This window comes from Channa argus, chromosome 10 (genome assembly GCF_033026475.1).
Source record: "Channa argus isolate prfri chromosome 10, Channa argus male v1.0, whole genome shotgun sequence".
In the NCBI taxonomy this organism is placed as follows: Eukaryota; Metazoa; Chordata; class Actinopteri; order Anabantiformes; family Channidae; genus Channa; species Channa argus.
Genome location: NC_090206.1, coordinates 11,448,025 through 11,592,203, shown reverse-complemented (window position 1 = coordinate 11,592,203; position 144,179 = coordinate 11,448,025). Strand labels below are relative to the sequence as shown.

The following is a 144,179-nucleotide window of genomic DNA, read 5'->3' as shown; positions in this document are numbered from 1 at the left end:
CCTTCTAGAATTATTGGAGATATCTTTGTAGTTGAAACACAAACAATTTAGGCTTTTTACGATCCTTAAACTCATCACTAAAGCTTTCAACCCTGTTTCACAAATGAACTACGAACAATGGCAGGAGAAATCAGCCTCACGCATGCAACACACCGGGAGATCACTCAAGAGAGAAGCATCCTAAGAAGCGTCATGATTTAAGTCGGAATACAACCTCATAGACAATTTGTCTGTGGAAAACAGTGTTTTGTTTACAGAACATCAGAGACATGAAATGAAAAAAAGGTTAGTTTCTATCTCTCAGGTGCTATTGTAATCAAGTGATAAAAACGTCATCATTTGCCTGTAGCGAGTAAAACAAACTAGAAATCACTAAGAGGCTTTGTTTGTCTGATGTACTTAAATACAGATGACCACTGTACATTTATAATATTTAATCAACAATCTATTTGAAACATAAACAAATCAGATGATAATAATCCAAGTGATAATTAAATTGAAAAAGATCAAAACATTAAGAGAGCGGTCAACAAAATATATAGTAATCCACTCACCCTCTATCTGCAGCTAGGTGTATAGGAAGCCAAATTAGCCCATTGTCCCTGCTTCCCATGATCAAAATTCTCAATGTAACAATAATAACAAAATGAGAGATAACACCAAATAGATTCTTACTTCCTAAGTGAGCAAATGAGCATCAGCCTGAGTGAACGGTCAGACACACAATTAATATATTCATATAAAGGCTGTTCTGCTCCCATGATGTAACCAGAATGCCATCTGTCTTATGCAGATTTATATGGGGTTTCCTGAACACACTGCCACTGAGAGCAGACACATACACACACTATATATATATATATATATATATATATATATATATATATATATATATATATATATATATATATATATATATATATTTTGTGTGTGTACATATATATATATATATATATATAGATATATATATAGAGATATATATATATAGAGATATATATATATAGATATATATATATATATATAGAGAGAGAGAGAGAGAGAGAGAGAGAGAGACACATATACTAGAGACACTATCTCTCTATCTAATAAATCTAATAAACAATCAAAAGAACTTAAAGCCCCAGAAGTGGCGGGTGTGGTGTCCAGAGGGTTGGATGGAGATGGCCAATCGTAATCACAATGATGTCAGAGGGTGTGGAAGAGTAACCACTTTGTCCTTCACTGGTCTGCTGGTGTGGTGTCAGCAGGACAGCTTAACTAAAAAGATTTAGATTACTGGCTTAAATCCAATTACTGTGGCCACTATATGTTCACAACAAAAAATATAAGGTGCTGTTACTGCTTTCCAGTGGGGACCTATTGGAGCATTGGGTTACTTCTTGCCAACCCTCGTGGGTTGGGATTCTGCGGGTTCTAATCGCACAGAACCTGCAGAAGACTGCGGGTTCAAAATCCACCCCACCAGGTGTGACCCCACTCAGCCACCTTGGTGTCGGTCCCAAGCCCGGATAAAAATGGGAGGGTTGCGGCAGAAAGGGCATGCGGCGTAAAAACTCATTGCAAATCAATGTGTGGAACACATTCCACTGTGGCAACCCCTGAAGGGACAAGCCAGAGCTGTTGTAACTGCTTTCCTGTATTTTTCACAACTTGGAATATGGAATCAGCTGATGACAACTCAACTAGGCAATTAAACAAACTATGTTTCTATTTTTATGTAAAAAAAAAAAAAAATAAATCAAAGCTGCACAGCAATGTGGGGAGAGTGAATTTCCTCTTTTCGAAGGCATCTGTGCTCACCATCGGCAGGAAGTTCTTGCATTCCCTCAGAGTTTACCATCGGTCAGAGCTCAGTCGCTGTGCAGAGACACCCTGACATGGGCCTTAACAACAATAGCAGTTTTGAGAAATTTAAGTGCTTGAGTCTGTAGTACTGCTATCAGTGAGCCTGGATGTTAACAAGGCGAGCCTCACAAAATTAAGGTTACGCTAGTGGCCTAGTGCCCTGTTTAACAATTCATAATCCCTTTTCAGCTGTCGGTGTAATGAGTATCTTGGAAGGCCCCTGCTCTTGTCATTTCAGACACACTGCCCTTATATCATTGATCAGCCATTTCCTTAAATGTTAGATAATTTTTTGTTTGTGCATTTATTCCACCTAATATTTGGCATCAACCTACTGTACTTGACCTACTTTAGATCCAACACTGCACATGAGAAAAAAAACCCTAGAGAAAATTACAATAATTTTGCTAAACAGGATGTCTCCATCTCATGCGGTGAGGTCAAGCCCCTAAATATAACTAAAAATGACAAAGTAAGGATCTGCTGCACAGAATTCTGGCTGGCTGCATGCCTAAAGTCTGTTAACAATGATCACCGATACTGACATAGATCAACACTGCACAAATGTCAAGTGTGAAAAGGAGAGAAGGGGCAGAGGAAAGTGCTACTTCTGTGGGGTAAGAACCCACAAAATATAAAGGAGAAGGAGAGGTCTGCATGCTTTCAATCATTCTCATATGCAAAACAACACAACAGACCAAGCTTGCCAATATAAACAGATTGTGTATCTTTATATGTGCTTGACATTAATGTAACATCCTCACTAAACGTTAGCCATGCTGTCACAACAAACTAATACAGGAGATTTGTTTTTTCTTGGCCATTTTACTTTTTACTGTTTTCCGTTCGTCATACAAGCCCTTAAGACAGATACTGTCAAAAGTAAAACGGTGGTTAATATTCCAGTCTCCCCATCTGCAAGGAGCTAATGTGTCCTCCTTGCTGTACTAACAAAGCTTTTTATAGCCCCAAGCAGAAACTCCTGCCTGTCCTTAAATGTTGGGAGAAAGAAACTAAACCTAACACATGTCTGAGTACAAGAAAAATAAACGAAAAGGATTCAACTTTCCATATTAGTTTCCATAATAGGAGCCATTACTGACCACGTTTATGTGGGAGGTGGCTTCTTGGCCTGTAAAATAAATTGGAGGCTGGCTTTTACTACTGTGCGCATAACTGTAATACCTTTAGTCAGATACCACCGGATACGGGAGGAATCCACTCCCAGAGTTCAAATTTGCCTCTGTACAAAAAAAAATAAAGGAGGTCACATACAACACACAGACTTCGCTAGATCCTTTATGGGGAATTTCTGCAAGGCTATTCTGTGTCAAGAACAAACAATCAACCAAAGGAAAACAACAGAAAAAAAACTTAAAACAGAAAAAGTTCCACTATGGTTACAAGGGAATGCGGTAATAACATGAATGGCATTTGATCCGGTACCAGCTGTTGGGAGGAAAGAGTGAAAGTGGGTCAGGAGAGTGAGAGCCTCACGCTTTGTGGTCCACCTGACTGCCATGTCGCTCAGGACACACCCACATGCATACATATGTTCACACCTACACAACCTCGTGAAGTACACAATGCTATCAGACATGCACATCACACACAGGCAAAATAGAAAAAAGGTAATTCACAGCTGCTAAAAATTCTGCTGACAGTCAAGGTCTCTGCCCTAGGCTGCAGGAAGCAAAAGCATGCAAGGGAGGGAGTGACACAGAGAGAGAAAGAGAGAGAGAGAAAAAAAGTAAGAGAGAGAGAGAGAGAGAGAGAGAGAGAGAGAGGAGAAGAAAAAATAGAAAAAGAACACGCAAGAGAAAGACAAACGATGTGCCAGAGCAAGAGTGACTCTGACCAAATATTACTTTAGGAGCTGAGACTATGGCGTACACTAATTATAAACTTTATATAAATATATACAGCTATATATAAATCAACTATTACTCATGTATCAAACCACAGAGAATACCACAGCTAATACGTCTAACAGCTGTGAAAGACACGATTTTTGCTTTACTAACACCAGCTGAATCTATAGTTCGGTTTCAGTTGTAGCCCTAAAAATCAAGGCACGTCACTATAAACTCTGCATTGATTTTATTTTAAGTCTGTATATTCTAGGCAGACTAAATATTATTCAGATGAATTCCTAGCTTGACCATTAAGTTCAGCTCAATCGGACACATACACACATAGTAGAGACAAGTTGTTTGCTTGTTCCATACAGTAAATAATTGTGTTCCAAAGAAAGTGCTTTCTACATCTGAAGTCTGTTGGTTTGTATTTGATGCAGGATTCAAGAAAACACACACAGAAAGAGATTTTTGTGACATAGAAGAAAGTGAACTCATGTGACGCAGCACAGTGATGGTTAAGAGTCTATTATCTTCTGTTTTATTCCACAGTGAGTCATAGCCAGCTTCCAAAGCTGACTCAACATTCCCACATGTGAAATTCTCTGGAGTTTTACCACCTTGGTGAAGACACTGTCAGACTTGCTCCTTTAACTTGCCCAGACACTGCTTCATTCAGCCTGTCTCTGCCTGCAAAAAAGGTTCTGGGCCAGCAAGTCATAGTTATTGCAGAGCTGTGTCTAATAAGAAGTGAATTGTGTTATGAATTATTACATCTGTTATATACAAAAACAAAAAACTACAGGCTGAAGCTACAAAACACAGCTTTGTTTATATGTGAGAACAGCTCTTTTGAACAAGTCAGTTTAATTATTCTTGCAGAGAACCATTCAAGTCAAAAGGCTCATTGACATTCTAGTAACCTACAGCATGCATTTAAAGATCATATGGTGGAAAACATATTATTATTAAGAGCTCTAGTGAATTCAGTAGGCCAGAAGCCCAAGTCAGGAGCAGGATATATGGCTTAAGTTATACCTGTTATAAGAGCTGACCCACAAACTTAACTCTACACTATGAGCCAGGCAAAGGAGGAAATGCCACGCTAAAAAGAAAAGTTATATAAGACAACTGAAAAAGCCTTTCGAGTGAGACGCCTTCAAGAACTTCAAGCCCAGCTGCTACCAAATAACACTTGTGGGAATTACCTATTTGTGCCTTCCAAAGAAGGTGTGAGATTATCTACCAGAGAAATTATGTTACTGCATTTTCCTCTATTCAGCGCTGCTATTTCTTTTTAGAACAAGTCAAAGTTAATCAGGTCATGCCACATCAAAACCAGTCATCATATGATGAGGGTGTGCATGTCCCAAAATAGGAACAAAGCAGAGCATTTCTTAAGGTGAAGCATTCTTCACCGTGTGAGAACCGGTTGTTGAGTCAGACTTTATAACTATGGTGTGGTAAATAAACTGAAGTGGGAGACAAGTGTTTTGTTAAGCGTACCTGCTGAGAAAATCAAAAAAACTTCACAGCAAATCCATATCGTGCAAGGTCCTCCCAGCTCGAGCAGGAAGCAGAAGCAGCACCATTGCGTGAGAAGCTGGAGGACACTGTGACCTGATGCCAACCAGCTGACAACTACAGAGCCACCGCAGCCAAGCGTTCAGTTGATTTCAAGCCACTAAATGTCACACGGATTGAGGCGGGTAGCCACGACAAATAACAAAACTCCCACTCACTAGAGAGTCTTAGAGAAACAGTCAGCTTACACACTGAAAAGCCAATACCCAAACAGCCACACACCACACAAAATTATCTGAGCTCACACAACACATTCACATAATCCTATGCCTAAACAAATACCCATAAACCTGCTTATTACACAAAGGCAGAGAGATTAAAGTTACATGTCAAATGAAGGTGAGGTGTATCTTGTGTCTCTCCCCATCTGCTCCTGTTAATCACACCTTAGAACCAATGTCATGTTGTCATGATACACTACTCACAAAAAGTTAGGGAAATTCGACTTTCAAGAGAAATGTATGGATCACAGACATGAGCTACATTGTGATTTTTGCAGTTAATCACCTTGTTAGAGAACAGTGAGTTATGCAATAAAACACTGAAACACTGAACAGTTGGACATGTGCATTCAAAAGTTTAGAGGAGGTAAAATTAAGTTCAAGTTCAAGTAAAGGTTATTGTGCATTTTAGGTGCATTCTGAAATTTAACCCGAAACTCAAATATCCCTAACTTTTTGTGAGCAGTGTAGTATCAACTCTCACACACAACAGAAACATAGCAACCAGCCATAGCATTAAAATCAGCTTTAATTGTAGAGTGCTTCTACCAAAACAGCTGACCAATCGAGGCATAAACTACAAGACATCCGAAGGTGCCCTCTGGTGTCTGGCACCAAGGTGTGAGCAGTGTCCAAGAAATTTCAAGGTGGATGTGTTTTTGGTGCCATCTCTGTTCTAGGTAAATGATGCACATATACCTGCATACAATATGCAGCCCTGTATGCAGGCTGCATTGCACAGCTGTTTATCGTAGCCTGCATTAAATTGAGCTATTCTGTGGGACTGGACCGGACAGGCTACACTTTTTACCCCACACACATCAGTGACACATGGCCCATGGCGTGTCACTGGTTCATCATGCCTTTCCTTGGACTGCTTCTGGTAGCCATTACAATATGGTCCATGTCAAAGTTACTCAGACTGTTAAGGTGTGGCTGAACAGCATATTTATACCTCTGCATGACAATGTGTGAGCTGATGACATACTGTATGTACTGTGAATAAAACAGGTGTGAAAGTAAGAGAGACACATGCAGAAAAGCACCCAAGATGTGATTCTGTCACACTACTGATGAAGAATTTCTGTTAAGATGCATAATGAATGTGCCCCCAAAATAGATTCATAGCTGAATCCAACTATAATAATATAATATACAACTATGCTCGGCAGCAAAATCCTAGCTTTACAAAAGGTACCTTGTGGGGCAGAGTGGCATACAAATACTGTGACACAAAAGACTGAATGGAGACAACTAAAATCCATGCATAAATAGGGATTCAACAAAATAAATCAAATATGTCAGTAGAACAAGAAGGCATTTTTCCATGTCAGAAGAACTTCCTTTCCACTCTGAGAAGACTACAATTCATTCAACCCCATTGTGGAATGAACTGCTCCTTGGAGACAAATCTGCTCCAAGCAAGGATAGAGCACATCTCAGATTTTTTTTTGGCACAGCTGGAAGATCGAAGAGTTGCCCAAAATGTCCTTATTAACCAATATTGTGTAGGTACTACCACTACAGACTGAGCAGAACAAACATACTGTTGACCTGATAAATAAATGAGCAAGCAACTTGGATGTAGCAGTAAGAAAAATACTGGTGCTTGGGTTTGTCCAGTATGAGAAAAAAAAATGTGTTACATGGACATCTTACTTGTCTTATTAGGAATTGTTAGCAGTCTTACTGGATTTTGACTTTCAAGACAGTATATTCTCAAAATTATTTTGCAACCAATTTTCTACGTCCAAGATTTAGACTTGTTTGCTTTTTAGCTTGTTACATGTAATTCTACTAACAATACTGATTGCATTTGTTTATGTCCAATTTAATGCAAAGAAAATCTATAGTATAAGAATAATTAGGAGACCTAACAATCCTTGCTGATAGTTAAAATATCTAACATTTACAGCAATAACTGGCAAGTTTGACTATTGACTCTATTTACTAAATTAATAATTTGAGATGCCATTATAGTTGATACTTAGGAGACACCATAGTCTGTTGGATTTAACTTCTGCAGCAGCGGAAAAACTACTCTGACCTATTATTTTAGTAAAAGCAGAAATGAATTAATGTCACAACATGATCATGATGGCAACAAAAAAAGCCAGCAGATCACCAAAGTCAAACATTTCATGGCAATGTATAGATATAGACTATGCAGCCTATATACTACATAGTACTATTACAGCCTAAATAATGTTTTCATTTCTATATAGAGTCTGCAGGCTTATCTCCTTCTGATCTTTTTTTTTTTTTATGCCATCCCTGATGCAACCCTCCCTAATTTCATTCAATGTTGTGGTGCAAAGGTGATAGAATGGCAAGGACAACAAGTGAAATGGGGGGAAACCCCAGCTAGCTCAATTTCTTACCTGGCAAAGGTGGTAGGGTAAGAGGAGGAGCTTGTGAAAGCCTCACTGGCCCTTTGCATTGCCGAGTTGTCCCCAACAACTTGGCCCCTGTTCCATGCCCCACCAATCGCTGTAACTGGGAGAAATAGGCTGGATACTGGCTTTTGATCCTTAAGATGCTGAGCATCACTGCTGCTGGGGTTGACCCCAAAGTGGTATGTCTGCCCTCCTGAAGTGCTGACCCCACAGATGGAAATAGGGTTAGAACTCTGCATGTCTGCCGAGGAAGTGCTGCTCATTTGGCAATAACTATGGCCTGCAGATGTTTTCTCTTGTTTGATCACACCTGGGGTGCAGAGCTGAATGAAACCAGGATCTTTTTCTTTCTTGAGTAATGGAGACAAAGTGGTGGTCGGGGTAAGGGTGGAAGTGGTGGATATGCCAGAGCTAGACCGATCTGGACTTGTCATGTTGCTGCCATTGACAGCAACAGCGAATGCCCCACTGCCGTTACTGGTCTCAAACCTCTCAGAGGCAACGTCCCCAAGAAAAGAATCATCTGCCAGAGTGGATAGGAAGGCATCATCTCCTACATAAAAATCTGATGGGGAACCAGTGAGCTCAAAGTCTTGTATTAGGTCCAGCGTGTTTTCATTGACCAATTTTTGGCTCACATCTACATCTTTACCAACTTGATCAAAGTCATGATCGATGTCAATGGGATCCTGGTCTCCTTTATCCATTGAGAAATCCTCTGTTTTTGTGGGGAAGAAGTTGGGATCTGATCCCCCAATAAGAGAATCCATGGATGGCTGTGTAATGTCGCAAAAACTACCCTCAAAATTATCTGCCAAGTTTTGACGCCCAATGGTAGTAGATGTTTGTGTGTGAAATGACTGCTGCTGAGGCCTCTGATCTTTGGTCAGTCCCCTGGGCTCCGGGTCTTCTAACAAAGGACCAACTGTGGCAGTGATGGAGGTGGAGGTGAGTTCCTCTGGGAGGGGGCTGTCACTGAGGCCGTTAGGTACCTGTCTCGGCTGCATCAACGGGTTGGATGGAAGAATTACAGAGGTGGCGGAGGTAATGGACATGGCACGGCAAGGAGCAACTTTCAATAGACCTCCCACCTTAGAGCCTTCTGTGTAGACCAATTTGCTTAAGTGGTCATCTCTTCCATGTGTAATCTTCTTCACTCTGCGTTTATCCATCTTTATTTTATGTGGAAAGACAAAAAATTATAGCAGACAGGACTGGATTTAGTGCATAACAACCACATGGTAAGCACTAACAGAATAGTGACACATGTGCTGGTGCAGCCACAACTGCACGTGATGAAAACAATTAGCTAATTATCATTAAGTCTGAAAACAAATAGCTAATTATCATTAGGTCTACATACCCCCCCCCCCCCCCAGCATTAGCTAACGTTATGGCTATTAACAAAATGTTTAGGCTAACGCTGACAGGCGCGTCCACTTTCACATACCTACTTGTACTAGAGGTAAACACGCATAACATCGAGCCGAGCACAAACTACGCAGAGTAGTTAAGCTCAACAAAACCTAAAATCTGCTCACATTAGCTAGTTGCAAACTAGTGTTACGCTAGGTAATAGTTAGCATGTTGCTAAGAGTTAAAGTGGCTATGTGCTTCGATCGTACTTGAATGTCGTTGACAGCTGTATTAGCATACAAGCTAATATAGCCACTTATAACTGCGTATTTAACACATAACACATATGCTACGTAAGTGGGTCTGTTTTCAGCTCACACATACAGAAACTCGGACCTTAGTAAAAGGTCATATTTACCCTTGAAATGGCTGATTGTTGATGGGTGTCCACAGGTCGTCAGTCAACATTGTTTTGGTTGAAAGTGGCAGTCCACAACACTGACTCAATGTCTGTTAACGTTACACTTCATGCGCTGTAAACCGGCCACATATCTGGATATCTCTTCTGAAAATACGCAGCGTGGAGCCTGTTCATGACTTTTCGGTGTTCCAGTCTGATCTAGCTGTAGACAGCCATGAAAACTGCATTAAACTGGCTGACCTAGGGTGTCTCGGTGCTAGCCATTAGGAAAGGCGCTAACCTCCAGGAAAACATACAAAATGGAGAACTGAGCAAGCCAGCCCCATGGTTGACCTGTTTACAACATGCAGCGCCACCTGCGGGTCGTGCCAGGGACTGGAGCGCAAAGCTTTAGAAGTTTGGGGATTTGAAAATAAAAGAAGATAATGGATGAGGTATCTGCAATGCAATAGTTAAGCCAGGGAAGCATTTATTTATTTTATTTCGAAATCCACTCTTTAGCTATAAGCAGTAGAGGCAGGCCCCAAACAACAAAATATGAAGGTCGATCCAGAATACTGTGTGCATTGGCAATGGTCAAATGGTGCTTAGCTAAACGTCAGCATTTGTCTCCTCTTACAGGACTGTCCATGCAGCTGCCCAGCGATTGGCTCCACTTTCTTCCAGCTGTTAACGGAGCATTTGACAGAAAGATGGACATCTGTGGGAGACCAAATGCAAGGTCAGTGTGCTCACCCAAAATGCAGCAAGAATGATTATATGAATGGATACAGGTCTTGAATGACATTTTTAATTTTTTCCTGTAAAAAATACCACTGAACAGTTGACAGATCTGGAAAATAAAAAAGAATTTAAAGACTCAAACGATGATACCTACACTGCTTCTTTCAGATGGGAATGTCACTACATTGTTTAGAACTAATTGATATAAAAACAGTTGCTATTCTGAAAGATAGGTTTGTTTTTGACTATCCATTTAGGGCTCTTGTTTGTAAAAAATAATATCTTATTTAGCAAAACAAACCACAACAAAATCGGTAGCTTTCTGAATAAAATATATTTTATGTTGAGCACAATTTCTGTATTTGTTTACATGGCATACAGCCCTCGTGGTCAAGGGGAGACCTTTCGTCACTGAAAAAGCTGCATGCTTTATTATTAATCAGTGACCTGTAATTAATGGATGATTTTTTCAATGTGCTATTATGAAAATCTATTAACATGGATGATCATTTTCAATGTTATGTAGAACATTTTATTAAACTAGTAGAGAAGCAAAATTGGAAACACTCACATTTTCTTTCCCACCTATGCCTCTTTCAACAGGAAGTACAAGCGCTTGAAACGTGTCTGTGGGAAGAGGAAATATGGTACAACAACCTATTACTATGTGCAAATGAATAATAACTCTGCAGACAGGTTTTGAGTGTGCATTATTCTATAAGACAGTCAATTCATTGGCTTGACTGTAAAAACAAAAAGGCACCATATGAACAATAATTGGAGACAGTTTTAAGTGTATCATTCATCACTTAATCATAAATCATGTACATTTATGAAATTTGATCAACTGTGCCCACCCCACACTGCAAATTATAATGCTAAAACTTGCAAAAGCCATGATTGTCAACTTATTGTTACAGCACATGTTCAGATTTTTTACTTCATGCTCAACTGGGACCCATATTGTCTTACATTATTCATGCTGAAGTTGCATGAAATTCAACCCCTTTCAAAAGAAAGAATCTAACCCGGGAGTAGCGCATAAAGAGGAAATAAATCAAAGACAGGAGGCAGGGAAATTATCTTTGATAGGAGGATGAATAAGATGAATAAGAAACAGGGTATAGCATATATGTCAAAAGAACCCTCCCCAAGAACTAGCTGCTATAAGTCTGTTATATTAGTTCAGACCAGAGGTATACTGACATTGATATGAATTTAATAAAGGAAATCAAAGTCAATAAAAATTGCCAATCCCCCTAATGATCAATGTTATTTTTTATCTACACCAGTGTCCCTAATATTGAGATTACATAATTACCTAAATATTGCAATATCATTTGCATAAAAAGCACAAGTCCACATCACAGAAAAAACAGATCAGTGGTATGTTCACTGTAGCACAAAATCCCTACTGTTTGAATCCCACTCAGTCCCCCATGGCTGCTTAGCAACCCCTCTCCAGCACAATATAGTCTGAATTAACTGGGTAACGCGTGACCGCTGCCTCCTCAAAACCACAAGTCAAGGGTACTCTCCCATCATCTACGCCTTCTCTCAACACCCCAGCAATAAAAGCCTCTTCAAAATACAGAATAAACAAACAAGCTGAAAAGCAAACAAAACAAATAAACAGCCTGAAACCTGATTCAGTGTTAGTGTTATTGTGGCTCCATGTGATATGGGCAGTGGGTATGAGGGATCTGCTATTTCATATATAACACATTTTTAAAAAAGGAATCAAGTAATCATAACCCTTTGAACTAATCTTTTAAATTTATTAAATAAACAAAGCTAATTGTGACCTACATATAACTAAAAGCATTGTCCAATCTTAAATTCAAACTAGCATCTCATTCCTGCAAACTGAATTTTTCAGCCTACAGTCTTTGCCTTCAGTGGTAGTGATGGTTCCACGACAAATTGACTGAGCAGGCCCTCAGCAATAATATACAAGCCCCAATCCCCTGTCCTCTTCCTATTATAATCCAGAATGAAATGACTCAGTAATAAAGGTTTCTTCTTCGAGTTTCTTCCCCTATAAAACTGCGGAAAAAACATGCGCTCTAACACCAAGATGGACATAATGGTAATGCCACAAGACATTTTCATTTAAAATAACAGAAAGTGTTTACTCCAAATCTATTTTTGTGAGCAATTATTCAAATAATATTGAATAGCTCAAGCAGGATCGAGCGGCTGTATATTGAGGTGGATATACTCTGTCCGTGGTGCTGAATTAGGAATCAACTGGGTCAAATCGATGGGATCAATGAAGGGGTACATTTACATATTCATTCATAGTTGGGCTCAATCGTTAACAGAAGAGTGGAACTGTCTAGTTTATGACAGATGTTTGCGGCACGGACATTTGGATAGAAAATAATACCTTTAGTATCGTGTTACTGTCACTGCCGATGAGTCTTTGAGCAAGACACTGCAAGGGACCCGTGTCTCGGGATAAGCGCGTCAGCAAAAAGCGTTAAATGTAAATGTGAAAGCCTCTGTGCAGAATTACAAGAAGGGATTAAAATCCGCACCGCTGGGATGTTAAAACTGCATTAGACCTGACTCCCGTCCGCCAGCTGCACGTCCCCCGTGGCCAGATCAGAATTTCATGAAAAACTGCACAGATGTACCCACATCGGCACGCTGTATGCTGATCGCCTATAAATGTCATTTTGCTTTAAGATGATGTAAGACATTACTTCATGGGACGATATTTCTCTCTCTCACTTGTACAGCTTGGAGCAACGTTATCCTAAACCTTTTGCCGGACCAAGCGTTTCCGCACTCAGCAGTTTGGAGAGATGGATGCGCACAGGAGTCCCGCGTCCATCCTCCTCTCTGTGAGCAGCCTCGGAGCTTGTTTCAGCATCTCAGCTGTCAGGAGCGACGCTCAGTAGCAGGATGATGGGGGGCACGCAAGTACTTAAAATGTATTTTAGACTGATGTGATTGAATTACAAGTCAGGCGCAAGAAGAACCGTTTTTCACAGGAAACTTGCGAGTGAGCTGAGTTTGTACTTTTTGATGGTGGGAGATCTTTGAGTAAAGTCAGGACTGCATTTCTTTGAAGTCACAGTGGATGACCCATCGCAGTGGATGTCTGTAACACGATGCTGGTAATGATAATCGATTCTGTTTTTTTTAAAAAAAGGATGCACGGTGGGCAGACAGTTTTACGCGTGGGGTTAAAGGATATACTGTAGACACACCTTTGGGTTGTTGGTCATGAGACACTGGATGCGAGGACAGCAGATCGAGTCAAGAATATCCTCTGGGTCTGAGTGCATCAACGACATGCAGCTACACCCTACAAGCTGAACTTCTGGGACGTTTGCGCTCCGCAATTGAGGCTCGAGGTTTCCTGAGCAATTAAAAAAAGAAATGGCACTAAGCGAAAATTGCAAAACGCAGCCTGCAAAAGAGCCAGGCTCAGTGCAAAACCCTCCATCTGATGTTATTGAGCTGAATGTGGGTGGACAAGTGTATTACACTCGTCTCGCTACCTTGACAAGCTTTCCAAACTCCTTACTTGGCAAACTGTTCTCTAACAAGAAAGGCTCTTCGAATGACTTGTCTCGGGACCTCAGAGGACGCTATTTTATTGACAGAGATGGCTTTCTGTTTCGGTATGTATTGGATTACCTTAGAGACAAGCAAGTTGTCCTCCCTGACCACTTTCCAGAGAGGGGGAGGTTGAAACGAGAAGCGGAATACTTTCAGCTGCCAGAATTGGCAAAACTTTTGTCATTTGAGGAGTCAAAACTATTTCAAGATGACTGGTACTGCAGTGATTTCGATGATGCGTCGCAGGGCAGCGACCACAGGTTTTACCCCTCTTACTCATTGGACAGGAGGTATGGCTACATCACGGTCGCTTTCAAAGGTGTTTGCGCCGCAGGAGGCAGAGAAAGTCACACTGACGCCAAAGCCAAAAAGTTACCCAGGATCTTCATCAGCAGCAGGATCGGCTTGGCAAAAGAGGTTTTTGGAGACGCCCTGAATGAGAACAGGGACATGGACAGACCACCAGATCGGTACACTTGCAGGTTTTACCTCAAATTCAGGCACTTGGAGAGAGCTTTTGACATGCTGTCAGAGAACGGCTTCCACATTGTGGCGTGCAATTCGTCTCTGACTGCGTCCTCCATCGGTCACTACGCGGATGACAGGATCTGGTCCAATTACGCACAGTACATCTTTTACCGTGAGTGAAGCCTCCTTTACTCCTACTTTGAGAAGTGATGTGAGTTATACTGGCTGGTTTGACTTCAAAAGGTCATGCAAACCATAGCCAATGTATACACAAACAACGCCCAGTGAAAAAGTACTAGTGCCACTCCCTCCCACATAATCACACCCGGGCCCCAGGAACATCCGTATGTTCTTCTATGAAATGTGTTTTTGGCATTAGATGGTGTACAAGGCTGACTGACATAGTATCCTGTAATAAAACATATATAATATGCTTATAATACTCTAGATTTAAGGGTAATATGCAGAAACCGGTGTATGTTCGCTCACACCAACAGGAGGCATGGTCCTGTTACAGCACCTCCTCCCAGAAGATTTGCACCCCTTACAGTGGTTGACATGAAACTTCTGTTTGGGGTCTAAAATAAGACTTATACTTGCCCACATCCCTCAAGGAGTTGAGTCACTATATGATGCTACACTTCATATACATATGTGTCAGATTCTGCCTGCTGATGAGTTACGAATAATAATAACACCAGTGGGCGGCAAATTTTCACGTGGATTCTGCTGCATTTTCTTGAATCAGCTTTGTTTTTTGTTTTTTTTAACTCAAAGACAGTTTGTTCATCAGCAAAACCCTTAATTAGCTGCAAACATGGTTCATTCCACTCTTTGCAGAGATAGGGGTTGGACCATATGGCCAATTAAAAAGTACTGTGGTATTTATTCTGAAGGGGTCCCTTTGGAAAAGCTGAGGAAAACACAGTTGGTGGGTCAAGGTTGGAGGTGCAGGAGGGTGGGCTGAGAAAGACATGACATATGGTTTGCTAATGATTTGCCAATAGTGTTGTTAATACAAGCTAATTATAACTATGGGGTCTACCTCGACCCATAGTCACATCCAGCCAGGAAAGATTTTCCTGAGTCATTCGAGTTTTTGGAGCATGGCATATGGTGTAGGTAGTCACCCCATTCTTCATTAACAGACACTGTCCTAGGACAAAGACATGGAACAGTAGGAAGAGGCAAGGCAGAGGAGTAAGTTTAGCTTGGAATGAAAAGGGTGCAGAGTGAGAAGAGCAGCACAAAGGGAAAAGAGAAAGGCAATTTAAGTAAGCAAGCTGAAAGAAACTAAAGAAAAGGGAGGCAAGCAGATGGATGACAGAGCGGCTTAGCAGGAGGAATGAGGGAGTAAAAGTTGCATGAGACCTGGCCATGGGGAGAAAGAACTGAGGCAGAAGTAAGAGAGAGGGAGCGAGGAGCAAAAATAGATTAAAGTATCAGCCAGGAAAGTTCATCAGGTTTGAGGGATCGGAGGGGAAAGATTTTGGGTGGTAGGAGGAGGATGTTTATGAAAAATCAGACAAGGTGAGGGTGAGTGGAAACACACACATTTAAAGCGAGCATTAGAAGACAGAGGCCTAGTCATGATGATGGATAGACACATCAAAGGCAGACAGGCATGAGAGCCCTTGCTTCACAGTAGCACAGCAGTCCGCATCCACTTTCCAAACTAATACTGTAACCTGATTCTGAATGTGGGACACTGGCTGGCCTAGGGCAGGTACTCCTGAACTAAGAATGCATGTAGACAAGTGTACCTCTGGGGGGGGGGGGGGGGCAGAACAGAAACAGATGTGATTTGCTGTTGTTTGTTTTCAGCACAATATTTTGCTACTGTATTTGCCCCCCTCCACCCCCATCCAGTCACATATGTATTGAAACAGGGAGTCTGGGTTTGTCCAGAGTGTAAAAAAGAGCAAGTCAGTGCATAAACAAATTGAAACTCTTCCAGCCTGTCAGTTCCTTAGCATCATCCATGTTGCTCTTTTTGTTAAATGTGTCACTTGTTTCCTACAGACACCACTGACTTTGTACTAGTATGGATTCATTTGATTATAAAGTTAAAATATTATACACAATAATTGTCATCCACTACTGCTAAGTATGATGTATTCTTTTGGTTTCTGCAAAGACAAAACAAATTAGACTTTCAGCAAGAGGGCACTCCCTTCATGATGCAACAGTGTATGAACATTAATCATGAAACCTGAGTTTTTTGCACCTGATGGCAATGATAAATAATTTACTTACCTAGGTATGACCTTTTCACCCTTTGAATAAACAAGAGAAATATATTAAATCCAAAAGTTAGTCAACATTTTGGCTTTGCAGAGCAATAAACAAACCGAGAGACTTCCAGCCTGTCAGTTGCTTAGTGTCATACATTTTACACCCGATGGCCTCAAATCTTCCCAGGTTATTTGTCAAGGAAAATGTAGGTCAATTAGCATGATAGCAAGTCTTTTTTTGATTGGCAGTGGTATTATTGATGTAGTGGTAAGACCCCAGTTGGTCTTTAGGGCTGATCTCTTTATTGCTAATTATCTATGGGGAGAGACAAGAGTGTGGTCTAATTAAAAAGCAATCTGTGATCCCAAAATATTTCCATGTCTCCATTCATCCACTTGAGATTTAATTTAGAGATAGAAATGCTGACCTATTTTAAGATTTCAAATATGTTATATTTTGCCATTAAGGAATTAATTATTAAGGTTATTAATAGATGAATCTTAGTTGTAGTCATGGACCAAATAACAGCCTAACCTGCTTTGACATCACTGCTTGCACATCACAGTGGCAGAGCAAATCATCACTGAACATTAGGACTGGTAACATCAGAGACAGTTTCATCTTTCCCCATCTCAAAGAGCAGTGTGGTAGGGCCTTGTCACACTGGGAGACACATATAGTAAAGACAAAGAATGATTATACCTGCTAGGTGTCCTCTGCTAAAATAACTGTGCAGTCTTCATTTGGCCTGTGAATGAGGTGATGTGTGGCCACAAGGCAGCAGTGAGAGAGAGGGGAAATTAGTCAGTTGCTCGGGTTTAATGGAGGCAGAGATTAGGGCTGTTCCCAGAGAGCCTGGTTGGAGTGGGGATGGATCTGCAATGCCTACAAGAGATGGATGTTGCTCCCATGAATAACTCACATGCATCGTACCACACCTGTGGGAAAAAATAGTGGTCAAACGTAAGCTGTGTGTGTGTTGTCTTTTTGCCTTTTTTTTTAAAAATCACAATACTATTAGAAGCTTTTACAGGATCCACACAATCACTAAAGGTTCAAGCAAATGTACTGGATGTCCTTGGTAATACACCTGAGTTTATTGAAAAGTTAAAGATGCAAAAAAAAAAAAAAGGTTTTAAAGTCAATAATTTTTTGAAGCTGTATGTCCTGATTTTTGAAGAACTTTACTGGTGTTTTTTCAGGTTTTTATATGGATTTCTAGGTACCAGTTCTCCCCTATATTAATCCTCTAAAGTCTAAACAGGGTATAGTAGCATTGTAACATTCCCTTGATGGGACTTGGGCGCTAAATAAAAACCCAGCATGCTAAAAATAATAATTCATGCTGAATTCTGTCTGGTGAAGTCTGTGTTCGTATTGATCATCTTTTTGGTCGGATTTCCCAACAATATACTTTACAACTGCTGACTCACAAATCATGGCTGTTGGGAGTGCCCTTGTACACACCAAGAACAGAGCTTTCAAAATCGACTCTGATAGTAACTTCATGATTGAGCGATGATAATAAGTATAAGTACAGACATTGATATTCACCTTGAAAGTGGGTAATCTTAAGGAGAGTGTGCTGAAGAATTTCTGATACTAAAATAAATGGAAACCTATTGGAAAAAGATCAGTCTCAATGTGAAACAATTAACAACTTCAATATGTTTAGTTGTAAGAGAAATAAACGTAGAATCGTACCATAATTGGAATACTGTTATTTTAGTCCCTGTTCTGCTGTTTCTGCACAGTTTGAGAACAGGTACTGTATAAAAGCTTTCCTGTCTGACAGCCAACAGCTTAATGATCTCTCCAGAGATACTAAATGGCTACTCAGATGGTGAAACTCCTCACGTTGTGGTAGGAGCAGAAGACAGTGGGGATGCCCTGAAGCTGAAGGGAAGTAGGGACTTTTTCGGCATGACTGTTTTTGGAACGGTGGTGGCAAATGCACCAAATATTCATGTGATCAGAGTTAACAAAGTTTGTTCTAATAAACTGTAACTGAAGATGGTCAGAAACCGATCTGAAGCTTGTCATTCTTCGAGGGACAAGAATTGTGTTGCTTTACTGCAGGTGGAGTGAATGATTGTATCCTAGGTACAAAATTGTTGACAACACGTTCTATTTTCTTTCTTTTTTTCTTCTTCTACAAATTGGACAAACAGCTGAGTCTAGTTTGGTCCCATTCATACCAGTGGATGTTTTATTTTCATCCTCAGACGTAATCTGACAAAGACTGGTTAGTTTCACCTGAGATAATTAACTAGATAGTTAACAATCAAGCCATCCAAAATCAAACTTTTACATTTTAAACAAAAATTAAATGTTTTTTTCTGATTGTTTGTTTATGTAGAGGCTGGTAACATTTTCATATATCAACTGGCTCTGTGTTCACAAGGCCAAGGAATGAAAATGAAAAGACTACATCATCAAAGACAAGCATTGGAAAGAGAAGAAATATGGGGCAAGATAAGGAGGCTGAGAGTAAACTGAAAATGATGCAAAGAGGCACTATAATACCTGTCCCTGTGCTGTTAAACACAATGGGAAACCCAGTGACCTGATCATATTCCAGCTATGTTGGCCAGTTTACCACAGAATCATTACAGTTGAATCTACACAATAAAAACCCAGTATGATTATACTGTTATAACCATTTTGTATTAGTCTATATAAATAAATAAGACCACTGACATGATTTCTATTGTTATCCAATTTTCATACCCCAAATATCTGAAAAGTACACATAAGCATTAGGGATATCAAAACATTTTATCCAAGCTTAGTTTTTGTTAGTCAGTATATGGCCATGACCAGAATTGCCCCTTTTCTTCCGTTCAACCTCTCAAGGCATCACTGAGGTGATGACAAGAGCTCTGTGAATACTTGGGACAGCTCATCTTGCTTCATCTGTGGTTGTGCAGTGGAGGGATGTGGTGCTGGGTCAGGGGACAGGCCCACAGGGAGAGGCTGATATAGACTTTTCAATCTGTTTGTGCTGCCTGCTCACCTCCCTGTCAGGGATACACTCAGCGGGAAGCCACCCTCTGACTCTGGAACAGGACAGAACCTACTTGTCATTAACAATCAGCTAGTGAAGCTGTCATTCCCCTCATGGGAAACGGATAATTTGGGCAGGGACAGTCTACGAGAGACTGTATAAGATGCTCAGTGTCCTTGATTTAGGTCACGTAAAACTCGTCGGGGCTCCATGTGTTGCCCTGACTTATTCCTCCCCAGCACCTTGTTATCACTGCTGCTAATAAGGGTTGTTACAGCAAAGTGGAGGTGATTAATTCACATATATGCAGATATTACAGAAGTTATTATGTCTGCCAAAAGCATGGCTGGGTCTCCCTCTCACTGTAAAAATGGCCATGATTTTTGAAGACAAGCCTTTTTTGTACTGCAAGGACATGCTGACCTAATTTGAGAGCGAACAAGCATGTAAACTATACTCTTCCTGAGGCAGTGGCAGAGTAAAAATTATTTGTGTAACTGATGATCGGAGCTAGAGAATATAAGAGTGTGTCTAAAACCAGAGTGTCTCTATTCTAGTATAATAAAACTATACAATTTTAAAGCAAAATTACCTCTAATAGATACAGAATAACCTTCTTCACCAAATGACTAGCAAGGCTTATCTCCATTTTATTTATTTCAAAATCAAAGTATTGGCCAGAAAGTGTTTTTATACTAAAACCATGCACAGACAAGCACTTGAAGATAATTTACGCTGCTCAGCTTCACCCTCAAAGGGTTTTGATGCCTTTGGGAAAATACAAGACAGTAATGAAACAGACTAAAGCATATGTTTATTTCGTAAATCCAGACGTGAAGTGATTTTTATTTTTTAATCTGACTCAGAGAGCTTGAACGTGAAATCCTGCTTTGCGTTTATAACTTACTTCAATGTTTTCAAGGCTGTGGGCATAGTTCACGTCAGTGAAAATTGTGTTGGAACAACATAAAGTGAGTGATGAGTTCCTGTTTATTTATTTATTTATTTGCACACAATAGAATCGAGTCTCTATCAGTTTACATGAGAGGAGCTCTGCTGCTAAAGAAATAATTATCAGACACCCTCGATGAGTCAGTTTAGGGGCACAGATAAAAACAAACACACTAATGACTGGCAAGCAACCCAGTGACATTTGAATTTGTCATAGCTTGCTGCCTTCAGTCCTTTTCACGTCCCACTTTTTTTGCCTTTTAAAACCTTTAAAGCATGTCATTTTAATCTAATACCAGACTGAGACTTAACTGTCTCAGGCTTTGGCACAAACATCCCTGTTTCATTAGAGATGATAGGGGGTTTGGAGACACCTTGTGTGACACACCAGCATATCTCAGTGCAGAAACCCACTCCCTCTCTCTGTTATTTATGAGAACTACAGACACAGCCAGAGTCTGGTGTGAGGGCCAAGCCAGCCATAGTCTTTTAATGTGGTTGGAATATGATCTCTTAGACAGGCTGTATGGATCTGAGAAAAACACAATGCAATCAATGGCTTCCCTGAAAAGACACACACCCACTTGTTTAAATATACCAGAGAAAGACTATGTCCTGACAAGGATGTTCTTGTTTCCTGTCTCCATTCTGACCTGGACAACAAAGCTTGACAAGTATTCCACAGTATCCAAAACACACAATTTGTGCTTGCCTTCTTGCACGTACAGATTTGTTTTTGAATTATAGGCTATATGTCAACAGTCATCTCCATATCGGTAAACCATTTAGAAAAATGATTGTGCACGACATAACAAAAGCACAGGTGTTTCTCAGCCTGTCAGTGGCTATATAGAATTCATTCTCCTGCATAGCCTAAAATTTTTATGATGCTATTATTGGGTGTTGGCTAATTTCCTAAATGGGTTGCCCCTGTGGACCAGAGCATCCATCCATTTAGAAACAATGCTCTGCCTCCCTTCTCTTGATCCTCCTCCCTAAAGCGCCTGCATCCATTTGCCTAGTGCTGCTCGTCTGGTGGATTCAGCTAGATTCATTTTCTGTGGGGGGAAATTGGTGCACTGATTGGCCTCTTTACTCATGGATTAGCCATTAAAAAGCTGTTAGTGACTCTCTCACTATCAGCCCAATGCAATCATCGCACCAGAGATAAGGTCATTATTATAGTGTGTGCAGAGAAGCTAAAATGCCCCTTGAACTCTGTTCAGTTTAAATTGGTGCATACACTGGAAGGAGGTAATGGACAAATTATTGCTCCCTCTGAGATACCATTGATATTGGGTATTGTATCATCACATTATAAAAAGCCATTAAGAGGGTTTTGGAGTCTGAGTGTATATCTCAAACTGTGTTGTTTATATAATCAGGAGCATATACCTGTTAGTGTAAAGTATAATATAAAGCAAGAAGAACAAGCAAGCTATAGGTCACGAATTATTTTTGGAAATGAAAGACAGCTACAGTGCTTACTGTCTTTACTTGAACACTTCACAAGCCAGCGGGCTGTACAATACAGTATTTCTGGTTCATAATTAGCAGTGTAGGAGGATGTGAGATGAGACAAGAAGTAAGTACAGAAAGAAAACTAAAGAGTACTGAAATATTCTGCTTGTACCAGATGTACTGCTCATCTACACCTCATGACAGGATGTCAGGACACCTGCAAGTTTGCAAGTATACCTCATTCACTGACCTGGTTCTGTTACTACCCAAGATAAATTATTTTCAAGTTATAGTTTGTGTTCAGGTGCTTTTTCTATATTGTTGCCCACCTAAAGGTAGAGAGCTCATTCCCAGACTTGACTGAATGATTTGAAAACAGGAAATACTAAACCGCCTTTTTCAGCAGCCAGGTTACAGTTCAAATAGGAAACTTTGGACTGCGAAGCAGATGGTTTGGCACAGACATGCGTTGCCCTGGGAAATTGGAAAGGTCTTTAAGGAAGCTGCACCGAGCTCTGGATTTCTCCTTATCAGAGAAAACAATATCCACAGCCCACCAGCTCTTTGGGATTTGGCAATTAAATGTCAAAGCCAATCAATTACATGTTCTTACATATGTTCTCCAGTAAAATCCACATTAAGTATACAACTGCACCCACTCATTTAATTTGTTTAAAGATTTTTGTATGACTTTTAAAATGGCTGTGCAGCCATTTGTCAGCATTTGCTTGATCAGTAAAAATGTTGGAGAAATCTGTCACTATACAAACAAACTGGGATGATTTTAGAATGTGTTGCTGCATGAATGAGGGCGATGCTACAACAGAAAATGTACTGCATGCAGTTAAAACAACTAACGTGTATGTTCATGTGTGTGTTTTCTAGGTGGGCCTTCCAGGTGGTCATCGTCTCACTGTGACTGCTGCTGCAAAAGCCACAAAAGTGAGCGTGAGGGAGAGAGTGGCACTTCCTTCAACGACCTCTCCACTTCCTGTTCGGAGACCCAGTCAGAGGCCAGTTCCCCTCAAGGAACTGTGATATGTGGCCCCGTGAGACGGCAAACCAACATCCAGACACTCGACCGTCCCATGCCCAAAGGACCGGTTCACATGCTTCAGCAAGCAGAGATGCGTCGCAAGACTGACATGCTCCGTGTAAGAACCTTTGGCGTCCGTGAACGAGAGGCTGCAAAGAGAAAAGCAAACAAGGAGAAGCTGACTCCAGAGCAGGAGTTGGAGAAATGCATCCAAGACTTCCGGCGCATTAGAATTCCCGATCACTTTCCGGAGAGAAAGTACATGTGGCAGTCAGAGCTCCTGAGAAAGTATCATCTCTAAAATTGAGTGTAAAGAAGAGTGATGGTGGTGTAGTATCATAAAGCGAAGAGCATCAAACTACTAGGCAATAGACTGCACCCTCTAAGACACATACTGTACCTAAAAAAATAAACTATGGCCATTTTCCCGCCAGCATGACTAGCGGAGCACACACAGTACAAAGCAGCAAGTCATTGATTTGTTAAATATGCACAGTGTTGTGTATGATATGCACATGTGAAAATCAGGATCCACCTGTGGGGCTTAAAGCACTAACCCTGTTCTCACTTCATAGAGCTGGGAGCCAGGTGTAGTAAAGGCTACTTTATCACTAATTGAAGCAACAAAGCAACCTCAGGGGCAACATCATTTCAGTTCATCAACCTATCTTTCACACACTGTATGTGCAATTGCCTACAATAGCTGTTTTATAGTGGATGTGCCCAGATGGTGCTGTGAGTTAACAATGGAATACTATACTCCACTGATAACACATATACTTATGGTAAGCGTTGATAACAGCACTGCATGTCATTTCACCCTTAGCATAATTATGCAATATTAAACAAACTTTCAAGTGTTTGTAGAATGGGTTAAAATTGGTATGTGATGACTGAGAATAGTGTGAGCTGAAGAAAGCACTGCCTACGTCTGTTTGCTATTGTAAAACTTTTTGTCTAATGTTGTCACGTGTTGGATAGATGATATTGTGTAGGTAGGGTGTAATGCCAATTGATATTGATCTAATACTTGATTGTAAATGTGCAAAAAAGCTAATAAATGGGTTACAGTTGTATTCATTAATAGTGGACCTACTCGTGACCATCAGTGCATTTGGTTTTAAAGGGACATTCCGGTTTTAATTATTCCTGTTCTCATAATTACTGGTCCCTAAACATCAAACTGAACTGTCCAATAATAACTTAGCAACCATACCTAAGCAAAGCAGGCCTGTTAGTCTAGGCTGTTTAGGTTAGTCTAGGTTGTTGGGATGTTATACAAGAAAGCCTGTGTTTATCTCCTCAAATGTAAGATACATGATCAGTTAATTTCTTCACTGTCAAACCTGGTTGTATTTCAACGACGCAAAGCTTTTCATTATTAATGGATCCAACATTTTGTAGCATGACAGGATCTTGACACAAACATTTTATCAGAAGCTTTATTTGGTAAGAGGATATGTCCAGATAAATGTTGTGCAATGTTAACATGACATTTTAGTCAGAATGACTATAGTTGTAAGAAAAAAGTTTGAATATTCCCATTTTTCTTTAGGCAGAGATGATGGTATTCAGCACCAGTGTTAGGTCTGAGATTATGTTTTCTCTGAATTAAGATTTCTGAGATACATAAGCTTCACTGGGTTGAAAACAAAATCATGTGTTATGTTGCACTCACTGGCCTACCCCACACAAAACTGTCCCCATTAAAGAAATGGAATAGATCCCTCCTTGTTGACATTTTAAATTGTGCCTCATCCTCTTGAGAGAATCTCAAGGAAATGTGACGGAAACCATAGCTGTGCATCACAAGCAGCGTTTAGAGAGAGCACTATTTTTAGCGAACAGATTTCTGCAGCATTGCCACATTGGATCTGCAAGGAGCGAGTGAGGATTGGGGACTGTGGTGCTGCAACCCCAAAAACAGCCCGTGTGATGATAGATGAAGAACTCCCTCTCTCTTGGGACAGTCAGTGTCCTCTAACACAAGTTCAAAGGAAAAAGCTTTGGTAGGGCTTAGCGATACATTTTACTCTATCTGCAGATATACATATGATAGTAACCAGATTATAAGAATAATACATATACCCTTGCAGCCCTTCTACCTTTGTTAAGCATTCACTTAATCTAAAAACTATAATCCTGGTCAGAAAGACATGATCTTACACCAATATGGTACCAAGATGAAAGTAAAAAAATCTCCATTTAGCTCTATTTTACTGCGAAAGAGGTAGTGGTTAAGATGTGAGTGGACTTCCAGAAACTCATAAAAAAATACATTAGTTACCTAATACTCCAGCAGGGAATAAAATGGCAAAGACCTGGAAGGGGGCTGTAACATAATGAATTTGTCAGGGATAAAGCAGCTATTCTTCCTCTCCTCCTCTGCTCACACGGACCTATATCTCTTCCTCTCAGCTCTCACTCAATGGGAACACAGCATGAAATCTTTCAGTCTGAAATACAACGCTCCTTATTCCATCTTTCAAAACCAGATCCACTTTGGTTGGCATTTTACTTTGGACTTAGCATGATCTGAATCCCTATACCCCAATAAAAAAATTGTTTTTGCATATCAAATACACGGAGTGTCATGACCTGGCCTGGCCTGGCTTAGCCTGTGTGACTTTTCTGCCCTATCCCACAGAACCACCTGAACAAAAGCTGTTGCCTCTCTACTTTCCTTACAGATCAATAACCTAAAATCCTGGCCCGGTCTTTATAAAGAGTCGATAACAACATCCTCCTCAAAGATGCAAGCTAACATAAACTCCTCAATCAAAAAAACATCACTCCCAGTGCTATCTGCCCTCAGTAATCCAGTGGGGTTGCCTGCAGGCCTTGCATTTCCAACAACAGCTTTATTTAGCTTGAGACAGGTCTGACAGTATGATTACAGTCTTTGTATTAGAAAATTACAACAAAGCCTCTGTGGATTCAAGAGTGGGAAAATTGCCCCTCTTATCAGATATAAGGCAACCAGAAAAGACTGCTATTCACACATGGAATAATAGAGGCATGATGTAAAACCAAGAAAACATGATTTAATTTTTCTTACAATCAGTTTAAGGAATAAACTCTGTATTGTATGAGATGTTATAAATCAGAGGTGATAACTGGTGTGGAGCTGTAAAGGCAGGCGCAGGGTAATTTCTGTCAAGCCTTCATCATCTGGACATCTGGAATAGAAAATGAAACATGCAATTCATCTCATTCTTCTAAAAGAGATTCTTATTGGGAGACATCTTGTTGCCTAGAGCACATCTCCATAATTATCATGTTTTCTGCTTACTCATCTAATTTTAGATGATTGACATCTTAGAGTTTAATAAACACTGGGGAAGCGGATGGAAGCAATGCTAGAGAGACTAAGATCTTTCTCCTGAGTTTTACATCTTTGTTGTTTGCATGTTTGTTCATCATGAATGCAAAAGACTATTCCAGGCTTGGATCAATAATACGGTGCACATTTCACAGTAAAAGACAAAATGATATGTGCAAAGGCTTTTGGCTCATTTCACATATTACAGCCTCTCAGACTGGTTAGCGCATAAGGTAGACATGATTAACTTCTTATGAATGGGTAAAAAAAACTTTGTCACCACAAAATATTAACATGTTTCAACTTTAGGGCCCAGTTTCCCAGTTAGTGCCTTTTTATTTATTAAAAAATGCCTTTCATGGACTTTTATGTCTGATAACAGGGACACTGTAATTTTGCTAAACGTACTACATCTTCTTTCATGGAGAACCTTCTGGGACATTGTTAGAGAAATGGCCGACAATTTACAGCCTGAGAGAACATTTGAGGTCTTACTCTGGCCTAATTCTGCCACGTCCAAACTATGGAAATATCAGTGGAACGGATCCAGGGAAAGAAATAGCAAAATCCTGGTGACTGTCATCATCATCACACCCGGCAGAAAACTGGGACCGGTACCTTAGATGATGATACTCTTCATGTGAAATGCAAATGCAGATGTTGATGCTTACATTTAGCCTTGTGCTGTACATAAGGCATGTTCCCCATTACAATAATCAGTAAGTGTAAAATACAGCTACACAGCTGATGAGAATATTGGTTATGAGACATACAGTGTGGGGGAGACTAGGGATGGCTGCAACATAGAGCAGTTCTATCACAGGGTATTACTCCAATCAGGCATGAGCTCCAGTGATGACATTCATACCTCACGTCCTCAGTCAGCTCCTCCTGCTTCTAGAGAGAAAGCAGCCCTGTGTGACCTCTCTTTCATCAAAAAGCTCATTTCAAGCCAAAAAAGGTTGTTTTTTTTGTTATGGTCAGATATTTTTGTCATACTGTCCAAACTGTTTGCATGAGGCATTGTAAAGTCATACCATTTTAATCAGTGTTTTCTTAGCTTCTAACAGGCAATGCTGGCATGTGTCAAAGCTATTGTGTCAAGCTAGTGTAGTAAGTTTTATCATGGCTGTCAGTGTACAACGCTCACCGGGAGCAACTAAGGTGGGGTTCAGTGTCTTGGTCAAGGACACTTCGACATGTGAGCAGAGGAGCCGGGGATTTAACCAACAACTGTGAGATTTGTGGACTACCGCTCTACCTTCCTGTGCCACAGCCACAGCCTTGTTTATTTTATCAATTATTGAAGAACTCCTTTCAATAGCAAAATATTTCACCTTTTGTATTTTAGTATTTAGCTTTTTAAAATCCTTCTAGGCCACTGCTCCATCAGTGCCATCTATACTGCCCATGCCTTCAACAGCTCCATCTGAGCCATCATCTGATTTTTCACCTGAGATCTTGTGAACTTACCCAAAAGAAAGCTCAAGAAAAGTCTCAGAAAGAGAAAAAAAAAACATAGACAATGACACTGACTCAGTGAAAGAAGAGTTGTCAGGAGAGTTACTCCTAACCAAAGAGGTTTGGATACAGTGATGGCAGTGTAAAGCATGGGCTAGTCTGGCCTGCACTGATGGAGGAGCCATTTACATAACAGCGAGTCAGATGTGGACGAATCTCTGAAACACACAGACAGACACACAGGAACACACGCACAAATAATGACTTACTTGTGTAGCCTATCTTCACACAGTTCAGTAAGTTTTCACAATACTTATCATTCAGTTGTCGTACCTTAACGTGTATCGTTTGATTAAAAACATACATTTTGTTGCTTATGGTTATTCATGGTTTTTACTTGAACATTTTTTCACCTTTTTATTCTTGTGTTTATACAGCGATACAGTAAATTTAGCAGTCAAAATTATGTAAAAGACTGATTTTATTATATCTTAATCAAGGTTGCAACTGTCCCTGTGTACAGTTGCAACCATCCCCTGTTATGGGGTCAGTTGCAACATTTGACTGTGTATTCAAGTATAAATTGTACATACATTGTCACATGTACCAATATTAAAGGAGAGGATATTAATGGGTAATTAAAAATTTGTCTTTCTAGGATAAACTGAGAAACTGCAAGAAATGCAAACTGTTACAACTGTCTCAACTCAGTATCCCCTACTTTCTTGAAATTTTGGCTTTTGGATACTTAAACTGCTAAATGACTTCCATTACTTTGAGCTCCTTATGTATTCTGTGCAGGGAAGAATAAGTCAACAATAAGACTTAACCAAATGCAAGAAACAAAAATCTAACGCTTACCTGACTTGCATATACTTTTATCTAACCATTCTGGTATTGTTTGCTTTAGACTTGATACATTCATATCTAAGATCTGCTGCCATCTCAACCCAATGAAGGTGCACACTTTTATTTATGATGCTCAAAACACACACACAAAAAAAATTAAGGTTAACATGCAGCAGCAACATCTCTTGCCAAAAACCATGTCCCAGTTACTCTGGAAACTTGTCAGATAGTGCTGTGTAGAGGTTTCTTTGAAATGTCTTTCTACTGAAGAAAGAGGCCCCAGTAAAATTGTCATTAACAAAATCTATAAAGACCACTTACATCAAGAAAATGCACCCCAAATCCAGCATCGTGAGACTGTACACTATAAATGTAAGGAATGAGACTGAGGATTAGTGATACTGAAAAACCCAACCAGTGGCTGGACAGGTAGTCTGGACTGAAAGACAGCACAGAGGCACTAATCCTGGCAACAGGATCAGGCTCTAAGTACAAGGCCAATAGAGACCAGGCAGGACAATACCTGGGACTCCAGGTGCAGGCTATACAAAAGTGCCAGAGACAATCCAGCACATAATAATAGAGTGCATGATGCTAGCAGGCAGGGCATACATTTAACACCATAACCAAGTGGTTGGCATTGTGAAAATAAAAATCTGTGCTGAATACAGGCTGGAAGTCCCAACGTCAAAATGGAACACACATCCAAAAGGTGTCTGAAAATAACCAAGCTTCTGAATCAAAGATTCTGAACCAAGATTCTGTGGGACTTCCAGATACAATCGATAGCAACATCAGAAAGAAAGATCAAAAGAACTCAAGAAATACCAATGGCTGAAAGAAGAGTTAGAAAAGATGTGGAAGTTGAAAGCAGAAGTAGCCCCGTAATCAGAACAATAGAGGCTGTAAACTCTGGTTTTTGTTTAAGGACCCAAGTGAGGAGACAAGTAGCGGAAGTAAGTTGGTAAACAGGCTTTATTTGAAATGATCAGGTGGAAGGAAACGGAAAATCCCTCTTAGAGGAAGACAGAAAGGGCACGCTAGAGAGGCAACAGACTAAACAACACCAATGAGGACATACATGTTTGGGCTAAGCAACCAGATATAATATAGGGCTGTGGAACCTAGAGAATCAAAAGTGAACCTAAATCTGAACAAGAAACTAAGGAGGCTACGTGAACAAGAGAAACTAAAAGCCACAGTGCTTGAAAAAAAGGCAAACTGTACACACATTCAGGTAGAGAAGAGTGTTTGCAAACCAGTGTTTGGGACTAATAATAAAAACTAACTTAAAGTAGTGCGCACATTCAAAAAACAACAAGGGTCAGATTCCACAATAAACCAAAGGGTGCACATGTACAAGAACCGAATCAGAAATAGCCATAAACAAACCAAAAACATGCACTTATAGAGATGGATCAGAAGCGGGAACAACAAGAATTTTGGTTGGTCCAGGAATTGGCACAAGAGCTGGCTGACTGTAGAGCCACTTAGGGGCACGTTCAGAAACCAACTGGAACTCCGCTGAGTCAGGAGTAGGTAGATCGTTGGCAGCCTTTTTTTTAGAGCCAGGAGCACTAAAAAGAGGCCCACAGAGGGGATATACATGTGACCAAACCTTGAATAATCAAATAACTCAATATTTAACATACACAAGCAGCTGGAAATAAACAAAGACAAAACCTCAGACCAAACAAAATTTCCACAAACAGAAGTCAGGTAGATCAGAGTAGGCAGAGTTTAACCAGGAGAACACGATGTCCAGGGGCACAGGAATTGGAAGGCTCACTGTCAGGGAATTCAGAAAGACAATCAGTCACAGAGGCTTTAAATGGACAGGAGCACAGGTGACTGCAATCAGGGCTGATGATTAGCGAAATTGTCGGGAGAACTATGGAACAGGAAACGAGGGAGGATGGCTGGAAATAAAGATATAGATATAGATATATTGATATAGATATAGATATAGATATATATAGATAGATTGATGGGATTTAATGTAGGTTTGAAAAATATTTGTATTATTTATACGTTTAGTGTGAAAACCTTTAAGGGCCTTCCCTCAACTTAAGACTTGAAAATTCTGGAAACACACTCACACACACACACACACACACACACACACACACACACACACACACACACACACACACACACACACACAGTGACAGGTGTCTGTCAATAATGCTGACTTCAGCTGGTACTAAGTCTACTGTCAGTCTACTTTTGCACTTCTTTGGTGCCGCATCTCCTCCCTCAGCTCACTGCTCTGGCGCCAGCGCCGAGTTACAACAACGAACACACAATCATTCACCTCCTCAGACAGCCTCTGTCAGCACTACGTCCCACATTAATCAATCTATATATTCTGTGGAGCTCCACACATTCTTGGATATACTTCCACCCCCCTCTGGAATTCATTCAGGCTCCATCACTGCACACAAACTTGGTTCTGAATCCAGGTGCTAAGCTCCTAATGGGGAAAAATATCCAGGCGTCCTATGTGAAGAACGCAAGAGAGCAAGTCCAGTGAGAAAAGGCAGAAAATACAGAAGCCAATCCATTGCCTTGAGGTCAGTTAAGTGAACTTAAAGCTTAACTGCATTTGTGCAGGTGTACTTAGTGTTTTTTAAATGTTATCTCTTGGCAGCTGTAAGGAGGCTGATTTACAACCAAAGTGTCTTCCACTCGTCATTTTCCCCCTCATTACCTTATCCCTTTCTCAAGGACTGCTCTGGAGAATATACAGGCTCAATTAAGGTGTTCTGACTGGAAATCCCATTGCTCATAAATCACCTCCAAGGGCTACTGATCAGCACCACAGTGTAAAGGAGCATACAATGGCGTGTGCAGCTGTGCAGGGCAGAAGCTATTATAAATCAAAAAAGGTGTATATTGCAGGGAATAAAATACAGTAGAACAGAGTATCATAAATCTGGACAATAATCAGTAATTGTGAGCAGTGATTCTTGACATCAATTACATCAAGACAGGTAAACTGTTGAATGGACAAGGATTTCTTTCAAGTCGTCTTGAAGGCTGAAATTATGACACCAATCTAGAGTTTTTCATACCATATAGGAGTAACGGTGAAGATTCTCATTCATCCAGGTTTGGCTATCAAAAGACTGAATCATGTCAACTAGACTTCTTTCTTCATGGTTAGAAGCATTTTGCTACTTATCCAAGCAGCATCTTCAGTCTGAATAAAGTGGCTAGGGAACCCAGTTATATCTTCCAGTGCAGGCTTTGTCCCATCCTGGCCTGAATAGGCTCGTTAAGGTGGAAGGAGGGAACAGGAGTAAAGACAGAAGATTTCACTCTCTTGTTAAACCAGATTTTGTACAGTCATACCTGTGCTTGTCTTAGCCAATGTATCTGACTATTAAACAACCATTGGGGGAAACATTTTGTTAATTTCTCCAAACATTTCCCCAATGCTGTGCAATTCAAATTGCATGTCCTAACCATACCTTAAGGTGTCATTACTTTCTAAAACACCCTAAAATAGCTGCAGAGGATTTTCCTTATGTGTAACCCTTTTTAGAGATAAAGACTCTATGGGATGTTAATTTCTTTTATGTGTTTTAACAAGGGCAAAGAGAGAAAGCCTGCTTTGAATGCATTAGAGAATTATTCTTGCATAAGAAAAATAATCAATATTATATCTTAACTTAAAACTGATAAAAAGGGTTCCGTTTTAATTAAAACAAATCCTACCCACGGGTATTTTTGCAGAAATTTGCTGAATTTTGTGGTAGCTGAAATCAGTTTCATAGTAGAGCAAACCAGTGGTTAAGGCTTGGAGGTGACAGCCATATGAAACATAAACCAACAGTGAGGAAGATTTGCTTGCAGTCTGTCACAATTCTTTGAACATAATCCAATCTATTTTCAGTGGTAATCTGTTGTTTTAAAAGGAAGTGGTGGCATGGTAGCCACAACAGAAGCTGCACATTACTGCCAAATACATTATTTCCTAGCTCTGCTCATTAAACAGTATTATTTTCTCTGGAGAAGTAATCATGATATTGTCACCTTCTAGCACAGGAGTGAAATATATATATTTGTTTAGAGCTATTATGCTGTATTTTTTTTTTTTTTTACAAATCTGTGTGTGTTGTGCATGTAAGAACCTAGTAGCAGATTAATCCGTCCAGAGATTAAATGTTGCACACAGATGGTGGGCATGTTCCATATCGGCTGACCTGCTACCACGCTCTGTCATTAACAGTGCACTAAACATTTCTGCACAGATTACTTAAAAGCATTTTAAAAACACATACTGCACATGAATAATGTGCATTTAGTGGTGATCCTTTATAAAAACTGTGCTACATGTTTCCATTGAGAAGATGCTCAGATACATTTGTGGACTCTGGTTAGCACTTGATTCTTCCACTTTTGCCATCACACGTTTCCAGTTAGATGTTTGGGAAATTGGATGGATTGACGGGAGACATTAACGGTGAGACAGGAGGCTTTGAGATGACTTTGGTGATGCATTATAAGGTCGAAATTGAAATACTTACAATACTGGTTTACAAATATAACTGCAAGACTAAAGACATTTCCAACAACCTCAGCAGCTGTATTAAATGCTAACTTTTTATCTACTGTAAATATTGACATCTGCATAACAGCATATTGACTTTGTTATGAACAATTCATTTATGCTCTACGAAAGCTGTGGACACAGCTTGTTACACTGTATGTCTGGTTTATTTTTGATAGGTTTATCAAATGAATTGATAAGTATTTTGTTAAAATTAGAGGCCAGAGAAAGGACTGAGCAACTAAATTATTTAATATGCCCACCTTAATTTGTCTTTCTTCTTTTAAAACACTGCCAGAACTTTCTTGCATGGTCTACTTATACTCATGAGTAGGCTCATGACCTGAGTATTTTCAGAACCTTGGCTATGGCCACAGTATCATCTACTCTGCCACTTTTCATGAACACTTGTAAAGAATTGATGCTAATTTATTGGGGACAGAAAATTGTCACTGGGGGGTGGAAAGGTAAATAACATGGAGCTTAGCTGATGCTATTTCTCTTGTAGTAGTGAAAGTATTAAGACCCCTGCACTCTCATTAATCTCTATTGGCCAGTGTCACCCCTCAGATTACTCCCATCCCCAGCCTTAAATTCTCATTTACCCACATACTTCAAGTCATTATTCAGCCATCATAGGAAAGCCACAAAACAAATGGTATTTACCTCAAAGGCCATATTACTTCGTTGGGGTGGGATATGAAGCTAGGAACCTAAAGACCGAAAAAGGAGGTAAGAGTTTGAAACTCATCACAAAGCTGCAGTACATTCACTTCCTCTGCAAGTGTCAGGCTGTCATATGTCATCCAAGAACATGACAATCAGCTGAAATGAGCTAGAGAAGGATTTCACACAGATGTCTGACATCACCATCTAATCCTTCACTGCAGTCTGGGAATGCTACGATGGGATGGAGTTGATTGCCATGGCAACAAACTCAAAAATAATCCTGCAGACCCTGAAAGACGGGGTGATTGGGTTTGATTTTGATTGTGGTATTAAATCACAGCCTGCTTCTATTTCACAGAATGACTGATTTCCAAATTAGGCCACTGGTAATTACACCCTCATAAGGACGGCCAATGGCCTAACACAGTCCACAATCAAAGAGCTTACTGGTGTGGTTGTAACCTACAAGCTTCTTACACAGATAACACAAAGATTAGGTACAGCAGTGACACTGATTAAATCTGTACTACTGTGCTGTCCATCATTTATCATTTTGCTGGGCACAATGTAAGCACCTGGACAGCCCTTTTCTTATAAGCTACAAGGGGTTTGTTCCAAGTTAGTGAAGCACAGGCAGGGGGGGGTGGGGGGTGGTACTTCACTGCCCTTTTGAGTGTGTGTATGTGATAGACCCACAGTTTAGATTCCAGCTTTGAGTCAGGGACAGGACTGTTGTGTGATTAACCTTAGATAAAGAACACTAGAGACCTGGCCAAACAGGTTCAGAGGTCCTAGAAGAAATAGAGACTTAGACACAGGATACATAGAGGACACCTTCTCCTGAGGATTCCATAGAGGCCTTGTTGTAGACTTTCCAGAACTTCTGCAAAAACCCAGTCAGAAAACACTCAAAGCATAATAGACCATATGGCTGCAAGTATTCAGTATTCTGCAAGTGTGTGTGTGTGCGTGTGTGTGTGTGTGTGTGAGAGAGAGAGAGAGAGAGAGAGAGAGAGAGAGAGAAAGAGCCTTGAGCAAATGCATAAACCCCTCCAAGGGGCTGGTGACATTTCTCGGTTTTGTGCTCCATACAGATTATATCCACGGTTTAACAGGAGTCGTGATCTGGCCTCTAGATGGCATTCAGTGCCACTTTAATTACATCTGACACACTTTATCACTGCCATGACTGCATCTACCATTTATTGAAAAATGTCACAGCATAGTGAAGTCTGATTGACAGTTAGTTTAAATCTTACATTTTTAAACCAAAGTTTCACAGATATGCTCACCTTTTAGTGTAATTTGAACCTTTATCGAATTATCCATTGTAGGTTGGTCCAACAGGTTGTTTTCAACAATTGTGTAGTCCAATTTCCTAAACAATATTTTATCTGGAGCGCTGCAGCACAGACGTGTTTGTAATGGATGTACACGAATGATGTTGAGAAAGAGAGAGAAAGGAAGAGGTTGCATAACCTCTTTTGAATGCTCCGAGTCTTTCTCCAAAATTGATACCAAGCAAACAGTGCGACACATGTATCTGCCTAGTGAATGAGAATTAGACACACACAAAAGCACATCAAAGGGTGTGATTGAGGGGGTTTGTTCCACAGGAGATGAGTGAAAGAATCTCAGCCAGACATTTCAGATGTGAATAACTTCCATCATCTGCACACACATACCATGTTATGATAATTGTGTTACTTTGTATGAAGAATTTTCCTGTTCACAAAGTCTCAAGGGGAAATTATTAAAGGACACTTCTTGTCTTATACATAGGCTGTTCAAGACATGTGAACAGCTGAGCACTGTTGCTGCATTCTAGCAACCATTACTCCAACAGGACAAATATAGTAATATATTTGTTGACTATTTTTAGCCAATTATTAATACAATACAATTAGGTGACAGGGCAGTCAGTGCGGGAATGATACAAAATAAACTACATTCAGCACCAGTAAGAGACCCGCTGTGTTCATTTGTGTGAGGTTTTGACAACTAACAAATTAATGATTGATTAATTAATCTATGACAATATCTCTGTATTAATCAGTTTGGAACCAATCATTTGCTGCAGCCTGATTAAAAGAAAACATTTGAAAAGCGTACTTTGAACATAATCCTGAATGTTGCAGATCGACATTCTTGTGGTTGGAGCATACACATCACTAGTTCAGTCATTTGGCAACCATTTGGAGGGGAAAGCTCAAGCTTCAACAACAAAGGCAAAACGCTTATCTTTTTAGATTGTTGTTTGAAAACAAATGAATAATCAAAAGGCAAACGTTAGGTCTCAGATGAGAGGTTTCTGTGTTGTAATGGTAAGAACACTTGTAAAAAAATCTTTAAGCAAGAACTAAATCGAGAGATAAAGCTCCAATTGCACCAAAGCCTGCCTGATGTCCTGACAATCTTAGAATCCAAAAATATCTGCCCATTTTTTTGGGATTGATTTCAAACACATTTTCGGATATTAATATACATTTTTGACTATCAGAATTTCATTATTTGGTATCATTTTAAATTTGTGTGTGCTTCTCAGATTACTGAATCAAAGTTTCATGTGACCGAGACTTTACAATTTCAGTACTGAGCCAAAGTGTTCTAGTTTCCCACCAGGCTGGATAATAGAATTGAGTGACGGGAAGCAAAGTCCCATTTCAGTTCGTTCATGCCAGCGTAGGACTAACCGGATGCACAATGCCTTATTCAGGGAAACAATACAGAGAGAGAGGGTTAAAAGCTGTTGCTCTTAGAGAAGAAGAACAAGAGGACTGAAAGAGGAGAGAAACAAGACGTAAATGCAGTCCCAAAGGCAGTGAAGAGGCAGCTGGCTCAGAGGTGTGCACGTCCTATTTTTAGTTTTTCTCATGCCCGTCTCTAACTCATACAGCTGCTGGAGCATTTGCACACCAAAAGACTTTCAGCACCATAGTTCTTGTACACAAAAAAAAGCTTAAGTTGGCTCCTGGCTCAGGTGCTTCAGTTCTAGTTGGCTCAAAGTTCAGGTCCCACCCCTCAGCCCTGCTTCCCTGCGGTTGTGGTTTTAGTGACGAAGAGCTTCATTAACCCATGAATCCAAAGGTGTAGCATAAGGTCACATGAGCCGGGGGGCTGCTGATACACACAGCCTACACACTAAAATGGCTAGCTTGCATCTTATGTGAGTATTGTATGGAGGGACACAAAAGGCTGGGAGAGCAATGGACACAGTGGACCAAGATTTCACTCTGGTTTTATCGAGAAATGTAGCTTTATCCTCTGTTGAGAGAAGAGGGGGTGGTGCTGATGTTTATTATTTCAACACTGTTGTAGCTCCAAATATTTACTTCATGAAATGCTTTCGAAAATCTAAAAATATACTTCAGTAATGGTTCCACATTGAACCAGAGCACCCACTACTGATAAAAAGTGTTGTTACCAGCAGATGCATGAATGATGCATATTTGAAAAATAAATGAAGTCCCAGAGCTGAACCTCATTTAGGCAATGTCAGACCCGCGATAATAAGCTCCGGCATACGTAGGTAAGGGAGCAACTTAGTGCGCTACTCAAAAGTAAGAAAAGAGGTTGTTTCATTTATTTATCAAATATGAAATATTTATAGAATTCAATCTGCTTGCAGAGGACAGCCAGGCAGAACTAAATGTGGGTGGAAGGTTCCCAAAGTTGCTTTATGGATGGAAGTTTAAAAAAAAACAAACAGTGCAGGGCTGCTTCTTTCTCAGCATAAATTTTCCTTTTAAATCATTACCAAGCTTTCAGGCACACGTGACTAAGAGGATTGACCTGGATTAAAAACACATTGTGGCCCATTAACATCACTTTGTTGTCAAGTACGTCTTTGTCAGACAAAGGGAGCAGACACATCACCTGCTCGAAGAAAGTGCATCTGTTTAAATTCAGGCACCTAAGTTTTTCGAGCGGGTGATGTGTCTGAATATAAACAGATGCACGTTTTGTTTTCCAAAATGACTGGATTTTCCAGTTGAGTCGGTTTTTCCTCCGAACACATGATGCAGCCTCACCTCACCTGTTTACTTTGTGTGAGAACACTGGCTTTTATTGAAACTAGTCAATCACCAGTCAGCACCAGGGAACTTCCACATCTATTACAGTGACTGCATTTTGGTGGGAGGATTAGTTCCCTCTGAAAGGAAGAAGTTAATTAAGGAGCTTTGATGCACCTAAAGTGCTATTCAATTTGTGGGTAATCCTCATCAAACTGCTGCACAAGGATTATGCATTTTGACTGACACCTTGTTTATTTAAACTGCTGAAACACATCCTCATATGCTCACACACACATCTTCATATTCAAGAATATCTGCAAGTGTGCCAGAGTCAAAACCTCTGACAAAGGGGAAGAAGCAAACCCGGAAAAAAAAGTGGGGAAGGCAATGCTGAGACAGATCACATTCAATGAGCTAGCAGCACTCTCTGAGTATGACAGCGTTTTAAATAAAACATGAAAGCAAGAGAAGGAGGCACTCCTCCTTATACAGCAATTTGTGACAAGCCATGATATTCTGAGAGACAGCACCCCAAGCTCAGAGCTATCCCCGGGGAGACCCTTCCCTCTCCATCAGATAGATTATATATCAGAACCATCAAATATAGTCCTTCATCCCACATCTGCTCAGTGGAGGCAAGACTGACCGTCTGGCTGTAAGAAGCTGATAAGGACTTATGTACAGACTTCCTCTGAGCAGAAAAACACTCCCAACTCTGTATTTTTGATTGGATGACAGAAGATCCATCACTGACTGGAGGGAGCAACACAGTCATCAAGCAGTTGAGTTTCAATCCAGAAAAAGCATTACAAAGTAAAATTATGGCCTGTTTGGGCTCCCCTTCACTCTGCCAGAGCCATTAAACCATGAGAGGCTTTGAAGGAAGAGCCTGTATCAACATTGATATGAACATGTAAATAAGTCATGACTAATCTCGCTCTCTCTCCCCTTCTCTCTTTTTATGCTCTCACTCTTTCTATAGAAGCCAAATGTACATTTTTAGAATTCCCTGAGTACAGCTGATGTGAAGAAAGAGATGAAAGATTCATTCCTGTGTGAAAAATTCAAACGGATGTCCTGAACCTTCTGTACATAGCCAATATGGATGAATTATTTAGTCTTAGCATGCAAGAAAGTGAATCTGAGGTTGGGAATGTGCGAAAGAAATCCGCACAAGAACAAAAGAAATTGATAAAAGATCCATTACAATCTCCAGCATCAACTGCTCTGCGTGTCCACCTACTATTCACAAAATGATGAAGGACGATGGTCTTTCTGTAACACAGTCGGATTTTTGTGGATAGTGCTGGCACTTGCTGTTGAAGTTGCAGAGCTGGTCAGTGAATGCACCAGCAGAGGGAGACTGCGTTACATGACAGTGCTGAAGACACTGTTTTATGTTTTAATAAACCAAAGTGCGTCTTCTCACAGGCCTTAGTAAAATATATATGTATATATATGTCAGTATATGATATCCAAAGTTACTATTAGAGTGAATAAATAGGCAGACGAGTAAAATGAATTGATGAGTTTATGTTGTCAAATGAAGAGCTGTTATTAAGGGTTAAACTCAGTCGGACATGACACTGAAATCCGATACATTTCCTGATGATTTTGTCTGGTTGCGGGTGAGTTCTTCAGGAGTTATGTGGGGGTTTTAAGTCTAATTTCGAAATGCATACATTTAAAACACGAGTGAAATTTGTTAAAAGAATAATATTTTTAAAACGAAGTGACGCGCCTGGACCTGCATCCTATCATCCCGTCCTTTGCGCGCTGCGTCACGGCCACTGTAGCGAAGAAGTTACGCATTTCCTTGTTGGAGTTTATGGAATATCTCCTTGGTAAGATTTACTATGTAAGTACAGAATTTTCATGTACTCTGTAAAATGTGCGAGTGTATTTCTTCTTAAGGGGCTGTTTCCTGTTGTTGTCTTACCTGTGCAGCCAGGTGAGGTGATACACCTGTAGTCGAGCATCTTGTAGGCTTCGCTACAAAGTGCCTTATCTTTATTAATTTCACCTTATCAAACTATTTGATGTTGTGGTAGCCTAATACACTGTTATGGGGAATGACTTTGGTCAGTAATGTTGTAACTCTCATAGACCTTTTGACATGAACGTTTAGTAACACGGCTTTTCATTGTTTTCTCTCTCAGTATGGTGGATTACAGTGTTTCAGACGTGCCAAACGGTGCCCCATTTAAAATGAAGGAGCTGGCTTTAAGAGCCCTGTTGGAATGTCCTCTGTGTTTGGAGCAGCTGGATGTGTCAGCCAAGGTCTTCCCTTGCCAACACACTTTTTGTATGGCCTGCCTGCAGAAGCAGGAGGCAGCCCACTCCCAGCTTCTCTGCCCAGAGTGCCGAGTCCCTGTCCCCTTCAGGACGGTGGAGGAGCTTCCTGCGAATCTCCTGCTAGTGCAGATCCTGGAGGGGCTCCAGACCTTCATGGAGCCCTGCAGCAACAGACAGACAGCCGGCTATACAGGGCAGGTGGCCATGGGCAGCTTGACAGTTGGGGAGAGCCAACAGCAGCAGGATACTCAATACAGAGAGATAGAAGGGCACCATGAGGTTTGTACATGACCCCAACTTAACACTCTGCATATGTATAAGATGTAATATGACCTAAAACTGTCTTGAGTGACATTTGTGATTAAGATTTTTACACATGAGGTGATTAGTAAGTTGCTTAGAAGCACATCCAAAACATTTTCCTACACAGCAAAGACTGATGGTTACAAAAATACCAGGGTCTGTGAGCTTACTCACAACAATTACACAGTCAGTTTACACAGACTAAAATTATTTGTGATCTTTAAAGTAATAATTCCTCTATTGGCCCCCACTGGCTTTTCTTTATTACGGCACAAAAAGGTTTTGGAAACATAAGCTCATAGTCCATATTATGTACTTTATAGCCCTCTTTTCAGGTGTTAATTCAATTAAATTAATATGATTCATATTATGATAATTTAGATTTTCTGGAAAATTGAATTTAAAAACATTTTTAAACATAGTCCTGCGCATTGATTTTTAACCCTAGCCACACATGTTAAAGGGAGAGTGGTCTCAGTATAAATAGCTTATGTAAAATCTTTGACAAATGATTTTCCCCTCCTGGTATTTATTGTGTTTTCACCCAACCCTAATGTGTCTTTTACTTATTCCCTCACTCTATGTGAGGATAGAGAAGTACAGTATTTATATATGTGTGTATATATAGGCTGTGTATCTCCTCTGACATACATAAAAACTGCCTTACCACAATGTGGTCTTTAAATTAGAGTGTGGTTTTCCACCTAAAAAGTGTTCAACTGTGTGAGATTATATGAGGCACAAAAGCTTGAGAGTTGTTAACATGTTTCCTGTGGTAAAGTGTGAGTCAATGAGATGCCATCAAACAATAGGTGCGTGTCAATATTCTGCAGATGTTTTTAGGTCAGAGGTTAATTAGCAATATACAGGGTAAAATGTGCACGATTAATGAAGAATAACTGAAGGTTAGCTAGGTTGAATGGTAGTAGTAGTTGGACAGGTACATTGATGGCATAGGTTTCCAAATCAACCTCCAAATGAAATGAAAGATATTATATATTATTGTGTTACAATAAACAGGGAAAGTCCCAACAAGTAAAGACAGAAAATTCGGTTCAGTTTAGTTCTTGTAGGTGTTATGAAACAAACACCTGACTTTTCAATAGTCTTGATTTACAGGCGTTCAAGAGTTTACTTGTAGTCTATAGTTGTGACTGGCTGAGTTCAGCCACAGTTCAGAAAGCTCAGCCAAGTGTATGATCATTCTGCCATTTAGACACTGCAGTTCACAGATGCAGTTTGTTCCACCATCATCTTTTCACTTAGATTAGATATCAGAATGGCTCATTTAATGGTTTATTTTGATCCCTGTGTAGGAAGCTATGGAATTATTTATTGCTAAAAAAAACTTATACAAAGTGACATTTAGCTTTGAAATTGTTGTCTTCTATAGCCTTGATTTCATCTTAAGGAGGAAAAAGGATGTGTCATCTTATGCACATCTATATATCTAGATAAGAACATCAGAATATGAAGAACATGTTGAGGTTTGTCAGGCTGCTCTTCTAAGCGAACGCCACACTGTGTTGAACCAAGTGAGACACTGCCAATCATGCTGACTGAAACTCGTAACATTTGCAGATGTTTTATCTTGTTTCTGTTGTTAATCAGCAACTTCTGCAAAATTCGTGGTAATAGTTGATCACAGTTAATTTCGAGCACAAATGCAATTTTTGCCATGTTTTACCTGCTTGAAATGCATTCACACGCCTAAAGAGATACATTTAATTATTTTCAGAAATATAAATTCAACATTTCTGTAATAGCTAAGCAGTGGCTGACATGTAGCTTTTGTCTCTTCTTCAGGTTGCTGTCAGAACCTCGTTTGGTAATCAGCGAGGTGATATGACAGGGGACCAGCACCTCACGCCTGGTAACAGTAAGAACTGGCACTATGCAAACACTGGTGACAGAAGCAGTGCTTCTGCCACTGCCAGCACACTGCAGGCCATCAGCCAGATGCCTCAGCTGCAGCCCCTTCAGCCGTCCCAACCACTGGCCCTCTGCAGGGCAATATATGACTTTAAGCCAGAGGAGATTCATTCTGAAGATAGTAAATATTGTCTCGGCTTCCTCAAGGTCTGTCTCTAAAACTAATGATGCAACATAACTAGAAATATTTATTTTTTACTGAACTTATCACCTCTAGAGTAATTCTACACCTGATCATTATGATATGTTTGATCAATCTTTTTTTAATACAATACTAACCCATAGTAGTAATAAATGATCATCAGTGCTTTTTATTTTCCTGGCTCTTGTGGAGACTTGTGGAGCTGGAGGCTTCAGCCTCCGCTGCAGTGCTTCTTACCCTGAAGGATTTCTGAGGTGGTTATATAAGGGTTTCAGTGCTTGTGTGCTCTCCTTTAGAGCACACTTGAACTGGCCTTTTTTTTTTAAATGCAGATGGTCAAATGGGTTTTAGAGTGAGGCTGGCCACAGAAAGGACTGAGCCCGCAGGCACAAAGACTGTTAATGTCAAATGCTGGGGAGAGACACTTGGAGAAATTGTGAACTGAGTGTTCATGGAATACACACACTGTTTAAACCACCTGCCATCCTTTTTTCCAGGTTTTTGTCTGACTCTCCCTCACCCCTTTTTCTAAGTTCAATACTCATTTTTTTTTGTTACTGATTTCTGGTTTACAGGGAGACGTTCTTACTGTCATCAGACGGGTGGATGATCACTGGATTGAAGCTAAACTAGGGGACAAAGTTGGAATCTGCCCTCAGCAGTTTACTGCGGTGAGTTCTTTCTCTCTTCCTTCTTTGTTTGAATGTGGGTTACGACCTTTTCACCAAGATCAAGGTTGACAACCACCGCTTGGCACTCTAGTCTTATGGTGTTGCTCTTGTAATGACTTGAACCGTAGAAATTATGACTACATGTTGTTAATTCTAAGTCACTCCCTGGTAGCTCCATTGATTTTTCATTCACATCTTTGATTCATCCATAAATGTCACTCCTGTGCTGTAGTCACTGAGGCAGAGAGCTAATCCGTGTAGCCCTGCTGTGTCCGCAGCTTCTCATTAGTTTGTGACTTTGTGGCTTAGTCAGACTTACAGGGCTCGCTTAGTTAGCTGACTGTCATTGAATTAACTTCATCCATGTCGAGGAAAAATGTATTTTGTCCTCCAGTGGATTAATGTGGTGTCTCATTCAGTTCTTGTTTACCTCTCTCACATATCAGCTGTTTGCTATAGTTTTTCCTAAAAATGTCCCCTTTTCATATTAGTTGTTGCCTGCCTCCTTTAGTCTCCTGCTCATCCACTTCTTCTTCTAAAACCCCGCCTCAGTGACGCTCTTCATCATTCTCTATCTTGGTACTCTCTGTTCTTTCATCCTCCACTTTCCTCTTCTTCCCTCTCCTCTTTGAGCCTGCCTCTCCTTGATTTGTGCATCCAGGCATAAAGACACAGTGATGCTTTCTCTGCTTGGGTGGCATAACAGCACATCACTGTGGGGACTGAAAGCATTAACCCTGCTAGGTCTGTCTTTCCTGGCTGGTACTTACTTATCCTGCTATCTGTCTGCCTCCCTGTCTGCTGGTCCAACAAGTTGTAAGGGTGAGTGGAGGAGTGATAAGTGGGTGTTTTAGACAGCCGTTTTGCTGATCAGCAAGAGCAGAGGTTGACAGGCGCTGGAAGCAGGTATGAGTAAGCTGGAGAGGATTTTCTTGACTGAGGATTTACTGTTCTCCGTGTTAGGATTTATCCTGATTTTCACTGTGTTTTTTCTTTATGTATTCATCTCTTTCAGCCAAACTTAACAGCTGCCAAACTGCTAGAGGGAAAGAGTTGGAGGGGGAGTGACTCAACAGAATTTCCCTATAGGACTAGGAGCTTGGGGAAAGACAAGGCCACTGAAGCATCCAACAGGACCACCCGTTACGGAGTCCTTCAAGTTCCATCAAAGACACCCATCAACTCTTTGTCCCTCTACAACCAGCAGAAACCTCCTGAAGCCAGAAGCAGCAAATTTTCTCGCAACATCAGCACCATCAATAGCTACAGCCATCGAGGTCACCCCCGCCACCTTTCTGTACCCTCTGGTGTCCGTATTCACTCTCACCACTCCAGAGCAAACTCTCAACGAATTAGACGGCACTCTGACACCACGCACAGACACCTGTTACAGGTGAGTCACTTGCCAGCATATCCGTCTTTATGCACTCTGTGTATAAAGAGTTTTCTCTTTTCTCTGTTTCTGTCACATTTCTCTTTCATTACTGTTGGTGAACCGTGTTCTGCTCTGTTTCATCTGCAGTGATTTGTTTAACTGAAAACACGGTAGGCAAAATACTTTCTGTTAGATTGTATATGTTTTTATTTGAGTCAGAAGGGGAACAAGTTGCTGTACAACTTGAGGTACAGGGAGGGAACCATGAGAATAAGCTAAAGGAAGTGAATAAGACAGAAGCATCGCCCTTGTATTGGCAGCTACATAAATAAAGTTATTCTCATTAAGACAACACAGATGTGGAAAAGGACTTTAGATAAGAAATGGCTGGAGATGAATGGACCAAAACTTTGAAAGATCATTAATCATTAGTCCTGGGACCTAAGCCAAGGTTCCCACTCTTAAGTACCATTGTCCTGTTTTCCCTTCTGCTCAGGGTAATACATTATGTGAGAAAAGTTGCTAAATTGTCACATTCGGAAGTGGCCAAAGTGCAAAGTAAAAAGCTGTTTAGGCATAAAAGATGTGCTGTAGGGGCCTAAGTGAAGCACTTCTGTTAACATCTAGGAAGCACAGTGCTACTGAAAAACTGAGCTTGCTTTTTCGCTTATCATGTCATCTGAAATTAGCTACTGCCTAAACACTAGCGTCTCTAACGCAACTTTTTTACATTTTTATTTCCTTAATCAGACAAGGGCATTGTGAAACCGCAATGCATCATGCTACAGGCAGCTGTTAACATGTGGTGATAAACTAGTAATGTGGAAGAATTTAAAGGGGCTTTCTAAAATAAACACTGGTGTTTCTAAAGTATGTTTAGATGAGTTCTAAAGAAGTAAGAGCATAGAAAAACTTTAATCGCACTGTAAATCTTTTAAACAATATTGGCTATTAGTATTACCTTAGGTTAAATGTTTTTATGGATTTAGATGGATTTGGATGTTGCCTTTCATTTATGAAACAACAAAATATTATGAATACTGCTATATTGGGTGACTATGACTATATTCAAGTCATAGTCACCCAATTTTTAAGTGCGGCACTAATGTGAAAGCCTTTGCAAGGTTCGGTGAAATAGCCTGATGCAAAATGCCCTGCTCCCTAGGATAATTATTTAATCACTGCCGTACTCTGCTATTATGCATGTGAGAGCTGACCCCTATGCAGGTTAGAGAGGAGAGACGGTGGAGAAAGCAGTAACTGGGAAAGATAATAAAGCAAAACCAAAAAGGTGAGAGGAACCACTGGAAACAAAGATGGCATAGAGCTGGGCAGTGAATCAGAAAACAAAATGTATGAGCTGCAAAAAGAATATCACAAGAAGTAGGAAGAAAGAGGGGGGAATGAGAGATGGATGTAAAGAGTGGGAGTCTTGGAGAGTCCCTCAGTGTGTCAGCTTATCTCTCTCATGCTGATGACGATGAGTCATTGGTGAAGTTGGTTACATAACAGACCCCTCTCTCCCCTGCCTTCAAACTCCTTCCTCTTCACTAAGCAGGTAACACTCTTTCACATCACTGGGCCAGTAATGGCAGACAAGCCAGACACTTTTTGTTTTTTAAAGGAGCACAGGGCCTTGTCCCTAAAGCTAAAACTAAGCTCCCCACTGACCAAGCAAGCATCTGTGCTATTCTTAGTGTTGCATCCAATAAGCTCTCTCCCTGTTTTACAGGGGGATGCAGCCTAACACCAGCTGTGGATGAAATATTGCATATTAGTGTGAATATTGGCATAGTTATGTAAGTGAAACATTTAGGATGGAAATGAGCCAAAGGCAAAACCTTCTTCAGCATGGAACACAGAGAAGTGCAATCCCAAATTATACTTCATGTCATAAAATCTGTTACATTTGGAGCCAATCAGTTGGCGATGTAACAGGGCTAAAAAGATTAATTATCAAAGAGTGACTGACAGTAACTTAACTAGTAACAGCTTGATATGATATTTGATTGTTAAGTAAATCACATTTTTTAGGTATTTAGTTTTTTTAGCATGTGTTGCTGAGGTATGGTGAAGTACCTACATACTACATATGTACTGTAGTTTTCAAGACAGCATGAACAAAAACTTTTAAAGTAAATATTTTTATTTATTGTTCAGTTAAACATTACCTTGTTCACCTTAAGCTTTTTGCAGAAATGTTTCACTATTTTCTGAGATTTGTATTACCAAGCAATTTTAATTGACTACTTATCCAAACTGGCAAATTAGTCAACACTTAAAATGATCCTAAATAGCAAAAGTATATTTTATCCAGTTTATCAAAAAGTGCTGAAACATCATATATGTGGTAAAATATAAAAAAAAAACATATCCATGATAATGGCATCACAATGTTTATATTTACTCGAATAATTAATGAAGTATTTACATAGATATTCTATGTAAAAATCCTATGCGCCTCAAACTTGCGTTAATTCCCTAAAAGAAATTCAAATCGCCAATTAATAGTAGAAATATTATAATAACACAGCATGAGTATAGGATGGTTCACCAATGTTTCCATAGTTAATAGGCATAATTAGACTCATCATGGCTTGGCATCTATCTGTATACAGGTATCATCTTTACACATTTTTCTCATTACCACAAATTTTTTGCTTCACACAAATTAATAAAAGCTTTTAGATGATTTGCCTATTCTAAGAAGAGCTGGGGTGTAAAACATTTTTTCAGTACCAAATTATTTCATATATTATACTTTTTTCTGTAATTAACTGCGTGGTTATTAATGTTGATTCTACTTTAGTTTCAATATTCAAGCTGTCTTACTTGGATAATATAACTAAACAGTAGACAGTAATATTCTGTTAATTGGTTTATTTTTGGTAGCAGTGACTCTGACAGCAAGAGCACATTAAGAGTTTAAACCAAAATGGACTTTATTTACTGTATGACCAATAAGAGAGTTGCTCCCTCCCTATATAAATATAGCCACTGCCACTGCTGGGTCACTGCACCTGGCCATTGCGTGACTGCAGCATAACTGAAAAAGGCTTTTTTGTATCTGATAAAACCAAAACCAGGAATAGAGCAAGGACACAGAGTAATGATTGCAACTAAATAATTGAATATATGCAGAAAATATGTACTTTTTCTTGTATTATACAACATTCTTAAGAACATTTCAGTGCTTTGCTGTTGCAAAAAAAGTACGACATTAATTGTATGCATTTTCTTCAACTTTACACTAAAATTGATAAGGATAAATCACCTTGCTGCCTTTGACAATGGAGGCTGGGCTTATACTAGTGGCTTCATCCTAATTACGACTATGCGTTTTTCAATGCTTAAGTGTGGCAGATCTGTACGGTCTGCTGTATGGAGGGAACCCCAGACCTATAGGCAAGCATTTGTGCTTTTAGCAACCATAATGGGTAGTGGGAAAGGAAACATTTAGTGTATGTGGAGTTTCTTTAGTCAAAGGAGAAAATAAAAAGTACTGTATATAATACAGATCTCTTCAGTTCAGTAATTACTGTATCAGCGGATGTGATCCATACCAGTGTCACACACTGGCAGCCACTGACTTTGCCAGACCTGACTCACAGCCTGGTGACTTCAAGGCTGTGTTAGTCTCTTATTTTTTAGCTTTAAAGCAAGATAACTTTTGTATAGATTGTGTTACAACTAAAACTGAGCAGTTTGAAATGCAATCAAAGAATCAGATCATACTGAACATACAGAATGGTGACAAATGAAATGAAAGAATTAAATGAATAAGTGAAGGTCACTGAATAATTTAAGAACTGTGGAAACAATTTGAATCATATATCCTGGCCTTTGCAGTTACTAGATCTCCAAAGTAGATCTGATTCATCACCTCCCTATGGGAGATTATGACCTACCTGACAGCACTTATTACCACTATCATCAAATCATCTAACAAGGGAAATTTTAGCATTACGAGACTGTGGGAATATTGTTGCACAAAAATAGCAAACTTATTTCCATTATAATTTTTTTTTATAGCATCAATACAGTCGTCAAGAGACATTATATTAACAACAAACCAGCTCAAGCATTACCTATATAATTATCCTTAAAGTAAAGTGGTGCTTGAAAGCTTATAAACTCTTTAGAATCATCTCTATTTCTGCATAAATATTACCTAAATGTGATGAGATTTTTAAGCAAGTCCTGATTATAGATAACACTAGATAAATAGAACGGAGTAAAAATGAAACAAAAATGTTTTGTAATTTCTAAATTATTATGCAGTATTAAATATTTCTGTGAAAAACGGGTGTGATCTAATTTGCAGCAACAACTTCTAGGACCTAATCTTTGGTGCTGTCCTAGTTTGGTGCTTGGCTTCTACAAGTATGTCCTAAAACTCAGGCATAGTTCCATTGCATTGATGGAAACACCTGAATAATGTTACCCCTTTGAATAAATTGATAATCCAAGAGGTTCATATACATTTGCTTTACACACATAAAAGATTGGATCATTTTCCCAAACAAATAAATGAGTATGGGTCATTTTTGTCTATTTTTTTTTTGGCAAAGTTTATCTAGTTTTAGGGATTTTCTGACCATGTTTTAAGTAATTTATGTAGAAACTGAGATAATTCTACATGGTTCATAAACTTTTTAACAACACTGTGTATTACATAATAATTACTTTCTAACACTAAGAAGCTTTCTAAAAGCCATAATGTAAATGTGTTCACATTGTTTTAGAGTGAGAAAAAGATGACCAATGAGATTCCACCTGCCATCTCTATGGCTCTGGTGAACCCTCAGATGTCCTCTGCCTCTGCAGACAGCAGAAACGCCTCCACCCAGCAGCTCTCCATCAGCGTGTGAGTCACTGTTTGAAACATTGTATTAATGGAATGATGATGTGCGATCACAAGTGTAATGAAGATATTAAGGAACAACAAAAATGCACCTTAATTTGGATTTATATTATAAAAAGTGTGGTTTATCAATGTGACAAACCCTCTGTGTGACTCCTAAGGTGTGCTGCCCTGTACTCCTACAAACCGCGACGGCCAGAGGAGCTAGAGCTGAGGAAAGGAGAAATGGTGGGAGTATACGGACAGTTCAAAGACGGCTGGCTGCGTGGGCTATCTCTTAGAACGGGCAAAGTGGGCATTTTGCCCAGCAACTACATTACACCTATGCTCAGGTTAGAAGCTGAGAGTCTCCCTACCTGCAGATAGAAGGGGGCTAAGTGATTTTTATTTAAACATGTGGGCAGGATGACATTTCATCATGCAGACTCTTCAGTTATTCTTGAAATTGAAATTTAACACTGTGCTTGCTTATGCTTTGTTCAAATAAATAGTCTTTACAGTACAATGATTATGGAGTTGCCAGAGTCTATAGTAATGTGTCTCAATGCCTCACTGCAGAACCTCGGCAAGGCTCCTGGAGACCAAAGCAGCTAATGCATCCTCACAGCATGACACAGTAGTTGGAAAGAAACCCACAGCTGCCAAGAATCCAGCTGTGGTCCTTGCTCTTGATAGGGTGAACCCTGATGGAATGATACACTCAACAGGACAGGCCCCATCTGTTCCAAATGGAGTACAGCATGCAATGTCATTTCCTGGCACTGGAAAACCATCATTTCATCGGGGTTCACAAGGTTGGGATACTGTGAGGCGTATCTTTAATCCTCATAAAAGTGAGTGGTAAACATTTGCCATTTGTCTTCTAATAGTTTTATTATTATAAAGATTTTTCTAGATTCTTAAATAATGACTTTTAAATGTTTTTATTTATTCATTTAAGGCTCAAACCAATTCTCCCATACGTCCAATTTGAACCTTCCGTCCAACTCGCAGCACTTGGCAAAAGTTCAGGTATCCGGCTACTCACCTGCTATGCAGAGGAAGAAAAAAAGCAGCAGCATGTCTAACTCCAGCAGGACACAGGGCTATATGACTGAGCCAGCAGTGCCCTCTGCAGCTGCTATACTGAAAGACAGGGACTTCACTTCTTCACATGAGGCATTATTGCAGCGTGACAGGCAGCCTACCAATGGACCTCAGTCAATTTTAGTCAGACCTTATTCCCACAAGAACAATACAGACAAGGTAATGTCATGCTGTAAGAGAAACTACTTTAAAGGCCGACTTCACCAATTCCCAACTTGCTTTTTGTGGCTTTTGTTTAGGGTGTAAATCTTCATTAATGCTTTGAAACCTCTTTCTTGAGTTCCCTATATTAAAATATTTCTCTGCTTCTAGCCGAAAAACTCCTCCAGATGGCATAACCTGGAGGAGTTTTTCATCTTTAGGAGTTCAGATGAAGTCATCTGGAAAAGCAGGTTGACCAGGATTACAAACTCTATAGTATGAGGAACAAGATGACATAATCTGAACTGAAGGTTCCTTTCAAGTGATGTCATCTGGAGGCATTTTTCAGCTAGAAGTAGAGAGTTATTTTGATACAAGGAAGTCAAAGCGAAGTTTATTGCCATTTATGTACTTCCCAAACCAGAACCAAAAGAAGCAACTTCAAAATAAGTGATGGCGTCCTTTAAGTTTTTGTCCGAAGATATTTACTGTATAAGCACTATTCTTAACTTTCCTGTGATGACAGTTCTGCATGTGACCTACAGTAAATGTTTTACTTATGTAGCCTGCAAAGTCAGTGCGGTTCATCACAGAAGAAGAATCCCCTCCTCCTAGACCTCGGACCTCCTCCTGGTCATCAGGAAGTCAAGTACCCTCCAATTACTGGCCTGGAGCCCCTCGATTAGAAGTTTGGGCTCCATCATTAACCCTAGGAAGAGATGGGCCTGGGATCATTCTCAAAGAAGGAAAAGCTCCTGTTCTCAGAAGAAGTCTGGAAGAAGCCATCTCTGATCTAAATTCTAACCTGCAGAAACCAATATTGTCACAGCCATCTCTATCAGCCGTATCAGCTCACTTCAGGCCCATCAGGTGTGTGTGTGTGTGTGTGTCCTTGAACATAAACAGACAAAATGGATTTCAAAATTTGTAAACATCTCTGACATCTTTTGCTTATTTTCAGACACAGGGTGACCATGACACATTTAGCTCAGACAGACTCAGAACTCAGCCTGGTTCAAGGAGAGCTTGTCCTCGTCCATAGGCCTCGGCCTGATGGGCGAATTCTTGTTACTCAGGAGAGCAGTGGGCAGACGGGATTATTCCACAGCAGCGTTCTTCAAGCATTGGAAAGGCTCAGCTGACTGTGTAGGAATACTGTGGTAGTGTGCATTTGTATATACAATTTGTTCAAACTGCCAAATGTCATATGAAGGATATGTTTATTCTAGTGAGAGTGCTGATAAATAAATTTGTTTGTTTCCTTCAAGCTGTGTGCATGGTTGTGACACATGTACTGTTATAAGATTTTGCACAACAATTCACCTATGACTTTTCCTTATTAAACACCATATGTTACACACATTAGTGAGTGCCTTTGTCAAAACCCACAGAAAATATTATTATATTTAGAGAAATTAGCAGGCAAAATATATGTACTGCTTTTATGGTATTGAACTGTAATTTACAAAATTAAAAATACCAAAACCTCATTAGTTTGTGTCCTACTTCTGGTCTAAACTCTATTCACAATACCTTAAGGGAGAAAGTAGCTTTAATGAAAATGTCTGAATTCATAGCATTATGCAAAAACTTTAAGTAAATGTGCTGAAAATAGTAATGATATACCCCTATTCTGTTCTTGTAGATAAAATACTTTTTTTTTTTATTATTGAAGCTGAGTTTACTACCCCATATAAACCGTGTTTTCTAATAGTAATTATTTATTGTGCTACAATCATCAGGAACTCCATATGGGCCACACACACTCATTTATTGTTTCTCAACTATTTTTTGTAAATCTTATTAATTAAATAATGATTGAAGATATGTCACTAAGGTACAATATTAGTTGGCCCCGTCTTGAAGAGTCTAGTCCTGTTTGTCAGAGCGTAACTCATACTGTATTATTAAGGATGATACCAGTTTTTCAAAAATGTTGTAACAATGTACAAGTTTGTCATTACTTATATATTTGTGGAGGCAGTTTGTTTTTCACTTTCTGTACCTAAATCTGGATTACCATCTGGGTGAGTGAGGCAACTGCCCAGCAAAATCAAGGCCTTCAAATTATTATGTTCTCGAATTTACCACAAACTTGTCAGTTTGCTCTACTAGTTTGCACTACGTGGGAGCATAATATCAACTCTGACAGGTATTCCATTTCGCATAGTTGCTCATCAAATGACCTCCACTTCTAACGCACAGAAATTCTCAGGCAACACAGTGTAGTAAGATAGAACAATTGGACCTATGTTCATTATCAATATAGGTGAGTCATTGCTAAAATAATTATACATATATTCCATAAAGCTCAAGTTAAGTTAAAATTATGCATTTTCTGTTGGCGATGAGCAAATGCTCATTTAAAAAAGGGGTGCCAGTAAGTTATTCCATTGTAATATGGAGGACTACAGAGGCCAAGAGATTGTTTTGCCCTTGGCCCCCAATCCAGCATTGAATTTCCTAACGTAACAGAAAAGTGTTTTACATGTATGATGCGTGGATGTATATATTTAAAATGTATGCCATTGAAAGCTGTACATGGAAGAACGTTGCCGGCCAGCCAGAGACCCCCTACAACGCATGCGCAGGCTGACCAAGCCCTGACAACAAGCTATCGTATGTAAACGTTCGATGATATGCACACTGCACTGGAATTCAGTTGCACATAAACAAAGCCTTGCAAACACGTTATTGTTATTAACCTTATAGTGCAAGCTTCCTTCTGCATCCTCACTATGCCGGTAAGTCGCCAGGCAAATTTGCATGTCTTTGTTTTGTTTGTTGAGAAGGTTACTCCCTTCCTCCAAGCTCACTGATGTGACGCTAACCGGTTAGCATCGGCAAATATCTTACGGCAACAGCGAAATGAGACGTTAGCTGCTGTTGCCAACGCTGGGTTTTTACCAGTCGCCTCTAAGGATTTGGCAAGACAGTATTAACAATGTGTTATTCTGACAATAAATTAGCTGCTCCCGAATTAACCCTAGTGGTTAACGTTACCTGTCTGTGGTGCTAATGGTAAGCTAGCATTAACGCTAGTAACATTAACGTTTTCCTCCCTAGCAACCCAGCACAGAGCAACGAGGAATGAAAACACTATGACCGAGTCACTTAGCAAACTAGCTGCACACGGTTTAGCACTGTTTACTCAAAATTGCATGTCGTCTATGTCTGTGTTATATTCTTATTGCAAGTGTCATATTAGAAATAAGTCCTGGCCTCTTATGTTTTTCTTTTAATAATATGCAGATGGGACGTGGCTCCTATCAGCTGTGTCCCACTTCGCTTACTACTTCGCCTTACTGCTCTCTTATTACGGTTCGTTTTTCAGAGCAATAAGCTTGAGAAAGCTGACAGGCATGAGGCCAGTGATAATGTCAAGGTGGTGGTAAGATGTCGTCCTCTCAACCAGAAAGAGAAGATGATGGGCCACAAACAGGCCGTCATTGTGGATGAGATCCGCGGAACTATCACAGTCAGCAAGCTAGAGACTCCACAGGAGCCTCCCAAGACTTTCACATTTGACACTGTGTTTGGACAAGACAGCAAACAGCTGGATGTCTACAACCTCACAGCCCGCCCCATCGTTGACTCAGTGTTAGAGGGTTACAATGGTATGTTTAATGTGATAATAATACCAATAGTTTGAATTCATTAACTAGTTATGTATAAACCTCATTGTCTATGTAATCAGTCCATTAGTGATTGCTGACATTGTTTTATTACAGACATATGTAGTCCATTGCATCAGTTATAGCTAAACTTTCATTCAGGACTTCTTTCTTTAGTAACTGTAATACCTCCAATTATTTATTTTATCTTTAGTTTTAATGTTCACTCACTACCTCTTAGAGTGTGAGTTTACACTGTCTGTCTGTTACACTTTTTCAGGCACCATTTTTGCATATGGACAAACGGGCACAGGAAAGACATTCACCATGGAGGGCGTAAGAGCTGTGCCAGAACTCCGAGGGATTATCCCAAACTCCTTTGCTCATATTTTTGGCCACATTGCCAAAGCAGAGGGTGACACCAGGTAAAATTAAAAATATGTTGTCACCAAACTATTTGGTCATGAGACCAAAAACGTTTTTTATGTTTCTTCGCTTAGTCTTTCTAGACCACAACTACTAAATTGATTACAGGATTAAAAATAATATAAAGGCTTTGGTTCATTTGTGTCTGTAATATGCACACTATATCTCAATCAACCTAAAATAGGGAATGATTTAAGCATCATTTATGCACACATTTAATCTTCACAGGTTTTTGGTTCGAGTTTCATACCTGGAGATTTACAACGAGGAAGTGCGAGACTTGTTGGGCAAAGACCAGATGCAAAGACTAGAGGTAAAATGATATTTAATTTCAAGACCAGAACAGTTCAGTGATGAATGTCAAAAGTCTTTTGAAGTAGTCATTTGTAGTCATGTAGTCATTTCTTTAAACATGAAGATGGCAAATTAGATTTCATTGTATTAACTTTGATTCTAACTGATTATCCATTCTAAAGTTCTATCTTTTCCCTCACAGGTGAAAGAACGACCAGATGTTGGTGTTTATATCAAAGACCTCTCTGGTTATGTTGTAAACAACGCTGATGACATGGACAGAATAATGACACTGGGCCACAAAAACAGTAAGAAGAATAACACAGGCTGTTAAAAAGTTAATGAATAGCCAAAAAGTAAACGCTGTATCTTTGTTTGAAATAACACACGGACCAAACATAAAGAAGCTTCTTCCTTTGTCTTTCATTTTATGTAAATATTATGTGGTTTTAGAAAATTGATGTACATAAAATCAAATGTGATGTCTGATCAAATTTTGTTTCCCTGTATTCAGGATCTGTTGGTGCCACAAACATGAATGAACACAGCTCCCGTTCTCATGCCATTTTCACCATTACCATTGAGTGCAGTGAGAAGGGTGTGGATGGAAACCAGCATGTGCGCATGGGAAAACTTCATTTAGTTGACTTGGCAGTATGTAGCTGTTGTAAATTTCTGAGAAAAAAAACATTCTTCTTAGAAATGGAGATTATACTGATAAAAGGAGGTTATGTGTCTTATCTCTCACAATCAACCTACTCCTCTCTTCCCTGCAGGGTTCAGAAAGACAGGGCAAGACTGGGGCCACAGGACAGCGTTTAAAGGAAGCAACAAAGATTAATCTTTCTCTCTCTACACTGGGTAACGTCATCTCTGCCCTAGTGGATGGAAAAAGCACACATGTTCCCTACAGGAACTCCAAACTAACTCGTCTGCTGCAGGATTCACTAGGGGGAAACTCTAAGACCATGATGGTAAGGTAAAAGTTACTTTAGGTCCAAAAAACATTTTGAAATGCATAGGTGCAAAGAGCAGAAAATGTGCAAATTGACAGTGCATAGCATTGCTAGGGGGCCTGGTGGCTCAGTGGCTGAGCAATGGGTTGGGATGCAGAAAGCCACTGGTTCAAATCCCATCCCACCAAGTCCTCACTCACCCGCCAAGGGCGACCCTGGTGATGGTCCCAAGCCCAGATAAAAATGGGAGGGTTGCTGCAGAAAGGGCGTCCGGCGTTAAAAAAAAAAAACATGCCAAACCAATATGTGGACCACATTCTGCTATGTTGATCCCTGAAGGGACAAGCCAAAAGCCGTTTATGTTTAGGGGCATAGCATTGCTGTCATACATACATTACACCTTTTGCCTCACTTTTAAAATCACTTTTAATATCTACCAGTGTGCAAATATAGGTCCTGCAGACTATAACTATGACGAGACCATCAGTACCCTACGCTATGCTAACAGGGCTAAAAACATCAAGAACAAAGCCAGAATAAATGAGGATCCTAAGGATGCCTTGCTGCGCCAGTTTCAGAAGGAGATCGAAGAGCTGAAGAAGAAACTTGAAGAAGGTAATGAACAAGACATTTTTGTCAACATCAGCCCTGAAGAAAACACTACCAGGAAATTCAATTTACCAAAATGCCATTCATGTATCTATCTACATATACTGTAACCTTATTTAAATGCTGCTAGTCATGATGTCATCATTCTGTTTTAGAGAGCTGACAGTCACAAAGAAACCACAGCTCGTTTGAGAGCAGAATTCACTGGGAAATGCGCCCGTTTGAAGTCAACTTAGCAACTTAGTAGTTCAGTTGTATGTTAAACAACACGTAAACATTCTTGCAAATCTCCCCTATTAGATGCTGGCGTTTTTTTGTTTAGTTTTTTGTTTTCAAAATCCCTGGTAACAACGGCCTGCCCATGAGTGACACTGCCCTCCAACTGAGACATCCAAACACCTCTGTTTTAATATTAAATAACTATTAGTAATACATTTTTAAAAGTCAAGTCAAGTCAAGTGGCTTTTATTGTCATTTCTACTATACACAGTGGTACACAGTACACAGTAGAAACGAGATAACGTTCCTCCAAGGACCAAGGTGCTACAAACAACACAAGCTATAATAAAAACACATTGATATTATTTTAGACTATTGACATATGTCAATTGTACTTTAAAGATGACCACATTTAAAATATTGGTTTGTGCAATTGTAGGTGAGGAGATTTCTGGCTCAGAGGGCAGCGGATCAGAAGAGATGGATGAAGGTGATGATGAAGGAGGAGAGACAGGAGAGGGACGCAGGAGAAAAAGAGGTAAGAATTTGTTAGTAATGCACACATACAAGTGTGTTAGGGGCAGCTGTAGCTCAATTGGCAAGGCAGTCATTCACAGACCACATGGTCAGTGGTTCGATTCCTTGTCCCGACTATATGTCGAAGTGTCTCTGGCCAAGACACTGAACCCCTAACAGCCCATTCCCAGCTGTCCAGTCCGGTCCGAGCCCGGTAGAAATTGAGGAGGGTTGCATCAGGTAGGGCATTCGGCGTAAAAACTGTGCCAAATCAACATGCGGACAATGATGCGCTCTGGCGACCCTGAACTCACGGGATAAGCTGAAAGGAAAACAAAAACACACATACAAGTGTTTGGAAATGACCACATTCTATTGATGCAGTTCATAAGCCTGCTAGGAGTGTTTTTTCTTAACATATGATTGTGGCACATGGTTGGGTACATATCAGCAAAATTCTTACATATATAGTTTCATCTATCACCAGTATGTTAATTTTAATATTAGTCAGCAATTAGTGTCTCAGATAATAATCAAGTTGGAGTTTTCAGGTCACTACTCAACATCTGCTCTTAGCTAACAGGCTTCCATAAACAGCACTGTTCTCATTTAGGAGTTCCCCTCGTATTCTCACCTTTTACTGTTCCCTAGTTTGAAGCGGAAATGGTTAAGAACAAATGAATAAGCATAAATAAGTCATATCATTTTGTTGCAGTGCTGACATTAATTCTACTGTAAGGCCACTTTTCAGGGTGTTTAACATTTTGGAACATGTTTGAATTTCTTTTTGCAATTTCTTTGATATTAGATTATTCTGAATAATAATAACTACTTTATTCACTGTCTTTGAGAATAGTGCTGTGTTGTATCGACAATTTGTACATGGGGAAACCACAGCTACCTGATTTGTTGAATATAAATTCATGCAACGACATGTTACCTTAAGGTCTGCAAACCCCATTCTCAGTGTGACCACCCACTGATGACAGTCCTCACAATAGTGAGTTGGAGTAGTACTCTGCTCTACTAGCCCAGCACCTACAGTGAGTACGGGTACCGTAAATTGTCTGCTTAATTGTAAATATAACCATAAATGTAATGTTCTAATGTGCATTTGTCGTATACAAGAAAAAAGAAGGTTAGCTTCTTGTGATCTGTTCAGACCTTTCATCTTACCATAATGTTTCTCGGATGAAGTTAACGTCAGTTCTCCACTGTACATGCTGTGTTGAAAGCATATTTTGCATATTTTTTCTCATTGACTGGTAAGCTCTACAACATACTTGATGAACTGCTTAGGGAGACTTGATCCACACAATAGCATTTCCAACAATATTTCTCCTAAAGGGTTGTTTGTTTGTGAGCATGAATGAAAGTTGAGAGCCACTTGACCTTTTTTGTGTTTGTTGCGTATGTAGGTAGTTTTGTGAGGGGAATTTCCTTATGCCTTGATGTCTTGTCTGCAACCTGAGTCATTCATAGTATTTCCTTTCTAGAGTAGCCACCTTCATTCATTTCTTACACGTTATTATTAGATGGTATAGTGTTTTACTGACACTTTTACTGCAAATGAGTGAATGACCTAAGTATTTGTCCATTACATTGCATGTGTGAACGTGGCTTTACACTTTCCCTTTGTCACATGTAATGCTTTGCTTCTCCTGTAGACACACAGTCCAGATCTCCCCGCCTCTACTGGCAACACTCTTATATGTTCTTTTCAACAAAATGTATTCTTTGAATTATCGCAACAGTTCCTGGCATGTTGTGGGTGGCAAGGGTGTCTCAATATAGATCCCAAAGTTGAGATGGAGCTCTTGCACTTTTGAACCAATTAAAATAATGATTATCCAAATGATTGTCAGTATCTGAATTACATTTCCTCATTATGTTTTGCACAAGACCAAAGTTACCACAATTTAAAATTGTTTCTGCATGATGATTTCATCGCCTCACTTTCTCCTGTTAAACCTCTTTTAGTTTTATTTGTTTTTTTTTAATATGTTTAACTCCTTCACTTCAACAAGGCAATTCACTGACATGTTTCATGATGAAGTTATTATTTTTCTTCATCCTGTCTATTCACCATCACTTCTTTATTATTCTCTTTTGTTTTTTGTTGTTTTTGTTTGATCTGTCTGTTTTCAACTTCTTATCTCCTATCTATAGAGTCAGAAGGCTTTCAGTATCTCTCTGTAATGTGTCACTTTTTGTCTCTCTCTCCTCCTGGTACAAATGCTGCCTGTCTGACTTGCTATACACCTCTTAAATCAAGAAGAAAGAGGTTGGTGTAAAATCCAAATGGTTATACTGTTCTGCAGCAGTGGTGTCTCTACCTTCGTAAATGATGGCAACTGTTTGTTTTAGTAGCTTTTTGACTAATGCTAACTAATCTGCTTCTAGCCTTTTTTTATAAACACTTTTTAACATTTTTTGTGTGTCCATGTATGACTGCAACTGTCAAGGGTTTTGTGTTCTACATATTCATAATCACCATATCATTAAGGGAATAATGGACCATTTTCTTTTATATTCACATTTTGCTTACATAAACTATAAATATTTAATATTGCAAAGCAGAATTCTTTGCAGCCGAATCTTATGGACACATACTACTACTGCTACTACTATTACTGACTAAGGTTCCTTTCAAACTCATAATTTAGAATTTTTTTAGCGCAAATTAATAAAATATAACTGTACACAATGAATACTAATACTGATTAAAACCAGTATTTTGTGCTTTTTCATCATACTAACGTACACACTGACAAGTAATTAAAGGGCAACTTCACCAATCTTCAATTTGCTTTCTATACACTTAGTTTAGGGGTATGAATGTACTTCATGCTTTTAAACTTCCCTCTGGCTTCCGTGTTCCTGTCCCTGTTCTTCTAGATTAAAAAAACGCCTCCGAATGTCATAAACCAGAGGAACTTTTTATCTTTAGTAGTTTAGGTAATGTTATGTCAATGTTGACTATGAACACAACCTCCACACTATGAGCAACAAGATGACATAATCTGAACTGAAAGTTTCTCCAAGTGATGTCATCTGGAGGCATTTTTCAGCTAGAGGAAGAGAGATAATTTAATAAATTTTTAGGGAAGTCAGAGGAAAATTTAGTGGCATTCCTTTACATGTACTACCCAGACTATATCCAAAATAAGCAAGTTCAATATCAGTGAAGATGTCCTTTTTAAAATAAGAGCATATACAATGTAACCCACCTGTTTAAGTTACTCTTTAAGTTACTCTCTTGTCATGTGTCACTCTGTTAGGAAGGAAGAAGGTTTCCCCTGACAAGATGGTGGAAATGCAGGCCAAGATTGAAGAGGAAAGAAAAGCCCTGGAGGCAAAGTTGGACATGGAGGAAGAGGAAAGAAACAAAGCAAGAGCAGAGTTGGAGAAGAGGGAGAAAGATCTGCTTAAAGCCCAGTTAGTCGATTGATTCCTTTTAGTAAATTGAATGAAAGTTTTGAAGACATATGTAGATATTACATAAATCAAATAACACTAATCTGTAATGTCTTTCTTTAGTATTAGCAAACAATTAATAAACAATTGTTCTTATAATTTCAAACTTGATCTGATGCTAATTTTATACTTGATCTGCATAGGCAAGAACATCACCTTCTGCTGGAGAAATTATCAGCCTTAGAGAAGAAGGTGATTGTGGGTGGGGTAGACCTCTTGGCTAAGGCAGAGGAGCAGGAGAAGCTCTTGCAGGAGTCCAACAATGAACTTGAAGAGCGTCGCAGGAGAGCGGAGCAGCTGCGAAAAGAGCTGGAGGAGAAGGAGGTATGGATAAATTGATTATGCATACTTGGTTCCACGTAATACCATAGTGTTTTATAATCCTAGATCAGCTAATAATGAGAATTTCTGTGACCTCCCTGCTGTAGTCAACATGAAACAATTTCTGGAAACTCTGCATAATATATATTATATTGAAAACCATTGATAAAGTTAACAAAATGTTGACCAGTCACCATGGAGTTCATTGTTTATTGATGCATTTGTTAGTTGTCTGGAATAAACAACTGAAAGATTAATTTACTAAATAATTTTAAAATAATTATAAATAGTAAAGTGTCTGTAGCTTCCATCATTTAAAATTTTATGATCTCTAGCCACAAATGACACATCAGTTGTCTACAAGCCTGCCATGCGATACTGTGGGAGACAGGATATGAAATCAGAAACCACAGTCTACATAAGGTGTTCAGCTTAATATTAACTAGTTTTACACTGAATTGCTTGCATCATTGTGGTTGGAAAATACAACTAGAAGTTCATACCTGCTATCTACCTCATTTTTAATACATATGTAAATCAAATTCATAGCTACTGTTTAGTATAATGTCAATTGGACTTGTGTCCTTTTGAAATTATTCTGTTACAGTGTTTAATGTTTAATATGAAAACTATTTGATACATGAATGAAACACTATCTTAAGACATTATTTTTACTTTATCACGTTCCCATTACCTGTATTACAATCAGGACTACAGACCACAGCATACTCTCTTTTGCATAACCACAAATCTCTGTCCCTCTTAAAACAGCAAGAACGTCTGGACATAGAAGAGAAGTACACTAGTCTGCAGGAAGAGGCTCAAGGAAAGACCAAGAAGCTAAAGAAAGTATGGACTATGCTGATGGCTGCTAAATCAGAAGTAAGCATAACTAACACAGACTAACACAGCAGGATGGTTTGCTGTCATGCAGTACATGGGATTTTTTACAACATGTCTTTTACAAGATGCTAAATCCCTAAACAGTATTTAATAAAATATTTTTAAATCAGCTATTAAACTCATAATTTTTCTAATCTGTTTGTTTTTGTAGTTTTGTAGTTGATCAGGTGAAGGAATCTAATTCCACTGTTTCTTTTGTTTTTTTTTGTTTGTTTGTCTTTTTGTTTTGCTTTGTTTGTTTTTGTCTCGTAGATGGCAGATTTACAGCAAGAGCATCACAGAGAGATAGAGGGCCTCCTAGAGAACATCCGTCAGCTGAGCCGAGAACTCCGGCTCCAGATGCTAATTATAGACAATTTTATTCCCCAAGAATACCAGGTCTGGTTATTTTATTATTTACATATCTGTAAATAATAAAATAATATTTACATATCTTGCATCACTTTTAATGTTTTACTTGATACATATTGTAAACTTTTATTATTGTCAAATATCTGTGCACACAAACACAAATCATTAAACAAAGAATAAAAGACTAACTTTTGCTTAACATACATTTTATAAAAACAGGAAATGTTCATTTAAGTGCAAGCTTCTTACAGAAAAGCAGTTAATAGAGTTGATCCGCTAACGTTGATTATACAATTACTGATCCACATTACATTCCTGCAAATAGCTTGTGCTTCAAATAACCTTCTTTAAACAGGTTCACAAATCTAACAGAATATATCTAAATCTATCATGAACACACTGCACCTACTGCACACATATGGGAGCATCTGATCTTTACCTCATGTAGCAACTTAACAGCAGTTGGTGTAAGTAGATATGTTTTATTTGACCTTGGATGTATCATAAGTTCTAACACCATGGTCTTACCTATTGCATGTGCTAAATGATTTTCCTTGGTTCTTTTTCCTGTGTTTTTGTATGACACTAAAAATAAGATATACACCTTCCCTAAGTCTCCCAAATTGTGTCATAGTTCATAGTTCTCCAGAACAGTGGTGCACATTAACACATCTGCATAAACCTGCTGGAACTGCACATCAATGAAAGTAACGTTATAAGTGTCATTGCATTTGTGACAGTATGTGACCCCGTTCACAGTTTTTATATTTTCTCATATTTTCCTATGTAGGAGATGATAGAGAATTATGTGCACTGGAATGAAGACATTGGAGAATGGCAGCTGGTGAGCTCACCTTGCATAATTCTTACACACACAGATAGATACAGTTGTTTGTAGTTATTAATATCAGTCAAACAGTGCAGAGTTAAAAACTGCTTCTCAGTAATTTTAGTCTTTTAAATAAATAAACTATCAGACTCTTCTGAGGGTCACAGCCCCATGGGTCCCAAGTACCGATGATTTCATCTTCCACATATAACGCTTCTTTGAGCCTTTGTCATCTCTCATGCTTCCTGTTCCTGATGTTGTGTTCACTTGAGGTCGCTATACTATCTATCATTACAATGTTTTTATCATTTGTCCACCACTGAAATGTCCAGTTGTTTAGCCAATACCAGTTTTTCAGTCTGTATCTGGAAGACCCACAGGATCTTAGCTTGGTCATGCTCAACCACCTTTGAAGGTGTATCCCTTTTTGATGTTGGGACTTCCAACTTACTCGGCTTGGTTATGGGTTATGTATGCCTCGGCCTACTACTACTACTAGCATTTTGCACCCCGCTTTTATGTGCTGAATTTTCTCAATGTTGTCCTTGCTCAGTCTGCACCATGAATCCTAGCCTCTATTTATCTTGTACTTAAAATGTGTTCTTGTGTTGCCATGATTAGTGTCAATGTGCTGTCTTTCAGTCCAAAATTATTTCTCAGCCACTTCTTTTATCTTCCAGCGGTACATACCATACAGGAGTTTGTCTTTCTTTGATGGCTCCTGCTTTTCCTTCTGTTGCTGCTCTGACGCTCAGAAATTATCGGTCTCCTTCCTTCTGCACAGTGTACAATCTCAAGATGCTGGATTGGGGCTAAAACCCTCCATGTATTGAAGCTTCTTTGTCTTGATGTCCATGGCCATCCGGCCACACTTATTCGATCCAAATGACATTCCAGTGAAGAAAAGTTCTACCAGTGGCTGGACAAAGCTGCACTGAAAGACAGCACAGAGGCACTAATCCTAGCAGCATAGGAAAGGGCTCTAAGTACAAGATCAGAAGAGGCCGGGGTCTACCAATAAGCAAACAACAGCAGGGTGCAAAGTTCTAGCAGGCAGGGCATACATGGAACTCAATACCCAAGTGGCTGATATAGTGTACAGAAAAAACTCTGCCGAATGCAGACTTGAAGTCCAAAAGTCAAAATGGGATGCATCTCCAAAGGTGGTTGAGGATAACCAAGCTAAGATCCTGTGGGACTTCCAAATAGAGACTAGCAAACTGGTAATAGACAACCAATCATCCATCGTAGTAATGGACAAACAGAAAAAGAAGGCTGCAGTGATAAATTTTGCAATCCCAAGCGATTGAAACATCGGGAAGAAGGAACACAAGAAGCTAGGGAACTACCAAGGGCTAAATGAAGAGTTAGGAAAGTTGTCAAAGGTAAAGGCACAACTGGTCCCCCTGGTGATAGGAACATTTGAGGCTATTACCCCCAAACTCAGAGAGTGGCTCCAGCAGATGTCATATACATCTATTTATGTATGTATGTATATAAGTATATTTTGTCTCGTTTTCAGAAATGTGTGGCATACACTGGCAACAATATGAGAAAACAGACCCCTGCTCCAGACAAAAAAGAAAAGGATGTGAGCTATAGAAGATTTCTTTGTTGAATGAATTATGTTCCTGATATTTTCCCCCTTTTTCTAGTAATATTCATGGTTTGCTCCATTGTCTTCTTTTTTCAATGGCCCCTGTAGCCCTTTGAGGTGGATCTGTCCCATGTGTATCTAGCATACACAGAGGAGAGCATGCGACAGTCACTGATGAAACTAGAAAGGCCGAGAACCTCTAAAAGTAGCAAGAGTGGCCGACCCAAGACTGGGAGAAGGTAATTAATGTATTTTTCTATGCAGGCCACACCAAGCTTAAGACTCCTCATCCACGTCCACGGTGTAGTTTGTCAATTTAATTTCTTCACTTTGGCCCTATTACATTTGTCATTTCAAAAATCCCATCTGGATTTGATTTCATGCATTTTAATTTAGACTTGGCTTAATATACACTTCCTCCAAAAGTATTGGAACAGTGAGCAAAATGAACTACAGTAAAGTCTACAGAAACATTTTTCTGCCAATTTAAATAAAGATGCAACCAAACTGATTGGTAGAGCCTTCAACCAAAACACGCTGCCAAAACAACAAAGGAATTCATCAGGAGCAAGAAGTGTTTTAGACTGGCCAAGTCATTCTCCAGTCTTAAACCCTATAGAGCAGGCATTTTACCTGCTAAAGAGGAGATTTACGGAGTAGCCCTCAAAACAAACAACAACTGAAAGAGGGTGCAGTGAAAGCCTGAAAAAGCATCAAAAAAGAAGAATTCTAGAGTTTGGTGATGCAGTTATTGCAAGCAAAGGATTTGCAACTAAATAAATTCTTATTCACTTAATATATTTAAGTCTGTTCCAATACTTTTACTCACATGAAAAATGGGTGGGTACAAACAAAATGTGCTATCAGGTCCAGATGTAAATACCTGGAAATAAAAGTTGATGTCTTGTCCCATATTCCTCTTTTGATGTCAAACCTAAGTCTTTTCAGTGTACAACAGAAATTAAGAAATTGGCCTCACTGTAACTATACTCTTGTAGGGAAGTGTATTTGTTTCCTTAGGCCAGTTTGTAAACTTGATCTTGGTTTCCTGAGTTGTATGCAAATCGTGTTTAATTCTGCTCAAGTCTAAAGGCTGATGGTTTTACACCTGAAGCTTTTGCAAACTTTCCAAAATAATAAAAGAACAATAACTTGGAAACTTAGCACTTGAATTGCAATAGGCTAGCCTATAGCTATCTAACAACTGACACAAATGCATCAATCACTAAGTTTAATGTTTAAATCACAAGCTCTTTTCTTGGTTTAGCTTATCATGCAACCGGGAGAGAGATTGCTGATTTCAATTTAATTTCAATGTCACTTCAGCTGCCATTATCAAGATCTTTTAAATGTCTACTACCACACACTGTTCACTAACATAGTTGCATTTAGCAGGCATAATGTTGTGTAATCATCTTGGATGGACTGATGTGTACATGTTTTACATTTAAACTTTCACCCAAGGTCATTTCAGTCCATCTGTAATGCATCTTGGTTGCATTTTCAGATATTTTCATACCTGTTCTTTATTTAATTTGTCACACAGAAACCAAGTGGAAATTGGATATTTCTGAAAAGTTGTGAATTGTTTGCACTCTTAATTCCTTACTTTTACATTTTTGCCCCTCACCATTTTAACTAATGTTGCTTTTTTTCGTCTGTGCTTAAGATTGATCACATCAAATAAACACATAACTTACTGGTTGTGAATATTTACCCACACTGTATAATTAGTCTATTTATGTCTTGTTGATATGAAAGTGTTAGCATTCTGGTAATTACAGTTATCTTGATATATTGTTATTCTGAGAAATGAAAAGCCCTAAAGCTGAAATTGTTGATAACATTTATCGTGCATCCATCTCCACACAGGAAAAGATCTGCAAAGCCAGACACTGTGATCGAATCCCTTCTGCAGTGAAGACGATGCGGACCTTTTCATTGCATCCTTAATGTTATCATAGGAAAATAAATCATTAGTCAGGTCTAAAGAAGTTATCATTGAACATTGTTTAAATAATGAATCAGATTACACTGTATAGCTGGCAAGGTTTTAAATGTGAAGTTTTGGCAGCACACTATTAGGAATAGGACCGGTTCTCCTAGAGGACCTGATGTTTTTATTAGTGTAAGGCTGCTCTGAGAAAGTCCAACATGTTAAAGTTGCTTTGCAACATATTCCAGTGACAGCAGCCACTTTGTAAATTAATGTTTTGGAAATGGCATATGGCTGGAGAGAAAACCCAGATTTATGAGGATGTTGATAACGGAATTGTGCACATGAACCTGAAACTGCATTCAGATTGAGAAACTAAATCATTAAATGGCTCATCATGATGCGAAGATGTAAAAAAGCCATTCTAATTACAGGTCTATTTTCACCTAAATGAACACACATTCTTCCGTGAAAACATGCTGTAGCCTTAGTGTTTTTCTTTTCACTGAACACAAGAAATAATTACCATAAAGAGACTTTGTTGGATTATTTTTTTCTCAAACATAAACTTTAATGTGTAGAAATTAAGAATTTGTAGTGTCAAGTACATAACTGAAAAGTGTGCTTTATTCTTTCTCCTTTAGGTCAGAAGCCTGCATGCATGCCAGCTAGCCCATATGTTATCGCCATTAGCTGGAAGCACCGCCATTAGCTAATCTAAGCAAAGCAACTTGATTCTCAAATGTCAGAACACTCAATGCATAGTTTATGCCTTAGTATTATGCAGTACTATTATTTTTTTGTGTGGCATTAATGTAATGATCTTCTCTAGTGAAAACAAATGTATTTCTGTTTTGCATCGTACTGTTTGTCAAATCTTTACATCAATGCAACTCTTGAATATATTATTTATTAAATTATTTTACACGTTGTATCTCCCAATGTTGTTGCTCTTTGTTTCTTAACTAAACCAGAGATCTTCCCACTTTTTTATTGGTACTTTTAAAAGCAGTTAGAATTGTGCATCAGCAGCCATAAGCAGCTTATTTGTAATTGCATTTCCTATTATTGGAAAAAAATATAAACCCAAGTTTCCTCATAAAATATCACAAACAAGCACACTATGAAAATAAAGACTTAAGCAACATATTACTGTTCCATTTTAATTTATTGATGTTTAAATACAAAGACTTAAAATAAATATTACAATTTCAAATAAATAAAATAATTTAAGTATATTACATGTGTTATTTAAATAGAACATATTGTATGGTCATGCATTTCTAATGGCGTGTTTTCTTGTGATGAGTTGTGAGTGTCTCCATGTGAAATGTACAAGACTCGATCTCCTTCAGTAATTTTAACATACAACTGTTATCGTTCACGTTCAAGTGTACAGTTTTACACCCAGGAGGCTGAAACAAAAGGTAGACAAATTTAAGTGAAAAAAAATACAGCAGAACACAAGTAAAAAATATAGAGAAGCATGCTCATTGTTAGCATGTCACTGCAAGCCATAAACATTTTTGTTGAGACAGTTATTTTGGCTTAGTGCAATTAGTGCAAAAATTCCAATGTACCTCGTTGTACTTTTGTAGGAGACGGATAAGTTTCTCTAATACAGGTAACTTCCCTTTAACGTGATCAAGAGACTTCTCAGCCAAGCAGAAGAACCTTTGCTGTGAAGAAGAAGGCACAGTGAGCCATGGTATGTAACATCTTAAGAAGTCTGCAAGTTCCAAAGTATGGAAATGAAATGTATCATGTCTGACAGATGTCAAAGATAATAATCCCAATATAATAATTACAAAGTAAGAAAAAATCACATTGATTATGAAAGTTTTCAAACATACCGAACATCCGTCTTGTGATACTGTTGCCACATGTTCTTTTTTCAGTATGGACTAAAAAAAATATGAATATCATTATATTATACAAACAACAAACAACCACATGTAATTTTTAAATCTTCTTACCATATTTGACAACATTACTGCTTCGTCATAAATTTGTCTTGGCAGATCAGGTGGTATTGTTGCTGCATAGACCACTGCTGTCACCATCGTCATCACAATGAAGTTCTTCATGCCTTTGAAAGAGACTGTGAACCAGCACTGTCAAGTTCAGCAGAAAAGTTGATTACAATGTGCACTCTTATTCCTGTTGCTACTTATATTGTCACCATGAGACCACAGTCTAGAGATACGTCAGAGGAGGAAGACACCTAAAATGGAATAGATGATTTGTATCTGTGTTACTATCAAAAGTTCCACTTGTGTGCAGAGACACATCAAATGTTATCTTACTAAGCAGTTACCCCTTAATTCCTTATCAGCAACGCATTCGCCAAAAATTGCTGGTCATTATTTTGTGACATCCTTTTGTATCATTTAAAGGTTTTCCTAATGTGTAATGGTGCCATGATTTCACTTTGAAAAATTGAAATATTCAAATTAACAAGTGTAGATTGTATGACGGTTTTCTAAATTGGGATCCTGTGAAAACTGTGTGTTGCCATAGGGCTTCTTCACATTAGACATGTTGACTTGCAGCATAAAAGCACCAGTGGAAATTATGAAATAAAGCCATTAATGTCCAAAGTTCCATTAATGTATGTTATAGTGAGCCAGCAGGCAACCATTATTAATATAATTAATACTTTTCTAACAGTGTTTGTTCTGTTCTGCCATAGTGACTGTGGTGCGTAGGCACAATGGAAATATTTTGAGTCAAATAATTATTTTATCCCACATCTAAAGAAGAGGAAATTGTGACAGATGATACACATTCCTATGAGCTTCACTGTCATTTTTACTCTGGATGGTAATACCCCAACTTCACTTTAACACAAGCCCATCTTTCAATATTAAAAATAATATTGAATTGTAAAGTTCTTAGAAAGTAAATCAAAAGTTAATTGAAAAATAAATAAAATTAAATTAAAACTTACCTAAACAGGTTAATACTATTAATGGCTGCCATTTCTGCTGTCATTAATGGAAACATATTTGGCCAGTTTTAAATAAAAAAATAAATGTAGGAGTGAGTGTGTTGGTTTCTTTTGTATACCATGTTAGGAGTTTCAGCTGACCTAAAATCACATCACTGTTTGGATTACCTTTGGTAACTTCACACTTTACATTTATAATTGCTGCTGTTTTATATTTTGCTCTAATGCACCACCAACGCTAACTCTTGAGAAGGGCCCCATCTGTAGGTAATATTTAGTAATTTCACAGATTTTGGTGTCTCATATTGGCCACTGAAGAGGGAGGGAAACTCCATATAGTCAGAAGTTAGAAAATTGTAATGTTATACTCAAGAATAATTCATCATGCTTATCACTTATTATTATTAAAGGAAATTCCGCAGATCAGCCAACACCTTGAATCTTTGGACTCCTCTGTTCAGTCGAGCCACAGGAATCTATGGCCATCAATCTATGGCCTTAAATCAACATATAGGACACTTCCGCAAACATCATAGTCTACGGACTACGGCACCCTGTCATACGCTTTCTCTAAATCTATGAAGACACAATGCAACTCCCTTTGATCCTCTCTGTACTTCTCCATAAGCATCCTAAACTAAATACTGCATCTGTTGTTCTCTTGTTCTCACCTCTGCCCTTAGCGTAGCTTCCACTACTCATTCCCACAACTTCCTTTTCGGCTCATCAGCTTTATTCCTCTATAGTTGCAACAGCTCTGCACATCTCCCTTGATCGCACCAGTAAACTTCTCCTCCATTCCTCGGGCATCCTCAAACAAACTAGAACAGAAACTCTACTGCCACCTCTCCTAGACACTTCCATACCTCCACAGGTATGTCATCAGGACCAACTGCCTTTCCACTCTTCATCCTATTCAATGTCCTCCTCACTTCACTCTTACTAATCTTTGCTACTTCCTTCTCCACACCAGTCACCTTTTCTACTCTTCATTCCCTTTCATTTTCCTCATTCATCAATTCTTCAAAGTTATTCTTCCATCTTCCCATCACACTCCTGGCACCTGTCAATACATTTCCATCCTTATCTTTAATCACCCTAACCTGCTGCACATCCTTCCCATCTCTATCTCTTTGTCTGGCCAATCTGTACAAATCCACCTCTCCCTCCTTTGTGTCCAACCTAGCATACAAGTCCTCATATGCTCTTTGTTTGGCCTTTGTCACATCTACCTTCACCTTACGCTGCATCTCCCTGTACTCCTGTCTACTCTCTTCAGTCCTCTCAGTGTCCCACTTCTTTTTATCTAACCTCTTTCCCTGTATACAATCCTGAACGTCCTCGTTCCACCACTAAGTCTCCTTGTCCACTTTCCTGTTTCCTGATGACACACCGAGTCACTCCTACCTGTCTCCCTGATCATATGTCCTCCCCAAAAACTACACAACATTCTTTCTTTTTCAACTTCCACCACTTGTACTGTGCTCTGCCTATAGTCCTCTTCATCTTCCTCACCAACAGTAATTTTACACACCACCATCCTGTGTTGTCTACCTACACTCTCCCTTACCAATACTTTACAGTCACTGATCTCTTTCATATTACGTTTACACAAGATGTCGTCCACCTGAGAGCTTCTACCTCCGCTCTTATATGTCACCCTATGTTCCTTCCTAGTCTGGAAGAACATGTTCACTACAGCCATTTCCATCCTCTTTGCAAAGTCTACCACCATCTGTACTGGAGACCAGATCTGCCCATCACATTCTCTTCACCTCTGTTCCCTTCACCTACATGCCCATCGACCCACTCTCTAGCTTTCCCCGTTGTAGTCCTATTATTAAAAGTCCCTACTGTCAGTCCTACATGCTTGTCTTTCTTCTTCTCTCTCTGCCTACAAACATGACTTCCTCCTCTCCTTCTTCGACCAATTCCCACTGGCAAGCTGTAGGTCGAAAGCACCAGTGGCGGTTGTTGTTAACTGGGGCCCCGACCAATCAGGGATGGAAGTCAAAGTCGGTGTGGAAGTCATGATTTGCATGTTTAATTTGTCATGTGTTGTACGTGGGATGCCCTTCCTGACACAACCCTTTGCATTTATACAAACCGGGGACTGGCTTGTGCCCCCTTGTGGTTGCACTTTTTGTTCCTCTTGTTTGGTCTATTGTATTTCACTTTTTACTTATATTAATGTTTTAAATCGTCTTTAGATTGTCCAAAACTCAGCAGCAAGGCTTTTGACAGGAACCAGTAGAAGATCCTACATCACACCGTTTTTATATTGTCTTCACTGGTTAAAATTCTGGTGCTCACTTATAGAGCTCTTCATGGCCAAGTTCCTTAGTGGATACATCTCTGACCTGTTGACCCCTTATGGCTCATCTAGAGCATTGAGGTCATCAGGTCAAAATCTTCTTGTGGTCCCAAAAACCCATTTTAAAACTTGGTGGCGCTTTTATTTTAGTCAGTGGCTCCCAGACTGTGGAATGCTTTGCGTGTATCTTAGATTGTAGCTGATTCTGCTGATTTTTTAAAAAGCAAATTTGATTAGCTTTTAGCTGACTGGGCTCTTATGGTTGAATCTTTGTTGTGTTTTAATTTAGATTTGAAGTTTAATTGAATTTTTCTTTTTTTTTTACACTATGTAAAGCAATTTGTGATTTTATCTGTGAAAGGTTCTATTTAAAATAAAATACATTTTACTTACTTTATCGCTTATTATTACAAATAAATAGTCTATTGATTCAAACCATTTGATTTGGAACCACTTTAGTATGTGTCTGGGCTCTGCACTTCCCAGAAATAAGGGCTTGTGCAGCGAAACTTTTGTGGGTTAATTTAGATACTTGTAGAAAGATGTAACACAATCCGAGATTTCACTTTGCAAACAAAACTTTTGTTCATTGTCCAAAACATGAAAACAAATTTTTGGAGCAGAGCTTAATTTTCATCGTGTCCCTAAGTTAGGAACAAGTAGTTTACAAAAAGTCGTATGCACAAACTGCATTTACTGAAGCTCTATGTGACACAATTTTGAGGTACTTCAGTCAAGTATTTGCATGAAACTTTATTTTTTACTTTTACTCCATAATTCGGGGGAAATCATGTACCTTAGTTACCTTAGTCCTTGTAGATACAGATTCTTAAAGTTTTACAAACTAATGAATTTTAATTATTACTATGGATTAACCACCTTTCAGTGGATGAATTGCCCTAATATTAGACACCTAACCTCGCAGTTCTTCCACAGGAATGTCAATAAAACTATGGGTTATAACAAGCTGTGAACAAAGTCATAAAAAGAAGCACCCTGTTTAAAGACCATCCAAAGGTCAGGCACATAAAGTCCCTAAAATTCACTGCACCTTTAACAGCTGCAACAATATTGATGTTTTCATCAATTCTGATCATTTTGGCTGGCTATGCTATCACAGCTGATTTGAAATAAAACACTTATTTTGTGCCCACAGTGTAGCCTTTCAGCTTTGATTGACTGGATTAGTTGAAAGTATTTGGAGAAATTATAGCCATTTAATAATCAAAAAACTTGCATTTTTACTTCTGATGCCTTACAGTAAAGGCTGCCTGAAGTCTGGAACCAATAGACATCACCAGATTGCAGGATTTCTTTCCTGTTGATGCTCCGCTAGGCCTAGGCAAGTAGCTGGGTTCTGCTCAGGTGACTGACATGGCCATTGCTGAACATTAAATAGTTTTCCCTTAAAAAAGACAAAACTTGTGTCTCATGTCATTGTCTATATACTAAGCACTGCCCAGTGACATTCAAAGCATAGGACTGAAAGTAAGCTGATAATACAACACTTTAGAATCTAACCTGCTACCTGCTTTGTTACATCATCACTAAATTAAACGTAATACAATAGCTCTACTAACTTTTTACATGTTTTTTTAAAACTCTTTACTCCCAGTATTTATTTATTTTTTTGTCTTTACCCTGGTAGTGTTTCATTTGACCAGCTTTTGTAAACAGGTTATTATGTTATTTTTTTCTCAGCTTTTTCACTCATGTGTAAATTCAGTCCACTCATTAAATTAGAAATTATTATATGAGATATAAAGAAATAAAACCCATTTTATAGAGAAAACAACATTTTTAATAAAATCGAAAAATTTATATGTTTGTGATGCACAACTGTGTTTTTTCGTCTTTCATATTCTGTTAATCATATCACAGCCTTTAAATATGGTAACTTTGTAAAGGGACTTAAAAAATAATAATTTACAAATAGGGCAGCATGGTGGCATACTGAGATGAGAAGTGTCTGAATTTAAAAAATCAACAGGCAAGAGTGACTTATTTAAACTTCTAAGAGGCACTTTGTGTTAATTACCTTTTCTGTCTGACTTAAGGCAGACCTAACTTTGTTTTAAAAATGAGGAATCGCCCAGTTAATAATCTCTCCTTTCATTCAGCCTTTCAAACAGCTGCATGTTTCTGTCTGCAGCCTTTTGTCACACACATGCACAGTTGGAGAAAGCAGAATAGAAACCTGGTTACACATATACATTGCAAAGAAATCAATGTTCTCCAATCCCTTTCCCTGATTTGGAAAACAGCTTTCCCGTTTACATGGCACTTAAGAAATCAGCTTTCCCAAGAAGACTGACTGTAACCTGGTTACATGTAAAGGCACTGTATGGGTAACCAGGTTTCTAATTGGCTTTCTCCAACAGACCATGTGCACAAAAAAGGTTGCAGAAAGGAACATGCAGCTAAATGAATGAAATCATCAACAATGCCCATCCTCAGTCTAAAGTCCAAAACAGAAACTTAACTAATACAAAGGGCCTCCTGATAGTCTAAATAAGCCACTTTCCCACCATATTTTAAAAAATGTAATTCAGACACGTCCTTTTGTGGATCAGTTTTGTGTCTCCCTTTTATCCCTATTCTCTTCCCCTGTGGTGTCACTTTGCTGACACACAGATCTGTCCGTGGTGGAACACGCCTCCCCACAAATTGACATCTACCTACCTATCACTTTGGGTGAACAGTGTTAAAGATTTTAAGGAGGGCCTGGTGGATCAGTGGTAGAGCATTGGGTTAGAATACAGTAAACAGTGGGTTCACATCCCACCCCATCAGGTCCTGCTCCGCCCTCAGCCCCGGATAAAAATGGGAGGGTTGCGGCAGGAAGGGCAACTGGCACCAAAATCAACGTGCGAAACATGTTCCGTTAAGGATGTATACTAAAACAGTTTATCTATTTCACTAAATTTATAAAAATGTGTGGTTAAAAAAACTAAACAACGCGACATTGACGCCATCAACTAATGAATGTGCTGAAATGATAGCCAGGGGGTTTTTCCCTCAAAGAGAAAGTGTTTTCCTCTCCGACCCACACGAACCGGTGATCTCCGGTAAGTCTGGACCACTCAGAGCGGGGAGCGTCTGAAGCGGTCAGCCAATCGGAGAACGCAAAGGATTTGGGCTAGATGCGCCATTTTACTGCGTCCACAGCCATCCGGTAATGGTCCCCTTGCTTTGTCTCCCCTGACTGGAGTTGTTTCAATATTCAGTGGCTTTTCTTGCTTCCATACCATCGAAAGACTGCAAATTGGATGTAACTGTGCGACCTGGACTTAAGGCAAAACGTGTTTCTCTCGGATAAGAGATGTCGACAGTGAAAAGCAGGTAAGAGCCCAGTTTTGTGTGTTTGTTTGGACAGTGAATTTTGCATTGATTACTGTGCTACTACCTTCGCTAGCGGCGAGCCGGGCCGTGACTGTTGTCAGTTAGCAATACAGGCTAGCTGAGTTGTAGCTGTTAGCTGCGCAGCCGGCAGTGTTCAAGTTCATACACACGCACATTGTGATATAATTCGTATACCGGTGCATATACCTGGGGTTTTGTTGAAGTAGTTATTTTTTTGAAATATGCTCCTAAAATTCAACCACTTTTGTGATTTACAGTAAGCTAACATAAGCGCTGCTTAGCTAATTCAGACGCTAACGTTACCGGATAGTGCCAGCGTCTAGCTAGCGCGCTAGTTAGTCCTCCGGTATCGTCACAGGGAGGGAAGGCCTGTGCATGCATTTTCGGTGCATGCCCATGCATTGGAGCCTGTATGCAATGCCGAGACTGCAAGGTTGCCAGGGTAACGTGGGGCAATAAAAACGATGCAGGATGCATTAATGAAATCTGCGAAACTCTGTACTGTTTCCAAGCCTGGACATGGCATCCATGATAGGAGTTTGTGTGTTTTCAAAACAGGACAAGGGTGCGCTGAGGATAAGGAGCTGTAAATGCAGAAGCGCATGCTGCTTGTCAGTCGGCTATTTTTATTAAATGAATGAAGATCTGATAGATTTTAGGCCTGAATGCTGCAGGAAGAACTAAACGATAGCTCAACACAGCTCAACAGATCAAATCAGCACACTATGATGACGCAAAACGGCAAAATAAACAGTGGCGCCTCTGTCTCAGCAGCGGCGTCCTCTAAATAAGTGCCTTTACAATCCCCAAAGTAAAGCACAGTTTAAGCGTGACTGTGGTTTAATAACACAAGACAGAAGTCAGCATAAGCACAGTGACTTTTTTAGGCATAATTTTGTGAATGTATTGTTTTTAAAAGTCTTTAAGTTTTAAATATAAAACAGCTGCCTTAAATGATTAGATTCCTTTCAATTGGATTCATATTTTTTGTCCTTCAATTCAACACTTTAACTTTGAGTTTTGTACCAGGCTGCCTGGAGAAATGAAATTAAGAATTTTAAATTGTATCTTAAAGGTCTAGACATTTTGAAATTACCTACAGTACATAAACAGAAACACTTATGATATGGATATTGAGAAACGGTGAGGTTGTAGTATCAAGTACCGATGAACACTGCATGCTAATTTTTGGTTTTGCAAGGTAAATCCATATTGACATATCATTTATATTTTGGCATTTTGACTTTATTTGATACTTTAAAGACAAAGGGAAACAAGGTCAGAGAGAGGGAGTGATAAGGCATTTAACAAAGGCTAGGCATTGAATCATGAATGTTGTGGATGTCTAGTCTGCACCATGACCATTCAGTCAACATATGCCCAAATATTTCATCTTTAATACAGATAAAACATCCAACATCTTAATCTTTCAGCATATTAATCTGTAAATACATCCTCAAATGTCTCCAGGTAATATGAGTCTGGCCTCTTCTGAATCAAACCTAGACCCAATGGCAGAAAAAGCAGAAGAGGTAAGTATATAGTCAGTGTGTTTGACCTATTTATGTTGTCAGTACTGGAAAAAGAAACTAGTTCATATACACTAGTTTTCTTTGTTTTCATTAAAAAAAATATTCTTGTCAGCCTGGTAGCTCAACAGAAACAATGAAGCCCTCTTCTCGAAACAAGAGGTGAGAATTACTTTTTTTAAATGTGTTCTTTTATTTACATTCATTCTGTTCTCACAAACAGCTTAAGATAATACCGCCTTCTGCTAACACATTTTAGAAAGCCTGCTACTGTAACTAAGCACACTGGACTGAATGAATCTGATGCCTCGGCTGAGAGTGAAAATGAAGGTGCTGCTTCTGACAATCCTTCAGAGCGTATCACAGGCAACACATCTAAAGGTATGAACTACAGAGTTGCTTGTTCATCTTGATTAAGATATTGCTGATGCTTAGTATAAAGCAAATTTTGGGTGATGTTTATACTTTGTTTCAGGCACTTTAGTGATGAGGCCAGCTGGGAATGAAAATAAAGGTGCCATGAAGCTCAGAGTGGATTTTAAACAGAAACACACAGGTGACGTCACTGCAATATTAGGAATGTATTACTCAAAGATAGTGTAAGACTTTCTCAGTGTCAATCATTTTACCCTTTATTTTAATTTAAATTTTTACGTTAACCAGACATGTATAATAATGATTTCATTATTTTTTTTAAATGTGAAGAACAAGCATATAGATGCATTTTTATGCACTGGGAGAGAAATTATTAAAATAAACACTGTGCAGTCAAGATCAGTGGAGCTGGTGAGTGAGAGAACTCTCCAGCCCCTCACCCCCCATCTTCAGGTACTTCAGTGGAAGTACCTGACACGAGAACCTGGCAACAGGTGAAAGTAAAGTTACAACAATATTCTGTAAACTGGTGCCTGTGTATTACTCTTATCTACTCTTTACTAACATTATTGATGGCAACTTTATTGCGATGACTTAATTTAAAATCTCAAGTGTAAGTCGCTTTGGATAAAAGTGTCCGCTAAATGACTAAATGTGTGTTCCTACATTGTGTTGTTCCACCACTGATTTACACACACAGGGCTATTAATGATTGATTGATATTAATATCTTTATTTTTGCTGTTGGTAACGTATGAACGTGATATGAATTTATTTAGACCCACATACTTGCTTGCACAAGAACAGCACAATCATAGTTAGATAAGCTTCCTGGTCCAACACCAAAAAATCTGAGAGTTTACATTGTTTACACTGACAAAACCTGAAAACAAACCAAAGTGTAAACAAACCAAAGTAGGTTTGAGATTGTTGAAGTGTTGCTGGTACTCAACATGACATTGGTGGAACCAATAGATCTGTGGTAATTCTAAATGGTCTACAACATTATTCAGCTAATCTGTTAATTCCAGTACAAATTAAGTGATCCATGTCATGCACGTGAAATCTAAAACAAGACTGACCAACTGGATTACTTTAGGTTATGGTAGATTTCCCTCAAATTTTTAAGCAGTTAAAATGCCTTCAAATAGCCTTCAGATCTTTCTGTTATTGTTAGAAAAATTATGTCAAGGCAAACTCTGTTAATACTATCCTCTACTTTTGTTTGGTATGTTGATGTTCACAAGTGAGAATGCAGTGACTTTGAATATAAGTAAGTTGAATAGGATGAAAACGATTTGAGTGAAAACATTGAAAGTAATTATTATTCACTTCTTACATCCTAATCAAAGATGATGCCCTGCAGAGGAAAGTAAGCTGCACTGCCTGCGGAAAACAAGTAAACCAGTTTCAGCGCAACTCTGTGTATGAGCATCCAGCGCTCAAAGTCCTTATATGCAAGGTAGGGAAGCCAACGTACCAAATTTACATGCTTTTTAAATGTCTAAACTATTAGCCATTACAGTTAAATTGCACTTAGCCATTTTTTTTGTGTTTTCATTGTTAAGTTAATAATGATCAGTATTTCCTCTTCCTGTAGTCATGCTACAAGTATTATACAAGTGATGACATCAGCAGAGACTCTGATGGTATGGATGAGCAGTGCAGGTATGACATTTTTAAAAAGGAGAAGATTGGATGATATTCATATAACTTTGGAAGGCTCACAAGAGGCGACTTGTTTAAAAGCTTTTTAGTGTAAAATAAAAATGATATTTGAAGTATTATTATATTTTTTTGTTTCATACATGTTTAAAACCAGTTTGCTTTGTTGACTTTCTTTGACTTTTCTTTCAGGTGGTGTGCGGAAGGAGGCAAGCTCATCTGTTGTGATTACTGCAACAATGCCTTCTGCAAGAAGTGCATTCTGCGCAACCTGGGGAGGAAGGAACTTTCTGCTATTACTGATGAGAACTCAAAATGGCACTGCTATGTCTGCAGGTCAGAGCCCCTCCAGGACCTAGTCTCCAAATGCCACCGTATCATGGAAAAACAAGAACTTGCGCAACTCAAGCAGCGAAAAACAGACAAAACAGAAGAACGTGAAAGCAAGAGACACAAGAACAAAACGGTTAAAGAGCACAAAGCAGTTGTGAATGGAAAAGAACACATTGAAGGCTCAGGAACCATGACGTTTTCCTACAAAAAACTGCATGTACCCAAAGAACTTATAAAGAAAGCGAAAAAGCTTGTTGAAACTACAACTGGTCTAAACAACACGTTCATCCAATTTATCCAGCAGGCAGCTGAGGATCAGGGAGATAAATCTATCAGGTATCGGCATTTAAAGGCATTTAAGGCTGTGCTTGCTGATTTGAAAAAAGCCCACAGTGCATTGGAGGCGGCTTTAGAGCCTGAGTTCAGAAACATGGAGTTGCAGAATGGCAATGAAGGGCAGCATATGGTAAGAAAGACCACTGATGTTGTGGCCCCTGTAGAAAATGATCATGTAAATAATGTGGGGAATGCAGTTGATAAGGCGGATGTACCTGAGGAGATGGACAAGGAACAACAGAATGAGCATGAGATAGATAGTGATCAGGGTTCAAATGACACTAAAATGAAAGACAGCCATACAGACACTAATGTAACCAAAAAGCCACAAACTGAAGTCTGTGATGAGCTTGTGCCAGTTGGTGAAATGTCCCTAGATCACGACATTATGTCTGTGCCTCCTTCGGTTCCTGAAGAGCTTTTTCAGATGGTGGAGAGTCTTGCAGATTCCACCTTGCTCTCACAAACTGACAGCAGTTTGCTCCCAGACATTGATTCAAAGTCAATTAAAAGTTCAACAGATGCTCGGCTCTCTAAACCCAAGGTGAAGAACCTCATAGTTAAACTGACCCCTGTGCCAGTTGTAACAACATGTGGCTCGAGGTCCTCCAGGTCCGGAAACAGGGAAAAGGATGGAGAGTTACAGAAAAATTGTAAAGAAGAACGTAAGGAGGAGACAGATGCATCTGCTGAAACAGTAGATTTTACAGCCAGCTCGCCACCCAGCCGTCGCTCTAGTAGAGTGAAGACCACACCCTTGAGGAAACAAACTGATAGTAAGGACAAGATGGAAACATCTGAGTCAGAGTCTGAGGAAGATGGTCAGAGCAAGGCCAAATCCTCCAAGAAAATCAGTAACACTAAAAAAAAGGATGGGAAGCAGACCAACACTTCAGAGAAAACAACAGAGGATTCTGACTCGGATGAAGTTCCTCACGTACTGCTAGAGAAAGCTGCAGAGGGCCCTAGCACAGATGAGGAAGAGGGAAGCATGAGTGCTAAAAAGCTTTTATTCAAACTAAACACGTCCACAAAGGATACAGACAAAGTATCTAAACGTAAAAGAAAGTCTGAAACTTCTGATTCAGACTTGGAAAACAAAAGTAAAAAGGTGTCTAAGAAGAAGAAACATAATGACGCAGACTCCTCCAGCTCTGACTCTGATCAGGAGAAGGAAAAAAAGAGTAAAGTTGGCACAGTAAAGAGAAGATCTAGCCGTGTGAAGAAACAGGATGAATCAAAAGAAAAAGACGAAAATCCACCTGAGAGGAAGGTGAAAGAGCACAAACGCTCCTACCAAAAGAAGAGCAAGGGGAGGAGCTCCAAAGCAGCCACCAAGTTGGAGTCATCCTCCAGTGAGGATGAGGATGAGAACGAGGAACAGCAGGTTGAAGATGGCTCTGGAGAGGACACTGATGAGCAAAAGATAACACCTATTGTGGAGGATAACATTTTGGGAGGCAGTGGACCCTTCCATCAGTCGTCAGGTAATTTGCTCATGTCTTTGGTGATGTTCAGCTGTCTAGGAAAACTTCAGCGTTGTAGGGACAATGTTGACTAGCTTAGCATAAATTTTGTAAATAGGAAAATAGTTGCTGTTTACAGAAAACAAATTCTGGTACCACCATTTCTATAGCATGCACATGTACCTGTTCTACCTAGTTTGTTTATTGTGTACCAAAATGTAACTAGAAAACAGTCACTTCCTTGAATCTTGCCAGTTCCTGCTAGCAGGATATGTGCTATTTTGATGTGCAGGAGATGAAGTGGATGATAAAGAGGAAGGCTCTCAGGCTTGTGAAGAAGGCGATGATGATGATCCTGAAAACAGGTACTTAAATAACAGCAAATTACATTGATAGGCTTTACTGGGTTTGCTGAGTTTTACATCCCTATTTTGAATAGTCCGCAAGTAAAGTAACAGAAACTAAGGATTTAAATGGTTAATTGTCTAACAGACATTTTAAGCCAGTATTTTAGCTGGAATTCGATTGTACATTTGAAGCACTGTCTGCTGGTGTGGCTGCGCTGCCCTATTTTAATTTAGTTTAACCCAATGAGACTCTATTTTGCGAAATAGTGCTCTCAGTAATGTCTTATTTCAGCTGGCCTCTCTAGTCACAATTTTCAAGGACTAGTTGATATGACAAGACTGTAAAAATCTTTCAGTAGTTAGAGATAGTAATGGCAGGAATAGAACACGTTTTTCTTTTAGAAAGAAAATTGGAGACTCTCAAGTACAACAAGAAGCTTTATCTGTAATTAATGTGAACTTTGTGTTTTCTCTTTTATTAATTCTCTGAAGGATTGCAAAGAAAATGCTTCTTGCCCAAATAAAATCCAACTATTCTTCGGGAGCAGAGAGCTCCTCTGACAATGATGCAGCAGACAGTGACAAAAAGTCATCCAAGAAAGTTAAAAAAGAGGATGAAGATGAAGAACAGCAAGGTAGCATTTACTCGCTACCAGTAGCCAGCTGTTTTCAGATAAGTCTCTTGTATTGTGTAACGTCTCTAAACATTTATTTCTCTCCTTTTTAAGATGATGATTCTGAAGACTCTGGTTCTGATGTAGAAGTGAAGAAGCGTGGCAGACGCCACACATTGCTTCGTCATAAACTCTCACTGAGTGAGGGTGAATCAGGGGAGGAGAAGGCTTCTAGCAAAGGGAAGACCAAGGGGGGCAAAAAGAAGCCAGGGCGAAAAGGTTATTTTAAATTTTTTTTTACATATTTTGTCTTTGTGTCATGTCTAACGATATGGGTGTAAATCTTAGGAGCTTTGTGAGATAATCAAATCTGACTTGATTTGTCTTTTAGTCGACAGTGATGACTCTGCAGACTCAGACTTTGACAAGTTGGAGTCCAGTGCAGAGTCTGGGATAAGCGAGGAGCTTAGTGAATCAGACAATGAGGGGAAGCGTCGAAGGACCAGGTGAAAGCTCAGACTGCAGTCAGTCAGTGGTGTTAATTTTACTGCCACTAGATCTAGATTGATATGCTGCTCTTTCTTAGACAAACTCCACTTTGTTTCTGTAGAGCTGCAAAAAAGAAGGATGAGGAGAAACAGAGAAGCTACAAGCAAAAGAAGAAGCGACGCAGGATCAAAGTTCAAGATTCCTCTTCCAGCAATGAGAAGGTGTTTAAAATGCAGTGCAACTGGTAGTAGTCCTCTGCTATCCTAAATTTCTCATTTCAAGTTAGTGGAGATGGAGTCACATAACATTTTCTAGTCAAGTCATGCATGCCACATAAAATTTTATTTGAACCTACCCCTGGAGTGTGTTGTGAGGATTATTGAGGGCACAAATTAATCATATACTTGCTTGGCTACTGATCATAGAAAGTGAAATTTTTTCACCTAAGGGCCAAAGATCAGAGGGTTGAAGTTAATGTTCATTTCCACAGAGTGGAGAGGAAGATGGCGAGGAGCAAGATGGAGAAGGAAGGAAAGGACGCAAAAAGATCCGAAAAATCCTGAAGGACGACAAGCTGCGGACAGAGACGAGAGATGCTCTGAAAGAAGAGGAAGAGAGAAGAAAACGTATAGCTGAGAGAGAGGCACTTAGAGAGAAACTTCGAGAGGTAAAAATGAAAAGCCCTGTTCTTCTGAAACAGGTACACTGTACCTTCGGTGCTATGAGCTGTTCCATTTTACACACTCGAGCTGGGTAGTTTCCTGATAAAATGCTGCCACATAATCATAAATACCTTTAGTACTGTAAAATAATTTGATAGTGATAATAATTTATTTGAGAATTATAACAATAACAATTTGAGAGAAATTAAGAAAGTAAGATAAAACATAGATTTCCTATTTATTTTTGCTACCTAAGACTTATATTTTATATCACCAACTACATTTGTCCATGATGTGTTTTTACTATTCCCAGCCCAGAGGAGACCTCTTTTTACTGAACTTTTGTACAAGAAGTGGGGGCAGCATAGGATTGTTAAGCTAGTAGCCTCGATTATTATTGGTGTGTTCATAAATTCAATGTGAAAACAGAACTGTCCTTCAGAAAGGTTTGTGTTTTAGAGCACTCCAAGCAGGGAAGGAGTTAATGATTTAGGTGCTGTAGGCAAACAACCACACACTAAAAATACATTTGATGAAAAGGTGCTGCAATCTTTTTTTTTTTCTTTTAAAGATGAACAGTGAAAGAGAGGTTTTATCAGCGTAATGCACTTACATTTGCTTAACATTCAAAGTGCATACTTTAATTGTTATATAATGCCGGATTGCTTAAGTGATTTATTATTAATATTACTATTATTAATATGATTTGATTTCAAACAAAATCTGACATAGTCCAGAATCCATAATTGAGCTCAGATTGGGCATTTTGCATTTTTCTTTTGTTACCTTTTGTAACCCACTCCTCTTTCTACTGCTGCTATTACAGATTGCTACAAAAAGAAAACCTATCCCTATTGTTACAGTCTGTTATATGAAGCTGCTGTATCCAGTGTCCAGTCTAGTCTTTGCTTTATGTAACTAAACATTGTCGAGGGCATCCACGCAGTATGTATTCGGCTTTAAAGCTCTTGATAAACTTGCTGCAATTGTAAAATAAATGCATACTTAAGAGCTGAGTTTATACTGAAATACTATGTTTGCAGCCCACCTTATAATGCGACAAGAACTAAAGTGATCTGTAAAATATGCAAGCTTTAATATGGTAATTGGAGTCGCTTCTTTTATTACATTAAAAAAAAAAATTAATAATTATGAATTGTCATGTTGTGGGTGAGTTTGCACTTGAAGTTTCATTAAAATGTACATCTGTTTTTTATTTTTGTGTTTGTCACTCAACATATTGGAGTTAGGCTCATTAAATGTATCATTTAATGGACAAATTAAAATAACGTTTAAATTTAATCAGTTTTAAATAAATTCAGCTTTTTTAGTTAATTGTAAGAGATTAAATCATACAGTGTAAATGTACATGTATAAATGGGGACATGGTGAAGCATAGATGAACATTCATCAGAACCTTCAAGATTAAATCCGGCCACTATGACTCACTTTAAGATTTACAGATACAAAAATATTTTTGTCTTCATAATATGCAAATCACTTACAAACACTTATTTTAAAGTTGTAATACTTAATAGTGGTTTCTTGAAAATTTTAAGTGACTCCCTCTTCCTGCCTCTGATCCTTTTTCAGGTGATTGTGGTGGATGAGACTTCCCAGATGAAATGTCCCATCACCACCAAGCTGGTGCTGGATGAGGATGAAGAGACTAAAGAACCTCTGGTGCAGGTACACAGGAACCTTGTCACCAAGCTCAAACCTCACCAAGTTGATGGTAAGGACAGTATTCATTCAGTCTCTAAAAACACATGGTTAAACATGATGATAGTAATGCTGATAGTAAAAAATGTTAAACAAGACAAACCTGGATGTGTAATATGGAGCTGCTCTCTTCTAAGGTTGGCTCCTCTTTGTGTTATGTCTCAGGGGTGCAGTTTATGTGGGATTGCTGCTGTGAATCTGTGAAGAAAATTCAGAAGTCTCATGGATCTGGCTGCATCCTTGCTCACTGTATGGGCCTAGGAAAAACTCTGCAGGTAAGGAAAAAATTGTTGTTGGTTAAAATCTTCAGCTAGCAGCTTCTTGATTTTAACCTACGCTGATTGTCACTGATGGGCAGTTAATATCAGCAGCTTAGATCAGATGTTTAACTGAATTATTGTTAGTTATAGTTAAATTGAAGCAAAGCCAAAATTAAACTTGCTGTTGTCAGTGTATGTGCTCTCTGCATATCTGTGGTGAAACAATACTGCTGTCTGGAAACCTAAAGTTTGTTAATGTATTTAGAGGTGCCACTGATGAAAAATCAGTGGATTTTCTTAAACCTGGTTCCATCTCAGGACACAGTGATCTGTGATCTTCTAGTAAAACAAGAAGCCAATTTCAACAAAGTTTTACTGATAATATTTGCTTACACTTTTACTGATAATGGAGCATTCAGTGGATCTAAACTACTATTCAAAGCTGTGATCCTGTGGTGATTCAAAAGCAAACCGGGTCATGGTCAGCCCTACAGTCAACCAATGTTGTGATCACCGTGTAAATTCACACTTGTTCACAGTGACACTAAAGTTCCCTGTCTTAGATTGACAGGAACCGTCATGGCTCCAAAATTCTGGACTGACCTGCCTGAGGAAATCAGGCTGTCTGAATCAGTGTCACCTGTTAAGTCTCATCTTAAAACGCATTTTTATCTAAATGCCTTTCCTGATATGTAAAACTTTTGTTTTAATATAGTATATTCTATAGTATATACATTTTAGGTATTTTAACTTTGTGCTTTTTTTAAATTTTATTTTTAGTGATTTTGTTTTCTGTACAGCACTTTGTACTTTGTACAATAAGTACTTTTATAAATAAAGCCATTACTATTATTATTATTATTATTATTGTTATTATTATTATTAATTAATAACTTTTTAGAACTTTTAAATGTGTGCTATTGCCATTGCAAAACTGAGAATTATATGTTAAAAATGAAACTTATGTAAATTACACTGTTTAACTGTGGATCTCTTATTTTTGCCCTGTAGGTGGTGACATTCCTTCACACGTTACTGCTTTGTGAGAAGCTTGATTTCACTACAGCACTAGTAGTTTGTCCCCTGAACACAGTCCTCAATTGGCTCAATGAGTTTGAGAAGTGGCAAGAAGGAATGAAGGATGATGAAAGTTTAGAGGTAACAAATTAAAATTGCAACCTTTTAAACTGGTTGATTTCACAATGGTGGAGCATTACTCTGTGTGTACATTTGTTGTTCTTCCATTTTTATAGATGTTTACCCAATGTATTGATCAATAATATGTATAACAGGTGACTGAGCTGGCCACAGTAAAGAGGCCACAGGAGCGAGCATACGCCCTCCAGCGATGGCAAGATATGGGCGGCATTATGATAATCGGCTATGAGATGTACCGAAACCTAACACAGGGCAGGAACATCAAGAGCAAGAAGCTCAAAGAGATCTTTCAGAAAACACTTGTAGATCCAGGTACAGTTGTCAACAACTTTTAAATCCCTTCAAGCCTACAGTTACTACAATTGTCCTTTTTTTCTTGTTGTAAAGTATCTAGATTGTTGTTGGCGCTGGTAAGAAAGGTAAATAGCAGCTGTGAAAGATTTATTCCCCCCATTTTTTCCCAGTGTATTGGATGATTCATGATTTTAATTGTTTCTTTTCCCCTCTTCATGAATTAAAGACTAAACCTTGATCAAAACAAATTCTGAATTAAATTATATTCTCCTTCTCACTAATGAGTGTCATATGTGCCATAGTAATGAAAAAACTTCACTAGCAAGGCTGAAATCCCAACACTGTAACAAATTACAGTTGTGTAAATCTGTGCAACAGCAATAAAAAAAAAAAAAACAAACCAAAAAAACCATCCATTCAATAATGGTTGCTAATGCTACGGCTTCTGTAGAGACACAGTGTTACCTTCTTTTAATGTTACGCCCACAGTCAAAGACAACAGAAAGAGAGAGGAGGTGAGATATCTAAAATTTTATTATTGTTGAGCTTAAATGACTTCCTTTGTTTGGTGTTATTTTGTTGTGTTCACCTGCTGTGGCCACCATTTCTACAGCTTGTTGGTTAGCAAAGCTGTGTAGGTGTCTCAAAGGAAACCTTGACAATTGACTTTCTTGTTGTAATTTCAGAGAACAGCTGGTGCTGCTGTTTGAGTGACAGCAGTGGAAGTAATGATCTGGGTTGTTTGTTTTGTTTAGTTTTTTCGATATTGGCATTTTCCATTCTGTTCAAAAATGAAAAATCTAATCAAATTATTTGGATATATTGCCCAGCTCTACCTCAAAGTGTTTTTCATGATGGCAGAATTGGAACCTTTGTTATCAAAAATAATAATATTGAAACAAAAATAAAACCCTGTTGTTAAACTAGCTTCTGTCTTATGCTGTGTAATGTGTGACTATCTTTTTTGAAATATGCCTTCAAACTTTTTTCCACCTGTCATAACCTTTTATTTATTGATTGATTGATTGATTGTCATTTCACCCACACCAGGTCCAGACTTGGTGATCTGTGATGAAGGTCACATCTTGAAGAACGAGGCCTCCGCTGTGTCCAAAGCGATGAACTCCATCAGGACAAGGAGAAGGATTGTGCTGACTGGAACGCCTCTGCAGAACAACCTTATTGAATGTGTGACTGCATTTATGGCACTTTTTAGCACAGTACATTTTGTGTAGTTTTTGTACCATCTGTTTTCTCTTTCCCCTAATTAACAGATCACTGCATGGTAAATTTCATCAAGGAGAATTTGCTTGGATCAGTTAAGGAGTTCAGGAACCGTTTCATTAACCCTATTCAGAACGGTCAGTGTGCCGATTCCACACTACACGATGTCCGGGTCATGAAGAAGAGAGCCCACATCCTCTATGAGATGCTAGCTGGCTGCGTCCAGGTAAAAAAAAAAAAAAAGGCAAAAACAATTCTCTCTTTTGACTTACTATTCTTAATCACTTAATTTATTGATTTATTTGTGCTTCCCGCAGAGGAAAGATTACACAGCTCTCACAAAGTTCCTGCCTCCTAAACATGAATATGTGTTGTCAATTAGAGTGACTCCACTCCAGTGCAAGCTTTACAGATACTACCTTGAACACTTCACAGGTGAGAATCTTCTACTTCTGATAGATTTTCTTCCTATTTGTTTTTTTTTTTCACTTTCAAACCTACTTTGTTTTGTACGGTTGAATTGAGACCCACTTTGTTTTCCCCCAGTGCTGCAGTTAGTTTGTGCAGGTCTTAATATGACAAACTCACTTCAAGACAAAAGAATTGCTTGCACTTACATCTCAATAAACAGAATAATTTCTTCGCATTGCACTTGATGTTCTCACCTTGACTTAAATCTTTTCTTGCCTTGTACCACACTTGTAAGTCACTTTAGATACAAGCATCTGCCAAATGACTGAGCATAAATGTAAATGTTTTGGGTGTTAGAAGTAGCAGAGCCCAGACAGGTATTAGCCTAGCTTTGACTAAATCAAAGTTCACTGGAGAATTGCACTAGAAAACCTCTCTGTTCTAGCACTGGTCTAAATCCTACTGAAGGGGTCTTTTTTTTCTCTCTCTGTAAAGTGCTTTTTTTACTTGATGTCAATTAATCAGACAAGGTTTTCAGATAAATAGAAATCATTTCTGGTCTCTCACTTTTTGGACTGCATTGTTATGTCATTTAGTAGAATGTCCTCTCTGAATTTTGCCTAGAATGGCTGTGTGTCTATAAGTGGCAGCTGGCATTGTGCCACAGGCAGGGTTTAAGCCCAGTTTCCCACGTCTCCCTAATGAAGAGCTCTGGGAGAAAGGGAGCAAAGGGTGGGGGTAGAAAGGAAAGGGTAAGAAACTTTAGGCAGGTGGGGCCAGAGGTTTTACACCAAAAGTAAAAACAAAGAACAGGAGAGTTGGTATGTAAGTAGAGGAGTGATGGGGACTTTGTTGTTATGTGCTGTGGCTCATTAGGCAGGGTTGTCCATAGGGCACAGTTTTGATGTTGTGACTGTGGCTCTGGACCTCCACAGAGGAGTGTTTGCATCCAGGACCACCAGCCACTTTGCAGGGTGTGAATGTCCACAAATGTTTTTTTTTTTTTGGCACTGCTTATTCAAAACCCAGTGTAACTTCTGACCTCTTCGGTTCAGTGCTGTCAAGTACAAGGTTAACATTTCAGAAGGTGCTTCAGTTAAACCATGCATGTGGTAAGACAAATTACTTGGTTGGATTTATTTTTGTCCATAGTCAGATGGATAGTGAGTGAATGATATCAAGCTTTAACTTTTACTTCCCTTATTTATCTGTATCTGTGAAGCGGTTGAGGGCAAATTGCCAAGTACATAATGCAAACGCACATCCGTCTTCCTCTCTTTGCCTTTTGTGCAGGTGTAGGGAATGCTTTGGAGGGGGGCCGGGGCCGTGCAGGGACCAAACTCTTCCAGGATTTCCAGATGCTCAGCAGAATCTGGACCCATCCCTGGTGCCTTCAGCTGGACTACATCAGTAAAGAAAACAGGGTAGGGCTGGCATAGACTAGACTAAACCACGCTAAACACAACTGAAAAACTGGGAATACATTAGTGCAAATCACACACACTGTGGAAAAACAATATAAACATGGTGCTGACAGGTCATTCACTAGGTGGAGAACAACATACATATTGTCACTGCAGCAGAACCTTTCCCTTATCCATCATTTCTCCTACCTGTGATCCAGCTCTCTGTTCGGCTGACCTATATCATTGCACAGTAAAGACTTAAACATTGCTCTTGCAGGGTTTTTTTGATGAGGATAGTATGGAAGAATTCATCGCTTCAGAAACAGAAGAATCCTCTATGAGTCTAACATCTGAAGATGAGAAGATGAAAAAGTAAACAGTCATTTCCAAATTTTGCAAATTTAAGAATATAAATATCCCATTTAACTTTCTTTATCTCTTGCATTTGTTCCTCCTGATGAACCTGTTCCCCCACTGTTTTCTCGCTAATAGGAAAAAAAAGCAAGGCAAGGGAAAAAAGAAGGGATCTGATGAGTCGGATAGTGATGATGTGGAGGTCATCAAGGAGTGGAACACCAGCTCTCGTGGCAGAAATGGAGAGGGTCGAAACAGAGCAGAGTCTGTAGATGAATGTAAGGATTGTGTGTTTACTACATGTTTAATTTGCTCTCACTTTTCCTGAAAACAACTTATGGGAATTGTCATTAATTGAAATCAAATTATTATCTATAGTAACTAAAGAGTAACCTTGTAGAAACCAGCCTGATAAATTGTCTTTTGCAAGATTGTCTTATCAGTACAACTCAGAACAAATTAGGCCTGGCAGGCAGGAGCTTTGAATTTATAAGCACAAAATTAGAAAAGTGCATTCTTACTTTGACAACTTACAAATGTACATGCTGTTGTATTTTGTTGGAGAAACCTATAATACTGAAAATCAGTTTTTGACAGCTTGATGACTGCAAGAAGGCTTACCTGTAAAATTGTGTATTACAAACAGCTCGACCGTCTGGCTCTGGACCAGGGAGTCCCACTGCTGACTGGCACAAAGAGTTTGTCACTGAGGCTGATGCTGAGATTCTGGAGCACTCAGGAAAGATGGGGATTCTCTTTGAGATCCTGCGCATGGCAGAGGAAGTAGATGAAAAAGTGTAAGTTTGTCTGTAATTTTCGGAAAAAAGAGAAACTGCTCTGCATTTGTTGTGACATGGATACATTTTAATACTAGTTGTTATTAGCTATAGTAAAGTGACGCCTGTCCTCATGCATCCTCAGGTTAGTGTTCAGTCAATCTCTTATCTCTTTGGACCTGATAGAGGATTTCCTTGAACTGGCTTGCAGAGCTAAAGATGAGGACAAAATATCTCCATACAAAGGTACATGTGTGCCCCCCCAAAAAAGAGTTCTTGACGCTGCTAAATACTAAATCCAGAAATGCATGTTAACTTTACTTAGTTGAATGAACCTTTGGTTGCATATGATCAGCTTCATTCTGATGAATTCAAAGGGCTGTTCTTGGGATCATTGTGTGCTAAAATCAATAACATAAGCTAGTTACTGATGTACAGCGCTCATGGCGCTCGATCGTTTGTCTTGAGCTTCATTTTTGCTGGTATTACTTTGATTTCACTGAACTGTATAAGAAATTACAATTGTTAACATTAGTCCTGAGGAGGTCTAGAGTATTTTCATATGGAAATGCAGGTTTCAGACTTGTAAGACAGCCCACATGCAACACACTATTGTAAATGGTGATGTGCTTATTACCCTTAAATACACACATACACACTGCTGCTGGTGTAAGGTCATGTTCCTAATTAAACTTGAACAGCTGTTTTTAGTTTAATTTTGAAAATGATTAGACCTTGACTTTATATTCCACAAAAATGTTTGCTCAAGGGTTTGTAATTTGTAATGAAAAGATCACAGTGCTTTAATTGGAAACATACTGAAATGTTGGTTATGAAGGCTGGTAGAGGGTTGGCCATCTTGAAAGCTAAACATAGCTGTTCTCTAACCAACACAACCATCTATCTGCTCTCTGCTACAAGCCCTAGCTGATGGTGGCATGTTGTTTTGTGCAACATAGAAAGTGGTACTAAATAATTAAAGCTGGTTCTTTAACTTTCAATGTGTCTGTGAAGGTGAAGGCAAGTGGTTCAGGAACATTGACTACTATCGCCTTGATGGCTCCACTAATGCCACTACCAGGAAAAAGTGGGCTGAAGAGTTTAATGACACCAGTAACACAAGGTAACGTGCCTCTATTATATTTAACAGAATAGAACAGTGCAATTACAATTAATCATTGGCCAGATGCATTCATCCAAAGCCACTTGCAAGTAAGGAGCATATACCTGGGGCAGTTTGGGGTTCAATGTCTTGTCTAAAGTTGCTTAAACATGTTACGAGGAGGAACCTACAGTCGACGACTGACCCTGTGGTTTGTGGACAAATGTTCTACCAACTCATCCACAGCCACATACTTTATACTACAGTAACAATGCTTAAATATAATTAGCTTTATAGTGTGTCTCATTATAACTGTCAAGCATTTTACTCTATCTTTGATAATCATACTCCCAACCTTATACTTTCTCAGAGGCCGTTTGTTCCTCATCTCAACACGAGCTGGCTCCCTTGGCATCAACCTGGTTGCAGCCAACAGGGTCATCATCTTTGATGCCTCCTGGAACCCCTCCTATGATATCCAGAGTATCTTCAGGGTCTACCGCTTTGGCCAGCTAAAGCCCGTCTATGTGTACAGGTTCCTGGCCCAGGTAAGGCAGGCTGTTATTTTACAAGAGCTGTCAATCATTAGCCAATATTTATATAAAACATATGCAAATTTTATTTTTATTTCTGCTAATTAATTATTACAGTTTTTGCTGTGGGGAAGCAAAGAAAACTCAAAATAACCAACGATAACACGTTACATGTAAAGGCAGCTGTAGAGAGTATGAATTGGTAATCAAACCAAACTTACCAAAGCACCTACTGGTGCACCTATGCTGAATCCCAGTGGCTTTGGTGACTTTTACTGGTAACAGTAATCTGGGATTGATATCCACAGTATTTAATATCAACAGTATTTTAAAGGAGGATAGTTGGTGGTAAGTAAGTAAATCTTTGCTTTTCTTCTGTTTATTTAACTCTTTTCTATCAGGGTACAATGGAGGAGAAAATTTATGAACGGCAGGTAACAAAACAGTCTCTGTCATTCCGGGTGGTGGACCAGCAGCAGATTGAGAGGCACTTTACGATGAATGAGCTGGCTGAGCTCTACACTTTTGACCCAGACTTGCTGGACGATCCATCAGAGAAGAAGAGCAAGAAAGCCACGCCCATGTTGCCCAAGGTAAACATGCACATGTGTATGCCAAGTTTTCATTGTTAAAATGTGTTTTGAATGCTGAACCAAGCATATTTATGAAATAAAATTTTGGATAAAAATACGTATAATTGGGATTTGATGAATTATTGACTTGGATTTTATTTTTTTCTTAAGGCTGTTTTTTTTTTTTCTTTTTTTTTTACTATAAATGCCAAAAGGTTTTTTCTTTCTTTCTAAACTAGCACCAAGTATATTCTTTCTTTTGAAGTTTAACACTTTAATTGTAGATACAAGGCCAACTTATATCCTTCTTGGCCTTTCTGGGCTTCTTCTTATTTTCTTTCATAATTCTGCGCTTGCCTTTTTGTTCAGGTGTTGTGTCACTATTTGGGCCCCCTGGGGTTTATTAAGAACATACAGCCCTCACATGAGCCATCCAACCCTGCACAGCTGCACAGATTTGTCTGTTTACTGCTATTTACTAAATATTCTTCTCATTGCAACACTGCTGCTGCCCTGCTATAAACCTTCACTCCTCTTTTTTCTTTTTTACATTCATTCCTTGCTGTCTTTTATTGCTCTGTTGATCTTTGAATTACTCCCTTCATTTCCACCTCTATCCATTCTGCAGTCTTGGCCTTTATTCAGATCCTCTTAAGTAGTTTTACGTCTTTGTTTTGGTTTGACCTGGGTTATTCTGTGGACATTTGTGGATAAAAGAAACACTGTATATCCAATTTGCCTGCTCTTTCACTGTACAGTCAAGAGGCCTTTCAGTACACCTTGATACCTTGGAAAATCTGTTTTCAATTTACCCTGTCAAAAGACCTTTATCGATATTGTCATCATGGGTAATAACAGGTAGGATCTAAGCATGAATCCACTCAGTTGAAAGCTGATGCCATTGCTCTCACCTTCTTTATTCTTTGAAACCTTTCTTGTAGCGCCTTACAGTTGGAGATATGGAGAGGAAAGATGTGTTCATTGAGCTGTGGCCTGTTACATTTGTATGGTCTTTAATGAGCCCAGTGACATTTATGTGACACAGTATTAAAGATGGAGAGACTGACAAGGTCTTTAACAAGCTGACCTGTTTTGGCCAGGAGGTTAACTGTGATGTGGCAGCAGGACTGCAGTATTATGGAAGGAATCTGCCGTCTGGAAAAATGTGAAGATGAGTCAGACACCCTCCATCACTTTTAGCCAACAGCTCTGCACAGAAAGAGAAAATGATTGGAGCCAAAGTAGAAGGAGATTTGTACTTCATCACCTCAACTTTTCACACTGGGCAGAGCTGTTTTCTTAGCCAGTGAGGGCATATTGCTTTAAAACTGAGGTCATGTGGGTCACAGAGGCAGTGCTCAATATTTGTTTAAGATTAGTTTGACTTTTATGTTTCATCTTTTTTTCTCACATAGAGGGAAAAAGTCACTCCAGAGTCTTTTCAATGTTATAACATGCACTGTATCCCTCTCCTGTTATGCTTCTGTCCACTACCTGCTTATGTCGTAATACGTTTTCTGCGCCCCCTTCACATTGTAGTCTACCTTCATTCCCACTTTCTCTCCTTTGTCTGTACTGATGTCCCCACTCTCTTCCCCATCCACTGTTAGCCTATCTCAGTTGCCCCCCTCAAACCACCACCATCTTTGCAACCATCTGTTGCCCTACCTTGCCACCCTGTCTCCGAATGTTCAAAGCGAGCTCAGTAAAGTTGTTTTTCCTTTTCTCCCTCTGGCCTCCCCTGCATGATGATGGGTCATTATTTAAACCATTCTCTTAAAGATGTCTCTACAATCTTCAGAGAAACTAATTGGAGACAAAGGAAGCAGGCGCATTTCCCTCTAATGGCAAAGAATGTCTGTGCAAGCCAGACATTAGATTTCAACTCCCCACCCACTCTTACCTATTTCCTGTTCATCATACCTTTCTCCTTCATCTAACATGTGACCACTTGCACAAAGGGCTGCATGCATGATTTGTTTTTGGCCCTTTTTATATACAGCTCTGTTGCATTCTCTGCCAGTGTTTCTTTCTTGTAAACTGTCAAGCTGGCAGCCTGTAGGCAAATCTAGCTGTGTATGATCTCAGCAGGTAGTGGCTTTGGTGGTCATTATGCTCTGTCAGGCACACAGAGAGGCTAGGGGAATTGCAGTGTAGACAGGAGCAGTAAGCCTCTGCATGTTTGTCTCATTAGGGGTTGGAAGTCACTTTGACCCCAAAGGACAATTTCTCCCCATTTTTCCTCCTCCTCCTCCTCCTCTCCCTCCTCCTTTGTGATGAAAGTGTTGATAATTCTTTTCTTTTTTGGGGGGATGTACCCATCTTCAGGTTACTGTCTACAAACTGTTGGATGTAGAAATCCCAGAATGCTTTTTGCCAGCTTCTAGAAAACCTGCCTGAGCTTGTTGCAGTGCAAGTGGAAAGAGCACCAATGATGGCAACACCAACAAATCAAGATGTTTCGAGCGAGAACATTTTGAAAGTTTGAGAAAGTTTAAGCAGTATCACATCTCCCTCCTCTCTGTAACTGAAGGCTTTTTACTCTGCTTTCTATTTTCTGTCACGGTTTGATAGTGCACCTACAAACCACTTTCTTTTCTAGCATTACCTGGTCTTTCTCTGGACCCCCCCCCCCTCCAAAAAAAAACAACATCCCTTGAGAAATGATCAAGTGTTGCTGCTATATTTGGGTCACTCAGTGGACTATAGGAAACATCCCTTTGTATCCAATTTGAACTTTATAACCTCTCACTACTTTTTCACTCCCACACATTGTGAACACAGCCTGCTTGTCACTTCACTTTAATTCAGAAACCAGATTCTGAACTACTTTTTTCCCCTCCCAGTGCTCTTCTACCATTATACTTTCACTGACTTCCCATGAATCCTTCCTGGCATCCCTGTCTAGCCCTAGCTGACTGGCTCTTGTTGTAAGCTCTCATTTAAATAGACTACCCTACTGCTGCTTCCTGAGGCTTGGTATTTTTTATTTATTTTTTAATTATTGTTTTGCCTTTTGTGACATGCATAATTGTATTTCTTTAAACAACCAGCCAGATACATTGCCAGCTAGCACATTGCATGTAGCTAAGTGTGTTTCTGCAAAGAAACTATTTGGAGCAGGCCAGTAGGGTTCTGTGTATCATTTATGGGCAGCTGGATGAGAGGGAGTTTTGACTGGCTATGTTCAGGTATTACAAATATCTCAACCATTTGCATTCCTGCTGTCGAGATCCTGTTTTGGCCCTCCCTTTTGCTATGGTTAATGCACCTGTGCATCAAAAGCAGTTTGTTGCAGACACAGCCACTTTTAGTATGTTAAATAAGAGGACAACTTAAAACAAGTGACTATAGTCAGACTTACATTAGCTTCTCTAGATTTGCCACTATGAGCTGTTTTTGCTTATTTTGTTCTCTCCTTTTCTCTCTCTAACTTACTAAATTTCATCTCTCCTCCTGTACATTTACTACCTTCTGTGTGGTGTTGATGTGTGGTAAGTAGAGGTTTATTGTTGTGGCAGTGACAGAAATACAATAAAACAGTGATGGCAGCAGCATGGTGAAGCATTCTTAACAAAGGTTTAGGTGCAGGAAATTGGGTTAACATGGCTGAGTTGTTCTCAGCTTAAGAAAGTATCACAGCCAAAAATCCTGTCTGCGTAGAACCCAGAACTGTTAATGCAGCCAGGTTTTTAATTGCATCAGACCTTTTACAGTTAAGCGTCATCTGAAGTCTATTGGTATAGTACTACTTGAGCCAAGAAATAAAGTCTACATGAGGCCCACTTATGTTGACTCCCAAGTTTTCATTTTTGTGATGTGAGAGCTGCTGAGTTTGAAAACTGCTTTATATCAATTATAGACTGCTGGCAGGTTAGCAATTTTATAATATATACATGTAGAAGAGTTTGGCCTAAGGAAAGTATAAATTTATCTGGAAACTGGAAAAAATGGGACAAGGATTTATACTGCAGTAAATATATACATTGGAGGTCTTGTTTGAATAGCATAAGAGTTCTTACTTTTTTTTGTTGTTGTTCTGCTAAATCCCCTTTGCTTATTTAGGAGTTAGCTGGAGCCAAAACTTCCATTTTAGAGTTTGCTTTATGTTAGCAGCACAGCCCACCCACTGCATCCTTTTTCTTCACCTGCATTAAAGTAAGGGGCTTTACCATTTAGCTCTATAAGGATGACAATAGGCCAGGTCAAGTTACCTACAATCATTAGTACTAATTTGGGGGACATACACACTTTGTGCAAGATGGAAGATGGACCGGACCACCCCAGAGTCATTGCTTGTGGGTGTTACTTGGATATCCTACAAGGCACGGGATTTCAGTGGGATCTTCTGTCATTTGACCTACAGCTCCACTAACCCCTTGCTGGCTTGACATTGAGAAGTGCTCTTGTTTTTATGTATTTAAATACAACTCGCACACACTTTCTACAAAAGCTTTTTTCATGTATAGTCCAAACTGTGGTTGTTTTTAAAATTTAGATCTTTTCTTAATTCGCAGTGTCTCGGCCAAGCTATGGCTGGTGAATAGAGAGACCTGTATGTTTTTCCCAGCATCACAGTTTCTGTTTTTGTGCCAGCAAATGGGCAGAAGACTGCAATCACTTGTTGTGGACTTGCTGGATGTAGTTGTCACTAGGTGCTAGCTATTTTGTCGCCCTTTTCTTCAGCAGTCGTCTAATTTGCAATTATTTTACTGAATTTACAAGCGTGTGAGTTTGTGCGCGGACAAAAATGTACACTACGATTTGATAGAAACCCACTTCCTGACTTAAAAATAATTATTTCTATCAGACTTTTTTAGGAATAACTAGAAATCTGCACAAAATTTTCTGGAGTTAACTTATTAAATTTCAAACTTTGAAAACTCTTATTCGTGATGCAAAGCCTGTGTTTTGCACCACAGATCGAAGGACCTGACATCTTTCTATTCCCTCAAATTTAAACATCATACCTCGGATGTCGTATCTATACCTATGCCAACAGAATTACTTATTCTATTATCTGTGTCCTTTTATTTGACCTGTCTGCTCACCTATTTTGACAGCCAAATCTACAAGGGATTGCCTTTTATCTAAGTCTGGCCACTCGACCCTTATGTGCTTTTATGTCTTAATTAGAGGGCCAAGGAGCAGTTGAATTGCTGTCTGTGCCACTGCTCTGAAATGTCTGGTGTCTGGGAAACAAAAACGTGTGTCACTGGGGGCACGATTGCGTCTAGGGCACAAGTATTGGAGGTTGATAGTAGTGATTGGCAGATTAAGTGGTTTGTAATTTTCTGCACAGAAGAATACTGCGATATGCTACCATGTAACTAAAACAACAGCTGTAGTAGTAAAAAGTATCAGATTGTATGGTATTGTTAGAAGTGCTCCAGCATGGAATTTTTATACATTTAGAATATTGCAGTGGTGAACAGTATGCTAAGTAGCAGCTTGCTGGCAAGCTAGGCTATCAGTTGGTGGAGGCAGGGCTACATCACTACGGTAGATTAAAAACAAAACAGGTGGAGGATGAAAAATATTAAACCGGAGATGCACCAGAAGAAATCGTACCTAAGGGATTCTGAGTCGCACCACCTGGGATAAGTTGATGGCTTTGCTGGTATGCAGGAGTAATGGTCTGTGGTCCTGTCAACTCCTACCTGTTTCAGCCACCTTATCTGTCACTATCTGCAGTTGTGGAGGCCTAAAATTAGGCCTTGTATAGTTTTCTTGCCACTTCTCCCCCCTTTGAGGGATCAATTTTCACTCTGTCTGGACCGATGTTTATTTTAACTTTTATTCAATACAGACTTACAGTCATTGTTTAATTCATAGATTGATGTTTCTGCTTTGTCGTTTCTCTTTACTGTGACATCTGTGATCAATTATGTTTGCAATTTTGAAATCATTGTCACTATTTAAAGTGAAAAGAAGAGGAATAAGAAGCAGGAGAAGGGCTTGTGTGTAGCGTCTGTAAATTAGCCCCAATGGAAGTTGATGATGCAACTTTTTATGACGTTTTTTTTTTTTCCATACGTAAAAGTTCCAGTTTAATGTAAAGCAAAGTCAGGACAAAAAAAGGCAAACGTGCTGGAGAGAGTAATTTAAACCATGCTTGTGTGAGCAAAGTTGGCCTCGATCTTTTAATTTTATTCAGGTATTGTTTTCAATAACAATGTCGTCATGGAAACCGGAGCCGCCAAAAAACATTTTTCTAATTGTTTAGTTTGTTTTTATATGTCTTTTAAACTTTCTTACAAGCAAATCCAATTTTTTTAATCCAAACAGTGCATGCTAGGTTAAGACATGACATTGACTGACATTTTTTTTCTCTTAAAACCATGTAAATATACCCAAGGTCAGAGAATATTCGTGTCGCTTCAGTTTTGAATGTGACAGTAGCGTCACATGCTATATTAGATGACATCAGTGACCATTTCAGGGTGTCCTGGTGTCCTAGTGATTAAGGCATTGCTGTGATTGACCATTGTTGCTTGTCGCTATGACATTAAACCCACCATAATCCTTTTTCTCTTTTTGCCGTCATTTCTGACGTAGGATGCCATTTTGGCTGAGATACTGCAAAACAATAAGGACCAGATTGTGTGTTATCATGAGCATGACTCCCTGCTGGACCACAAGGAGGAGGAAGCCTTGAGCGAGGAGGACCGCAAGGCTGCATGGGCCGAATATGAAGCTGAGAAAAAGGTAGGCGAAAAGAAAAACTTACACACAGGCACCTATGCTACACACTGGCATCTCCACCAAATCAAAGGCACACACACTCAGCACTTAGCCCTTGTGTCCATCATTCTGCAAATTACTGACATCAAAGTTCAAAGTGAGCTGAGCGAGGCCCCGCTTTTGTTTGTCGAGATGTGTGAGTTGGATCTGGACAATCCTTTCATCACTTACAATAAGCAGATGACAGGGCCTCCCCTCTACTCCTGTGATGGTCCTTTTGGCACAGCATCGGGTCAGTGATCTGCTACACAAATCACTGAGGCTGTCCAAGCACTACTTACTATTAGCATATAGGTTTACAGTGGGTTTGGGACTCCTCACTTTTTGTCCCCTCCTCCTCCCTCAATTTTTTGTGGGACAAATAAATGAGTAATTAGTAGTGTTATTTTGGAGAACTGTATTGGGGGTATGTTGCAAGAGAGCAGGTCTCCTCTCCCTCCATGTGTAATCCTAGATTCTAATTCGTTCTAATGATTATTTTTCCAACACACTCTCTTCTCTGCCCTCTGTGTGCCTTAAGCGGCTTTTCCTTCAGAGCTCCTCCACTCTCCTGTGAGGGAGAGGGTTCCCACTCAGAACAGAAAAAACAGTGGCACTGAGGTGGAGCTAGGGTTTTCTGTCTAACAGAAAAGATGCAGCAGTAGTCACTTTCATTACAAGAGGCTGTTCACTGTCATTGTGTGTACTATGTTGAACAGCTGGAAGTTAATGTGGCCTCTCCAAATATCTTCACAATTTAAGTGTTGGCCAGTGGTGGGCAGGAAAGCTATGTGTATGAATATCAGATTTGCAAAAACTGCAGGAACATTATCAGGTGCCCAAAACTAAACAGAACCCAGTCTCACTAGGATGACTTCAGCTCAATACAGAGCTGTCATGAAATTATATTTTAGATGCTGAGTTTGTAAATGAAGTCAAGTCCAGATTTTGTGTCTGTCAACTGAAGATGCATAAAGTTGCAGAGCATCTGAGGATTTAACTGAAGTATAATCATCTTCTTCTTAAGAGCAAACCAAAAGTGGAGTGTGTGCCTTGGCCTGTTTAGGCCTGAACACCTGTCTCTGACCAGGTCCAACACACACATACATACACACACCTACACTTACATACCGGATGGCCAGATTACAAGGCACGAAAAAAACATCTGCAGCAGGGGCTCATTTACACACAAACATCAGCATCCTGCTGGCCTTTACTGGGACAGGATTGTTTATCTCAGGTCACTACTCTCACATGTTTGTTACAAGGGGAGCAAGCTGACACGAGGCTACTTGTTGCGCTTGTAGAGTGAAACAAGTTACATGTGTGAAGAGTTGAAAGGTTTGTTATTAAGATTGCAGACTGAAGTTAAAAGCTGAGCTGGAAATTGACTGTTTCTGTTAAACAGAAACAGTCAATTGTCAACAGTCAGTCTCCAACATCATGCCACTGGTGGCTGTTAACACCTGCCTAATTTATATGTTCTAAAACCCCAGTTCTGTTGGATGTTGGGCTGTCTGCCCCTTTGTTACCCTGTGTTTTTTTGTCTCAGGGTTTGTCCATGAGGACCAACTATCAGACATCATATTCCCAGATGGACATGGGCACCTCCAGCTACTTCTCTTACAACATGGCGGCTTTGGCCTCCATGACCAACCAGCAGCTGGAGGTAAGTAATGAGCTCCACATGCCGCTCCCCTGCACTACACTCCTCCTTATTCTTCCCCCGCAGCATGGCATTCCACATTCCTCAACCTCACTGCTAATTGTGACAGCGGTCTAGTAGCCAGCGAGCCGGTCTTTGCCCCACTCCTCCACCCAGCAGTTCATAATACTCCACGTCTGGGGCAGCAGCTATTTATATATGGTGGCACATTTGACTGAGGGAGAGGACAGAAGGTCCAAGGTCCAAAAAATATTCTATGCTGGCTGGTGTTACAGCTTCAAACAGACTCTTGTAGACTTGTAAAAGCGATTCAGTAAATTGCAGTAAAATGCAGCATCCTGCTGCAAAGACGATCATGTCAGCAGATGTCGAAGCTTAAAATCATTTAATATTGGTATGGAGCTAAAACTGTTTACCAATATCTAAGGGAAAAAATTCACCACCTAGTTTCTGACTATATAAAGTTAATCAATTCACAGCCTATACGGGTTGCTGGAAATGATAAGACTGTATGTACTACACGCATGTCCTACATGAAGAAGCATTTAATACTTGATCTCAGGGAATACCCACACATTTGATTGAAATTATTTTTTTCTGTTTAGGATCTTATAAATCAGGGACGACAGAAAGTCATCGAAGCAACAAATGCATTGAAGTCCTTGGCACGGGTGTCACTGGAGGACACCATTGGGAGAATAGTGAGTGTAACAATATGTGTAACATGTCTTCAGTCAGTACAGATCATCTTGAAATGTTTTTGTAACAATGTTTATTTGTTTTTTCCCTCCTTTTTTGTCTGGACTGTAACACGAAATGGAGTCACTGTATTTGTGGCTAAGGTTAACACATCTTAACTGTTACAGTGGAAGGAGAACCCAGCATTTACAGAGAGTCAGGTCCATTCTATGGCTCTGGGACAACAGGCCAGTGTGGAGCTTGAGATCAAGCGCCGGGAAGCAGTTTACAGGGATGTTCTCACCAGGCAGCAGACAGTAAGAACTACTCTCTGAGAACTACAAAACATATGCTGTCACCATGAGCAGAAAGATGACTGCATGTTAACCACTGATAATAATTAAATGCCTGAATAAAATAAAACAAAAAAGTGACACAGGCAGTTCAGCTTTGATTTCTTTTCCTGTCTCTAAACTGTTCTTTTATGCATAGCATTTTTGTGTTATATTTTAGTTGTTTAATTACCGTGTAAGTGTGCAGTTATTTCAATTCTCTGTCTCTCTTCACAGCTGATGATGTTTGTGCAGAAGCTTATCACCAACAGGAAGGTGCAGGAGCAGCAACTGGCCCTGGCTAACCAAGCTAACTACCTGAACCAGCTGGCCCTGCAGAATGGCATGATGGGAGGTGGGCTCAGTCAGATGGACCTGCTGGGGCTTTACCAGCAGCTCCATGGCCTTGGCTCCCATCAAGGCATGGGCAAGAATCCTGGGCCTTCCAAGGGCCTGTAGGTCAGAAGGACTATTCCTCAACCCCGCTCTCATCTTGTCAGCTCCCAGTGGCCTCCAAGCAAAACCCTGTATCACATGCACTGTGACACCTCTGAGAACTCAAAGCAAAACAACACACCAATGGTGGTGTATATTTGAGGCAAGGCTGCTGTCCACTGGGGGCTCAAGTATGATAGACTCTCAGTCCTTTATTCTGTAGTTCATTGAGTGAAGGTTGACTAAAATGTATAAACAACTCTGTGAAAGGTCTGTTCAGTTTCAACAGGAAAAAAATGTATATATATCGCCTTAATGTTATTCAAGTTCTATATTCATTTTTCATGTATTTAAAGTTTTACCCCCAATGCTTTTAAGCATTGTGTTGTTTTCCCCTTAAAATAGGGTTTCTTTATTATTTAAACTCAGTATTTTATACTGTTTTAAATGCCTAACTAAACCTGAGTGGGACCAGTGTTGGTGACAGGACTGTGATGTAAAGCTCCACATGGTTACTACCCCCACTAGATTCCTCCACCAAAATCTATCAAAGCAGACAGCTGGTGGTGCTGCAAAGTCCTGCACTTTTTTGGAGACTGAAGCAATTGATAAGTCAAAAACAGAAAAAATGGCCTTACATTTGTTTCCTAAAAAAACTTGTAAAGTTCTGGGATTTGTTGAGAATCTTTTCTATAATGCTTTTAAGTGTTTACATTAGTTGTTGCCGAACATGATAATGGAATGCTTGTGTTGTTCAAAACTGCCTGCTGGTTCCTATGAACTTTTTGTAACATCATTCTCACTTGTCACGTGTTGTCTAGCATAGCACTATGCGTCCTATTCATTGTTTATGTTCCACTTGTGTTGATCCTAAGCTTAGGTGTCTGACTGGGTCTCACAAAGCAAAGACAATTTCACCATGTATCACAGGGCCCAAAACTTTCCCTTTACTTGTCTGTCAAAGTTTCTAATTCCCGTTTCTGGGTAGAGTAAAGACTGAAAGTCATAATAAATCTGGTGGATATGTCTCTTCTGCTTTGTGAGAAATGCCGTCCTGGACACTAGTCTCACCAGGCCAGCATCCAGACTACCTGTACTCTACTTTGGCACATTCTTACTTCTAAATGCTTAAATTGGTGTAGATCTTAAACACAAGGAACATGTACATTTTCCAGGAAGGGACACCTGTTGTCTGCAGTTTGCTCCTGTGTTTGCACAAGGTGTATTTAATGTAGAGAAACTTTTTTGCCCTCCCAAGAATGTTCTTATGTTAGCAAATACACCAACATAATTTGCCATGAATCTGATCTGCTATTATCTTGATAAGTATTTAATATAACATTTAATAAAGTGACCAAAATGATGAGCAACTCATTTTTTTGTCATTTGTTTTGATGACTGTGTTCTTTTGCTTTAATAATTTAAAAAAGAGGGCATTGTTTGTAGAAATTCTGTTTATTGGTTTATGACATCCACAAACTTACATCTACATGATAATGTATCTGGAGTCTTCTGGAGATTTTCGGCATTTGAGATGTAAACTGATTCATCTAAATAATAGCATTTAGTGAGAATTTTATGATGGCATTACTGTTAATGAATGAAGAGCTAAGGTAGCAGTTTTCTCCTCCTTCCTTATCTGTCATGCCAAGCTAAGCTAACCATTTCTTGGCTCTAATTCCATATTTACTGCACAGGGATCAGAGTGATGTTGATCTTATCTCCAACAATCAGCCACAATATTAACTGCTCCTGCTGGTTTAAATGGGTGGTGGATGGTTTAAAATTGAATCCTGGCCATGGGTGACAAGTGTCAAAGCAGTTAAAACCACCAGCTGCTTTTATTGTGACTGATTGTTGTAATTCTTGGCAAAAAAAAAAGTGGATAAATTCCTTGTTCCTAAAATTTAGACCTTTTTATTTTAGATGCAGCGTCCCCTTATTTCACACCCACAGCCTTTTGTCCCTCTCTTTTCTCCCTTCAATCTTTCATCTTTTTCCTCTTTTCCCGGTATTGTTTTTATTTCTCAGTCTGCCAGGGTTTTCCCCTGCATGTCTTTGACTTTTCCATTCCCTCGACCCTCAGGGGAGCTTGCTCTCACAGCTTACAGATATCTGCCAGTGGAGAAACATTACAACTATTGCAGATGTTGAAATGTTGATCCCATCCCCTCTTAGCCCCAGATTACCACCACTCCAGGTTTGCAGCACATCCCTGCTGTTTCTCTGTGCAGCAGGCAGCTGTTTCTGTCCATTGAAAAGACCCACTGCAGACTACACTATAGTGGAGTCTGTGAGGCCCCTGCAATGAACCAATCGCTGCTCTAAATCCATGCTGATATGCAAAGCCAATTAGAAGTCAGGATCTTGTTGCATAAGGAATCTGATTTTGTACGGTGGATGTAAGCTGACTAAGACCGTATGGAGACAGACGGGGCCTGCAAACAATACTTGGATAAGGGTGTATGAGGGCAAATTGCCATGGGATTGTAAGGGTGTTCTGTAGGTAAAAAAAAAAAATCTCTGCTTTGGACAGTAGTACAAAATGCAATCTGGTCGTTTCTTTTCAAGATGCTACATTTCAGATATTTTATTAAAACTCTTCTAAAAGTCTTTCACTAGTGGTATCTTACATCAGCAGAGCCAAAATTGTTTTTGTTCAGACAACAGAGCTGTGTCTATTCCTTTTCGACTGAAAAACAAATGGAGCCATCCAGGAGCAGTATATTACAAGGAATACAACATTCACATGGATTCTTTATCAGATTTTAATCCAAGCAAAAATAGCCTCTCAAAACAACAAAAAGGCAGGACAATTTTATTGTCATGTTTATTGCAGTTCTTATTGTTTTTGGGGGTTTTTTTTGGTGTCATTTCAGTAGAATCTACAGTCCAGATAACCTCAAGTTCATTACAAAATAAAGTCTTTGCAATAAATAAATATATAAATTTATATTTTTTACTTTATATGTAGAAAATAAATATAATGTACATCTCATAAATAGGATCACCCATATATACACCTCAGCTTCTTGCATTTTTAATAATGTTCCTGACACTCTGAACATTACAAGTCACCATGCTTTGTTTTTTTAAAAAGAACTTTGCTTCCTCTTTACCACCACTCTCAGAGAAGTGCTTTTACCCGAGATTAATCACTTGTTTTGCATACATCTCCTACTGTTTGAAAAGTTATTGAAATGTGATGAATGTGATGATTACATGGGAGACCAGGTGAGCCTACAGCTGGTTTTTGAGATGTGCAGTAAGTGCTCTTTTATCTGTCACACATTCATCATAGACATTTTATATCCTCCATTTCATGTTAAGCTTTGAAGGCAACTTAATTAAACTGCAGTTTCTCTCAGAGACTCTTTAGTAAGTGACTCATCCCACCTGCCATTTAACTTGCATGTAGCACACAGGTAGTGAGTTTCTGACCTCTTCCTTCTATACATGTATCTATGTAAGTGGGAAACTTTCTCTTATATTTAGTATTACCATGACTTTATATTCCATGACAAATGCGCACTGGGACACCTCTCATTTGGAGAAGTCTGCTTTGATAGTCAAATATAATTTTTCCACCACCGGGTTAGGGGCCACTCAGACATTTGTTGTTGCATGTCGCTATATGTATACATTTTTTCTTCTCCTTCTTCTTTAAAAAAAAAAAAAAAAGTGGTTATTTAGAAAACATGGCACCTGATGTAATTGTCCAGATCACCCCATAGCTAGGCAGTCCCATCCATGTCTGCCGTGGTTTTACAAGAAAACTTTCCCTCCTGTCAGGTCACACGTCCACTGCTGAGGCAAAGAAGCAACATCCAGGAACATGCAAAATGTTTATGTCAGTGCTTGGTTGTGAGCCAAGGCGCAAACACAGTGACCTTAAGGAAAACAGTTCTCTAAGTCCAAACTATCCCCAACAACCCCCTCTCTCCTCATACTTTGTCGTGTTCCTCCTAATGTAACCAGTTCTCCAAGTATAAGCACTGGTCACCTGTACTGGAACACGTCCCTGTATGCTTGAGGGATCTTTTCAATCTCCACTGGCCTGGGTAAGAAGTGGGTGAGTTTCTGATGTTTTTTAGTCCTGTTGCCCTCTCTGGGTGAGCCATCCTTGTTTAAGGCCACGTAGTAGAAGCGTCCCGTGTCTGTATGCTTGTATAGTGTTGAAGCGTAGGTGTTGTACCAGTTCTCCTCAAACTGCTCCCTGAACACACATTCTGCTGTCAGCTTCTTCTGCAGGAGAGAAAACAACATATTAGTCATAACTCCTGCTCACACAGCGTGGAGTGAGGAAAAAAAAGAAGACATTAAATGCAGCTGAGATTGGTAAAGATGCTGCTGCTTTGCATGCAGACACTAATCCCACAAGTTTGTTTTTGTCATTAACTAATCTGCACTGCACTCGAAAGCTAAAATGCTCAATTAGAATCTTATTTAGGCAGGTGCTCATTATGACGAAAGAGGGGAAGTCATTACGTTGGGTTTTCACTTTACACCCCAGTCACTGCTCAGACCTGTTGACCTCTCATTGTGCATGGAGAATTACCTTCTGCTCTGTGATGCAAAACGAACGGCGATCTGGCTTACGATCTTCCCTTACTCTCTTATACGCACACACATTGCAGCTCTTAAAGTCTCGGCCTTCACTGACAGCGCAGCATGAGCGATGGCTATGGGTTCAGCAGGTGAGAGTGTACTGGCTGAGTGAGTGTGTGGGAACAATAAGAGACATCGGGGTAGATTTAGTGCTGCTTTTCTGCCAAGGCCTGTCAGTTGCTGCTGCTCTGCAAGCGTGCTGAACCTCGGTCAAAGGTATCCGAGCCAGATATGAACCCCTATTGAGGGTGTCCCAAACAGTTGCGATATTCACATTCTCCCTTCTGGATACTATTGCATGTGGCTCCTCTATAAAGCAAGATAATTACTTGTGATCAGTCCATCTATGCCTTTCAATACACTTTATAGTTCTTGCAAATGTTTGTGCAAGAGTCTCAGTTCGTACTCCAGAAGCAATTTTGTTGATTGGCTGTCAGGCTCTGCTTGGCTGCGGCTGTGTGGTGAGGCTGTTGTCTGTAAACACAGCCCTGAGGGCACATGACTGGGCCAGCTCCATCCTAATACACACACACAAACCTCATCGGATCAAAAGCGTGTCAAGGTCTGGTGGTTGTGGGACGGAAGCACCCTTCTATCTGTTATCCACCCCCTCCACCCCCCCACCTCCTGGCCTCTCAGTTTTTGACAGACATGTCTGCATCGCTCACTCTTTCAGTCAGGTGACTCAGTCAGGTGTGCAATTACCCCCACCCCCTCAAATCAGTGCCTCTCACTATCACCCAACCCCTCCCCCCAGGGTCAAAACTCCCGGATGCCAGACTCTGATTGCACTCAGTAACAATATCTGCAGTTTCAACATAATGGCTGTGCTTAAAAGTAGCCTCTGTTTGAAATGTTCAGAGCCAGGGGGGGAAGTCTGCACCTTGAGAGGCCCTCAGGTAATGCCCTGGGACACCTGATACAGGTAACCCTCACATACTTCCTCTTCATTGTCTTTATCGCTTCCATTTCCCCCCTTTCTGTCTCCAGATACCAACTACATGTGAGAAAAAGTTGGCCAGGATAAAAAAAAGACTCATTTGCTGTAGAAAAGCCCAAAACATTTACTCGGCATTTAACGCTGCAGTTCAAACTAGAGTCCAGCTGTGTACAGCGAGGGAACTTTCCCCAAATTCCCACACAGAACACATCCAAAGTGAATCCAAACGTTCCTGTCTCCACTTTGAGAAAATATGTAAACATTTCTGCATATCTAAAAGCTAAATAAAGGCGTCGAAAGCTAATAAAAAGATCTTTTTTCTCATTCTTTGTTACTGATGCTGTTGTTTGTGTGTCTTTGTACATTCTCCGGTGGCATGTGCTGGTTGAAAGCAGCAGAAGGAGGCATGAGACTTGTTTTTTCACATAGGGATTTTTCCCAACTACGTTGGCTATGGAAACCTTGATAACAAACACACCTTCAGGTTGCTTCTAGAAACTCCTCTTGGATAGGTTACTATTCACTTATATTCTCATTTCCAGAGAACAGCTTTAAAAATGAGCATTCTGGAAAAGACAATGAGACCTTTAGCTGCACGGTGAGAGTGGGGCTGTGAATGGAGGAAGGGGTTTTGACTCACCGACCCATAGAGATCTCCTTTCTCATTCATGCCGAGGTACAGCCCAGCGTCCACCCCTCGGATGCTGACCAGACTCACTGCCAGACTGATGAACTCCAGGATTCCTGAGGTCAAATACACACAATGTGAAGCAGTCAGGGAAACCCACAAATACGCTGTAAGTCCCCGAGGAAACACACAGGAGCGCAGCAGCAAGTGTTCTTCAATTATGCAACAGCAGAATTAACCAGAATTTGCATCAGTTACATGGTTTGGCTGTAAAAGTATCCGTTTTTTTTCATGCTTTACTTAGGAAAATGCATTTTTTTTTTACTGATTATAGATGAAAATGACAAATAATTGAGAACGGTATCAAAGATCTCTTTGGCCTCTAACTTTTCTTTTTAGTCCTCCCTCACTAAGATGCATCATTCTGGTCTGTTATAAGGAGCTGTGGTGTCTGTAACTGCTGAGATGTGGGTAAAGTTGTTTGGTGAGCTGTTGACTCACAGGAAGTCACAGTAAAGTGAACAACAACAAATTAAAAGCCACTGGCAGTGGTGATGCAGATGTTAGTCACAGAGGATCCAGCTGGCTGCGCTGCCCGGCAGAGACCAGCTTACAGCCACCTGGTCCCCATCTCTTCGACCTCACGATGCCAGAGGATGACAGAGAAGATCCCTCTAATTTAAATTTTTTTTTTTTGTAAAGTTAAGAGTGTGTTACATATCCTTCTAATCAAAGCCATGTCTACAGCTCAGACAAAGACCTTACATTTGAAAGCTAAGTAAAGCCAGAAACAAACATGCGGACCACCCATCCCAGTAAACCGGCTTGTTTTGGCAGACGTCTGAACATTAAACCTACTCTGAATTCCGCAGTGGTCATGCTTTAATTTAGAGTTATTCCGCCTTTTTTTCCCGCCGGCCTGCACCTGTGAGATGACTTGGACATGTGCGTATCTGCCCTCTGGCCACATTTGTTTAACGTGTAGCAGCGAGCCGCACCTCGCTCCATTTACATTAATGGCACCAGGTCTGCAGAACTGCGGCCGCGCGCCTTAATGTGCCGCGAGACGCGCACACGCCACTTGTTTGCAGCTGAGAAGAAGACACCTGAGAGATTACCGGAACCAGGGGTGCGCTTGTGCGTCCTGTGCGCCAGGTGACAGTGACGCACGAATGAGTATTCTCTTGGGATGTGCGAGAGGAGAAAGCGTCCTCATTAAACTCACCTCACCCTGCTGAAAACCGTGAAAAGTAAATTGGTAGAACTGGAAATAGACTGTTATCAGCAACGTCACCAAACAGTTGAGTTTTGTAATACTGATCACTCCTTTCCTCCGGGGCCTTTTGGTTTAGACGACTCTGTCAGCAGGCTGATGTGTAGCCTATTACAAGTCGTTGATTGGAAATCAAACTATAGCCATGTTTCTGTCAACTCACAAAAACAAATTGTCCACTAGCGGTGAATCTGTCTTTAATATTTCAAATTGCTCACAGCACAAAGTGAATTGCTGAATAAATGTTCTCACCAAATCTGCTGTGGTCCTGTCTTGTGCCATACACAGTCCCATTGGGGAATATCTCCAGCTGAAAGCCGGTCCTGCAATAGAGCTGCCGCCGTCTCAGAATCCCTTTCAGGTGCCCGAAATCCGTCGGCGACCCCCTCTGCAGCCTCCCCTCAATCTGCCCCAGCCGCTCATTCAACCCTACTGGGGACTCCGGTAAAGGCATATTCCCGAGTGCCGGAAAGCTTTGTAAATCCAAGTCGACTGTCCCCAGGAAACTCCCGACCTCTGCCATTGTGTGCACAGCTGTCACATTTAGCGACGGCATTTAAAATTGTTGCGGTGACTCAAAAAAAGGAGAAAAGTTCACATAAGTCCGGTCCATGCACGCACAAAGCGTACGCAGCGTGCCGCAGCGGAGTCCTCTGAGTTTATAAGTCGTCCTTTGCTTTAATCATCAGTTTTATACCTCTGTTTGTCAGATGGAAAGACTATTATATACATACTCCCCACGCATCCTCACATTGGATATTCAAACACAAGCCACGCCTGGCTGGCATCCCTTCTTACGCGCATCAGTTTCCTTTACTGAATATGTAACCAAGTTGCAGTCCAGCTCTTACAACTGATGCTGCTGCTGTCTCTGTCACCGCTCTCCCACAAAGCTGTCGCAATCTGTCCTCCGATCAAACAAATCCAGGTCCAGCAGAGTCTCCTCATTGCCCCCGCGCTCCTGTTTGCGGTCCGAGGTTGTCTGTTAAAACTACATCGTTTATCCAGGGGCAGGGAACTTTGGCAACAGTTTGTGGCGTATTAAGGAGCGACAGAGAAGCACAAGCAAGGACCATCATTGTTGAGAGATTAATAAACTGAAAAGCTGCATTTATTCCAAACTGTAACAAAGACAACCCGTAATTTACACTGATTGCTTTTTGGTCACATCATAGCTCCTGGAAACAAGAATATGACCGCAAATTATCAGTCGGGCGTTAAGTTGATCAAAATAACTTGTGCAAAATCTGAAAATGCTCAGTTGCCAACTACTGCAGCTGAACGGTATCATGAGAGTATTTTTCTCCACCTCCTCCTAAGAAGCAGGTGCTTCCTCGCCCCTCTCCACAGCGTTTGCAATGTGCTCCAGCAAGCCAGCAGCTTAACCACTTGTACTACTGGCATGAAGCAAAAGAAGAAGAAGAAGAAGAAGAAGAAGGAAATGCTGATGACGTGTAGTAACGAATCTGACCGGCGCAGATTCTGAAAGAACATTTTTGATAAGCTTTGATTTTCTTGTAGTTTCAAACAACAAATGTCTACTTGTGCAAAAATCAAAACTCTTAATATATAATTCTATATTGTTCGTGCATTTATAGATAATATTTTAAACTCAAGGATAAAAAAAATGTTGCATAACAATTGAGAAATGAGTTCAAATGTTAAAGTGAACTTTCCATCACTGATTATCACCTTCACATCTCCAAGCCAAAGTATCACCACCGAAACATTTTGATATTTCAGGTGCTCAGTGAGCAGTGCCATCATGCACATGAAAGAGAACTCAGACAAAGCCACAACGGTAATAGTGAATAATACGTGTAATTTATGATTAAATGGGGAATTTGGATCTCCACTGCGCACAATGGGGCAACAGGTTCCGACTTGTGGCTTTTGCAGGAAAAAAAGAATAAAGAAAAAAGAAAAACGCAGCTGTTTAGTGAAAACTTTGTTTCTCTGTGAGGACCAAAATGAAAACAAACTCCAGGAGTGTTTTAATTAGTTCAGTGTTCTTGAGATATCAGTGACAGTGGGACGGGGTGGAAGGGGAGGGCATGATTACATCAATAACACGGTTTAACTATTAGGCATGTTATTTTAGACCTCCTTCAAGGTGTTTTTGGAAACCCCCGTCCTGAGGGGGAGTTTTCACCTAAGAGCTGCTCATCACAAGCAGCGGCAGCAGCAGCTTCCCTGCAGAGAAATGGGATTTATGACTGTGTCTTGCTTCCAATGAGTGGTGACAAATAGTGTGTTAAAATTACCTAAAGTGTGTATAATTGTTTTGATGTCACTGTCAGGCTTTGATGAATATCTTGGCTTCTTGTTTTCGGCTAATTTATCAACTTTTGTGGTGGCTGTGTTTTAAAGCAGATGTGACTGGCTTTATGAGAGCTCTTCATGGAGGAATACAGTATGATTGACCCTCTAAAGCATGCAGGCCTTTTTTGCTGCTACTAATTATGCTGCAATAAATCTTACGGGTGTGTCGTGGCTGCATTGAAGTCAGAGGAGGGACAGTGGCTTTGAGCTGGTGTGGGATATGAAAGGTGGTGGGGGTGATGAATGCCCATGGGCCTCTGCTTGATAAATTGGGTAAGGGGTTGACGAAGAGTCAGGGATGGTCAGGCTTTGTGGGAACGGAGACCAGGGCCCTTGTTGCAGATGAGATGAAAGGAGGATTCGTCTCAGCTAAAGGGTGTAAGTAGAGCACTAAGAGCAAAGAGGGAAGAGAAAAAAAAGTGAAAGAAAGAAGGAGATTGAGAAATGGAATCAGAGCAATAGCAGTTTTAAAGGAGACACCCAACCCCCTGTTCCTCCCTCCTCGGGAGCATGTTCTAATTTTCAGTCAATGTCCATCTCCTCTGCACAAAACTGGTATCAATCTCAATGGTTATTAAGTGCTAGAATAAAAATCTAGAGGTGGTTATTTTGTTTTCATTTTTTTAGTAGCTATTAGAGCTACATCTGTTGCTGGTCAGCCATATTTTATACTTGACAAGGCAGATTTATGGCTGCAGACACACACACACACACACACACACACACACACACACACACACACACACACACACACACACACACACACACACACACACAAATCCTAAGTTAAAATGTTTCCATATGCTGAGAACCTGCAGAGGATATAGAAATGAAGATAATGACCTCAAGTGCATGGCTGCAGCTTTGAAGTTGCTCTCCCATGAATCACAGCAAGAAAGTCAAAACTGAAAATGAAGATACACTTGCAGTGGGAATAGGAGGACAACACAGTAGGTGCCTCAATTCTCTGTTGATCATGACCATGGAGGGGCTTGTATGTTTTTCCTGAGTCACCGTTTAAGTTATGGCAATAGTACAACATTTCAGGAGTTTACACAATAGATGAGAAGATCTGTGCCCATTACACATCTGCGTGGTGCAGTCTGCAGTTGGTCAGCTGAGCTTAGCATCAAAACTGGAAACAGGCATTTCTCAATTGTGCCCATCTATCTGCAGTCTCACTGTAGCTTCATCCACCTTCTCATCTAATTCTTTGCGGTGTTGTCTTTCAATATTTGTGTACATTGTGTGCCACAATACTTTCAACAACCTTTATCAAAGTCTTAGACCACTGCTTCCTCTCATTAGGCAGGCATTTGCAGGCTACCTTTCTAGTGATGGATGTTCAATTTAGTAGAAAGCCTCCTGCTGCTCCTGATAGCTTACACATAATCATTCTTTCTCAAACCCCTCTTAACCTCGGCCAAGGGAAGGCTGGAAAAAACAGCTGACTCAATGTGAGTGGCTATTAGAAAAGAGACTTGTATCTCATGCCACTCGGTTAACAAGGCCACTAAAGGGGTCAAACCTCTGTGTCTGCCTGCTGGCTAAGCAGTACAAGTGTTTGCACTGGTGAGCATAGCTGCAGAACAGAGCTACAAACTCCCAGAGAGCGAGAACCGAAAGGATATCATCTGTTCTTATTTTACCTTTTGTCAAGCAGCATGTGGAAAATGATCTTAACTGTGAGTTATTTGCAGAGCTGGATTCCGTGTTATTTCATTCCCTAGCAGAGACATAACAGAGTGGGTCTCCTCTTTCACGCAGGTGGTCCTTCGGCCTTGTTCAAGGGCAATGTGTGCTCTGGGGCAGGGGTGGGAGGGGACTCAAGGGGGAAGATACAGACAGATGCATGCGAATTTAGGTAATGGTGTAACGTTTCAGTGCCTGCTTTCCTTGGCCACCCCAAATAACGATAGTGTTAATTAATTTGTTTGCTTTGCTTTCAAGCACTAACGAATGGGGCTCTCCAGGTTTTGAGAAGCCACCAGTATGCAGGGAACACAGTCTAAAACCAACATTTGTTGTACAAATTGCTTGCATATGTTCTTGGGAGAGGAAAAAAAGATCCTTGTCATGACACACAAACAGAGATGTCATGCTATTTTTTTTATTTTTTTGGCCAGTGAGAAAACTGTCAGGAATATTTAACTAAGTCTCCAATATTTTAGTTAAAAAGTTAATTTTCTGTACTCCAAACTTGTAATTGTGCTTTTATCAGACAGCAAGCTTATAAATTAACTGCAACAGTATTTTTCATGGTGTAAACATCCTACATAGCCATAATATAATAATGTATTTTAAGCAATTTCTCCCTGACTTTTTTTGGTCTTAGTCATTTATAGTATTCATCAACAAATGGATGTTGCTTGTGGGTTAACAAGTCCAATTAATTACAGCTTCACATTCGTTTGCTTCTTTCACATGAGTTCCTAACTGAGCGCTGTTTCAAATGTCCATCTCTGCCGATGACTAAGGTGCTGTGTAATGACAGCGATAACAGCTCTGTCAGCTCTGCAGGGCTACAATCTGATGTTGGAGTGGGTATATGCATGATCATGATCCTGCCTGATGAAGGAACAGGCCCTCAGAGCGAGACTATTATTCTTACTACAACACAGAGCAGAAGTCTACCCTCAAACAGATGTTAGGAGCCCTTTGTAGAGCTTTGGCGTAGAGCCCAACTCTACCTTTTTCCACAGCTATTTACACGGCAATCCAGCTGCTCAGTCTCTTTCTTTTTCTTCCTCTTCTCCCTCTTTCTCTTAGCCCTCACTTGCTTTTGCCCCCTCGCTCTGCTTGTGTCTTTTAATTTCCCTCCTCCTCCTCCTCCTCTCACCTCATTGTTTGAAATCAAATACCTGCTCTCATAAACTTTGATCAATCAAAGATACAAATTTGTTTAGTTGAGGAGAAAAAGGCCAGACGTCTCAATATCTCGGTACTGACACAAATCTTAGCCCACACTTTATATTTAGTTCTACCCTTTCACAGAAAAGCCAAACTTTGCTATGCTGTACCTGCTATGCTGACTTATTGTGCCCTCTAGTTCAAGCAGATGTGAGAGCGAATGATTTATAATGATTACCATTCTTGATATCAGAGCATATATTTGCTTTCTCACTGATCTTTGATTATCATATGCTTTGCATATGATAATCATAGCCAGAGGAACAGTATTTGTAACATGCGTGACTTAATTATATTTAACTTATCTATCAAGTTCAAACTACATATGGACTGTAAACAAATTACTAATATGGAAGATTTGACATATTTTTTAATCTATGTGTTTTCTGTTTGTCTTCCTTATGTCTCTCTTTGCAAACAAACAAACAAAAAACTATGAAATGGACTAACATGAAATGGAAACACAAATTGCCAAAAATACAACCAAATTTCTGTCACATGACCAAACACAAATTTAGATATGCAAGTTTTACGTGATGAAAAAAGAAAGAAAGATACGTTCGCATTTTTCCCCCTAACAATTTTTGCACAGTCCCTAAGAATATAGGAGACACACTGTAGTAGCTACAAACAGTTAAAGAAGCAGAGATAAACTCTACTCACCCACCTAAGATAAAACCAACAGCTGTATGTGGTTTACTGTCGTTTTCCAGAGGTTTATTAACAGTCTCATTGGGAGGCAGCTCAGTTGCAGAACCATCATAAGGTGATAATTAGACAAGCAACCATCATGTATATGAAAGGAAGTAAAATCAAAGTGTCAACTGGGGCCCTGAAGCTGGCCAGCACGTCAGTAGAGGGTGCTGATGTTTCCCCTTTTAGAGCCCAGCCAACATCTCAGATTGCCTCAGAATCATGCAATGTCACGCTATGATAAATGGAGATACATTAGTTAATTAAAGTGGGGAGTTCAGACTGGGGTGATGCAGGTTGTCCTTGTTTTTTTGTTGGTTTTTTTTGCCTTCATTCTTAAACATTCCTCTGTGTCACGATGCAAAAGCAGAGACAAATCCAACTCCTTGACTCTCCTGGCATGAATGGATGAGTTCTTTCTCAGTTTCTGCAATCAAGGCCGCTTCAGTCTCTGACGTAGTTTTGCTGTTATTCTCCCCTCTTTTGTTGACTTAAGTGAACACTCAGATCTGGTATATTAGTGGAGTTAATTTACTGTCAAGAGTGATTTACTGTTTTTGGTGAGTGTGTGAGTCTGTGCATGAGAATGCTTAATGTTTGTGAACCAAAAAAAGAATGAACAGAAGGCATGTCTTTTGCGTGCTCATTGACATTAAACAGTTCCTGTTTTAATTTATTTTAATTGACTTGTGGCAAATGAGAAAACAACAAGCAAACTACTGGGTGCAGTGGGTTCGTTGTTGATGACTTTCATTAGGAGGCAAAAATGGAAAGGAGGTGCACAAATGGACTTTTTTTGAACTAAAATCTTAAACTTGTTTGTCTTTGATCTTAAGAGAGTGAATTGTTATTAGGTTGAGACAGTCTCTCCACTGCCAGAAACAAGGCTGGAGGCTGAGACAGGTGCACTGCGTTCATCACATCCTGATAGAGGAGACCGAGGGCCAAGATGTTGTTCTCAACATATTGGAAGTGTTTGTTAACAGATGGAGACACGCGCTGGCAAACATTACCTCACTTTGTCCAGAAAGAGTGGAGAGAAAAAGGATGGGGTGGAGAGCAGCATGTATATACATAGAAAGAGAAAGATGAGAGAGAAAACAATCAAGATTTAGGTTTAATATTTGCCTGTCCCAACACTACAATACAAGATAATGTATTGTAGTAATAGCAAGCACAAAAACCTCTTTATGTGCCTCACCTGTCAATCTAGTCTGAGAGAAAATGGTTGAGACTTTGTTTATTCTCAGGTTTTGACTATAATATCCAGTTGCAAATTGTGCAAAACCACAAGCAGGGTAACGACTTTACTTCAGTAAGTCTTTTTTAACTGACATGTGTCATACTTTTCAGCCTTGTCTTAGTCACATATGTTCCTCCCCGCTGCAATCCTCTATCTCTGTTTGTATCACAGCTTCATTTCTCCTGTAAGGTCACGCAGCTACAGCTGGCATCAATATGGCAGGACTTTTTTCTGTCTGAGTCCAGCGCTGGAAAGTTATATTCATAGGGCTAATCAGTTTAAAAGATAATGAAAACATAGATTGTTTACAGAGATTAGGCTCTTGGAAATGGAGTAATCAGTGCTTTGAAAGGGCACTGACAGCGGTGGGCTGGATTACTGTCTGTAGAAACTGAGCAACGCCACACTAACTCTCCATCTCTAACAAGCTCTCAGAGCCCTGATGTCATCACAGATAGAAGATAGAGTAGATTATCCTCCACTCCTCTCCATTTGCTCTTCTTTGCTGGAATGAAATTACTCAACATTTAACCGACGGGGCACCTGTCAGCCAGATGTGCTTGAGTAATGAACACAGTGTAAGATGAAGTAAGCGTTTTGACAAAAATGTCCAGAGAAAAATTAATCATGAGCCTAATTTCTTCTCAGCCCTGTTGTTTAATATGTTGCGTGATTTATGTGGCAATGGATTGATTTATTTCATAGCAGAGGAGCTGGATTACTCTAGGAAAGTCACCGATTCAAGGCTCAACCCAAGCTCTTGAAATATTTCTGATGTTTCACGCTTTCATAAGCACATGGATTATATAGTTATTTTGACATAAACTGCATCTACCAGAGGCCAGCTATTGTGTTTTGTTCCTCGTGAGGGTAGGTTGTTTGTTGCCTCAGCTATTTGAGCCTGGTTCCATTTTGTTGGATTGTAGAGACACATGCCCCAGTTTAATTGGGTGGGGGATTCCTTTATAAGAGCTCACCTCAGAAAAGACATGAAAGTAATTATCACTATCTCAGATCTCATCTAGCATGGGGGCAGCATATGTTTAGTATTTGGACTTACACACGGTTGCCCCTTTTCACAAGCCAAACACAACTTGTATCCTTCTGCTAACTGGGCGCACAATACAAGCACATGTATGTAGCAACATGTGTCCTGGCAGAAAAAAGATCTGTGAGACAGACAGATGGAGGAGTTGTGTCCAAAAGCGAGAAGATAGTGGGTATGTGCCAAGACAAGAGGTAGAGCTCTTTTTGGCTCAGGATTTGACGTAACATTTGGCTGCTCTCAAGCCTTTCCTTTCCTGTTTTTGAGAGAAAGAAAGGGGCTGATGGGTGGGGGCACCAGAATTTCATTCCCACCTACATACTAATTTGTCTTTGCTCTGGTATATGTGATTATTTGTTGTAAATATACAGTATAAATTCAAAAGATAATGAAAAGCCGTGTTTGTTTGTTGCTTTTTTCGCCCTGTGACTGGTCAAAAACACTATAGGGGAAGACTCATTCTGGAGAGGCGAGAATGGGTGTGAATCTTTTGTCTCAGTCTGAGTCCACTCTTGGCCGCGACACACTGTCAGTTGAGCAGCCCAGCGAGGCTAACCCCCAGCTCTCCACCTCTGACCAATGGCTCCGGCATCCTCGGCTCTGGCACTGCGGAGTCCTGGGGGAATCTTTATTCTGATCAGAATACAGGGCAGAAACCTCCTATAAAGTCCCACAATAAAGTGAAACAGAGGAACCATGGACTGAGCTGGAAAGGCTAAGGGGACAGATCACCATAAAAATTTAGTTTTTCATTGGGGATTCAACTTTTACTGAGTTTTCCTACAAGATACCTTTCTGTACTTTAACAAAGAGCAAAGAACATTTTTTTCTATCAGTGCTACTGTTGTCAATTTTTCAACCATTTTGAGAGACTTATGTGAGGGTTTGTAAAGCACAAGCGCCACATGTATTCCAGTGGTATCCATTAGTGTAATGCTTGCTGTTTGATTGTGAACGAGACCCTGACAGAATACTTGACAAACAGTCGGCTGATCCATTTCCTTCCCAAAGGAGAATGACAGGGGGCTGCCTTTGCAGTGAGCGGCCCCACTGTGCGCCCATAAGAGCTGAAAGTTGGGTGGTCTGTCCATCAACGGCAGATTTGGGGTTAGGCCTGAGAAAAGCAGCTCACCCCTATCACTTTCAAAGAGTGAAACCCTATGCTCCGGCCGCTCTCTGCACGCCTCAGTCTTATGCGAACAAAGACACCTGTTGTTCAGCTTTCATACAAAGGCTTAATCAGTCTAGGTGTTTGCAGCCAAACAAACACAAATGTCATCTTGTATTCAGTTTGTTAAGTTTCATGTGATTAAAATAGCTGTGCATGTTTGTGTTTTGCACTTGGCCACTTGAAGCAACTGGATGCCAAAACACTGATTACGCACAAATTTTTACATCAGGCCTCAGGCATTGCAGTGTTGTGAAGCTGTTTGAATCAGATACAATTTTCCATTCGCTGTCGGCCCACAACATGAGTGACACCTTAGTGCAGTGCTAAGCTGTAGGAGGCTTACATTAAAATGATACATTTTCTGAGCAAAAGGAAATCTCCACAGGAAACCACAATGTACTTACGGTCTTCAAACTCACAAGAACTTTGTGCGACTCTCAAAAACAAAACTTTGAAAACCTTCAGGGACGTCTGGCCTTTTAGGTCACGCTGAACAACCTAAAGATACTGCAGTGAAAGCCTGGGAATGACAGCTACTTTACATTTCACACATTGCAGATATTTTGGTTCATGCTGAAAATTCAAGATGACCCATTTGACCTCATCAGAAATGGTATTGTTTCTCAGAACACAGTGAAAAGTTGATATCTGATTCAGGTGAGATGATGCTTGCTGCTTGCTGCTGCAGAGACAATGCCTAACCTGGTTTGTGACTATTTGTACCACACATGTTCATGTTAACACATGTGTTAATTTCAATAATTATCTCTGAACAACACTGATTTACAGTATTAGAGGTTTATGTTATAGTTATTTTTTTATTTATTTAGAGTTAGTTTACATTAAAAAACCTAATCTCACTCCCACTCTCTGCATGTCTGATGCTATTTAATCCGCTAGTTAAACATTGGACAATTAAAAGGACTGAATCTTTCCAGTGGAGGGGAGTCAGATATGAATAGCTGTTGTAATATGATGAGGTGGTGTCCCTCTTTGGGATCACACACTGAGAGGAGGCTTTGTTTATGTGCCAAATGGATTTATGGAATCAAATAGAAGTTTTCATTTCCTTGTTTGAGTCGATGTTCAGTGGATTAGAAGGGGGAAAAATGTGGGCAGAGCTAAAAGTACTTATCAAACACACTACGGTGGAACAAAGGCTCTTTGCTTTACCTGGTTCACCTGTTTAAGGCTGAGCCATGAGAGTTAAAAAGTCTATTTTTTAAAATAAAGAAAGTTAAATGTTATTTTAAGATGAGTTATTCATTTTAGGTTTTGTGCAAGATAAGTCAAGAATAAAAATATTTAAATACAACTGCTTCAATTACGATAGTGAGCCAACAGTAAATTTGAAGTTATTCTGTTTGATCATTATTCCGTGTCCAATATTTTGTTTGGGGATATTGTTTTATGTCTGAAGCAGAAGTTGTTCTGATATCAGCATACATCAATGCAAATGTATAGGGAACTGGCTACGTCACAGGAACCTGCTTTTAGTTTACTATTGTGCATCACTGAAGTGTGGCATCAGAGGACTTTGACCTACATCAGTCAAATCAAATATTAAAGGACTATCTGAAAGTTTTGTCTAACAGAACAGCAAATATTGAGGGTCTTTTGAAGAGGGCTCTGGTATAAAATGAAACATTGAACAGATGTAAACAAATTTTCCACTTTGGTTTCCTTTGATTTTGTTTTCCTCTAATACTGTAGATCCTGGTAGCTCAGTGGTAGAGCATTGGGTTGGGATGCAGAAGGCTGTGGGGTCAAATCCCACCTCACCAGATGTGGCTGTGCCCAGCCACCTTGGCTGGATGAAAAAGGAGGGTTGCAGCAGGAAGGGCATCTGGTGTGGTGACCCCTAAAGGGACAAGCTGAAATCTGTTTATCTTTTACCCTCAAATACTGTAGATCCAAACTACATGTTTTCCCTTGTGTCAAGGCTTTAAGCTAAGTTAACTAGCTCCTGGGTTCAGCAAAAACAGTAATTATTTTATAAGTGTGGTTTCATCTGAGAATAACCCCAAATGTTAAATTACTTTAGTCTAAATGAAATATGTGTGTCTCTAGTATGCAAATATCTTAGAGTGGCCCCATCTCTGTGGTGAAAGGATTCTTGTTCACATCTTTAGTCTTTAGTCAGCTACACTAGATGGGACATGAGACTCTGCTGGCCACCACAGATAAAAAAAACAGCTTCATGGATAAAATATGGAAGCACTTGCCATGGCATTGTGTGTATTTTGACTTTAAGCATCCTTTTATTTGTTGGGTGTGGGGCACAATTCTGAGGTTATTAATGATCAGACCTAGTAACAGCTGCATTTTCTAGAGGAATTGCTGGCAGCTTTGTATATGATGAGAAGTACAGAAATAGATCTTTGGGTTTCAGAATGATTTGTTACACACAAATTGCTATTTTCCTCACTTAAATTAAAGTTAGCCTCGATTAGGTTGGTGAAAATGCTGTAACCGGCCGCCTTTTCAATATTTGCAGCAGAGAATCCTGTAAATAGGCCCTGAGTGAGTAAGCTATTTGATGGCTACATGATCTCCAGCTGAGTGACAGAGGCATCCAGTCCTACCAGATCACACACACACACACACACACACACACACACACACACACACACACACACACACACACACACACACACACACACAATCAGGACCAGATTCGACACACTGGGCGAATGCAGCACTGTAGATTTTTAACCTAAACCCCACAAAATATTATCTCCTTTATAATGGGCTTCTTGGCGTAAAGTAACACATTGCATTGCTATTGCAAAAGTTGGATACCTGGACATGTTAAGCATTGCTTAGGTTAGAGCAGATAAACACACTATTATAATAAATGTCTAAGACAGCTGCTCTGGCATTTTAGTTTAAAATGATACAGACTTCAAACGTCTTTATCTTTAGGTATTTTTTTTTTCTTATTACAGTCCTGTGCACACTGCTTCATTATGTTGGAGAAATCCAAACAGCCCCTTGATGCCCAGTTTCAGGTGGACAATCACTGCTGGAGGAAGGGGTTTTACTTTGCAGTAAATTGAAGACCTAATAGGGAAGCTTTACCATGCTGTGGAAAGCAGAGGAAATAGCCTTGGAGGTCTCTATTTGTTGTAATAAGTACAATTCCTTCTGTTGAATTCAATATTAGGATGATGGAGACAGAACACACACAGCTGCTTCTTTGGAAGATATGAGCGTAACCTTTGAAGTGACTTCTGACAGTAGTTCATATATCTGGTGATGGATTTGTCAGGTGGACAGCTGTCCATAAAAACATTCCAGAGGTCCAGACATGAGCCATTTTACAGAGAAGGTGGAGAGCACAAAGCTTAAAATGACAGGCTTGTTTAGGTTTTGCAGAGTGATCATTGTATTATGAAACTTGACATCTATGACCCAGAGGTCTGGAAATGCCGGCATGGAGACATAGCTTTTCCATTGTTCTCAAAAAGCCTGTCTATTGTCTGCCTCCTCTCCCTGCATCTCAATCAGAGACTCTGATGCTGCTCTGCGGATGCACCTGGTCCATAAGGTTTCACTCATACATCCTCTGCCTTGGAATATTAAATGCTTACCGAAAGTTAAACTGAGCGGCGCTGTTGTCCTTTAGCAGACTGTCCTGTGGTGCAGTGTTAGGCGCTATTGTTCAAACAGGCTGATCAGTGAGTCCGATTTAAAAACAACATGGTCTTTACTGAGGGATATCATGTTTTGGGGAATGAATCCAGGATTATTTGAACTGGATGGATTGGAATGAAGGGGCGAGATGTGCAAGAAATCTGAAAGAGGCTCAGACTTTTCCTTTTAGTGTTTGCTCCTGCGTATGGGCACAGACTCGCTGTGGATCGGTCCAGTCATGAGCCTAGCAGATGTGGTCCTCCGTCTGTTCCTCGTCCAGGCAGCCATGGCAGTTGTTCAGTTATTCTCTGTCAGAGGTTCAGCCCAGGGAGCACAGGTTTGGGCCTTGCGTGCGCCCTCCCTGGTGTTTACCTTTTATCCTGTCAGCATGGCTGCATACTGGTTAAAAGCAGCCAGCAGCTGATGATGTCCTGTACTGATAAAAGGTCCCTGTTTTCATTAAAGAAGACACTATTAGCCAATGGTGTGAATTTAACGTTTGTTCTTTGAGCCCAGGCCGCAAATAAATGTGCGGTTATCTATGGCTCTCTAATTGGAACCACCTTGCCTCTTGTTTCTCTCTTTCCCTCCATCCCTCCCTGCCTCTCTAGTGAGTGATTTCATGACTTTTGTCCATTGGCGTCACAAGAAACAGATGTGAGTGAGATTCCTGCTGGTTTCTGTTTTCGATTGAAAAGCTGGTAGATGGTCAGCTTGATGACATTTTGTTTGCCTGTGAACATGTACTTCATTGGATTTATGGAGTGTCTCTCCATTTTCAAAACACCTGCTCCGCCGGGGCTTATGTCAAATCAACATTGATACTTTCACATCTCTAACATCACTGTACAAAGGAGAGTCAAAATGAACAATAAATAATGTGAAAAAACATAAAAATGTCTTATAGTTAACACACAAGTTTTAAATATTTTGTTATACTTATTAAACAAATACATTTATGCCATAGTGGTTACATTAGTTGGAGACCCATCCATCATGAATTTATGCATTGTAAAGAATATTATTTTGACAAATAGTACTCTCTTCACCAGTCTGTGCTCAAACATGAAATATTACTGAAATATCATGTTGCTTTATTATGGCAACCTAATCCAAGAAAGTTGTCCTTTCATCTCCATATGATTTAGCACTCTGTTTTAAATCTGTATAAAATAATATGACATGCAGCTGTGCTATACATTAAGGAAAAAATAATTATCTTTCATGTTAGAGACATTATTTTGTATATAATAATGAAATGAGCAACACCATTTATTCAATTGCAATTGAACTTGTCAAGTAGAAAAACAATTAATGTTGGATCTAAGTGTTTTCTCTGATTTGTGTTTAACCTGTGGTTAACCTGATAACTCTCAGAGCTGCTCTGGAAAGTAGAACAATCCTCTATTCTTTCTCCTGGCTTCAGAGGCCCTGTCACTTCACATTAGTGCAAACAGTCAGCTGCACCCCAGCCTGCTCTGTCTGGCAATCAGTTTGAGAGTCTGAAACACCTGCTCATGTTAGGCAGTTTCCATGGAATAATGCGGTAATTCCATCAGGAATTGATTGGGATTGGGAAAAAGGGGAGATGAGGGAAAACAAATATGCATCGGCACATACAGTAGACTAGATTGGAAAGAATGCCACTGTTTGTTTTTTCAAGCTAAGGAAAAACCTCTCCCCTATTTAACACAGGAGATCAAAGACGTTTTATGATATGAGATGTGCTGCTTGCACTGCTTTGAAATTAATTGCACTCTCTGTTTCCTCAGTGCGACCTGCAGCCCCCTTTTGATAATTGCAAAGAAATATATGAGTTGAAATTTGCCGTGCCATGAGTCTTTATTTATGTGAAAAAAGTCAAAGTTCAGACATAAGGCTTAGCTCTATATTTGGATAAAAAAGTACTTTGAGATTCCATGCATATCCAACAACTTTAAATCAAAAGTTGATCATCAACAGACTGAGCAAATTATACATGAAGCTTCTCAGCTCCTCACACAACTTTATGTCTTTGTGGTATTTCCTGGATCATAGTTTTAGCTGTTTTTGGAGAATATGACTCCCTTTTAATTCCTCTCAAAGCCAGAAGAACTCCCCCCTTCTTCAGACACTTTTACAATACATCAGGATTTGTTCTGGCTTTTCCTAAAACACAAAGTGGTTTTTGTATGTTTGTTGACACTAATATACACATGTCCATACAACTCAGTGCACCACTTTGGGCTTTGCTGTAGCAGGAGGTTGTACCTCAGTTTCACTCTTTCCAGAGGGGAGGATAAGTGTTAGTGTTCTTGCAATGGTTGAGCCTGCTGCAAGGAATACAAGATATCAAACAGCTGGGGAGTATTTGGAGATTGAGGAAGCAACTCTTCATACATCTATCATCCCACAGGAGCACTAAAGACATCATCATTCTTCACCCAGAAAAGCACAGAGCACCTTGCTCGAGCTGGAATTCGCTCCCTGAACATGCAATCTGAATTCCTTCATACCTTTCAGAGCATCCTCATAACCAATTCCTTGGGTGTAATATTTGCTTGAACTTCAGAGCAAACTACGACCTCTAGTGTTAACCAGAAAATACATTTTATGTACCTATGTACTTAAAGGGATAAAACAAGCTGCATGTATTTTAAGCCGTTAAATGGGATGTTGTTCATAGACCATTTATAATGCTATCTATTTTCCATATTAGTCTTTTCTGACAACGGAATGTGAATTAACTGATAAAAACGTATATGTGTGTGTGTGGTGGAACTTTCCACCCGATCTGAGAACAGGTTGTCTTGTTCCTGCTGTACTTGCTGTTTACTTTGTCTCCTCAACCTGCTAAGACTTGAGATATTCTACAACCTGTCTCTCACAAGAACCCCCCCCCCCCCCCCACCCGCACACACAGACACATGTGTGCACAAACAATTTCCATCTGTGTTGATGGGTGAGTGAAAAAAACATTCCTCAGTCACAAGGTGGAGGTGCCCTGAAGGACTGTGTGTGTGTGTGTGAGAGAGAGAGACAGAAGAGAAAGAAAGACGAAGGAGTCATTTCACGACAGTTCTTCACCAACTGCAAAGTGGACACAGTCAGCTGTGATGCCTCTTGTTGAAGTGAAGGAGACACTATGGGACTCGGACACACACTGTCAACCACAGATTAAAAAAATAAAAAAGCTCCTCTGCTTATTTAGATACACACACACACACACAGGCAGCAGAGAAACACTCATGCTGCAGAGTGAAGCCAGGTGGATTACATCAGGAGATGGGTATTACCTCAGGTGATGCCTTGTCTTCTGCAGGGTGTTGGTGTTATATGGAGTCATGCAGCAAACTCTATAGAGAGGCATTTTGTTGAGGCAAATGGCAAAACGGCAATGGAATAAACATGTTGTCAGGGCAATATCAAGCATGTTCCCTCACGCCTGCAACAAGCAGTATTTTTTAAGCCTCATCGCTGTTTCTGTGCTTAAACACCTATGACACACAGTATAAGCAAAGCCTGGGAAAAGCATGGCTGTGGTTCCCTCGGGGAAGTTGGGGGGACGAGGGTGGAGATGTGTGTGAGGCCTGAAGAAGTGTGTGTTCCAGGGGTGTATTTCATGCAACCCAGAGTGTGAAGCTGAGAGCTGCTGGGGTCTCTGGTGTATTTTCAGCTGGATCTGGAGGATATTTTTATAAGGGAGGTGATCCTCGTCTGCAAAACACATACGCATACACAGGTGCTAACACATTTTAGCTTTGATGACACAGTGTTACATCACTATAGCGCAGCATGTGTCACTGCACAGTGTGCCGTGTGTAGGTCAGTCTCAGTAGGCCTTTCCTAAAACCACTGTCTGACGTTTGCTTTAAAGCAGCCAAGCTTGTACGACTTCTCCTCTCTGCTGTGAGTCTGTCACCTGTTCAAAAATCTGAAGGTTCTTCTGCTCCACCAGGCCTCAGAGGGACCTCCACTCACACATTTCCCACAGGCAGCAGCAGGAGGAGAAGGAGACATTATGCTCACAGCCAGTTTTGTGTAGTCACAGTAACTGTCTGGCTGTTCCCGCCAGCAGGAATAAATAAATAAAATAAAGGGAACCCCACTTCATAACATTTTAATTGGCTTTAAAGGCTTAGCTGTGGCTTGCCTGTGGTTACCGTGGTCAGGCAAGTATGGAGTGCAGAAGCCGCTGAATGTTTTAGGCTTGCAAACACAAATGTTTAAGAAACACACACTCAGCAACTGAGTTCCCTCTGTCTCTCGCTCTCTAAAGGCCAGGAGTGCTTTTTCACAGAGGCTAGCATTTCCTTCAAAACCACTTGTTGAAATCCAACTCTTTCATTACACTGTACTAGAATTACTGCACGCTGCAGTGAAACATCCCTGTGAACCCACCAATAGCCCAAACTTATCGTCCAAACAAGTCAAAACACACTGAGCTTGTTTCTGTTCGACCTCCCGTTTGGCTGTCTGTGTGTGTGTGCTGAGTGTTTTGATGTGTTTTGACTTGCGGCTTTTGCGGCGTGTGTGGTTCCAATGCCACTTGGATCTGCACTCGATGGGATCATGTCAGCACTGAGCTGTGATGAAGCCTGCATGTGGCATCTGATGATGTTATCACCTGTAGGAGCTTAAGAGATGAGTGTGTCAGTGTTTGTGCATGTGGAGTGCATATTCCTCATGTTTAGTTATAACAGTAATTAAGTAGTGTTTCAGATTGGCCCCCCTAGTTTAGAAGAGATGATATGAAATCCGGGTCTGAGCCCATGTCACACATCTGCTTATTCCATCCACGAAACTCCAGGACTATCTTACCTATTCATGAGAAAGCCATCTATGTGTTTCACGCCTCCTAATCCCTTAGCCTCCATTATTCCTGGGAAGCACATTGTCACCATAGAAATCAAGAGCGAGAAACAGAAAAACAAAACAACTGACAGGGAGGAGAAAAAAATGTAGAGGAAGAAAACAGGGAGTGAGGCAGGAAACAATTGTGAAAATTATCCAAAGGTCAAAGCAGTGGTAAAAAAAAATTAAAAAAATAAAAAGAGAAAAATGAAGGAGAAAAAAAAAAAACGTCCATGAAAGTGTCAATGTGGAGTTTGTGACGCATCGTCGGTGCAGGGTTTGCCTCTGCAAATGTGTCTCAGGGGCTCTTTATTTTTGAAGCTTGACTGCAATTTGGACAAGAGATCCAGAGGTCCCAGGGAAGGAGCCGCAAACCCTGACAGGCTGCTAGAGGAGGCTTACACAAGGCCACTGAACGAACCCCATTCTCTACAACTCTGGAAGACAGTACACCCATACACCTTATGCATTTGCACACACACTCGTACAGGAAATCTGATTATTAGGTGCTCGTGTAATTAGAGGCCAGCCTATCAGCTTCTTTCTTTTCTACTGACTTTTTCCTCCTTCACCTTAAAACAAAGCTTAATGTTCAATCATCTCTTTATTACTCAAGAACAATCTCAAGCTATCTGTGGTCACAGAAACAACAAAGAATAATAAAAGCATGGCTGTGAACAAATTCTACCCTGAAAACAAGACAACAACTACTCTTATAGTGTTTAAGTGCAATCAAATAAGGACGCATGAATGGTTCATCACACACTAGTCTTTGCATGTGGTAATTTGTCAAACCGGTGCTTCGGTGTGGGAGGAGCGAAGAGCCTAACATGTTCCTATTTTGATCGGGAGATTCCATTATAACTACAAAGGTTAAGCCTCCAGAACGCTGCCTGCTGACTAGTTGATGGGATTAGAGAATACTTAATTGTTTGCTAGTCACATGTGTCATAAAAAGAGATGCCAAACCCTTTGTAATGAGGATTATGTGTCTTTTCCATGGATTCATTTCTCCGCTGTGTGCTTGGAGAGCTGCAAGGGGCCTGTAACTCTCCCATCCTGACAGTCTTTGTCTGATTGCACACATGAGCCAACTACCTTGACTTTCCACTGTGCACTCTGATATTTTTACTGGTCAGTGTGGATAAAGAGCACAATTGGCCAAAGCCTGTAAAACTAGCAAAAGCGTGTTTCATTGCACTAGTGACCTTGAGTGACCTCAGCAGAAAATTGTCTGTTATTTTGCTTTTACTCCGGGGAACTTAAAGTGGTTTATGAAACCTACTGTTTAGGTGTTTTATGTGTTGGACTGATGAAGGTCATTAGCGTCGTCTTATTTTAAAAGCCTGTGTGAAGCTGTTTATTGTTCCCTATATTAATTGACTTTAAATACTCCCACAGGCACCATGAAGTCAAATGAAATAGCCACAGTTCTATAAAGTCTCCATAATAAGGTGAACACAAAGACAATAAGAACCTGAACATTCGTGCAGCTTTCTGTTTGGGTTTAATATGTGCACACGTGTATGTGTGTAAGGGAGAGCTTTTGAAGTATCGTGCTTTATTAATAAACCATTTGTTTAAAAAAGCTTACAGTCCTTCTTTGAATTCCCTAAAAAAGCTGACATCTTTGACAAAGTAATAAAATAATAATCATAAAACATGCACTATGATGATAGTGGTATTTGCTGGGTCTTTTAGCTCGGCACTAAGATCATTTTCAGTTAGATGAATAGTGTAAACGTGTGTGAGAAGGGGGCATATCGGTAAATATGACAATATTTCTGTCGTTCTATTGAACACAACACAGTAGGACAGAAGTACAGAAGTACCTAACATAAGGTTATTATTTTACTACAAGTTTTGCTGGAGACTATTTTCCTTGTCTGTACCTCTTGAATGTAATTGAGGTTGTGGCACGTTCCTTAAACAGTTTGGGTCTAACAGATGGAAATCAGAGCTTAATTCTAACAGTTGCCAAAGTAACAATGTGAAAGTCTTATTTTTGAGTTTTCAACAAAAGAAAGGACATTACATAGAGGGAGACAGACATGCAAAGCATTCACAGAGCTGTGAATTCTGCCAAATGGTGAAATGCAAGCAGAGGTCTACTGGGCCCTTAGGGGCCAGTCGGCAACCCTCTGATGCTTTAACCTAGGCCCTTTTGTTTGAAGTTTATCATTTATTGATTGATTTTTCCGATTTCACTCCTCCCCCTGTCTCTAATGCCCACATAATTACCTATGACACAGATGATACCGGATGTGTATCTGTGTTTGGAACAAAGTGCTGCTAAGTGTAAATGCAAAGTAATCACTGAAGCATGCACTGAAATGGGTCTTGGCTGTGGAGAAAGGAAACATTAAGTCTTGTGCTGCACAGCAAACACCAGAGACTGCATTAAACATTACACTCACATTGCCGTTTTACAGCCTGTTTTAGTATTGCTCATGACTTTAATGCGTGAGCGAGGCAATCAGTATGCGTGTAGCTCAGGAATCCAAATGAACTTTGAAGTGCACATTTCTCTAATGAGTTGTCTCGTATGCCAGGCAGTTAAATTGTGGGAAGTGGTGGACAGAACAAGTCCATGCAGCGTAACAAGCTGTCTGAAGTGTTTGCAGGCTGAACTGGTGGAATCCTGTTGCTGCTCAGACCTGAATGCTGCTGTATGGATCTTCGAGACTTGAGCTATGACAGTAAAAACAGTGTAAACTGATAATTACACAGCGCTTGTTGCAATGTGATTTTAGATGGATATTTTCATTCATGCAGCATTTAAAGTGAATATTAGTGTTTTTAATCTTAGTTATACGACCATAAACCACCTGCCAAGCTCCAAATGGCAAAGTTAGCAACTACATGGTAAACCCAGCTTAGTACTTAGACACCAATGAATAGCAATATAGAGCTAAAACAAGAACAAATGTTGCACTTCTATAAATTAAGAGTGTCTTACTGGGCTGTATGAGTAAACAGTTCTTTCCAAAAAAGTTCCCCATATCAACTTAAATGGTTATAATACTGTATATCAGTGTGGTATTTGCAGCTAGTTTGCACTTAATTTGCACCCCAGTGGTTCAAATACACACTGAGCCTAAACTCAAAATTTTGCTGCCCTTTTGAAAGGCCTGTTTCACCTCTGATCGCATCCAGCACCACTGAGAGATACAGCTGTGTGTAATCACTGTGCATTCTTGTACTATATGTGTAACCACACCCAGTGAAGCTAACAGGTCCTGAAGTACACTTGTGCATCACTGACCAAGGTGAAGAGTGACTAGAAGTAGGCAAATACAAGATTTTTTTAGATCAGTTTCTCTTTAAGGATGAATTTTAAAATACTAGCATAAGTTTATGTATGTATCAATTTCTAGCTGTCTTTCACTTTTTCAACTTTGCATGGTGTCTGCCTTTGTATGGAAAACAACCAAAAACTGCTGTGTGTGTGCGCGGTCTTGTTGTTGTACTTCTTCAACACCCTGAAACGTGTAAAATGGCCCTCAGTGGAGTGAGCCTCAGTACTGCTTGTCACTCCATTACAAGTTTCGCTTCTTGACTCAGGCCAATGTGCAAAACAGCTGTGGAAAAGGCCTCATGCCTTTTTCTTTAATAGAGTGTCCCCTAAGAATTCTTATTCTCCACATTTTTATCAGAAGTATAGAAATATCCACCCACTTCTGTCATGTAAGATTGGTTCACCTCCAACTATGACATAATGGAGATCATCTGGATTGAGTTAGGGTGGGGCACCCTGTGGAGATAGAGTGGACGGGAATGTCATTACTGAATCGATAAAACCTCGTTTGCATGTTTGGGTTCACGTTGTACAACAAACACTCAACTCCGTCCACTGCACCATGACTTTGCACCATTTTGCTTCTAGGAAGTGCCTGCCTCCCATCCACCCCCACTTCAGTTTCCGATATGATACATGGGAACCACATGTTGCATAAATTTTAACACCTCTGTTGCCACTCAGGCTGTAAAGCACAGATCACTCAGGAAAGAAGTTATTTTGTTTTAGATTTCCACAGTCTGTCAATTAATTAATGCTTTTGGTTAGCATGCATGTTAATGAACACATAATAATGTAAAAATATGACAAAACCAAATCAGTCATGCTTGAGTGAATGGACATTGAAAGACATTGACATTGACAGAAAAAAGCTGGATTGGTTCATTACTAATCTTGCACAAACAAGTGCATAAAATCAGTTGCAACAGCCAATTCAGTGTTATAATCTGTTATTAATAATGTCTTCCCATCTTATCACAGACATTTTGAAATGAATATAATAGGAAAATGATGCATGGAAGGGAAGGTGTACCTTTATGTCCTGAGGCTCAGTTTATCCAGGGGATCAGCACATTGTCAAAGCTGAGAAAAGAAAAGTACTGTAGTTGTTTGTTGTTCCAAGGTCAATCTTTTCCTGGTTCAGACACTGTTTCCACTTGTCCTCTTGGTGCTGCGTCTGTAAATCCCCTGTTGAACGATATTATGAAAGGCATCTCCTCATCAGGGATTTAATTATGAAAATATTTTCCTTTTTAATAGTAATATCTTCAACTATGTAGAAATGTCCCCCATTCAACCATAGTACTGTACATTTAAACTTTCTAGTAAAAGGTGATTTGTGGGGACATTTGCATTAACATTTGTCTCATCCCTCTACCTCTGCTGCAGGCAATTTTCTCTAGTCCCTAGTTGCTATTAAGGGGAGATTTTAGTCTTTGTAACCATTTATGCAAGCAGACGTAAAAGCATAGTTAAAATAGCTGACATTTTCTCTAAGTCTTGTTTGATTACGTGAGAAAGGTTCTAATGAGACACATCAAGCTTGTTTTCCAGTCATTCTTGAGCATGTTGAACACTCAGCCCAGGACCCATCAGACCCGTTTCCCCAGCCCGTCTTTGATGCCAGTGCAGAGCAATCAGACTAATTGGGCATGGCAATACTGATGAAACATTTCAGAAGGAGAGAAGGAGAAAAACGCAGCCTTGGAAAACTGAATCAATATCATTAATCACAGGCAGGAATCTGTTATTTATGGTATCTGTTTTCTATTAGCGGCAGAACACAGACCACAAGGATGAGGTGGGGATAACGAGGCCCGTGCTGTGACCACAGCTGTCTTAGGCATGACCAGACATAAAAGTTCACACAGAGTTTGCAGCTAAGGTCAAACCACCCACAGCCCCCCCCCAAAAAATACAAAACAAGACAGCCTCATCTCTGTCAAGGTTATGTAGATGGCAAACTTGCACACTTGCAGGTGCAACTGTAAAGCACACGGGTATAACACACTTTGTTTACTGCAGAATACTATATGCATCAGTATGAGTGTGTGTGTTCTATGCTTTAGACAGACACAACACAAAAGCTGTCCTTGAAGTTCAAATGATATGAATGTCTAGCAGATTAGAAACACACATAGTCATCCTTCCTGTGATCAAGGTTGTCTGGATTGTACTTCTTTAATTTCTTTTATAAAAGATAATTAAAAGTAATGATATTAAATATACTGTAGTTACTTGCACTAAAACAGATATAAACTGGCATGGACATTTTTTTCAGTCCAGTTGTGGACAACAGAATCATACAAACAAAAAAACACACTCAAACTAAAGTCTTGCATGATGTTATTGTATATGCATGTTGTTTACCAGCAGCCATGCATCATAATTTGCATTGTCAGTCACATATATTCTTGATAACGTTGTGTAAGTCTGCAGGATTTAAGAGGAAATGTTGGCATCGTGGCAGCCAAAATGCCAACAACAAAATTAATGGTAGGGTATATAAATGGTTATAAAGTATATAAGTATTTGAATGAAGAGGAGTAAGTCCAAGTCCAAATTTTAAAACTTTAGCTAAATCAACATTAATTCATGTCATTCTAATAAATACACAGTAATTATAGATTTGCATCAGTAATTTGCAGCAGAATTCCTTCTCAAAATGTGATGCTAATGAACCTTCTGGAAAATGGCAAAATCCTTATACAAGTACTCTACACTTTTCCCACCAGTGTATAATGGTGAAAATATGCTTATTGTTAATAAAAGTGAAATGGTTAAAGCTAATAATATAATAATAAAGCATAATAATTCTGTTGTATTAAATGAAATGTTTGACAATGTGTCCTTACCTAACTGTCAACGACAACACTGTCACCTGCAGAATTGGCATAAGCCCTTTATACTCAAGGATCAACGTTAGTCCCTCTACTAAGGCACATTTTTATGCCGACGATACCATCTTCTGTGCCAGACCCTCATGAGATTACAGACTGCTCTTGATGGCCTGCAGATGGCAGTTCTAAACTCCAAAAACATTAAATGTGTGCACTTCACAAGAGGACAAACTATTGCTGTTCCCAGTCCAGTCTAGATGAAACTGATGCTGAAAGATGCTGGAAACCTCTGAGACACAGTGGGAAACAGCAGTCTTGTAACAATTATCTGTGGTTTTGTCACAACAAGGAACCCCTTTCACATACAATAATGTGTGATTCATTGCAAGTAAAAAATAAAATAAAATTTGGACTTAAATATAATTTATTATACTCACAATAAATGTATTTATTAACAATGAAAGGCGATTTGAAATTAAGACCCAGGCCTTGTAATAGGGTGTGGCAATGATGTGCATCATGAACATGCTCCGTAAGATCCACTGAGCACTACTGTTAGCACTGAGCCAGGTACATAAAAGGTGCTTTCACAAGCAGCTTGGGCTTTATGAGAGCTCTCCAGACCAAAAAACACACAGCCTGGCCTCCAGTGACACACACAGACTATAGCAGCTGTCCCATCAGTGGCCATCCATCCAGCAGAAAACAGACATTCCTCTAAGACCCTGCTTAACCAAATGGAACTATGAGGGAACTACCTCAAGTGGAAAGTCTGTTATGCTAATGTGTTGAGGGACTGCAGGGAGAAGTGTCAAGCGTGAAGGGTGTATGGCTGTGGAGGATAAATTGTAAGGCTGCTGTCCCAGCTCATAGCTTCAGCACTGGTGCACTGAGGCTCTAAGTGCCTGAGGGCGGAGAGAGAGAGTGGGGTACACAGGAGCAGTGTGAACTGCACCCCTCCCTCCTTCCTCCTTAGTTGCTTTCTCTCTCCCTCTTCACCCTTTGCAATTCCTGACTTTGATGTAGCACCGCTGGTAATGCCATATTTTTCTTGGCTATTGACTCCAAATGGAAAATATAATGTAACAAAGCTCTCGTTCCTTCCCAAGTGCATAGATTTAACTTTTTATGTGACTTTAAATGATGGAGGAACTATTTGGAGGTGACACTGGCAGTGTAATTCCCTCCTTAATCCCTAACTCAACACAGAGCTCTTTTGCAAATGAGAAATCTCTTCCATAATGTATTTAATGCTCGAGCTCTTCTTTGTGTGGAGGTTGTGACATCATCATTGCAAGACATGTTCATTATCAGTCACCTGATGACAAGTGGACAAGTTGAATTTGTTTTCATGGAGACAGAAACACTGGTGTATATACAAGTTATATCTCACCAGGGCAACAACATCCTCCGACAGAGTGATTTTAGATTCACATAACTCTTGCAGCATAGATTTTCACTTGCATTGTACATCAGGTAGCATACGTAACAGTATAATGGCAAATATTTGTAAAACAACAGTAGCGCCACTCTATTAGCCTGAATTTAATGGAAGTCATATTAGAGTTGCTCATAAACATGACCTTACATGACTATCCAGGAGAAACATGCTTCTATCCCTTCAGTTACTAATTCCTACCAATTTTCACAGTGATTACTTATGTTGTCAAATTTATAATACTCTGGAATGGCATGACATTGTTGGAGTAATTGTCTGTGTAGTCTGGAGTTTTCAGGACACAAACTCGATGAGGATTCAGTTATCCTGAAAGCCAAAGGATCCCATATAAACTTCTGTTTTTACGTACGTGAAATCTCCTTCCAGGCAGCTGTTAGTCTGGCCAGTGACTCCTGACAGCAATGGGACTGTAATACTGGACCCAATGCAGAAGAGACAAAGTCTCCTGCCAGGCCAATGGAAAGATAGAGTGTTTAAAATACACCAGTGGAAAGACTGTCAATATAACCAGCTTTCCCCTACTGATAAAAGGACTTGCACCTACTGACAAAAGTAGAATAAACTGACTTCTTAATTTATAGCATCTCTGTGGACATGTACATGTATAAATACAAGTGATGTAAGGTTTTCATATACAGTATAATATAATAAAATTAATTCTAACATTGTTAATGCTTTGACAAAACCTCCTTAACAAATACTCTCTTGTCTATACACATTGGCAGTATGGGTTATACTGTTTGTAACTCCTCTTTTTACCTGCAAAAATAATGGATTTTATTTAGTTTAAAAATCTATTCCAGTGTTTAGGTATTAGGTATTATACCACATTAACAATAGCATGCTGTTGTTGTTATTGTATATACAGCATGATAATTTTAGCAGTTAGTTGACATTCTTGTTGCACATTCCTGTTTAATCTGGCAACAAACAGGTTTTTTTAGTATTGATTTCTATTATCAAATCTAATTACCCAGTATGATCATTCAGGTATGAGGCAATGTTGTACAAATTCGGATTAAATTTCTATTAACTAGCTTTCAAGACACATGGTTTATGTATTGTTTTACTTTTTGAAAGCAACGTCAGCTAATGAAGTGTTGCTGCTGGCATGGGCAGGGATTTTAAATTGCACATGTGCCCTGTTTGTGCAACCAGTCTTTCTATCTGTCTGGACTTCAGAGGCATGTATTACATACAGCCACCAGTCCAGGTTTCTTAGGGGTGCAGACAAGGTGAACAACATGTGCTGTGACTACCAATCAGCCCCATGTGGCTCCACACTGCATCTGTTAAAATTCGAGCAATACAGAATAAAGCATCGGCTCTCTGGCACATAAAAAAACACATTACATACTACATAGGGGGACTGTGTATTCAAAAGGTGGGATACTTTCATCTGGTTTACAACTCAGTGACTGTGCCAACTTTTGGCTTGTGTTTCTGTCACAGTGCTGTGAGCTCTGACTGCATAAATAACATAGTAAGGTTTTTTCCACCCCCCTACGCTTAATATTTCTTCCGTATACCTGGGTCTTTTTTCTGTCAGGACCTCCCACATTCACATATCTTTTTAATCTCCTTGTTTGCCCTCCTGTCTGCTCATCACTCTGATTTCTCCTTAGCAATTGCTCAATAGCACAGTAAAACATAACATATATTACAGTAATGTTTTTACTTTTTTTTATTGATGACAGCACCTATTTACAATAAAATACATTTTATAATATATTTCTTTTAAAATTATTTTAAAAGTTGCATGCTGTAAAATATAACAATAAAAATGTTTAATAACACAGTAGTCACAAAATCTGGGTGTTGTGCTGCAAAATCAGATTTGTCAGTAAAAAATTTGTACATTTTGTGGCAACATTTTATTGAGATGTTCAGTATCAACGTATGTACATTAATTAATAACTTAATCCAAGGCACAATTCTCAGTTCTCAGTAACTTTGCACCTCTACTGAAAGCATTAGTGTCATTGTCCTTAATAGTAGGCAACTGTTTATTACAATATAGATCATTAGAATTTGGTTGCTCAGTTTCCTCCATAGGAGTTTGGCACAAATCTGTGACTGAAGAGGTGATTAAAGATAATTCAAGAATTTAATCACTAGAAAAGTTAAAATCAAATTATGTCCATTGGACTTTGATTTATTTCTTTTAATTTAATTTCAGTATTAGTTTTTTTTTGTTTGTTTTTATTAGGTGTTTCAGTTGCATTATAATTTTAATTACGGGATTTTGTCTGATGTCATGTATTTGTATTTTATAGGGTCTTGTTTTCTGCCCAGGGACAACAGAAGAAAATGTTTTGGCAGTGTGTGACTCTCCATGTTCCCTGTAAAATGAGAGACCAAAAAAATAAAAACATAAAACCCCACAAGTTTTAGGAGACTGGGTTGACAGCTGACATCTGGACAGCTGTAAAGTAATGTAAAGGAAACAGAGGCAGACACACAAACATTGTGATTGGTCGAGGACCCCAGACTATACAGTAATTAATGAACAAAGTCATTAATCATATGCACTGCTTGGCAGTAGTTACTATGAGACAGGATGTTAAAAATGGATGTAGCAGTTTGAGATCTACATACATTTGACTTACAATACAGTAATATAATGAGCAAAGTAACTTTTTACTAAGGAGTAAAAAAATGATTGTTCTTCAGGGTGACTTGCCCAGTGCAGCTCCTCAACCATCCTGTCTTGTCCTCCATCTGTTTGTCTCCCACATTTGTCTCTCTATTCTATTTATTCCTCTTTCACAATCTGACTCTCTGCATGTATGTGCAGCATGGAAACAGATTCCCCAAAGTACCTGCTCCAGAATCCACTCTTCAATGATAACTCCAGACCATTTCCATGCACAAATAAGAAAACACTCAACTGTAGCTCAAGATTTGAGATGCAAAAGATTTTTTTAAAAAATCAATGAAATTTTTTTTGCAGCCTTTGAAATTTAAATTATTGTGATTGATGGTGTCACCTCTTCAATTAAGGCATTTGAGTGAATATTTATGAGCATTTAATCTTGGAAAGCAATAGTTTTTATGGTTAAAATAAGGGTGCTCATAAATTACTGTAAGCTGTGTGTGTGAGCTGTTGTCACTCAGATTTTTTAATGCCACATTACTGTGTTCTTTTCATGATCTGTCTCTTATAGGGTTACACACATCTGGTACCAAAGTGCTGACACTTCTAATAATTTTTTCACTCTCACCTACCACCGCAATGTCTTCATCTCAACAATTTGACAATTGAGGGGCGACCTCAAGTTATCATTCAAACTGAAGGACAGATAAAAAATAAGAGTGTTGCCACCTGTTTTTTATTATTTCCTTTCAACCATCTATTCATCCATCCATTGTCTTTCGCCTTTCCAGAGTCAGGTCTTGCAGATAGCAATAATTCTTTAACGTTTATTTATTCATATGCAATTCCAAATCATTAATTCTGTGAGGGAGTGACTGCTGTTTGGAGGTCATTCAATCTGTATGTATGGATATTTGATATGAATTCATAAGAATGAGTAACAAGCTCATAATGAAAGAAGACTTATGTGGTCCCGTGTGAAACTCACGTGGTTTTGTCGGTAGGACTGGATCATCAGAACCCAATGAAGCCTTGGACTTTCTCAGTCTATTCCCTGCTGCACCATCAGTGAGTAATCTGTTTCGGAGGCAGTATGGGAAAAAGAGCTGTTCACATATTTGTTTTCAGGTTATTGTTGTTATGCGTGCTTTATGCCTGCTCCATCTCAACAGAGTTTGATGCATGAAAGAAAAATAATTCTTTCAGCTACTTCAATTATTATCCTGCAGCAAAACATCCAAACTGGGGGTTGTGCTCATTGGTACGTTTTCCTTGTGTGTGGTATCGTGTATGTTGTGGCTCAGTTTTATGGAAAAAGCCACAGATAAGCGTCCTTGGGGAACATTAGACTTTGGCGCAAAATACAAGACAAACAGCAACTAAACCTGTGAGTTAATAGACTTTCCAGCTGCCATCTGTGTCTAGTGCAGCACTCTTTCTTTTCCCCAGCCTCTGTTTGTATCTCACAAGTGGCACTTAACAACCACATCCTTTTCACTCAGTCAAATAAGACATATTGATACCACCAATTGTATTTGTGGAAAGTTAACGTGAAGTGGTGAAAGTGAGTTTAAGTAAGAGAATGCCTTTTCTTCTCATTATCTCAGTGGAGAAAAAGATTTTCCATGGGATATTTTCAGTGGCAAATAGGTGGTTAGGTTTAGACATAGCACTGTGGTTCAGCTTTCAAAATGACAAAGCGGCTACAATTGCCCTTTGATGTTAAGCATCAAATAGTGTCATGTGGTTAGACACAATGTATTAATATATGGCTGGGGAAAACCCAATTAATCAGTTTGATGACAACCCAGATGAAGAGCAATGATAGTGATGAAATATGTCAAAAAGAATGAAAGAAAAGAGCTCTGTACAGGTTTTAAAGGCACCATGTGCATTCAGAATTTGCACATGAGTGCTTGACATGCACGCGGTGTAATGAAACGTCTTTATTAAAATGTACGTCGCCCTGCTTTGTGGTGTGGCCATTGAAATTTCCATGATTGTTGAAGACACACAGGTCTCCACCCTTGAGAAGATTTATTTTCACACATGCTGGGTGAGGTGTCTGCAGTTCCTCCCCACCCTGTCATTGTTTGTTCTACTGTTGAGTGTGAATATGAGCAGAGACCAGGCAGAAATATAACCTTGTTTTAGAGCTTCTCATGCTCTGTTGAGTGCCTTTTGCTGATGTCACACTAACTCAATAGTTTTCCAGACATCTGTAGACATATCTAAGAATCAAACCTTGAGGCAAATTGTCCTTAGAGTCAGAACATTTGGCTGCATGATGTAAAAATGCAGAAATGACATACATTGTTCTCCATTACAACATGACTTCCTTATATATGCATAATGCACCAAAACAAGTTTTGAGGCATTTGTTAGTCCAATGCACTGGTGTTAATAAGTTAATGGTAGAAAGCATTAAGTCTTTTGCTGTGTTGTGTTAAAGTAAATTGCAAATGACATGTGTAACTATGTTCTGTGAAGTCATAGCTGTGTTTTCTTGTACTGGTCTGTCTCTTGAATTATTCCTTTGCTCATGTCTGATTTTTGCACACATACCTTTTCTCAAAATATGGGCAACTCGAAACAGTAACTCTTTGATCACCTGGACACACACCAATGACAATATGTTAAGATTAATGCAGACTTTCCAGTATGTGCTCCATATTGACTTCAAACAATTGCACACATGATGAATTCCCCTTCCAGACGCTGAAGCATGCGGAGAATGAAATGGAAATCCTATCAAACTCAATACTGCATCATCTTGCAGTGTTTTAAAAAAAGTAGAAACAGACATTGAGTCTGAAACACAAAAAAACAAATAATCCCTCCATTCCTCTTCCTCACACACAACACTTGAGACTAGTTGCTCCTGCACATATGGAAACACACGAACCTCCCGAATGAATCACCATCCCGAGTGCTTAGCATCATCAGCATTCCCTGAATCAGCCATGACTGCAGAGCTCAACTGCATGACATGAGAGCCTCAGGGGTCAAATGAAACGCACACTCTAAGTGCCACTTTATCTTTAAGGCAAAACACTGAGCAGCAGCTCAGAAGCAAACTGAAATAAAACTGGATTGTGTCAGCTATTGTGCTCCTCTCGCCAGTTAAAGAGCCTGCATGGTGGTGCATTGTAAACCCAGGTCCTTTTGCACTTTTTGTAGCCACGCTTGACTTCTCCCCAAACAGGCTTTCTTCCAGCCCCTACTGTCTGTTTATGCAGACTGCCACCGAGGCAGCATGGAATGCACCTACAACACACTGTGCTCACACACATTTCTGAAACCAGGAGTCTGCCTCAACCTGCTAATATGAGCTGTGTGTGTTTTATTTTTAACACAGGGGTAAATGTTTTGATTAAAAGGCCGTTACTATTTTGCTAGTCACAATAGCTTTGTAGTGGAGGGGTTTGCTGCTGTGCTGATGGATGGATGGCCACTCCCTGCCTCCAGTGAGCACTTGAATGAGAGAAGAGCTGTCATCACCCAGCTTCTGACACTGTTGCCTGAAGAGAGAGGACAGCGGAAGGGGGGGGGGGTCAAGAGAGCAGGATGGCAAGCCAGCAATGGACAATGTGTTGAAGTGGGAGAAGATGACAGAGGAAGGAGTAGGCCTAAACAAGATGGGAGAACGTGTGTGACGGAAGAGAAGAGGTCACTATTGGGTGCAACTCACCTCACACCCCTATCCCAAAAGGCACTGTAGAGAGGGAGTCTGTTTTACGTAAAGAGGAGGAGAGCAGGTGGTGCTGTGAAGATCGCAGAGCTTCTCTATGAAGCCCATGATCAACACTCCTACTGGGTTGTTCTAGTCCATGATTAAATGCTCCAGTGACACTAGGTCCCATGACATGATGAAAGGTTTCACAGAATTCAGTAATGGGAAGAATATTACAATAGTTACTACGCATTGTGCTGAATGTCCACGTCAGAGGATGAGAGCACGCTGTATATCTGGAGAACAAAAGGGGTAAACTGATAAAGTTTTAATGCTCTTCCCAGCCTAAAATCAGTTTATTTATACAGCTCCTCTCTCTGTGTTATTATACAGAGAAAACTATGAGCTATGAAAAAACAATTCCATGTTAAAACAAGGCTAATTACATGTCTAATTGTATATCTTGAGATTCACACACACTCATTTATCAAAAGGATTAATTTTCTTTGTGGCAGATATCAACAGTGTGGAATCAAAGTGGAATCAACACTGCTAATGAGTTTGCATTAAACTAACATTTGACATGAATCATATTCATGTTGAAATGTATGATTCCCCAAAGAGCACTCAGTAGAGGGCCATTGTAAACTAATCAGATGTCTATATGGAAAACCTGCAAAATATTGGTTTTGAAACAGTCTCACAGTGCCTCCCATTGGGGGCTCCTGCAAAGTGCATCCAGTTTTGATTGAGTTTCTTCCAAATAACTTATATATAGTTCAAAGTGAACAGAGAAACAAACAAACATGAAATGTGCTTAAGTAGAATTTAGTTTTTGACTGAGCATACATTGTTGCAAAATCAGTTGAAGTAGACTCTCGGCTATGTCTCCTCATGAAAATAATGGAATTTTCATCACACGGGGGCCTGGTGGCTAAGTGGTAGAGCATTGGGTTGGGAAACAAAAGCCTGTGGGCTTGAATCCCCCCCGCCCAGCCACGAAGGGCGAGCTTGGTGCCAGTCCCCATCCCGGACAAAAATGGGAGGGTGGTGACAGGTAGGGCATCCGGCATAAGAACACATGCCAAATCAATGTGCGAACATGTCACACTGTGGCGACCCCTGAAAGGACAAGCCGAAAGCTGTTCATCATCACACTCTATGACAGCCGAGGAGATGTGGGCTAAAAAAGAACAGTCATCTAGATTGTTTGTGGACATGGTTTTAATGTCTGGTCCCTATAATGCATTACTAAATATATAATTATTTAACTTTGGTATGTTTTTTGTATTTTTTTGAGCAGCTGTCTATCCTTTGTTGGCTGTTAAGTTTGGCCTATGTGGCTTATTGGATCTATCTATTTAAAAACAAAATGTCTTATGTTTTTAAAAGTAGTGTGAAAGCGCTAGAGCCAGAGAGGCATCGATACCCACTGTAAGTATATGCCCTGCCCCTCTATTTTGTTGTGATTGCAAACACCTTGCTTAGATTTTCAAGCCATAAAAGGAGAATCGTATTTGGCTCAGCCTCAGTAAAAGGAAGAAATTGTTATTTTCAAACAAAGCATGTGCACTGACATCTTTTACGACCTGGTAACAGTTGTAGACTCCTTGCTCCTGAACCTCAAATTAAATAATTAAAAGTGGCACAGTGTAGTCCAAAAAACAATAAAGAAAAACAAAACAGTTGCAAAATGTTCTTATTAATAAGTGTGAAGTTTCAGTATGCAAAAGTAATTGCATGAATTGTCCTGAACAGTGCTAGTCCAATTTACCTTTCTGGAAAGTTATAACAATTCTGTGATTTTTTTGTTTTGTTTGCGTATGTGTGACCTGCAGTGATCTTGAAAGAAATCCAGTAAATAAAGCCCACTGAAGTAAACATGAGGGCATATTGTAATTCGGTTCAGGTCCAGCTCGGACGTTGCTTGTCATTCACCATCTCTCCTTCACTGCTTCTTGTCAGCTCTCTCAACTCAGTATGCTATGTCTACAGTAGATTGAATTACCTGATTGTTATTACATTTACATCTATATGTGTTAAATTTGACTCTCAAACATT

At 39.7% G+C, this 144,179-nt stretch overlaps 6 protein-coding genes and 2 long non-coding RNA genes across 13 annotated transcripts in view; 4 read left to right on the top strand and 4 right to left on the bottom strand.

Annotated features, from left to right (window-relative positions):
• The window catches only part of nr3c1 (nuclear receptor subfamily 3, group C, member 1 (glucocorticoid receptor)), a 20,326-nt gene extending 10,340 nt beyond the window's left edge, over nucleotides 1-9,986 (bottom strand). Inside the window, exons 1-2 of the mRNA XM_067518034.1 lie at nucleotides 9,677-9,986; nucleotides 7,888-9,074 (exon numbers count right to left, since the gene is read on the bottom strand). Of these exons, the coding sequence (XP_067374135.1) occupies nucleotides 7,888-9,074 (1,187 nt within the window). The 5' untranslated portion in view covers nucleotides 9,677-9,986. The remainder of the gene's footprint in view (nucleotides 1-7,887; nucleotides 9,075-9,676) is intronic.
• Nucleotides 9,987-12,632: 2,646 nt separating this feature from the next.
• kctd16a (potassium channel tetramerization domain containing 16a) lies at nucleotides 12,633-24,876 on the top strand. Its single transcript, XM_067518031.1, has 2 exons — nucleotides 12,633-14,615; nucleotides 22,983-24,876. The coding sequence occupies exons 1-2, from the start codon at nucleotides 13,793-13,795 to the stop codon at nucleotides 23,432-23,434; spliced, it is 1,275 nt and encodes a 424-aa protein (XP_067374132.1). The 5' UTR covers nucleotides 12,633-13,792; the 3' UTR covers nucleotides 23,435-24,876.
• A 14,704-nt stretch (nucleotides 24,877-39,580) lies between these two features.
• Nucleotides 39,581-52,317, top strand: sh3rf2 (SH3 domain containing ring finger 2). 2 transcript variants are annotated; one of them, XM_067519311.1, is made up of 11 exons: nucleotides 39,581-39,849; nucleotides 40,165-40,579; nucleotides 42,410-42,682; nucleotides 43,253-43,348; nucleotides 44,364-44,741; nucleotides 49,469-49,590; nucleotides 49,749-49,919; nucleotides 50,146-50,420; nucleotides 50,528-50,832; nucleotides 51,380-51,684; nucleotides 51,776-52,317. In XM_067519311.1, exons 1-11 carry the CDS (start codon nucleotides 39,680-39,682, stop codon nucleotides 51,954-51,956), a joined length of 2,691 nt encoding a protein of 896 aa, XP_067375412.1. In that variant the 5' UTR covers nucleotides 39,581-39,679; the 3' UTR covers nucleotides 51,957-52,317. The 2 variants fall into 2 exon arrangements, with proteins under 2 accessions (XP_067375412.1, XP_067375413.1); XM_067519312.1 differs by having other exon boundaries at nucleotides 39,712-39,863; nucleotides 51,776-52,314.
• Nucleotides 52,318-53,397: 1,080 nt separating this feature from the next.
• Nucleotides 53,398-67,804, top strand: kif3a (kinesin family member 3A). Of its 4 annotated transcripts, none has more exons than XM_067518865.1 (18): nucleotides 53,398-53,558; nucleotides 54,149-54,431; nucleotides 54,709-54,853; nucleotides 55,083-55,167; nucleotides 55,351-55,456; nucleotides 55,663-55,802; nucleotides 55,925-56,122; nucleotides 56,545-56,719; nucleotides 57,372-57,470; nucleotides 59,724-59,732; nucleotides 60,730-60,886; nucleotides 61,069-61,249; nucleotides 62,018-62,128; nucleotides 62,402-62,527; nucleotides 63,291-63,344; nucleotides 64,852-64,920; nucleotides 65,035-65,165; nucleotides 67,507-67,804. In XM_067518865.1, exons 1-18 carry the CDS (start codon nucleotides 53,553-53,555, stop codon nucleotides 67,532-67,534), a joined length of 2,103 nt encoding a protein of 700 aa, XP_067374966.1. In that variant the 5' UTR covers nucleotides 53,398-53,552; the 3' UTR covers nucleotides 67,535-67,804. The 4 variants fall into 4 exon arrangements, with proteins under 4 accessions (XP_067374966.1, XP_067374963.1, XP_067374965.1 ...); XM_067518862.1 differs by having other exon boundaries at nucleotides 66,799-67,804; XM_067518863.1 differs by lacking the exon at nucleotides 53,398-53,558 and adding an exon at nucleotides 53,651-53,835 and having other exon boundaries at nucleotides 66,799-67,804.
• LOC137134248 (uncharacterized) lies at nucleotides 57,163-60,799 on the bottom strand. Its single transcript, XR_010915413.1, has 2 exons — nucleotides 60,679-60,799; nucleotides 57,163-57,770 (listed from the first exon to the last, which is right to left on the bottom strand). It is a non-coding gene; the product is annotated as an uncharacterized lncRNA (long non-coding RNA).
• A 221-nt stretch (nucleotides 67,805-68,025) lies between the features above and the next one.
• On the bottom strand, nucleotides 68,026-68,992 carry LOC137134245 (uncharacterized). The gene is made up of 4 exons (XR_010915412.1): nucleotides 68,839-68,992; nucleotides 68,716-68,766; nucleotides 68,443-68,541; nucleotides 68,026-68,277 (listed from the first exon to the last, which is right to left on the bottom strand). It is a non-coding gene; the product is annotated as an uncharacterized lncRNA (long non-coding RNA).
• A 6,037-nt stretch (nucleotides 68,993-75,029) lies between these two features.
• Nucleotides 75,030-104,320, top strand: atrx (ATRX chromatin remodeler). 2 transcript variants are annotated; one of them, XM_067518214.1, is made up of 34 exons: nucleotides 75,030-75,468; nucleotides 76,960-77,021; nucleotides 77,134-77,180; nucleotides 77,278-77,399; nucleotides 77,494-77,574; nucleotides 78,745-78,854; nucleotides 78,993-79,060; nucleotides 79,250-81,213; nucleotides 81,485-81,557; nucleotides 82,032-82,174; nucleotides 82,268-82,432; nucleotides 82,545-82,659; nucleotides 82,764-82,863; nucleotides 83,133-83,309; nucleotides 84,898-85,039; nucleotides 85,192-85,301; nucleotides 86,298-86,444; nucleotides 86,579-86,756; nucleotides 87,789-87,926; nucleotides 88,013-88,188; nucleotides 88,280-88,397; nucleotides 89,667-89,797; nucleotides 90,057-90,151; nucleotides 90,272-90,411; nucleotides 90,780-90,930; nucleotides 91,055-91,155; nucleotides 91,924-92,032; nucleotides 92,382-92,559; nucleotides 92,946-93,137; nucleotides 99,675-99,824; nucleotides 101,392-101,508; nucleotides 102,111-102,206; nucleotides 102,328-102,500; nucleotides 102,753-102,892. In XM_067518214.1, exons 2-34 carry the CDS (start codon nucleotides 76,965-76,967, stop codon nucleotides 102,754-102,756), a joined length of 5,868 nt encoding a protein of 1,955 aa, XP_067374315.1. In that variant the 5' UTR covers nucleotides 75,030-75,468; nucleotides 76,960-76,964; the 3' UTR covers nucleotides 102,757-102,892. The 2 variants fall into 2 exon arrangements, with proteins under 2 accessions (XP_067374315.1, XP_067374314.1); XM_067518213.1 differs by having other exon boundaries at nucleotides 75,038-75,468; nucleotides 102,372-102,500; nucleotides 102,753-104,320.
• Nucleotides 104,321-104,468: 148 nt separating this feature from the next.
• fgf16 (fibroblast growth factor 16) lies at nucleotides 104,469-111,733 on the bottom strand. The gene is made up of 3 exons (XM_067518216.1): nucleotides 110,652-111,733; nucleotides 109,139-109,242; nucleotides 104,469-107,195 (listed from the first exon to the last, which is right to left on the bottom strand). The coding sequence occupies exons 1-3, from the start codon at nucleotides 110,953-110,955 to the stop codon at nucleotides 106,950-106,952; spliced, it is 654 nt and encodes a 217-aa protein (XP_067374317.1). The 5' UTR covers nucleotides 110,956-111,733; the 3' UTR covers nucleotides 104,469-106,949.
• Between the last annotated feature and the right edge of the window lie 32,446 nt (nucleotides 111,734-144,179).

Bases quoted from the DNA above. Each gene is read 5' to 3' on its own strand.
- kctd16a (XM_067518031.1), top strand. From the start codon at position 13,793: ATGGCACTAAGCGAAAATTGCAAAACGCAGCCTGCAAAAGAGCCAGGC. The intron at 14,616-22,982 runs GTGAGTGAAGCC...TGTGTTTTCTAG, and splicing joins CGCACAGTACATCTTTTACC to GTGGGCCTTCCAGGTGGTCA.
- sh3rf2 (XM_067519311.1), top strand. From the start codon at position 39,680: ATGCATACATTTAAAACACGAGTGAAATTTGTTAAAAGAATAATATTT. The intron at 39,850-40,164 runs GTAAGATTTACT...TTTCTCTCTCAG, and splicing joins GTTTATGGAATATCTCCTTG to TATGGTGGATTACAGTGTTT. The intron at 42,683-43,252 runs GTCTGTCTCTAA...TCTGGTTTACAG, and splicing joins ATTGTCTCGGCTTCCTCAAG to GGAGACGTTCTTACTGTCAT.
- kif3a (XM_067518862.1), top strand. The intron at 55,803-55,924 runs GTATGTAGCTGT...TCTTCCCTGCAG, and splicing joins TTCATTTAGTTGACTTGGCA to GGTTCAGAAAGACAGGGCAA. The intron at 63,345-64,851 runs GTGAGCTCACCT...TCTCGTTTTCAG, and splicing joins ACATTGGAGAATGGCAGCTG to AAATGTGTGGCATACACTGG.
- atrx (XM_067518213.1), top strand. From the start codon at position 76,965: ATGAGTCTGGCCTCTTCTGAATCAAACCTAGACCCAATGGCAGAAAAA. The intron at 85,040-85,191 runs GTAAGGACAGTA...GTTATGTCTCAG, and splicing joins CAAACCTCACCAAGTTGATG to GGGTGCAGTTTATGTGGGAT. The intron at 99,825-101,391 runs GTAGGCGAAAAG...TTTTTGTCTCAG, and splicing joins AATATGAAGCTGAGAAAAAG to GGTTTGTCCATGAGGACCAA.
- fgf16 (XM_067518216.1), bottom strand. From the start codon at position 110,955: ATGCCGTCGCTAAATGTGACAGCTGTGCACACAATGGCAGAGGTCGGG. The intron at 109,243-110,651 runs GTGAGAACATTT...ATTTGACCTCAG, and splicing joins ACAGGACCACAGCAGATTTG to GAATCCTGGAGTTCATCAGT. The intron at 107,196-109,138 runs GTGAGTCAAAAC...TCTCTCCTGCAG, and splicing joins AAGGAGATCTCTATGGGTCG to AAGAAGCTGACAGCAGAATG.